We start from the raw sequence: 144,179 nt of genomic DNA, 5'->3' as shown, positions 1-144,179 counted from the left end.
TTCCTCCATCAGGCTAGATGGACATAGTAGGCATTGACAAGTCAGTCACCATTTATACATCCTTTAAGACTGCCTTTCATGTGAATTATCTCATCATTGTCATTACAACAGCCCAGACAGCTATTGTTTTCCTGAGTTTGTAGATGAAGAGATGGAAATTTTTAAGAGGACTGAATTTCACGTTCACTCTGCCAGCAACTGAGCAGGCCTTTCATAAGCTGTTATCCTACACAGCAAATCTACAGGGTGTTGCAAAAGTCTCCATACAAAGACAGGTGTCAGCTCAAACTGACATTTCCAATCACCAAATGTAAATATTTTATTTTTCCATTTTTATATTGGTCCTTGAGTTTGCCATGGAAAATGTGAAAATGCACTTGATATTTATATAGTCTATTTGTAAGTTGGGTAACATTTTGTCAATCCAATCACAACTACTAGATGCATCTTAAAAATTCCATTATATAACCTTGCTGAATTTTACAAATAATGTCTTCAACATAGTGGCAGCCATTTAGGTAGGTACTATTCACGATTACTTCCTAAAAGACACCATGACAAGCATTTGGGTCTCAAAGCTTACGGGGTATGTTGGTATAATTATCTCTGTGTTTAACGAGGAAGTTTTTAGAGGTAGAAAGTGATGTCTTACTGTTGTTGTCATCAATAACAACATAGGTTACGGATATTAGTTGAATTAGAGTTTAGACCTGCTGAATTTGAATTAAGTACTCCAGCCACTATATTCCACAACACTCTTACTGAATGTTCTAATGAATGTCAATTTATTCAGCAGCTTCTATCAGCCAGTATGAACTTTTCAGAGTTGTTATTAAAGAGAGGACAGACACCAAGATCTTGTGTTACAGATGATTTGGTCTCGATTCTTTTTAACACAGGAATAGCTTAAATATTCAGGCTATTCCTTTTCAGCATCGATCATGCATGCATGGTATTACCGGGACTGACTTCTTTCTTAATTTGCCTGGTTCAAGTATCCAGCTCAACTCTGACTTCCAGGCCACATCATTAGCCCAGAAGAAATTGTTTGAAGCTGTAGCAACCCTGGACTCTAAGGAAGTTGGTCTAGGAATTAGGTTTGAGTGCTGCTAAGACCAGTGTTGTGCACCTTAGGCCCCAATCCATCAGTTTCCTACACATGCTCCTTAATTGGATTTCTCACTCCTTGCCTGCTGTCCTCTCCTAACCCTGGGGCTGCATACTGTGCCAAGGAAGCAGTTGTTTGTGAAATATTATTTCAAGCCTTCTTCAAATTCCTTTACTCTACTCTAGACTTTTTCCAGAAAATTATATAACCCTTATTTGATTGATAAATTCTAGAAGTCCTCTAGTAATAATAAACCATTCATTACATAATAAGTAATAAAGTATGAGTAATGAAAGGCCTAACATGTTAATAGAACCGATTCTAAAGCATTCTTTTCAAGTAAATGATAGCGTGATTTACAGCATTAAGCCCATCTGGGGCTCAATTTCCACTTCCGTAAAATGCAGGAGTTGGAGCAGGTGACATATATTCTTTCTCTGTATGACATTCTGTGATAACATAATTTTAAAAGACAAAAACCATGGTAAAAGCAAACACAGAGGGTTTTCAAAGAGGGATATATAAATATCTTGAAACAACTTCTTTATTGTGGTAAAATATATATGACATAAAAGTTGTCATCTTAACAATTTTAAGTGTACAATTTGGTGGCATTAATTATATTCACAATGTAGTACAAACACTGCTATCTATTTTCAAAACTTTTTTTGTCACTCCAAACAGAAACTCTGTAACCATTAAATAGTAACTTCCCATTTCCCTCACCTCTCAGTCCTTGATAACCTCAAGTCTGCTTTCCGTCTCTATAATTTGCCTATTCTACATATTGCATGTAGGTAAGATCATACAATATGTGGTCATTTGTGGCTATTTTACTTAGCATAATGTTGTTAAGGTTCATCTGCGTTTTTAACATATATCAGAATTTTATTCCTTTTTATGGCTGAATATTATTTTATTATATGTATGTACTACATTTTTTTATCCATTCAGCTGTTGACAGTCACTTGGTTTGTTTCCACCTTTTGGCTCTTGTGAATAATGCTACTATGAACATTGTTATACAATTATCTGTTTGAGTCCCTGTTTTCAATTATTTGGGGTATGTACCTAGGAATAGAAATGCTAGGTCATATATTCTAAGTTTATCTTTATGAAAAAACCACCAAATTGTATTCCACAGCTGCTTCACCATTTTATATTTCCACCAGCAATGCATGAGGATTTCAATATTTCCATTTTCTTGTCATAGTTGTACCGACCATTTGAAAAATAATAGTATATCCATCTTCGTTGGTGTTGAGTAGTATCTTATTGTAGATTTGATTTGCATTTCCCTGGTAACTTTTGAGCCTATTTTGTGGGCTCATTGGTCATTGTACATATTCTCTGGAAATATGTTTATTCAAGTATTTCGCTAATTTTTTAATTGGGTTTTCTTTTTGGTGTTGAGTTGTATGAATTCATTATAGACTAATTGAGTCTTCCCCAAATGCATATGTTAAAATCCTTTTATGTCATACTAACCTTCAATGTGACTATATTTATAGATAAAGCCTTTTAAAAAATAATGAAGGTTAAATGAGGTGATAAGGGTGAAACTGTAATCCAATATGACTGGTCTTCTCATAAGAAGAGGAAGAGACATCTCTTCTTATGCACATGTGCAGAGGAAAGCCAATCAGACACAATCTGAAGGCACAATCAGAAGGTGGCCATCTCCAAACCAAAGAGAGGCCTCAGGAAAAACCCAACCTGTTGACGCCAAATCTTGAACTGTTCTCCCAAACTATTAGAAAATAAATATCTTTTTTTAAGCCACCCAGTATGTGGTATAACAATCTTAGCAAACTAATAGAGATTATGTATTTTCTGAATATAAAAAGACATCAGATACATAATTTTCAAATAATTCTTTCAATTGTTAGTTGTGTTTTTATTTCCTTGATAATGTGCATTGATGAACAAAAGATTTAACTTGAATGAGGTCCAATTTATTTTTCTTTTGTTATTCATGATGTTGGGATAATATTTAAAATACATTACCAAATCCAAAGTCATGAAGATTTACTCCTATGATTTCTTGTAAGAATTTCATGGTTTTATTAATAGTTCTTAGATTTAGCTTATTTATTCATTTACTGTTAATGGTTGTATATGATAAAGCTAAACTTCTTGCTTTGCATATGAAAATCCAGTTGCCTCACCACATTTTTGAAAAGACTATACTTTTCCCACTAAATAGACTTAGCACTCTTGTCAAGAATCAATTGTCTGGTATCATATGGGGTTATTTCTGGACTCTGTTTTATTCTGTTGGTTTATATGTTTATCCTTTTGCCAGTGTCACACTGTTTTAATTACAGTAGCAGTGCAATAAGTTTTGCATTTGGGAATTATGATTTTTTTGTTTATTATATTATACTCTATAGTATAATAGTATATATATACTATTATACTGTATACTCTCTATATAATATACTATATATATAGTATATATATAGCGTGTGTAAATATATATATATGTGTGTGCGTGTTTATATAAAAACTATCAGAGATTCCACTGGAAGAATGTATGGAGCAGAACAAGAAGGAGCAAGATATGAGCAGGGATCAAGCCCTGATAAACTTGGAGAGGGTAGGTAGGGGTTTTGTTTCTCATTCCCTTACACCTCTGGAAGTCAGCAGACTCCCAAGCTGTGGGAGAGATTTTTCTATCCTCACAAACCTAAAAGCCGCTCTGGCCAGTGAACAGGTAGCTTCTTGAAAACAAAGCACCAGGCTGCCAGCCCCCTTGGGGTCACTTCCCATCATCACAGACCCAAGCCAATAAGGCTCATGACGTACTGTTTCTCTACCCATTGTGTGCCTTTGTTCTCCCCAGGGAGCTTCAGTCTTTCAGTTTTTGTATCACTTGTTCCCAAACAAATATTTCCCAACTGCAGCTAAGACTTCAGTAGCCACAGGGGCCAGCAGTTCCCAGAGATCTGTCTGATCCCAGAGTTTGGACATTCTGAGCAGGCTGCCTTCTGGCCAGAGAGACAGAAATTACAAGAGTGCAACTTCTCCTCCATACAGATTCTTTTCCTCCCCGTCTCCTCTACTGCCCACCTCTGCTGAGTGGCATAGGTGACCCCAGGGATGATTGAGTTGAGACTATCAGGAGTGGCTGCTTCCCCTTTGTTGGTATGTCTACTAATTCAAGGTTCCCACAAAGAGTAGGACTCGCACCTTTCTTCTTCAAGACCTGCAGTGGACCAAGGGCACTCAGACTGTGCGCTTCTTGCCTGCTGGTTCACCCTGGTGCTTCTCACCTGGTTGCTCCAGCAGAGCAAGGCATACCCCAAAACAGTGAATTATTAAACCTGCTTTGAGCACTCCATGGGCAACTCAGGACCAGCATGCTTCTCCCTGGCATGGTCAGGGATTGAACTTGGAGAACCAGAGAACAGGCCCGCAGGCCAGATCCCAAACACCCAGAACTTGTTTGTGGCTGTTCAAGGGTACAGAAAAGAGATTTGTGAAGTAATTTAGGGAGGTTAGGGAACCCATATGGGCAGATCTGAGAGTGTAATGTGGGTCCAAGCCACAGTGTACTCACAAAGCAACCCTTCCACTAAAGGAAAACTGTGCTTTTGCTCCAGGGTAGAATCCTGGACAGGGAAGCTGCCAGACTATAGCACCATTGCTGGTGAGCTCAGCTACTTTGAGATCCTACCTATGACCAGACACCAGAAGGAGACCTCAGGGAAAGGAAGGAGGGAGAAGAGTGTAACCGATTCCTGACAGCTCTTCTGTAAATCTAAGATGGCCCCTCCACCATGAGTAGACATTCTGGTCTGGTTGGGCCATGTTAGCCCCTCTCTGGTGGCTTTCCCTAATGGTCTGGGAGTGGACCCTTAACTCCTGCTGAGCAGCTGTTGTGCTTGCCTTGTGGAGCCTGAAGGCAAGATCAGCCAACCCAGCCTCTCCCAGCATTACTCCTTTAGCCTCCTCTGCTATGGTGGAGAATAAGGACATACTTGGAAGTTTCAGGGCCCTACCCACTTCCTGGGGTATTTGAGTGCTTCTCCTCAGAGGCTGGAGTAGGTTATGGTTCCCAGAAAACAACATTGCAGTTGGCTCTTTCCAGCTATAGTATATAAAAAAGTAGAGTTACAAACCAAATATACAGTAATACAAGCTTTTATGTTTGCTCATGTAGTTAATTTTGGGGATATTTTTATATTTTCATGTAGCTTCAAGTCATTCTGTAGCATCCTATTACTTCATCCTTAAGGACTTCCTTTCGTATTTCTTTTAGGGCTGGTCTAGTGATAATTAAATTACTCAGTTGTTTATGTGGGAAGTCTTATTTTTTTTATTTCTAAAGGAGGATATTACTGGATATTGAATTCTTGGTTGACAGTTTCTTCTGTTCTTTCAGCACTTTGTCTATCTTATCCTCTTGCCATCTGGTCACCATGGTTTCTGATGAAGTAGCAGCTGATAATCCTACTAAAGGTCCCATTTATGTAATCAGTCACTTTTTTCTTGCTAATTTCAAGTGTCTCTCGTTGTCCTGGGGCTTTGATAATTTGACTAAATGTTTATCACTATGGATTCTTTGAGTCTACCCCTCTTGGAGCCCACTGAGTTTCTTGACTTTGTGGATTAATGTCATTTATCATTTGTGGGAAGTTAAGACCATCTTTTTTATTCAAATAAACTTTTTAAAAAAATTATTTTATTTTTTATTTTAAAATATTATGAGGGTACAAGTGTTTTGATTACACAAATTGCTTTTATACAGTTTGAGTTAAAGTTATAAGTGTTCCCATCACCCAGAGAGTGTGCATTGTACCTGTTAGGTGTGAATTTATCTGCCCCCTCATCCTCTTTAACACCTACTTGGTTTCTGTTGAGTTTTACTTTCATATGTACCCATAAGTGTTGAACAACTAGTTTCAATATAATAGTGGGTATGTGTGGTGTTTGTTTGTTTTTCCATTCTTGCCATACTTCACTTAGAACAATGGTCTCCACCTGCATGTAGTTTTTTACAAAATGTATTTTGCCATTTTTATGGCATAGTATTCCATAGCACATTTTATCAATCCCCTTGTGTGTTGATAGGTACTTGGGTTGATTCCACATTGTGAGTTGTATGCTACAGTAAACGTTCAAGTGTAAGTGGTTTTTTTTTTTTTTTTTTGATTGTTTGTTTGGTTTTTGATAAAATGATGTTTTTTCCTTTGGGTAAATCCCTAGTAGCGGGATTGCTGTATCAAATTGTAGGTCTAACTTTTAGTTCTTTGAGGCATCTCCATACCAGTTTCCATGGAGGTTGTGCTAGTTTGCAGTCTCACCAGCACTGTATAAGTGTTCCTTTCTCTCCACATCCATGCCAGCATCTATTGTTTTGGAACTTTTTAATGAAAATAACTATCAGTGGAATTAAGTGCCATCTCATTGTGGTTTTAACCATAATTTCCCTGATTTTAGAGATATTGAGCATTTTTATATGTTTATTGGCCTTTAATGTATCTTCTTTTGAAGGGCTTCTGTTCATATCTTTTGCCTACTTTTATTATGGTGCTGTTTGATTTTTTTTCCCCTAGGATTTCACAAGTTTATTTAAACAAATAGTAATGTTTTCAAAATGTATACTATGGGACAAATATTAATACAATTCTATTGTAATCATCATTTGAAGAGATATAGCTCATTTATGTACATGTTCCTGATAGTGTATATAAATAAATAATTGAAAATTGAATCACATTGTAAACATTTCAGCAGAACTTAATACAAAAAGAAATGAGATTTTTACTTGTTGATTTGTTTGAGTTCTGTATAGATTCTCTTCTCTTTTTCTCTCTTTTCCTAGAAACACTATAACATATTTTAGTCTACTTGATGATTTCCCACATGTCCCTTAGACTCAGTTCATTTTTCTTCATTCTTTTTCTTTCTGTTCCTCAGATATAATGATTTCATTTGTGCTATGTTCTTAATTTAAGGACAATATCTTCTGCCAGTTTCTATCTGCTGTTGAACACCTCTAGTAAATTTTTAATTTTACTTTATTCAGCTTAATATTTATATTTGGTACCTTTGTACAATGTATATCTTTGTTGATATTCTCCTTTTATTCCTACTTCATTTTCTTGATTTCTTTTAATTGTTTGTTCATATTTCCCTTTATTTCTTTGAGCATACTTAAGAAAATTATTTTAGAATATTTGTCTTGTAATACTAATGGCTGGGCTTCCTCGGGGATCTTTTCTGTCCATTTATTTTGTTTCTTTCAATGGTCATTTTTTTAGTTTTCTTTACATTTTGAATTTTTTTGTGGTTGTTAAAAATTAGACATTTGAATACTACAATGTGTAAATTTTATTAATCAGATTATCTCTCTATCAGGTTTTCTTTTTGATTGTTAAAGGTTATGGCAGTCCATTTGTTTAGTGACTTTTCCAAATGTTTTTGAAAAGGCAACATAAAAAACATTTTTAAAGGATATGTTTGCTCCTTCTAAATTTAAAGTTAAAATATGCTAATTGCATAAAATTATAAATGCTTAAAGTATGAATAAAACTTAAAAACACTAATAATTTAGCACACAGAGGAGGAGTAACTTTCAACAATTTAATATAGTCCATATATTCTTTTTGCTTATGTGTATGTTTGCAAGAAATTTGGGATAAAACTGTTTATAGTAGCTTCATTTTGTTGTGTAAACATATGCACAATGGTAATAATTATGATAATCAGTATTTTAAAGGTCTGTAGTTTTTTATCACATAGATATGCCATGATTTATTTATTATTTGGCTGAGTTTTTCCCATGAAGAGCATACTTGTTCTAAATATGTTTACATAGTCATGTGAATTATATAAAATAAATTATCATTAGTGTATTATTTGGTTAAAGAGGAAAATATCAAATAATCCTTCAGAAAGTTTTTATCAATATACATGTTTCTTCAGCAGTATGAGTGTGCTAAAAAGCTAATTTTTATATCAGTAGTAATTTGCATTTATAGAGGACTTGGTAATTTACCAATTATAATTCATGTATTGATCCTCTTAAATATGCTGAGGTAGGCATAAAAGTATCATTATCCTAATTTTACAAGTGAGGAAACTGAAAATCAGAGATTGTATACAATTTGTACAAATATAGTCTACAAATTAATTTTAGTAGTCAAATTAAAGCCCTCCAAAGTCTAGTTTAAATATTAATTATGTATTTCCATTTCGTATGAGCATACAAGTAATAAATGACTCAAAATGGAGAGACTACATAGAAATAGCTGGCTAAGAAAGAATGACATATTTAGCAACTCCAATGTCATGGAACTAAAATATGTGACAGTGGTTGTCATGTTTGAGACAAGTTAGTCACAGATTACAAATTACTGAAGTTTCCAGATATTCTCTTTTAAAAGATTTAAATACAAAATTATTCCTGCAGTTGCATAACCCTTATGAATTTGCAGTCGTTTTTGAATGAGTGAGAATAAGAGAACCACTCTCATGACTCACAGAACAACTTATTATTTATGTTCCACATAGATTTTACTAAACAATGGGGTGGTGGGGAGACAGTAAATTTAATAGACCGTTCTCTAGGATTATATCCCACTGTGGTGATTGTTAGTTATTCAAATGCTGCTCAATACTTTCTTCTTTCTACTTAAGAGAACTCCATTTTTACTGAGAAGAAATAATATAAATATGGTAGTATGAATAATAGTCTACACTCCAAGATGTCTAAATCCTAAACTGTGGAGCCTGTGAATATGCTACTTTATGTGGTGAAAGAAATTTTGTAGGTAGAATTAAATTAACAATGTTGAGGTAAAAATACTACCCTGGATTATCTGAATACACCCAATGCAATCACAATAGTCCCTATAGGAAAAAAGCAGACTGACCTGAATTAGAAAGACAGACAATACTAGGAAGAAAGCAACAATCAGAGGAAGAGAAGGTGCCATGTTGGTGGCTTTTCAGATGGAGAAAGGAGTCACAAGACAAGTAATGTAGACAGCGTATTGAACCTGGAAATGGCAAGAAAATGGATTCTGCAGAAAAAATGCAGGCCATCAAGACTTTGATTTTAGCCTAGTAAAACTGAGATTGGACTTCTAACCACTATAACTGTAAGTTAATAAATTCAAGTGTTTAAGAGAATATGTTTAAGGTCAATAAATTTGTAATAATTTGTTATATCAGACATAGAAACCTTTATTTTAATTTTTTTATTTCAGCATATTACAGGTATACAAATGACTAGGATACATATATTGTCTTTGCCCCACCCAAGTCAGAGCTTCAAGTCTGTCCACCTGAGACAGTGTGCAGTGCACCCACTAGGTGTGTATATACCCATCCCCACATCCCCCTCCCATTTGCCCAACACCTGATGAATGTTATTACTATATGTGCACTTAAGTATTCATCAGTTAACATCAATTAGATTGTGAGTACATGTGGTACTTATTACTCTATTCTTGTTATACTTCACTTAGTAGAATGGATTCCAGCTCTGTCCAGGATAATATAAGAGGGGCTAGATCACCGTTGTTTTTTGTGGTTGAGTAGAACTCTGTGGTATATCACATTTTATTAATCCACTCATGTATTGATGGACACTAGGGTTGTTTCCACCTCTTTGCAATTGTGAATTGTGATGCTATAAACATTCTAGTGCAGATGTCTTTTTTATAGAATGTCTTTTTTCCTTTGGGTAGATGCCCAGAAATAGGATTGCTGGATAAAATGGTCGTTCTACTTGTAGCTCTTTGAGGTGTTTCCATATTACTTTCCACAGAGGTTGTACTAGTTTGCAGTCCCCAATCAATACATGAGTGAATTAATAAAATGTGGCATATGTATACCACAGAGTTTTACTGAGCTACAAAAAACAATGGTGATGTAACACCTCTGGTATTATTCTGGATAGAGCTAGAGACCATTCTACTAAGTGAAGTATCACAAGAATGGAAAAACTAGCACCACATGTACTCACCAACAAATTGGTATTAACTGATCAACACTTAAGTGCACATATAGTAATAACATTCATCAGGTGATGGGCAGTTGGGAGGGGTGAGGTGGGGATTGGTATATACACACCTAACGGGTGTGGTGTGCAGTGTTTGGGGCATGGACATGCTTGAAGCTCTGACTTGGGTAGGGCAAAGGCAATATACATAACCTAAACATTTGTATCCCCGTAAATACAAAATAAAAAAATTAAAAAAACAATAAAAGAGTATATGTGTGTATATTTTAAAAGTATATATGTATTCATATATGTATATTTATGTATATACACACATAAAACATATTCATAAGTATAAAAAATCATACTTCTTATAAAAATACTATTATCTCTTAGGTCAATTAAGTGTAAGACAAATAAAAAATACCTTCCACTCATTCCTTCTTTGATATTCTTCTTTTCATCATGAAGAACTAAGTTTCTGACCCATATTACTTTCCTTCTCTCTAATGAACTTCTTTCAACATTTCTTAAAAAGCAGCTGTATTAGGAAAAAATTCTCAATATTTGTTTGTTTGAGAAAGTTTATTTCTTCTTCACTTTCGCAGGATAATTTCACAGGATATGAAATTCTAGCTCAGTGTTTTATTTATTTATTTATTTTTCTTAACACTTTAAATATTGCACTTCACTCTCTTATTTGCTTTCTTTCTGAGAAGGTGGATGTAATTATTATCTTTGCTCCTGTATAAGTAATTTGCCCCCACCCCACCAGCTTCTTTTAGAATTTTGCTTTATCTTTGATTTTCTATAGCTTGAAAATCAGTACAATTCTTTTGGCATGTGTTCTACTTGGTGTTCTCTGAGATTCTTGAATCTGTCATTTGATACCTGATATGAATTTGGGGAAAGTCTCAGTCATTATTTCAAATATGTCTTCTGTTTCTTTGTCTATTTTCTTCTCTTGCATTTCTATTATGTGTATGTTACAACTTCTGTAGCTATAATATCTAAGAACACAATTCTTAAATACTCTGTTCTTTTTTTTTTTTTTCTCAGTCCTTGTCCTCTATGCTTTTCAACTTTGGAGATTTCTACTGAAATATTTTCAAACTCAGAGAGATTGTTTCACCCACTATGTCCAGCCTGCTAATAAATCTGTGAAAGTTATTTTTTCATTTCTATCATTGTGTTTGATCTCTAGCAGTTCTTTTTGGTTCTTTCTTAAGCTTTCCATCTCTCTGCTTACATTGCTCTTCTGTTTTTGCATTATAGCTACTTTATTCATTAGAGGTCTCGCTATGTTAATCATAGTCGTTTTAAATTCCCCATTTGATAATACTTAACATCCCTGCCATGAGTACTGGTTCTGATGCTTGTTCTGTAGCTTCAAACTGATTTTTGTTTTTTTGTGGGATTTTTTTTTTGCCATATAGTGTGCCTTGCAATTTTTTTCTTGATAGCTGGGCATAATATTTTGGGTTAAAAAGAACTTCTGTAATAGGACTTTTATAATATCCTGGTTAGGTGTAGGGGGAGATAAAGCATTCTGTAGTCCTATGATTATATCTTATTCTCTAAGTAAGCTTAGGCTTCTAGACTGTACTTCACAAATGTTTCTAAGTCTTTTTCTCCCCTATTAGGTGAGAAAGGATGGCTAAAGTAGGATGAGTTAGCTATTTCCTTCTCCCATATGGGAGGCTAGGGCTGGCTGGAGTTTGGTATTTCTATTCCCCCAGGTCATTTAGCCTCTGATAAACTCACAAAAGTTTACTCCCTGCTTAACTCCTTTCTCCTGGGGGCAGGTCTTGTTAAGAACACAGTAATCAGGCATATTTCTAAATGTTTCTTTTCCTTTGTCCCAGCCAGAAGTTTGAGGGAATATTTCATCAGTATTTACTGTGAGATCCTGGTCAAGCTATTGAAAGTAAAACTCAGAAAAATATAGGCTCCTTTGTGACTGGGTTGCCCCAGAATTTTCAGCTGTCAGACTTTGTCACACCTAGCCACTAGTTTGTCATCAATTACAGTTCAGGTTTTCCTACCCAAGCACTGGTTCTTGTGGGGGTATCTGCTCTGGTATGCTGCTATTCTCTATATTCTCTTGCATGTTTCTCCATTTTGAAGGATAATGACTTGACCTCATAGCTCATCTTTTTTTTAAGAGACAAAAAAGCCTGTTCTATCACCCAGGCTGTAGGGCAGTGGTGCAACCATATCCTCTAGCATAAAATTATGTGACTTTTTAATTTAAAAAAAATTGGTAGAACTCAGGAATGAAATTGTCTGATTTTGAATTTCTTGTGTATTTTTTTTAACTTCAAATACAATTTTTAAGATGCATATGAGTCTATTCAGGTTAACCATTCCTTCCTGAAAGAACCCTGAAGTTGTGATTTTGAAGGAAGTTGTTCATTTAATATATGTTTATCAAATTTGTGAATATATTGTTTTTAATTATATTCTTTTTCATCATTGTAGTATTTGTAAGACTAGTAGTGATGTCTCCTCTTGATTCCTAATATTCATGACTTGAATATTTTTCTCTTTTGTTCTTGGTTAGTCTGCCTAAAGATCTATCAATTTTATTAACATTTTTAAAGAGGCTAGCTTTTGAGCCATTGATTCCCTATATGTTTTCTATTTTCTATTTATCAGATAGATTTCTGATTTTATCTTTATAACTACCTTTGGTTAGTTACTTTGGTTATAATATTATTTACTTTGGTTATAATATTACTTTTTCTAGTTTTATAAGGTAGAAGTTAAGATCATGGCTTATATTCCTTGTTTTTTCCTAATAAAAGTACTTAAAGCTATAAATTCTTATCTAATCACTTTTAGCATTGTTGCAAAAAATATGTTTTGCTTCATTTTGATTTTGTTTTAGTAATATATATTCAAATTTATTTGTATTGTCAAGCATAAAATTTCTTAATGAATTTCTCTCATGATCTTGATCTTTTATATTTTAGATGTAGTGTCCTCTAAATATTGATTAGAGTAAGTTGGTAGATATTATTATTCAAGTCTACATTTCCATATTAATTTTGATTGTAATTAAATTTATTTGTAATTAAAAGCAATAATTTGAAATAATTATAAATGTAAATTAATTATATACTTAAATTACCTTATTAATTTTAATTTGCTTAATTATAATGACAATTACTAAGAAATAAATATTGAAATCTCCAAATATAATTCCTAATTTGCCTTGCCCATTTTTCTTTGGTTAGTACATGCATCACGTGTTTGGAATTGGTCTATAAATGTGTACATATATATTTGGATGATATAATTTTTATATATTATTTTTATTAAACATATTTTTTTCTTTCCTAGTATTGTTTTTCTCCTGAAGCCTACTCTATGAGATTAAAATATTAACTATAGTTTTTTATGATGAGGAATCGAATGGTACATCTTCTTGCATTCTTTTATTTTGAACATGTGGTAGGCTAAATAATGACCCTCAGAAGATATCCATGTTCTATTATGTGGATCCTGTGAATATGATAACTTACACTGTGAAAGTAACCTTAAATATCTTCCAAAATAATATTGGAAACAAAATAAATGGAAGTGTTTGATAGCATTACTGGGACAGGAGTCAGATACCCTGCAGGCAGTTAGGGCAGGAGTCAGAAAGAGAAGGCCAACAGAATAAGAAGGTCACAACAAATAGGGACCCATTAATTATTTTACTTTAGCCACAGCATCTTTATCTAAGGTAAAAGGGTCAATTCCTTTCATTGGAGTGTGTGCAACACAGTTGAGGCCACAGTATCCTTAAATGAACTACCTTCATTAACATAGTAAAAAGCACACCCACTGTGCCTTAACAGTTTACAAGTGCCCTGGCAATTCCAGGAAATTATCCTATATAAACTGAAAAGAGGAAGGCCCCTCAGTTCCAAGAAATTTTCTGGGAAAAGACATGAATATTCTGCCCTCTGTTTAGCATAGTTTAGCATAGTATTAAGACTTGACATAGAACAGACCCTAACCCTGGGGTGGCACTATTCCTTCTTAGATCAGTCCATTCTTTGCCTTTCCTTAAAAGCATACTCTGCTTTCAATAAATCCATCTGCTTCTGCCTATACTTCATGTCTGAATTCTTCTTCTTTGCTTGTGACCCTGCTTGAATTCCTTCCAGAAGGGAGGTCAAGAACCCTTTCTGCTGGTACAGGCAGTGGTCTGTGCCGTACTCATCACCATTAAGTACTTTCATTCACTGGTTTGGTGGTGTTAGTTAAAATTAAGTACATTCAATGAAGGTAGCATATTAAAAGCAGTTCCAGAGAATAAATTGACATTTCTAAATCTGACAGAGAAATGGCACAGAAAAATATAAAAGTGTTCTATAAATAATAAAAAAAAGAATATTGGTGAAAAAAAAAGATGAATAGAAGCTGAAAGCTTCAAATATAGAAAAAAAATAATAAAAAGCCAAAATAGCACATGAAGAAGAGCACAGAATCAATGTAACAGGGACACTAAACTTGAACTAGCAAAAAAAATAGTATGCCTATTAAACATGTATAATTTAGAAACTTTATATGGTCAGCAGTGATGTGGGCTATAGAGAAACTTTTGTAGTTTAGAAATGTATATTGATATCACCGTTCTGGAGAGAACTCTGGCACTAGTTAGTCAAACTAAGTATTCTGTATCTCATACGTATCTCAAAGAATTTCTTACAAGGGTCCATAAGTGTACATGTGCAAGGATGTCTACACAGTTTGATTCTACTGTGAGGAAGGGGGATTTTGAATACAGCATGTGCTGGATGAATATCATAGAGTCTTAGTCAATGATTACAATACTGGACTACATGTATATGTTGGAAAATAGATGGACCTCTCAAGCATAATCTATGATGTTAAAGTGAAAAACAGAATAAGGGACACAACCTGTTTGAATTAAAATACATGTATACTTAATAATACAATGAATTTTAGAGTAAGCAACACAAAAATAAATATACACTAAATAATATTATGAAGACTAAACTCTGACCACTACTCTTTGCCCCAAATTCCTTCCTAGGGGGCCCGTAGATAGTCATGTCTGTTGACCATCAATTCTGCTGAGCAACTCACTCTGACCCAGAGTATCATGTCTTGCTTTTGCAACCTGAGTCTGACTTAGCATCACATAATGATTAGCAGACTCCTTATCTTATGTATGTAAAATTTAAAACTTATACATTCCTTCCCACCGACTTCACATTTTAGACAAAGCTGTGCTTCTTTAACTAATCACAAATGAAAGAAACTCCAAATCCACCTAACACCTATAAGCCCCCACTCCAAAATATCCCGCCTTTTTGGGGCAAACCAGTGTATAACCTCCATATATTGATATATGACTTCGCCTATAATTTCTGCCTCCCTGGACTGTATGAAACAGAATTGCAGTCTGACCTCTATGGGACCACTTTCTCCAGACTTCCCAAGTTTTCTCTCAGCCATGATCACTCATATTGTCTCAGAATAAATTTTTAAAAAATATTTCAGAGTTTAGTTTTCCCTTTGACAATTAGAATAATTATCTTTAAGATGAGATAGAAGATGAGAATGTGAATAAAATGATATTAAAAAGCATTTCCTCATCTCCCTTGTATTCACTGATGAGCACTTGACATAGTTCTAATCAGTAGTGACAGTCACTATGAAAGTTTCTAAAAAGAAATCATAGTAAACTATTGCATACATACTTTGTTCAGTTTTGGCACTTTCCTTTTCACTGGTTGGAATACAGATTAAATGCCTGGGATCTTAACAGATTTTTTTTTTTTTTTTCCCAAATAAAGAGAATGGCAGAGACATTTGGTATCTTTATGCAACAACTAAAATAAACAACTCCAGCTGGGTATGGTAGCTCATGTCTGTAATCCTAGCACTTTGGTAGGCTGAGGCAGAATTGCTTGAGACAAGGAGTTTGAGACCACTCTGGGCAACATGACAAGACCCTGTCTCTATGAAAAAAAAAAAAATTAGCCATGAGTGGTGGTGTGTGCCTATATTCCTAAATTACACGGAAGGCTGAGGAAGGAGGCTCTCTTGAGACCAGGAGTTCAAGACTGCAGTGAGCTATGATTATGCCACTGTTCTCCACCCAGAGTGACAGAGCAAGAACCTGTCTTTAAAAAAATAAAAAAATAAGATAAAATAAAATAATAAACAACTCCCAAACTCCAGAAACTTCATTGCTTTATAATTGTAGCAAATGTAAATTATTTCTGAAAAAATAACAAATGAAGTCAGATTGAGATACTTCTTGTAAAGCTTAAGCCCAGGATCAGGATGTAGGAAGAATTGGAATTGCTGTGCTCTGCTAATTCATTACACCAAACTGAAAGTGTTCAGCAATGGGAAAAGCATGAGTTTTGGAGACATGAGCTATGAGTTCAAGTCTCTGTTTTCTCAATTGCTGGCTGTGTAACCCAGTGGTATAAACCACTTCCACTTCAATGTTTCCAGCCATGATATTAGAAAAATATCATATCTTTACATTTTTGAAATTTAATAGAGATAATGCATTTAAAACACTAGGCATTTTTTCCCCTTAAAATTACTTTCTTTTCTTTTGAGCAAATACTTTAGTTGTATTAAGGAAACAATTCACAAAGATCAAAAAACAATTTGCCTGTGCACCTGGAAAGGGGCCTCAGGTTAGTTATTTAAGTTAGGATTCAGGCTGACAGTGATGCAATGATCCTTTTCAAATCATGCTGTAGAAGTTAAACCACCATATGTCATCACAGATGGCATACTGGCAGGAGGGAGCTGTGATATTTCAAATGACAAAATAGAGTCAAGAGCACTTTAAAAGGGTAAGAAAAGGGTCATGAAATGTAATCCAACTGTAGTATATATAAAATATTTTGATTTGGATTTTGAAAAGCAATACAGGATGGAAAAAGAAAGATTTATTTGAAAAATTTTGATATAGAAGATCAATAGTTTTATCGACTGCAGTATCAGTTTGAAACAATAAAATGATGTGCAAGAGGTAGTGAGTTCAAGATGGCTAATCAAACCTCCATGTCTATTTTTCTTTGCTCTAAGGATCCTATAAAATGATAATAAAATAAACACATAAAAACAAATGAGACACGATATACACCTGTGTGGGTGAGAATTTCTGCCTATTTCTGGATAAATAGGTAGAAACAGGTCCAGGAAGCCAGAACTTAATACCCACAAGTGACCATTGCAGTCAAGGGAAGAGCATCTCTGCATCTGCTAACCAGAATCGTAGAAATGGTAGGAGGGAGGGAGAATGGTTGCAGTAACAGGGGTTTGTTTAAAAGGCTGAATTTTGAATCAGTTTGTCAACCCCATTCCTATATTCTTATCTTACTGCCTACATTCCCTTACCCATCCCCCAAGTGAAATACAAGAGAACTACAACATTTTAACACTACACATCGATATATAAGTGCTAGTCTTCAAAGATAATAACATAATACCCTAAAAAGGATAGAACTACTCTAGGACTCCTAGAGAAAGATACTCCTAGGCTAGAATTTTCCCCAGTCTAAAGATGAAATCTCTGCTTTTGACCTTGAAATGAATATTTATAGCTAGTTTCAAACACTACACAAACTCCAAGAAAAAGTAATAAAATGTCTCACTCACCTGAGTGTCTTAAAAGAAAAATAATAATTTCATGTACAATAATAATATAAGTACAAATAAGCAATTTTCATAAAAATAAATACAGTGAAATCAATGCCACTTCAAGTCTCTTTAATTTCTTATAGTTAAAAAAATATAATTATGTTTTATTATAAAATACAGAATATATATATTAAGCTACAATAATAAAAGGCAAACCTATGAATCCAACATATAAGTTTAAGCAAAAAATTACCAATAGCAGAATTCTGCTTCATTAATCGTAGACAAGTTCATAGCAGATTAATCCTCCTACAAATATAAATTATAAATCTGAAGGCACTGGAAAGCTCTCAACAGCAGATAGAAACTAGAAGGCAATTGATGCCTGAATGAGAACATTTTCCTAATGTCAAATTATATTGAACATCATTTCTTATGCTTGTTTTTCTCCTGCATTTCTTTTGCCCATTTTTAGTGAGTTGTTTATTTTCTAGTCATTGAGTTTAAAAGGTGTTTATATATTTTGGATACAATTCCTTTATTGGATGTGTGTTTTGCATATATGCTCTCCCAGTTTGTAGTTTGTCTTTTTATTCTTTTAGTAGTCTTTAACAGAGAAAAAAATTTTCATTTAATAATAAAGTTTATCATTTTTTCATCAATCATGCTTTATATGTTGTTTCTAGAACTTAACATGGATCCATCATTTCATAAGTTTTTTGTAATAATTTCTTCTAGAAGTTTTATATTTTGCATTTTACATTTACCTGTATGATTCATCTTGAGTTAGTTTTTGTGAATGCTGTAAAATGTATGTCTAGGATATTTTTTATTTGTTTGTTTTTTGGTTTTGTCCCTGGGTATCCAATTGTACCAGCACTATTTGTTAAAGAGACTATTCTTTCCACATTGAAGTGCATTTATAATTTTGCCAAAGAACATTTGATTATATTACTGTGCAACTATCTCTGATCACTTTAATCAGTTCCATTAATCTATTTGTCTCTTCTTTCACCAATACCACACTCTCTTGATGACTGCAGCTTTATAATAAATATGGAAGTTAGGTAGTGCCAATTGTCAGACTTTGTTCTTCTTCAATATTGTGTTGGCTATTCTGAATGTTTTGCCTTTCCATGTAAACTTTAGACTCAGTTTTTTGGTATTCATAAAGTGGCTTTGGGATTACACTGAATCTATAAGTCAAGTTGGGAAGAACTGACATCTTAACAATTTTAGATCTTCCTATGGATGAACATAGAATACTTCTCCATTTGTTTAGATCTTCATTGATTTATAAGATTTTTTTAGTTTTCCTCATATAGAATGTGAACATATGCACATATTTTGTAATAGTCACACCTAAGTACTTCATAGTTTGGGTGATATTGTAAATGAGATTGCAATTTTAATTTCAAATTCCTATTATTTATTATTGCTATATAGGAAAGCAATGGACTTTTGCATAGGAACCTTGTATTCTACAACCTTGCTATAATCATTTATTAGTTTCAGGACTTTTTGTTGATTCTTTGGAATTTTCTACATAGATAATCAAGTCATTCACAAAAAGAATTTTATTTCTTTCTTTCCAATTTATATATTTTTTATTTCCTTCTCTGGTCTTATTTGCATCAGTTAGAACTTTTAGTAGATATTGAATAGGAGGTGAGAGGGGACATTCATATCTTGTTCCTAATCTTTGTACAAAAGCATCTAGTTTATCAGTAAATTTGATTTTAGCTAATGGTATTTTCTAGGTCCTCTTTATCAAGATGAAGAAGAGAGGAATCTCACTATTACTAATTTGCTGACAGTTTTTTATAATGAATTATTTTTGAATATTATTAAATTATATTTGTACAGCAATGGATATGATTATATAAATTTTCTTCTTTAGCTGTTGATGTGCTGAAATAAATTGATATTAGAATATAGAACTAGTCTTAAATACCTAGAATACATTTCACTTGGTCATGGTATATAATTCTTTTTATATATAGATGTATTCAAATTGCAATGCTTTGCTGAGGATATTTGCAGCTCTGTTCATGAGAGGTTATGGCCTATGGTTTTCCTTTCTTGGTGTATCTTTATCTTCTTTTGATATTAAGATAATACAGAAATAATAGAACAAGTTACCAACTGTTCTTTCTACTTCTACCTTCTAAAAAATATTTTGAAGAATTAGTAACATTTCTTCCTTAATTGTTAATATGTTTTAATATTTTTAAGCATTTTATAAAGTTATTTAATATTTCTTACTTGATAATTCTAATATTTAAAGGCTTAAACATGACATTTTTTTCTCCCAATTCATCAGCAGCATCTTTTTAGAGGGTTTTATTTTATATTGTGAGGCCTCATTTCATGGAATAAAGCATGAGGAAAACTGAGTGTTTAAACTGGGATTATGTACGAATGCTATTTCCTGAAGGCAATAGGGTATGCTTCCAACAAGAGATATCTTTAATCTCTTTTATTAGTTCTAATTATACTAGTATAGTGTAAATTTTCATCTCATACCTGAGAAATAGCAGTTTTAATGCTGCACTCAAAAAAAGCATCTACTGTTATCAATGATTGTAATAAAGATATCAACAATTATTATTACTTTTGTCACCCATACTAGTATCTGAGGCAAACAGGTTTTTTTGTAAGTAGGGTCTTTTTCTAAAGTAACTTTTCAAAAATGGTAAAAACATTTAAACATTTTTTTTTTTTTTTTTTTTTTTTTACTAAAAGAACTAGATTCCTTAGTGATATAACAATTCAATTCAGGAGGGAAATGCACTAATGAACAAGGTCTTGTCATGTTAGACATAAAGTTAACAATTAAACACTATCAGCCTAAAGAAGATCCTACTGGAGCCTCCTGATGTATCACTATTTGAAGCAATATTTTAATATTTTAAATATTAGTAAGAATAATACTTGAAATTGACTGAATACCAAATATTTAAAATATAAACACACATATATACACATAAACACACAGAATCGGTAGAGTATTCTGGAGAAATAATTCATGATTATGAAAATTGGTAAATATGAGGGAAATATCAAATATTTGTCTTTATTTCCCCTTTAGGGCAACTAAAGAATAAAGAAACATTCATAATTATAGAAGTATATCATCCAATAGGTAAATAACATATGTTATTGTCTTTTGCTGCAAATTGGATGGAACTAGAAGGCATTGTCCTAAGCAAAGTATATCAGGAATGGTAAAACAAATTCTGCGTGTACTCACTCACAAGTGGGAACTGAACAATGGATATCCGTGGTCATACAAAGGGGTATAATGGACTTTGGAGACATGGAAGGGGAAGGGTGGGAGGAGGGTAAGGGACCAAAAATTACTTATAGGGTACAATTTATACTATTTGGAACACAAGTACACTATAAGCCCTGACTTCACCACTATACAGTTCATCCATGTATCAAAAAAACACTTGTACCTCATAAATCTATTGAAATAAAAAATTAAATAAAGATAAAGTACATAAACATTTTTAATAATACCATCTTTAATGTCTAACAACGGAATGGATTTAAGCAATAATTATCAATGACTGTCATTATTATTGCAGCAATTACACAGCACCCAAATAGTTGAGAAGGCTCCTAATAACCTAGCATGACATACTTAACTAATAAAGCCTTTAATAAAGACAAAGGATTCAATATAGCAGAAAACTCCTGGTCCATTTTAGGTTCAGATTGCCAAGTCCTTTCTCAGCCACACCGGATTTACTTACTCTTTAGATCATGAACCACCAAGAGGCATGTGTGATATCTTGGCCTCTGTGTCACATTTTTACTGAGGAATCTTGTGTACCCCATTGGTCACAGAGCCAAAACCAAGCTGTTTTTAAACCAAACACCTATTATATATATATGCTTTCAATGATTGCTATAGATAAATTGGTACACTGGATTAGAGTCCTTCGAGGTGAGTTTTGAGACACTGAATTTGTTCATTATGAACAAGTAATAAGGACATTTTCTTCTTATCTTGGCCATACTCATTATTATGGCTTCAGGCATCCCTAGAGTTAAATATAGACAAGAATTACTACAGAACAATTGCAGATTAACTATATACTTAATCACAAAAACAGAAACATATCAAATTCTTATGTGCTTCCCATTACACAATTTTTGCACTATTCTGAAAGAAAAAAAAAAGGGAGAGAGGAGGAAGGAAGGAAGGGCCAAATTTAATGAAAATTCTAGATCTAAATGCCAGTTTACATGAAATAGAGAAGGCACATCGATACAATCAACAAAACGTAAATGTGGAAAACTCTAGAGAACAAATGATCCAATTTCTGCAAATATAATGGCACAAAAGAAAGTTGAAAAATAAGATTAAAATTATTATTTAAGGGACACAGATTGAATGCAATGTACAGAATCTATAACATTTGAAATACAGAAGGCACATAGATACAAACAAGCCGTAAGAATAGGAAATTTTTGGAATAATTTGAACACTGGCTGGTTATGTATTGGTATCAAGGAATTATTGTTATATTCTTGTTGTTGTGCTACTCATATGATGGATCGCTAAGCATCCTTATGAAATAGAGATAACACTTTATAATGTTTAGAACTAAATATAATCCAGTGGCATTCTCAGAGCATATGTAAAATTTACAGGTCCAGAGAGATCATATAAATTATAATCCAACCCAGAACATTTTTGAAAGTGAAAGGAGGAACTTATGTGCACATATGGAAGTAACATTCATCATGTGTTGGGCAGGTGGGAGGAGAGAGGAAGGGATGGGTAAATTCACACCTAACCACTTAACAGGTGAGGTGTGCGCTGTCTGGGGAATGGGCTTGTTTGTAGCTCTGACTGGGGTGGTGCAAAGACGATTTACCAAAGCCTTTGTTCCCCTATAATATTCTGAAATGGAAAGAAAAAAAAAAAAAAAACAGAAGGAATATTTAGGATTTTTTCTGGGACAATATGTATGAACCTAGAATGTCGCTTGCAAATCAGGAGGTATGGTGTCCCTATCTAGTATATATTGATGTGGATGGACTTAAACATGATAATACCTTGCATGTGATACAATGAAATCATCCTGATTGTGTAGGGGTGGAAAAACTCTCTTTCATCCTTTTAGGGTTCCAGCTAGGTTTGAGAACTAAATTGACATATAATGGATTAGTAGAAGAAAAGCAAGTTTTAAGTTACATGAATGCCCTCATAAAGAAATCAAAACCCCAAAGGAGCAGGTACAGTCAGTTACTTATGCTGTATTGTGCAAAGAATAGTAAATTGTGAAAATGAGACTAAATTATGTGGGAAGACTTAAAAGATAGAAGTTTTTAGCAAGATCTATACAGAATTCTCTTGGTTTCAACTTGTTGTCCTTGAGGATAAAGATGTTGTGTCTTTCTGGAATAAGAAGGGAGTCATTCATATGGGAATTTTATCTTCTGCTTTTGAGAAGTAGCATGAAGGTCAAAGTGATCTTTTTGCACATGCTATTTTTTAAGTACCTTTAACTTAAGTAGTCAATATGCAAGGATAGCATAATTTAACCTCTTCAATTGGCCTGGATTTAATTAGAATATTTATGGCAGGAACAAGAAAAAAGTCATATTTAAGATAAACCAAAAATATTCTGGTGACTGCTATACAGAGACCAAAAATTAGAGTGAAAAAATAAAATATTATTTTATACTGACTCTTTGATCATCATTCAATATATTCAGCTGTGCTTATAAATATAAATGTGCTCTATGATTACAACATTAAGTATCATGTCATTCCTTTGGAAAGCCATTACTGCTATGAAATCTCATTTATTAGTTCATTTAACATGTGGACTCACTGTGGTAGCCTCCTCATATTTTTTATATTTTTATTCTTTAGTCATCCTGGAACATGAAATCCTGCAGGATTTCTTCTGGAAATTGTAAGATAAAACAAATGATAATGTGTAGAGGACACACTCAGGCAGAGATAATACTGGAAGTTCCTGGTTCAACACTTCAGAGAAAAGCATGATTAACTATGATAAAAAGTTTAAGGTAGGAGGAGGTGCTTCACATAGAAATCCATCCATTGCTGTTACCTATGTAATTACATTGAATTATATCTAAAGTCATTTTAAAACTTTAGATAACCATTCTTATGTTGAATAAAAATCCTTAAATTCAACAATTTAAGTATAATCTATTAAAAACAACAAACCTTTTAAGGCTACATTATACTTTACCAAATGTAATACTTTAACATCCACTATACTGCTGGGTATTCCTGTTATTATTAAGTCATTCAAATATTTTACATTATTAGAATTCAAAATTAAACTTGTTTTTTAAGCAAAATATATGTGCAAATATCCAAATTGTGCAACGACTGCAATGACTTTTTATTATAACTTTGAGATCTATCAGATTTGTGGAATGGCTGTTATTCTTTCTTTCTCATTTGTTCTTTGATTAAAGGTGGATTTACTCATTTCCTCTCAGATTTTGAGCTTGCTAATCACTGGACAAATCTATCCCACCACAGAGAAAAAGCACATGATACAGACTAGTCAATTGCCGCTCTCCATGCAACAACACGAGGGGATTGGTATACAGGGACATATGGAGCCGACACAGAGAAAATCATAGCAAATTTTTAGGAAAGGTTTGGGCTCTGGGAGAGTCAGATTATTTTGCATATGATATAATGAGAGCTGAGGAACATGGAATTATCTTTACTCACCTAAGTAAAGAAATTATCAAGGAATAAAATTTAAAGAAGGAAGCAAATTTTTAAACCATCAAGATTATTGCACCATAATGACAGTTTTACCACTGAAACATTGTTAACCCCCTTAAACTACATATCAATTTCATTAGTTATGTTAATAAACTTTTGTGTTTAAGCTGATTTGGGTTTACTTTCAACCCTGAGACTTGTCTGATATACTGACCAAGAAGAGAAAGTATAAGTCATTTGCTGGACAGACTTTTAGTGCACCTACCCATGCACATAACTAATTTGATCTTGAATTTTATGCATCACATAACTGTGTCATTCATTTGAAGTAGTTGCTGTAGTACTATATTTTATGGCAAAGATCAATGACATTGCCTTGTAGGGCTTAAAATAATACTAATTCCTCCAAATATATCTTTCCAATCTTTATCTGTTAATCAAGGCCCATAATAATTCTTTTCATCCCAGAAATCTTAAAAACACTGTGACCTCTCCAGCCTTCGTCCTCCAGTGACAGAATCTAAAGAGCCCCCTCCACCTCCACAGGATCCTCATTTCCAGATGTTTATGCCTTTGTATATTTCAAAGTCCTTAGGTGTGGGTGGGACCTATGACTTGCTTCTAACTATCAGAATATGGCAAAGGTGATGTGATGTCACTCTTGTGATTCCATTACTTTAGGTAAGACTCCATTTTTCTGGGAGACTTGTGTTAGAGACTCCTTGATGCCTAGTTGAAGTAAGTATCCATGTTGTAAAAAGTCAACATGGTATGAAACTGTCAGCAGCCTCTGGGAGGTTAAGCACATTGTCTAGCTAACAGTCAGCAAGAAGCTATGGCCCTCAGTCTTACAATCACAAGAAAATGAATTCTGCCAATAAAGTGAGTGAGATTAAAAGTGGATTCTTTCCAAATTGAGTCTCTAGTTGAGAACATAACTCAGCAATTCTTTGATAACAGCACCCTGAGACCCTAAGTAAAGGACTCAGTTAAGCCTTGACCAAACTCCTGACCTACAAACACTTATATAAGTATGCATTGGTTTTAGTCTTCTAAGTTTGTGGTAATATTGTTACTTACCAATAGATAACTAATAGACTTCCTATAGAAAATGTTGTCAGTTCAATCAAGTTTCTACTTAATAATATACCTAATGACATCTATCTCTGCATTAAACTTTCTTATATCAATATTTAATTCTGGTCTATTAATATCTTTTCTTCTATGAAACAATATAAATTTGGAAAAGCAGTGATCATATCTTCTACTTATTAATTGGCAACAAACTCTAGAAATGAAACTATTTGATATTAGGTTGTTGTATATTATAATGAGGATTCTGCCATAAATCACTGTTTTGTGTAAAACAGGAGATCCTCTTAGCTATTAAAGATGTGAAACAACTTGATAATATAATAACTTTTTAAAAACCCTATTTTCTTTTGACCCTTAGCTTTAGAAGTAAAATTCCTGTTGTCTCATGATAAATTTTGAATGAGATATAAAGTTCAAAATGTCCTTATACAATAGGCATAATAGAAGAATTCTAAGGTGAACCCCAATGAGTCACAAACTTGTATAATCCTTCCCAGTGAGTATATGACTATGAAGCTTTATCACATCCATTGTGTTATGTTATTTGACACAATTGACTTTAAAAATGGGAGATTATCCTAGGTGTTACTGGACTAACGGATGACCCTTGTGATACATGGAATTTTAAATTGATCTCAATGACCCTTGTGGTATTATAACTTTCTCCCCTTTGAGTATGAATAAAACTTTTGAATAAGATTAAATACAATCATATACATTGTCATGTTAGATTACATGGCAACAAGATTGTATTCTGAGTGGGATTGACGAAATTAGCTGAGCTATTTAAAAGCAGATTTTTCTTTGGTTGACTGCAAAAGGGAAGGTTAGAGAGATGTCCTCCAGCAAGCCTGGAGAGGCAAGTCATTGTTGATGATGCAAATTGTCTGTGGGCAGCAAATGGCAAGGGCCTGAGAGCAGCCTCTAGGAACTGAGAATGACCCATGAGTACAATAAGCAAACAATGGAGAATTTAGTCCAGTAATCAAAAGAAACTGAATTCAGTCAAAAAAAAAAAAAAAAAAAAGAATAAACTTAGAAGCATATTTCTCCTCAGGGCTTCCTGGGATGAGAATTCAGTCAAGCCAGCATCTTGATTTCGCTCTAAGGATAGCCCTGAGCAGAGAACTCATGCATGCTCTGCCAGACTTCTGACACATGGAACATTGGGCTAATATAAGTGGCTCTTATTTTAAATTGGAACATGTTTTATATAAATACTTTGTTAAACAGCAATAGAAATCTGATGAAAGCCTTTAAAAGGGTGAATATTCTTCCTATGAAAGACATTCAAGATCAGAGAGATTCAAATTATACAAGCATGATTATCTTTTGTTTGCTCTGAAGATGGAGGGAGTCATGTAGGAATGATCTGGTAGTAGCCCCCAGAAGCCGTGATGGACCTCTGACTGACAGCCAGAAAGGAAGTGAGGACTTCATCCTCACAAGGTACAAAGAACTAAATTCTGCCTGCAGTCTTGATTGATCTTGGAAGAGAAACCCTCTCCAAAGCATCCAGATGAGAACTCAGCCCAGCCTACACCTTGGTTCCAGCATTAGCAGAAAATGAGCCGATGACCCAACAATCCAGTTTTGCCATGTGCACACTTCTGACCTGCAGAACAGTGAAATAACAAGTGCTGTTTTAAGACATTAACTTTGTGCTAGCAATTTGCTACACAATACAGCAAGGTAATGGAAGAGGTGCACATTTCCATATACATTGGTAAGATTTTGCCTTAGATCAGTGGGGGAAAAGAACAGAGGAATAGTAAAAAAAGAAACTGAACCTGAAAATGCATACTAAAGAAAAACAGCAATATTTATCTGATAATAGAGAGACATTGAGAACAAAATTTGTTTGGAAATAAAGGCCAATCAGAAAGAAAATGAATTGATCCATTTCCATTAGGAAGAGGGAAAAATGTTATTACTCTCAATGCACAGCCCTCATGTCCAAGTAGAAATTATATGTTTTGAAGAGAAAATGGTAAAAGTGGCAAGATTGTCTGAAACCCTTCTTTAATTTTGATTTCTAAACATCCCTTTCCTCCATTCGCACAAAGACTAAGTCTAGCCATTTTCTAAGGGGCCTTTATTCATCTCTTACTGGTGTTTATTCTAGATATGAATTCTTACTCTTTCACATCAAAGCCAAAAATTAATATATTTTAACTTTGGATTATATATATATTCACACATCAAAGTGTTAATGACCAATAATTAACAAATGCTTTAAATTCATTGGAGAAATTTTACATTTGCTAGGCTAAAATATCTTAAAATATTAATCAATCATGACTTTTTTCATCCCTGTAACAGTCTATCTGGGTAGAAATTTTTGTACCGTGGGGTGTTGGGAGAAAACTTTCCATGGATCTTTCATTTCTGCATATCTTCTTAGCTGAGACATTGGTAAATTTCTAGGCTGTCTTTTCAAGGTTGCTTTTACTATAATGAATGGCTCTGGAAGATAAAGATAGTGTCTCTTTACAGAATAGAAGGTGAGAGTTTTTTTTTTTTGCTATCTAATATTATAAATATTAATATAATGTCTTTCTATAGGGCAAAGTTTGCTTAAAGCCCACTATAAAAGATTGAGGCTCCCTAATCTCTGGACTCTCCAGCTGCCAGGCAAAGCCACTGTATGTGAAGCTTTGCCTATACCACTCGATTTCTCTCCCATGAGATTTGCAGCCAAAAGGTACCATTGTAAACATGACGCCATGATGCATCCTGTGCTGTAATAAAGCTTCCTTGTTTCTGACCCACAAGTATCATGTGTTCTGCTAGCATCCATGAAATTGTGGAAGGCTAATTTGTTAGCTAGAAAACAGGGTAAATCTTAGACCATTTATAATCTGTAAGAGAATTATTGACCTATTTAATCCTGGAATTATAGAAAGTGACAAACTTTGAGACAGAAGAATGTAACAAAAATTTATAAAACAAAAGGAAGTAGTTTTGGCCAAGAAAGGAGACTAATTTACCAAGCACAATGCACTCAGATGCCATAATAAATAACAGTGAGACAGTTAATCTGGTTGAGGAGCTAAACCCATAGAAGCTCAACATGATTAAAAAATGTAATTACAATTACAAATTTGCATGAGTGTGGCAATTATTCTCAATGCCTTTGCTGAATTCTACCATATTTTCTAGCAAGCTTATTTTATTGTATTTTAGATAATGGCTCATTAATTCCAAAAGGTGAGGGAAATGTTTTTATAGTCCCATTAAGTGACAAAATTATCTCAAGCTTCTGGGTTGCTTTAAGAATCTTCAACCAAAAATTACCATTCAAACAGATGAGGTTTAGTCTGTAATTTGTTGGTTTTTAATAGATTGGAGAGAATTAATAAACACAAAACAGATAATCCCAAAGCCCCACATAGGGTTTAAAAGGAATTAGATCAATTTTATAAAAAGCAAAGCACAAGGGTAAATATGCCTTAGATAGTAGTATATTGAAATGGCAAGCTAGAAAAATTATTTAAGGATTTAACTGATTGGCAAAATATGGCTTCAAACTGGAAGGCCTATAGTCTCAATTCCTATAAAATTGCTGTTCTAGACTTTTTTCCTCAGTACATATATACCGTGTTTCCTCAAAAATAAGACCTACCCATAAAATAAGCCCTAGCAAGATTTCTAAGCATTTGCACAACATAAGCCCTACTCCGAAAATAAGACCTAGTGATGGGCATGGCTATGCAGCATATCTGCACAACCCATGCATTTCCTCTCGAAGTGGTAAAGAAGATGAGCAGCCCTTTTCATCTGCCCCAAGAGGGCTATATTGCTCGACATGAGAGATTGGGGCCGATGGTTCTAAAGGAAATAGAGTCACAAGAAATTCAGGATGGAATTTGGGGTTTGGAGAGTTATGATGATGTTCCAGAAGAAGATGACATAACTATATTTGAATAAATATAGCTTGTTGTACCATACTTAAAAAAAAATAACATATTTCCTGAAAATAAGCCCTAGATGTCTTCTTGAGGAAAAATAAATATGAGACTGTCTTATTTGGCGGGAAACATGGTATATATGCATCATGAGCATTTCTTGCAAATTCTTACAGCAAGGTCTGAGCTATTCCTCTGCCAGTTGCTAAAACTGTATTTTCTCTTGCTCCATTACACTTATTTCAAGTCTAGATGATCTTTGAGAAATCGGGAATTATTTAATAATTCAGCCAGTGATATGTTGGAGTTGATTTATACCAGCTCACAATAGCTGATTTTGCAATTTTTCCCAACATTATGTTTTGTGATATCATGTTGGTAGCTTGAAATTGGCTGTAATAGGAGTATTTACACCATGAACATTGGCATATACTACGAATATGAGCTTTTTACCCCACAAAGAGTCAATTTTTAATTTATTAACAGCATGTTATGGATTGTATCCTATAGCAAACTTTAATTATAGATGAACTGTTGCAAACTCTTCTGCCTTCAGGTGTATGGCAGGCAAATTAAACAAATAAAGTAGGTCAGATGTACTTAAAACTAACACCAAATTTGAAGTTCAGGAAATACGATAGGTGACAGTGTGACAGCTTTTGTCTATATCAAAGGCTACTACTGTAGGCCAGATAACTATTGCCACATGGGAACACTGGCATGTATAGGCACATTTTGGTTATTTGCTTTTATTTGCTTATCTTTAAAACAAAATTGGTATGATATAATTTTAAACATATAAAAAAATTTCAAGAGGAGATAAAGGAAAGCTCATTACTGTTTTAACCAAATTCATCAATAGTTAATATTTTGTCTAATTTTCTTTATTAATCTGTCTCTTATATATGTGTATATTTATATATTTATTCTATGTGTAATTTTAACAATTTACATATTATACTTATTAATGTATATATTTTATTATATATTGGAAGATGATGATTTTTTAATCATTTAAGAGTAAATTACAGACACCAATTCCCTTTGCTTCTAAATCATATTTCCTAAAAACAATAATATATTGTACAAACATAGAACACTTATCAAAATGAAAAAATTTAACATTGATTCACTATTATTATCAAATCTAACATCCGTATTCCAATTTCATCAATCATGACAATTTTGTCCTTTATGTTATTTTTCCTTTAGTCTAGAGTCTAATCCAGCAACAGGAATAATATTTATTTATTACTCCTACAATCTGGAAATATTCATTAGCATTTCTTACCTTTTTATTGACTTTTATATTTCTTCAGAATGCAGGATGTTATTTTGGAGAATGATCATCAATTTGTGCTTGATAGTTTATGGCAGAAATACAATTTAAATGAAATTGTGTCCTCTTCAACAAGCCACTCAATTTATCATTTATTGATGATATTCTTGCCTTATTTCATTGACTAGGTCTTCTAATAACATTCTAATACAATATATATACCATTTAGAGAAAAGTGTTAAATATTTTACTATTAGAAAAATTACTTATGAGATTTTTGTTCTCTTTTGGATGTCACAATGGTAGCTTGGAATTTGCCATGATGTGGGTGTTTACACCATGGACATTGGCAAATACTACCAGAATAACTTTTTTCTCAAAGAACTGATAGTTAAATGTCCACTAATGTGCTACTTATTTCAACCATTATTTGCATTTAGAAGTTTATCTAAAAAATGTGTATTTAAAAAAATGTTTTGTCAAGCACTTTTTATGCCCAATCTTTTCTTTTTCCTTTTGAGAGCAATAATATGTATGATGAAAAAGTTTATAATCCTTTTAGTTCACTGAGATTCTGTTCATTTTTTCCTAATCTTGTTTTTGCTTCTCAATTTTCTTCAGATTGTTGGTTTTTCTTCCTGAAAGAACTAACAGTACACCTATCACTTGATCCAACTATCCTGTATCACCTGTACTTGAATGTTAATTGCAGCACAATTCACAATTGAAAACATGTGGAATCAACCCAAGTGACTATCAATTCATGAGTGGATTAATAAAATGTGATACACACACACACACACACACACATATATATACCATAGAGTACTACTCAACCATAAAAAATGATGAATTAATGCCTTTTGCAGCAATTTGGCTGTAATTGGAGACCATTCTCCTAACTATTCCAAGAATGGAAGAGAAATACCGCATGCCACATGTACTCACTATTAAATTAGAACTAACCAATGAGCACACCTGTGCACAGAGAGAAATAAAACTCAGTGGAAATGAAGCAGGGGGCAGGAGGTGGAGGGGAGGGGCAAAACCTACCAAACAAGTGCAATGAACACTATTTGGGTAATGGGCACACCTATAGCCATGACTCAAGTACTACGAAAGCAATCCATGTATCCAAAACCATTTGTACTCCCTTAATATCGTGAAGTAAAAAAGAAATTTAGGAAATACCTAAAACTATGTCCCAAAACCATACAAACTTACTTTTTAAAAGTCTTTGATATTGTATATAATAACTATGTTAATATTATTCTGTGCTAATTCTATCATCTTATCATCTCAGGTTCAGTTGCTATGGAGTGCTTATTTTCTTGCTAATGAGCTGTATTTTCAGCTTCATTGTCTATTAAATTTTAATTTATATGTGACATTGTCTTTTACAGTTTGTATAATTATTTTTGACAAAAATGCTAGTATAGTACTTTACATTATCATAGTTAAATGAGGAAGTCCTAGAATCTAGATATTCGGATTTTTAAGTAAATTAATTTTATAGTTAAGTACTGACAACCAATTTTGAATTGTTAAAACACCATGCTCCAAAACACTATGCAGTTAAATTAATTATACCTGTGAACCATATCTGGTGAGCCCAAATTTATGACCTCTATTCTGAAAATAAGTCATGTTGTCTATTCTCACTTGCTATAGAACACAAATCCATTAGGCAATACCCTATATACCACAGAACACAGGTAAAATTATGTATATGTCATATGCATTTCAGGTATGTGTATTTTGTTTTGTTTTGTTTTGTTTTGCCTTTCCCCCAAGGTATGTGCATTCTACTCCTCTGCCTATATTCTGTTTGCTACCTGCAAAACTAATACTTCATAACAGATGCCTAATATGTTTATGTAACCTAAAGAACAAAATGCATTGCTAGTTCCTTAGAAACGTTTCTTTAAGAGCAAAAGAAAATTTTGGGAGGTGAAAGATACGTTTACAGTATAGATTGTGGTGATGGTTTCACAAATCTATATTTCACAGGTCTACTCCAAACTCATCAAGTTGTATATATTAAATATGTACATCATTTGCATGTCACCCATACCTCAACCGTTTTTTTTAAATAAATATGATTCTTCAATATTGTTATGATGTCCAAACATACCAAATACTATGTAATTAATGGTAAATTAGGAAGTGTTTAACAATTATTTGCTGATAACAGTAATGAGAGATGATATTTTGGTCATTTTTCTATTCTAATTTGTCAGTTCTTGAAGATTATTGCACTTACAACTGTCTTTAAATACCAGATTTGTTTTTCTAACACTATCTTTAAAGCTCATTGTACTCTTATAATATGAAACAGACAACAGATATTATTTTGGCATTCTTTATCATTTTAGACTCATACCCCAAATGCACACTCATCAGAAAACACTCATATGCTCTTGTATTATTCTTACAATTAAACTCTAAAATGGGGACTTGTTTCCACATGAATTATCTGATGGATTACTTTAATTATTTGCTTATGCCAGGCTTCACAAGGGTCCATGTTGATATTTTGCCTCTGTTCTCTAGTTTCCATCTAAGGTAGCACACCATTAATCAGCAGGAATTATACCAGAGTAGAAATACTGTCAGAGTGAACATTCAGGAAAACTCTGGAACCCATTTGTAGGCAGTACTTGGCTTTGACATGGCCATATTATAAATAGAAAAATATAACAATTAACTTTTAATGATTCATCTTCTATTGGTTAGTTGAATTAATTTGAGCACATCAACTAACTTCTTTAAACATTATTTTCCTATTTAGGAAGGATATGTAATGATTCATTCTCTGTTATCCTAACAGGCTTAAAGTGAGAATGGCACATAAAAATGTTTAAATGCTATGAAAACTAAAGCATGAATAATAAAAAGAGTCTTTACTTGTTGCCCTAAGGATAAGAAAACATATGCCTGAGAAGTATGCTTTTAAGACTGCCAGAAATGTCCTCTTTTATATATAAATATGAAATCTGCTAAATCTACTAGTAATAATTTTTCTAGAAAATAAAGTGGTATACACAAATTCTCACAGTACTATAAAAGGATCAGAACAGAATACACATACTAATTTGGACAGCTAGGGCACACTTCCTCAGAATAAGGAACATTTTCATCCTCATAGTAATGGTTTAAGAAAATTAGAATAGGCAATTAGAATATTTGTTTTCTAAAACTAAAGGAACAGTTACCTTAAACATCTTCATGAATGGGTATGTGTTCACACTGATCAGGAGAAGTAGACAAGAGGAGGTCCCCACTGGATATAGATTCCTCTACTTTTCTTGGTGATAGAGGATGAAAAGTTGGAAGAGGGGATACTGGTATAGGTACAGGTTGATTATACTTTACCCAAAATGCTTGGGACCAGAAGAATTTTGGATTTCATTTTTTTTTTTAATTTTGGAATATTTGCATGTACATAATGAGATATCTTGGGGAGGGAACCTAACTCTATATACAAAATTCATTTATGGTTCATATGAACCCTATACACATAGCCTAAAGATAATTTTATACAATATTCTTAATAATTTTGTTCATGAAACAAAGCTTGTGAACATTGAGACATAAAACGAAAGTGTAAATAACTCATGTCAGTGCTCAAAGTTTAAAATTGGAGCAATTTGGATTTTGGGATAGGAATGTTCAACCTGTATATGATTCTTCCCACCCAGGAAAGATACTGATATAATTATGCTTTCTTTTTCTTACCTGATGCAGTAAGGACCTGAGCTACAAATGTAGGTACCAGAAGAATGGAGGATCCCTAAGTAAAGAAAGGTAACTATTTGCCTAAATTTTTATGTTAGAATTTCTAAGGGCCTGATGAATTGGGTTTTACCTTCATCCAATCTCATAAAATGGTGAAGTACAATGAATGCAGCCATGTTGCATAGTGATTTATATAGCCCACTATGGAAATTTAAGGTACCCTACCATAATATAAACCTACCCTATGTGAGTGAGAGTGGACTGACAGGGAGATATTTGCTAGACTAGTATTCCTCCTGCTGGAAATCTGGACAATCACAGTGGGTGACATTAATGTACTATCTAAAGGTTGAAAACTTTGACTATAAATGGAAAGAAAGAGGGAAATTTGCTAAAGGAAATTTGCTAAGTTTGCTAAAGGTAAAGGAATTAATAAATGAGTTATACAATAAAAGTAATCCAATATTACACTGGTGTCACAAAAAAGGCTTAAAGCAAGAGATAACATTGTCTTTTAGCTCAATTAGACTAGGTTACTAAAAAGGTGAAACCATATGTTGCTAGACTAATTCTGCTTTTATCATTTGACAAGATAAAATGGAAGCCTGCAACTCAGAGCGGCACCATTCTGGGGGACATTTTGGTCATACAGTATGAAGATGAACTAGACGATTTTTTAATATCTGAATTGTACATAAGTAAAGTGCATCTCTTCTGACTCATATTTTTCAGGTTACATCTACAGCCATACTGGGCTATGGCCTAATACTGTCATTTTTTGTAAGATCATAATACTAATATTGATGGGTGACTGTATTGGAAAGTTGATTTTAAGACTTCTGAGGATGTAATACCAATATAAAATGACTACCCTAAAGAAGAATGGGATTTAGCTAACCAGTAACTAATTTCTATGATAAATAGTTTTGTACAAGTTTATCATAAGGTACATATAGTGGTAGATCAAAGGAAAAAAATATGACAATATATGCACTAGTTTTATCTCATAGATTATCTGTTTCTTTAAATCTATTCCTATCCCTCACTGGCTCCTACAAATGTTAGGCTTATTCATAATGAGATTATTGCCATATTTATTATATAAATTTTTATTAAATGTAGATGCTCAAACAAACATAATCATTTTGCTGTAAGAGATCATTGGCCAAAGCCCAGAGGGTAGCCTGTGCAGTAAACAATTTGATTTGGCACATAAAGGTCTGATATTTATTCTCATTTCTTGGGAGATAATCTTTGTCTTGGCCCCTTGACCTACTCAGAGAGTAACAATGTGACATAAGGTAGGGGCTAGCTATGGCAGAAAGACCAAGAATGTGATTTAGGGTTAGGGTTTTGGATTACATGATATCAACTGACCTAAAGACAGAGATTAACCATATAATCAATCAATCAATCAATCAATCAATCAATCAATCAATTATGACTACATAATGGAGCCCCAATAAAATTTCTGAATATCAATGCTCAGGTGAGTTTCCCTGGTTGGTGATCTTTCATGCATATTGTCATATATGAATGTTGGAAGAGTATCACATCTTCACTCCATGAGAAGAGAACAATAGGAATTCTGCATTTGGTAGTTCTCCTGGGCTCTGCCTAAATAGGTTTTTTCCTTAGCTGGTTTTAATCGGTGTCCTTTCCCTATGATAAACCATAGCTGTGAGTGTAATGGTCTTCAGTGAGTTCTATGAGTTATTATAGCAAATTATCAAACCTAAGGGTGACTGGATCCAATTTGTCCCCCTCCTTTCAAACTCTCTGTGCATGTCAGAGAAAGAGTGGTTTGGGATAAGTGCCCTCTAACTCTGTAGATTGCTTGACCTCATCTGAATGTACCATTAAAGAATGTTTTGGAGTTAGTTGACAAAATTTATAAAAAAGAAGGAAACAAGCTATGAGTGTCCAAGAAAATATGCATATATCTTTTACCGAATATGATAAAAGAACCCACAAAAAATTACAAGTTTGCCCACAAAAGCATTAGCGTTTTTACTGAAATTGACATTAGTGCATATCACTAGATCCATGGAAATAATATCGAGTCGTAATTTGACAGTGAACATAGAAGAGGACGGCTAACAAACAATGAGGGTTGATAATCTGTGAAACATAGTCACAATATCAAATTCAGGAGAATGTAGTGGGCTATAGCCAGGAATATTATGTAAAGATCACATTCATTGTTTTAAAAAGTTAAAATGAAAAATAGTTAATCCTCAGATACAGAGTCAAAATCTTTTAAAAAGTAACAACAAACAATAAAAAGACAAGGTATGTGTGTTAAACTACAGATATGATCAGTTTTACTGGCTTAACTAGAGCTGTTTGCGTCAGTACACTATTTAAAGGCCCAAATTTATACCCGAATGTCTTAAAGTTGTCATCATCTGGGATCCCTAAGTGAAATAGTATTTAATTAAGAAAAAAAAATAAGGGTCTGTGGTATGTGTGAAGTTTATTAATAATTAACATAATAGGGTTAGCCAAAAAAGTGACCTAAGTAATGCATGTTTTAAAAAAGACATGTTAAAAAAACAGAACATTAGTTATTTTAGTGGAGAAATATATAAAAATATAATTTGAGATTTTAAAGTAAGATAAGTTATATAAAAAAAATTAAAGATATACCAGTGGTGAATTTTTCTTCTTTACCTCAATTCAGATACAAGCTATTTTGATAGAGACCTAGAATTCATGACCTTAAATTTTCTCACGCACTTAGAGTTTAATTATCTTGATTTGATATAACAATTGTGTTCTTTATATGCATAAAAAGAGATATATTTTAATCTACTTTTATACTTGAAGGCCCATTTTCTAATCTTTCTTTTTCTAAAGACTAGTAAAAGGGAGATCTATTAACTTAATATTACATATAGGTTAGCTGAGACATTGAAATATTGGGGCAAATTTGTGCCCTTGACTCTTACTCAGACATTTTTCTTTGTTTTATTTCTCCCCAGAAATACTGAAAGCTACAGCATTCACCCCAAATCCTTTTTCAATCTTCTCAGCAAATAATAATCTTTTCTACTTAATCATTTCCCCAAGAAGCTCTTTAACTTTTCAGATCTAATAAATTAGAATTGGAATTTTAAAACACAATCTGTCAGTTGAGGTTATCAAATTAAAATAATAAAGATACTGCTAAATTTGATTCATTTTGACTTCAGGGAAATAAAGTTAAAAGAGGGAAAAGAAAAAAAGCTTGAAAATAAATCTGGCTCTTGAAAGCACAATTTTCCTGCCAAATTGAGAGAATCTTGCCTGACATCAAGGTCAGAGCAAGCTCTAAACTTGATTTCATCTGAATTGATTTGATTTTAACCTAAAATTTTAGCTAAGGTCCACCTGGTAGAGACTTTCAGAGTAATGACATTTAGCCCAATGTACTGCATGGAATATGAATGTAGAAACTACCACATTCGTTTAAGAAATACACTAAAATTTAAACAAATATTCCCTTGTACAGAATAAAATGCAATGAGCTGAGGTTCTTTCCATCAATGTTATTGCTAGTTCTGACACTAACTTCTAAAATATAAAATTCACTTTGTCTCTCAAGCCACAGTTTCCTAAAATACACATATGTATACATGCACACACACACACAGGAAAAATATTTGAAGGGAATCAATGTTTGCAGGATTATCAAGTAGTTTTTAGAGACGTGTAACACTTTTCCAAACAGGTAACTCTAAGTTCGGAGACTAAGAACCCAAGTGGCTTAAGAAATAGTATTCTTTGTTCCCTGTTCCTGACGGTTTGTAACCATCATCATTCTTTACCAGGGATCTGAGTGACAAATTAGTTATGAAGTGTTCTAATACACCCAAAAATGAAGAACTGGAAATATCCCTCCTTAAAGGTGAAGGACTAGTTCACAAAGTAGGCTCAGGATTAGAGCTCAGGAAGTCAATTAGCTAATATTAAAAACCCCTGTGACATCCCAGGGCAATGAGCAATTAATTGGCCAGTATAGCTTGGATATTGAGACTTTTCTTGGTGATGAGAAGTTATACATGCTTAAAAGGACCTAGCCCAGAATAACTGGACCAAGGCAGTATTTTCATATCAGGCTTGAAAACATAAATCACCTAGCAACATTTGTTAAAAACATAGCATATGCAGACCTTTTTCTGAAGATTCTTTTTTAGTAACCCTAAGACAAGGGCTGGGGTTCAAATTAATATTATGTATTCTATTACAGACGATGCACCTCACACTTCTCACAAAAATAAACTCATGGTGTATAACATATTTAAACCTAAGGCATGAAACCATAAGGATTCTAGAAGAAAATGTTGGAAAAACTCTTCTAGACATTGGTCTAAGGAAAGAATTTATGAAGAAGGTCCCAAAGGCAATCACAGCAACAACAAAAATAACTGAATGGGACCTGATCAAATTAAAAAGCTTCTGCACAGCCAAGGAAACAGTCATGAGAGAAAAAGAGACAACCTACAGAATCGGAGAAAATATTTACATGCTACTCATCCAATAAAGGGCTGATAACTAGAATCTATATAGAAGTCAGGAAAATCACCAAGAAAAAAAATCAAACAACCCCATTAAAAAGTGGGCAAAGGACACGAACAGCAACTTTTCAAAACGAGAGAGACTAATGGCCAGAAAGCATATTAAAATTGTTCCACATCTCAAATCACCAGGGAAATGTAAATGGAAACCACAATGAGATATCATTTAACTCCAGTGAGAATGGCCTTTATCAAAATGTTCCAAAACAACAAATGTTGGTATTGATGCAGAGAGATAGATACACTCATACAGTGCTGGTGGGACTGCAAACTAGTACATCAGTGGAAAGTAATATGGAGATACCACAAATAGCTAAAAGTAGCAATCCTATTACTGGGCATCTATCCAAAGGAAAAACAGTTATTCTATTTAAAAAGGCATGTGCAGTCGAATCTTTATAGCAGCAGAATTCACAATTGCAAAGATGTGGAAACAACCTAAGTGCCCATCAATACATGAGTGGATTAATAAAATGTTGTATATGTATACCACAGAGTTCTACTCAGCCACAAAAAACAATGGTGATATAGCACCTCTTGTCTTATCCTGGATAGAACTGGAGCTCATTCTACTAAGTGAAGTATCACAAGAATGGAAAAACAAGCACTCCATGTACTCACCATCAAATTGGTTATTAACTGAACAACACTTATGTGTACATATATTAGTAACATCCATCAGGTGTCAGGCAGGTGTGGGGGGGAGAGGATGGGTATAATATTCACACCATATCTTTGCAGTGCAAGCCATCTGGGGGAAGGACATGCTTGAATCTCTGATTCGGTGGGACAAAGGCAGTATATGTAACCTAAACATCTGTACCCCCTTAAAATGATGAAATAAAAAGAAGAGTAGATAGTGTATAATTTCATTAATATAAAATTCCAGAAAATTGAAACTTATCTAAATCCAAAAGAATTGTGAGAAAAAGCAAATCACTGATTAGAAAATGGGAGTGCAGGAAAGGACATGAGGGAAAGATTGTCAAAGGGTATGACGAAACTTCTGGGGGTAATGCACATGTTTACTCTCTTGATTGTGGTGATAGTTTTGTGGGGTATGTCACAACTTAACAAATTGTACATTTTCAATATGCCAATTATGCATCAATAAAATATAAAAATTTTAAAAGTCACTGACAATCCTAATCTTTCTATTTAAAATAAATCTTTTAAAATAGATTTAGATGACAGTTAAGATTCATTTCAAATAATCCCTTTTCAATAAATGGTGCTGGGAAAACTGGATAGCCACTTGTAGAAGGCTAAAGCAGGACCCACACCTTTCACCTCTCACAAAAATCAACTCACGCTGGATAACAGACTTAAACCTAAGGTATGAAACTATTAGAATTCTGGAGGAAAATGTTGGAAAAACTCTCCTAGACATCGGCATAGGCAAAGAGTTTGTGAAGAAGTCCCCAAAGGCAATCAAAGCAGCAACAAAAATAAATAAATGGGACATGATGAAACTAAAAAGCTTCTGCACAGCCAAAGAAACAGTCATGAAAGTAAACAGACAACCTACAGAATGGAAGAAAATTTTTGCATCCTACGTATCCGATAAAGGGCTGATAACTAGAATATACTTAGAACTCACGAAAATCAGCAAGAAAAAATCAAACAACCCTATTAAAAAGTGGGCAAAGGACTTGAACAGAAACTTTTCTAAAGAAGACAGAAGAATGGCCAACAAACATATGAAAAAATGCTCATCATCTCTAATCATCAGGGAAATGCAAATCAAAACTACAATGAGATATCACTTAACTCCAGTGAGAATGGCCTTTATCAAAAAGTCTCCAAATAACAAATGCTGGTGTGGATGTGGAGAGAGAGGAACACTCCTACACTGCTGGTGGGACTGCAAATTAGTTCAACCTCTGTGGAAAGCAATATGGAGATACCTTAAAGCGATACAAGTGAATCTACCATTTGATCCAGCAATCTCATTGCTGGGCATCTACCCAAAAGATCCAATGACATTCTACAAAAAAGACACCTGCACTCGAATATTTATAGCAGCACAATTCTTAATTGCAAGGCTGTGGAAACAGCCCAAGTGCCCATCAATCCATGAGTGGATTAATAAAATGTGGTATATGTATTCCATGGAGTACTATTCAGCTCTAAGAAACAATGGTGATATAGTACATCTTATATTTTCCTGGTTAGAGCTGGAACCCATACTACTAAGTGAAGTATCCCAAGAATGGAAAAACAAGCACCAGATATATTCTCCAGCAAACTAGTATTAACTGAGTAGCACCTAAGTGGACACATAGGTACTACAGTAATATGGTATTGGGCAGGTGGGAGGGGGAAGGGGGGGGCGGGTATATATATACATAATGAGTGAGATGTGCACCATCTGGGGGATGGTCATGCTGGAAGCTCAAACTTGTGGAGGGAGGTGGGGAAAGGGCATTTATTAAACCTTGAAATCTGTACCCCCATAATATGCCTAAATAAAAAAAAAATTTAAAACCATCAAATGTTGTAATAAAAGAAAATTGGAGACTCTGCTCTAGCCTAGTAATTTACAAATAAGTTTTTTAGGGAAACAGTGCTCTGTTGTAGTGCCTTAGGGCTCACTACTATGTGTGGTCTTGTTGCTAAGTGGCCAAAGCTCCAAATTTCCTGATTGGAACAGCTTCACTTCTGTTTGTGCATGAAGAGTCTACAAAATATATTCGTCCAGTTGTAGCAGAACCAAAGTCTTATTTGTCCTTTCTTCCCTGGTTCAGCCTTTTTCTTTTCTAAGACACAATGCCAGGGATAATTGAGAGGACCTATCTGAACATGAAATCTTTGAAAATGTGCCACATAGAGGTTTATCCGGTTATTTATGCATAAGGTCTGTCTCAGGTCTTTGAGACTCTTGATTCCTTCTTTCCTTTTTTTTTTTTTTTTCGTTTTGAAGCAATTTTATGATTCTGAGAAGTGAAAATTCAAAGGCAGATTTCTTTTCCCTAGGGAACTTAACAAAACATCATTGAAATAGTGGCCAGAGGTCAAAGCCAATTATCTTATATAAATTGGTCATGGACCTGAATTAAATGAATCTGAGGTCCCCCGTGGCAAATAGTAACTGCGAGTCAGCCTCAAAGACTACAGCAGTATACTACTCAAACAAATATCCATCTTGAATTTTATACTGCTGTGGAAGAACTCATTAGACTGTCCCTGTCACTCAGTGCTCCTTATCATTTGCAAACAAATTTTAGTTATCACTGCTCAGAAATAAATTGAATAGTCTCCTATCATGCCATCACAAATCACTTTAATTTTTACAGATAAAGTCTACAAGATCTTTATAGACTTATTTTCAAGTATCTGTACCTCCTAAGTTTCCCATTGACTGGCACTGTGAGCTTCTAGTAAACATAAGGCTAGAGTGTCTCATTCTATGAGCTAATTATTATTATTTAATACAGTCTGCAACCAGTGCTTTATTAAGCTACTAATACTTGCCATGAGTGGGTGGAAGAACTAAGTGTATTCTGTTCATTTTGGTATTGTGATATGGAGCTTAGAAGTTTTTTTTGTTTTTGTTTTTGTTTTGTTTTGTTTTTTTTTTTTTTGAGACAGGTTGGAATGCAATGGTGTGATCGTAGCTCACTGAAGCCTCAGACTCCTGGGTTCAAGCAATCCTCCTGCCTCAGCCTCCAGAGCAGCTAGGATTACAGGTATGTGCCAACATGGCCAGCTAATTTTTAAAATTTTTTTGTAGAGACAGGGTCTAGTTATGTTGCCCAGGCTCAAACTACTGGCCTCAAGGAATCCTCTTAGCTTGGCCTCCTGAAGTTGTGGGATTGCAGGTGGGAGCCACCACTCCTCCCCAAAGGATATTATTTCATAAACTTCATAACAAACTTAATAGCATAGCTATTATGATTGTTAGCATCATCATTACCACCATCTTCCCCATTTTCTATGGGAGAAAAGTGAAATGTAGGGAAGTTGACTAGCTCAGAGTCTTATAGCTACTGATTTGCAAATACAGGACTTGAACACAAAACTCATTCCTGTAATTGCTACATAATGCTAATCTATAATAACCACACATCTAAACTTTCACTACTGCATTTATCCTTTATATAAATGAACAAATAATGATCAAAGACTTATAGTTAATTTCATAATTTTACATAATATTTACCAGCTCGGTTAGAAATGGACACAGGGATTAACAACTACTACTATAGAAATAAACATTTAAAGTTATATTGTTACTCATGGTGGATGAGAGACTTTATACAGAAGATAGTTTCTGTGAGCTCTAATGTTCATAAATCTGGTGTCCTCTGAATCTAAGTTTATAGATTCAGAAACGTCATCCTCTACTTTAAAAAAAATATTTTCTCCAATTGAGCCATTTACTTCTTAAAAATTTAAACAATTTGCTTTTACAAACACCAGGGGCCAGAAGAGTGAAATCAGGGCCAGAAGAGTGAACAAGAAAGAGCCAAGTTTCCACTGGAAGACGGTGGGCTATCTGTCTAGCCGGTTGCAATTGTTTCCAGAGTGAGATAGTTTAGCTACATGTTTTTCATCCTGATAACGTGATTTACATTTGTATAGTTTGAATAGTTATTGACCTAGATATATTTTTCTCATTGACACACTTTGCAAATTGGCTGGGAAGATTCCAGAATTAAGATTGTCATATTCTTGTAATCCATCAGTAATTAAACTCTTGAAATTTATAGGAGTTTTAGTTGAAATTTTTTGTCCTGGTACCTTAATGGTTTACTGGCTGGTTCCAAGAGAATACTTCCACTCCAAAGGAGCAATATTGATTTTACTATATCCCCTTTTACAACTTCATTTTTCTGTTGTTTTATGTTGGATGTAAATTTTAATCTAGTTTATACAATGTAATCTATTTTAGTGGTTTAAAGTCATTACATTAAGATAATTTGCTTCCTTTGAGTAAAATATTTTTTCACTCATTTTAAATTGCTGAATTACTTAACTGCCTGTATTACTTTTTTCCCAGTAAAACCCCTACATATTTAAGTTAATTTTCTGATTTTCTTACTTTATATACTCACAAATACACACACTGTATTATAGTATCTCTATAGATAAATCTATCAGTGTACATTCAAATTTTAAGGTTATATTATAAAAACAATGGTGATTATTATTAATTTTTCAAAAGATAAGCAAGAAAAAGTAAAAAAATAGATATCTGGAATAAAGAATGATGTGCATCATTCATCACTATTAAACTTATATCAGGATCTGTGCATACCATTCAAAGTTGTAAAGTAGGTAAATCTAGTTTTTGAGACTCTACACTTTGGCCAAATCTAATGTGATCATAAGTTACTGTCAGTTCTCATTTTCCTCTTTCACTCATAGTCAGATATCTATTTTTATTATAACTATTTTGACAGTGATATGCAAAGTGAATGAATTAATAATATAAATAATGTTCAAAGAACCATGTTTATTTTAAAGAATCCTTTTTCCTTTATTTATAAGGTGAAATTAGCAGAGATTTGGAACAGGCCACACATATATTAATATAAGCAGCACAGGTACTCAGAGGAGGCAACCTAATGAATAACAACCCTGTAGGACCTTAAAGTGCTACCATCAGATTTGCATTATGCACTCTTATTCATACACATCATCGCCTTTAAAGAGAATGTCAGTCTAGTTAGGAAATCACAGTCTGATGTATTTTTTATTGTGATAAGAACACTGAACATTATTCACTCTTAACAAATTTTTAAGTGCAAAACACAGTATTGTTAGTTACAGGAAAAATCTTGTCCATCAGATCTCTAGAACTTATTAATCATGAAAACAGAAACTTTATAATTACTGAACAGCAACTCCCTATCTCCCCCTTCCCTTTGTCCCTGGCAACTACTATTCTACTCAGTTTCTCTAAGTTTGACTATTTTATATACCTCCTATAAGTGGAATCATATAATATAGTTGACTCTTGAACAATACACATTTAAACTGTGTGAGTCCACTTACAAGAGGATTTTCTTCTGCCCCTGGCGCCCCTGTGACAGCAAGACCAATCCCTCTTCTTCCTTTTCTCCCTCCACGAACATGAAGGCAATAAAGATGAAGAACTTTATGATGAACCACTTCCACTTAATGAATAGTAAATTTATGATCTTTTCCTTATGATTTTCTGAATAACATTTTTTCTTTAGCTTACTTAATTATAGATTACAGTTTATAATTATGTAACATACAAAATATGTATTAATTTTCTTTTTATGTTATCAGTAAGGCTTCTAGTCAACAGTAAGCTATTAGCAGTTAAGTTTTGTGGGGGTCAAAAGTTATGCATGGATTATTATCCACTGTGTAGCAGTAAGCACCCTAATCCTTGCATTGTTCAAGGGTCAACTGTATCTGTCTTTTTTGTGACTGGCTTATTTCACTTAGTATAATGTCTTTAAGGTTCATCCATACTGTAGTATGTGTCAGAATTTCTTTCCTTTCTAAGGCTGAATAATATTCTCTGATATGTACATACTACATTTGGGTTATTCATTCATCTGTTAATGGACATTTGGATCACTTCCCCATTTTAACTGCTGTGAATAATGCTATTAATGTGGATGTACAAATATCAAAATATACAAAATTTGAGACCCTGCCTTCAATTCTTTGGGGTATATACCCAGAAGTAAATTTCTGGATGATATGGCAATTCTATTTCTTGTTTTTATAGAGATCTCCCATATTATTTCACCGTAACTATACCATTTTACATTCCTACCACCATGTGCAAGGGTTCCAATTTCTTCACATCCTTGTCAAGCCTTGCTATTTTTTTTTTTTACCTGATAGTAGTCATCCTAAATGGTGTGAAGTGGTAACTCATTGTAGTTTTGATTTGCAATTTCCTAATTATTATTATTGATATTGAGCATCTTTTTACAGGCTTATTAGCCATTTGCATATCTTCTTTAGAGAAATGTCTATTCAAGTCTTTTGCCCATTTTTTTATTTCAGCATATTAAGAGGTTACAAATTTTAAGGTTTAAAATAATGCCCTTTCCCCACCTCCCCCAAGTCTGACCTTCCAGTGTGACCATGCCCCAGATGATGCACATCTCACTCATTATGTATGTATATACCCACCCCCTCCCCTCTCCAACCTGCCCAATACCCTATTACTGTAGTTCCTATGTGTCCACTTAGGTGCTGCTCAGTTAATACCAGTTTGCTGGTGAATATATGTGGTGCTTGTTTTTCCATTCTTGGGAAACTTCACTTAATAGTATGGGTTCCAGCTCTAACCAGGAAAATACAAGGTGTGCTATATCACTGTTGTTTCTTAGAGCTGAATAGTACTCTGTGGTATACATATACCACATTTTATTAATCCACTCATGGATTGATGGGCACTTGAGTTGTTTCCACAGCTTTTTTTTGCCCATTTTTGAATTTAGCTGTTTGGTTTTGTGTTGACTTTCAGGAGCTATCAATATATTCTGCATATTAATTTTTATAAGTTATATAATTTACAAATATTTTCTTTCATTCTGTGGCTTTCCTTTTTTCTTTGCTGATATTGACTTTTGAAGCACAAATTTTAAAATTTCCATGAGTCCAATTTATCTATTTTTTCTTTTATTGCCTGTATCTTTGCTATTATATCTAAGAAATTACCACCAAATCTAATCCCATGAAGATTTGCCCTACAATTTCTACTGAGTTTTGTAGTATTCAATCTTTAATATTTAGGTCTTTGATCCATTTTTAGTTAACTTTTCTATATTGAGTTATATAAAGGTCCAAATTCATTCATGTGAAAATCCAGTTTTTCCAGCATCATTTTTTGAAAAGACTGTACTTTCCCCTTGGAGTGATTTTGGCACACTTGTGAAAAAATCATTTGACCATATATATGAGGGTTTATTTCAAGGCTATCTGTTCTGTTCCATTGGTTTATATGTCTGTATTTATTCCAATATCATAATGTTTTGACTACTGTAGATTTGTAATATGCTATATTGAAATCAGAAAGTGTGAGTCCTCCAGCCTTGGTCTTTTTCAAGATTCCTTGGCTATTTAGGGGTCCATTGAATTTCCATATGACTTATAGGATATTTTTCTATTTCTGAAAAAAATTATCACTGGGATTTTGATAGCAATTACATTAAATCTATAGATCATTTGGGGTATTATTGACATCTTAACAATATTAAGTCTTCCAATCTATGTAAACAGGAATTTTTTCCATTTAATTTTTTAAAATATATTTCATTAATGATTTGTAGTTTTCATTGTACATGTCTTTCACCTCTTTGGTTAAGTCAATTTTTAAGTATTTTATTCTTTTTGATGCTATTACAAATGGAATTGTTTTGTAATTTCCTTTTCAGATTGTTCATTTTTAGTGTATAGCAACTTAACAGATTCTCGTGTGCTGATTTTTTTTTTATCTAGCTACTTTGCTAAATTCATTAATTAGTTCTAACAATTTTTGTGGAGTCTCTAGAGCTTTCTACTTTTAAGATCATACAACTGTTAGCATATAATCTACTTTTCTTTCTATTTTGTATGACTTTTATTTATTTATTTATTCCTAAATGCTATGGCTAGAATTTTCAGTACTACATTAAATAGAAATGGTGAGAATGTGCATCCTGGCCTTATACCTGATCTTAGAGGAAAATCTTTCTCATTTTCACAGCTGAATATGATGTTTGCTATAAGCTTTTCATATATAATTTTTATTATATTTAAGTAGTTCCTTCTATTCTTATTGTGTTGAATATTTTTATTGGGATAGGTTATTGCATTTTATTAAGTGATTTTTCCTATCAATTGAGTTGTTTTTTTTCTTCATTCTGTTAATGCAGTTTATTAAATTGATTGATTTTTATGTATTGTAACATCATTGTATTCTAGGATAAATCTCACTTGGTCATGGTGCATAATCTTTTAATATGCTGCTGTACTTGGTTTGCTAGTTTTTAGAAGTTTTGGCATCAGTGTTCATAAGGAATATTGATCTGTAGTTTCCTTTTCTTGTAGTGTCTTTGGCTTTGGTAGCAGGGTAATGCTGGCCTCATAGAATGAATTAGCAAGTGTTTCCTACTCTCTAATTTTTGGCAAAGAATAATTGGTATTAGATCTTTTTTAAATGTATGCTAGAATTCACCAGTGAAGCCATCAGATCTAGACCTTTTCTATTGGGACATTTTTTATTACTAACTCAATCTTCCTCCTATTAAGATATATTCAAATTTACTTATTTGTGATTTAGTCTTGTTATATTTTGTGTTTCTAGAAATTGGTTCATGTCACCTATGGTATCTTACTTTTTGGCATGCAATTGTTCATATTACTATAATAATACTTTTTCTATAAAATCGGTAGGGATGCCAGCACTTTTATTTCTGATCATACTAATGTGTTTTTTCTTTTTTTCTTATTCTATTTAGCTAAAGTTTTGACAGTTTTGTTGATCTGTTTCAAAGAACCAACTTTTTTTCATTTATTTTTTCTATTATTTTTCTACCATCTGTTTTATTGATCTATGCTCTAATTTTTATTTTTTCCTTCTTTCTGCAATTAATAGTATTGAATTTAGTTTTTGTTGTTCCTAGTTCCCTAAATTGTAAAATTAGGTTGTTGATTTGAGATCTTTCTCTTTTTTTTTATGTAAGCATTTATAGCTATCAATTTCTCCCTTAGCACTGCTTTTACTACATATGTTTTCATATGTTGTATTTTTATTTTCCTATTTCTCTAAGTATTTTCTAATGTTCTTTTGTTTTCTGCTTTGATCCACTGTTTGGTTAAGAATGTTTTAATTTCCAAAGATTTGTGAATTTTCCAGTTTTACCTCTGTTATTGATGTCTAATTCTACCCTGTGTGGTCAGAGAAGATAACTTGTACATGATATTTATATTTTTAAATCTGTTGAGACTTAATTTGTGGCCTAACATATGGTATATCCTGCAAAATATCCCATGTACACTAGAGATGAATGTATATGCTATTTTTATTGGGTGATATGTTCTATGTCCTTTATGTCCCTAATTATCGTCTCTTTTGGTTATTCTATGTACTATTGAAAATGGGGCATTGAGATAACCAACTATTATTATAGTGTTGTCTATTTCTCCTTTTAATTCTGTCAGTTTTTCCTTCATATATTTTTATGGTCTATCATTAGGTATGCAAATGTTTATAGTCTTCTTGCTGTATGGAAACTTATTGATATATAATATTCTTCTTTATCTCTTATAAACTTTTTTGATTTAGATTTTATTTTGTCCATTATTAATATAACCATTTATGTCCTTTTTTGATTAATTATTATTTGCCTGAAATATCCTTTTTTACCCTTTTACTTTTCATATCAAGAAAAAGAATATTTTTGTGTCTTGGTACCTAAAGCAAGTCTCTTGTGGAGAGTGTATGGTCAGATGATGTGTTTTTGTATATTCTTCCAATATCTGTCTTTTAAAAAAATTTTAATCCATTTACATTTAAAATAATTACTGCTAATTAGAGATTTAATTATGTTATTTTGGTATTTTCTTCTAGTACCTTATAATATTTTTTAATCCCTTATTTCCTGTCTTACTGCCATCTTTGGTGTTTGATTTTTTTTTTTTTTTTTAGTGAAGTGTTCAAATTTATTTCTTATTTCTTTTGTGTATCTTATATGCCTACATTTTTATGGTTACCATAATTACATTTAACATCCTAAAGTTAGCAGTCTAATTTGAATTCATAGTATCTTAAGTTATACAGAAAACAAAATGTGGAGTTACAAAATAGTCATAATACTATTTTGGACTATTTTTAAATGTATTATTCTTTTAAATCATGTAGCAAACAAAAAGTAAAGTTATAACTGTTGTCACAGTAATCCTAGATATAGTGGTAAAGAACTCCCCCAGCTTTTGTTTCTCTGGGGATATCTTAATTTCTCCTTCATTTTTAAATGAAAGCTTTGTCAGATATTGGATTTTTGTTGATATTTTTTAAAATCCCTTTGAATATATTGGGCCATTGCCTTTTTGCCTCCAAATTTTCTGATGATAAATCTGCTAGTGATTTTTATTGATGATTCATTGTATGAAATGAGTTGCTTCTCTCTTGCTGCTTTCAAGATTACCTATTTGTCTTTGGCTTTGGAAAGTCTGATTATAATGTGTTCTGGTGTGTATCTCTTTGAGTTCCTCTTGGAGTTCATTGAGTTTCTTGAATATTTGCATTCTTGTATTTTATCAAATGAGTAAGTGTTCAGCCATTATTTCTTTCAAATATTCTCTCTGCTCTCTGTCTCTTTCTTTTCCTTGTGGAACAAACAAAATATATGTGTTGGTCAGTTTGGTGCTATCTCACAGATCCATTAGGTTCTATTCATTTTTCTTCAATCCTTTTATTTTATATTCCTCAGATTCAGTGATTTCCATTATCTTATCTTCAAGTTTGCTTATTCTTTTTTAGCCTGCTCAAATCTGCCTTTGAATTGGTCTAGTAAATTTTTAATTTTAGTTATTATACTTTCAGCCTCAGAATTTCTTTTTAAATAGGTTTTCTATTTCTTTATTGATGCTTCCATTTACATTATTTTCTTTACTTCTCCACCTCTGGCTTTAGTGTTTTGATCATCTGTAAGACAGTTGTTTTAAAGCCATTGTTTGATAGATCTTGCCATCAGGTCTTTTTCAGGGAAAGTTTCTGTTGATTTGCTTTATTCCCATTTGAATGGTCCATACATTCCTCTTTCTTTATGCATCTTGTGACTTTCTCTTTATTTAAAACTAGACATTTGAATCTAATAATGTGGTTAGTGTGGAAATCAGATTTACTACCCTCCCCCAGGATTTGCCTTTTTTTGTTATTTTATTTTTGTACACTGTGCTAGTGCTAAGCATAATCCTCAGATGTAAAGTTCAGGTCTTCTCAGGTCTTTCTAAGTTTTCCCATATTCACAGTTTCTTAAGTATTCTAGACTTTACGGTTTGTCTTCCAAAAAGGGAAAAATAGAAAAATAAGGATAGTGGGAGAAAAAAGAAAAATGAGCATTTGAGGGAAATGACACTGTTTTTTTTTTTTTTTTTTTTTTTTTTAAATACCCTGGGAGTCACTTCAGTTGAAATAGGAGGGGTTTGCAGAAATAAGGGAACTTAAATAATAATAGCCATTGCCTTTTTGTACATCTGCTTTCAGAAGAAGCAATCAGGGGTCAGTACACATCTTTAATATTTTCAGGACAGGGCCCTTTGTGTCCAATCTTGGTCCTGCTAGCTGGTGCGAGCTATTCCATACATACATGCACAGCTGATTGCCATGGTGGTGAGGGACAGGTAGCTGCTACTGTGCTAAGAGCTGAAATTGATCAAAATTATCTGCAATTTTACTTCCAAACCTTTCCCTGGATATTGTAAGCCTTCAATATACTCCACAGTTCCAAAATAGTTACATCAGATAGACTCTGCCAGTGCAATTTTCATCTCCGTGGGGAAACAGATTCCTGGTGTTTTCTACTTAATCATCTTCCCAGAATTTTCTCCTTTACAATAATTTTTATAGACTCATACCTGCCTCATATTAAGATATCATCTCTAATATCCTCCCAATTACAATCTGTATTTTATAAAACATGCTTAATAATTAACAAAAATGTATTTATTTCTCCAGTATTATTGATCTATAGTTGTGTAAGCTGCGATATGCTTGCATTGCTATGCTATTTTTCACATTAAAATAAAGCTTATATCCACTCCCTACCATTCTCACTCCAGGAGAATATAGAAAATGGTTTGGCCTCAATTGTACTTAGATTTGCATTGCAGTTCTATTACTTTCCACTTTTGAAGTCTTGTACAAATTATGTTAATTTTTCCAGTCCATTTTTTCTCAAATGCAAAATTAGAAAAATAAGATTTACCTCATCAGATTCAACTAGAAGATTTAAGTATTCTGGAATAGTATCTTGTCTAGTAATCAGTCTCTTCTCCCACACTCAGTATATTAATTATCTTTCTTTCTTTCTCTCTCTCTCTTGCTCTCACTCACTCTCCCCCTTATCTCTCTCCTATCTCCTATCTCTCTCCTCTATCTCTCCCATTGCCTCTCTTTTATTGATTGATTGATTGATTGATTGATTGATTGATTGAGACAGAGTCTCATTCTGTTGCTTGGGTTACAGTGCCATGGCATCAGCCTAGCTCACAGCAACCTCAAACTCCTTGGCTCAGGTGATCCTCTGGCCTCAGCCTCTCCAGTAGCTGGGACTACAGGCAAAAACCTAGCTATATTTCTTCCATGATCTCTTTCTTAACTGTTCCACAAACTTTTAAATCATATATCTGAATTCAAATTAAGATGTACCCAACAGTACCTGAAAGAACAATTGATGTGTGGTTTTAGAAATAGGAAGTAGTATATACTGCATAAGATTGCAGGCTCAAGAGCCTACCTAGATTTAAATCTCTGTCTTAAAACTTATTAGCATGTGATATTGATTGCATTACTTAAATACTCTAATTTTCAGTTTCCACATACATAATAAGAGATGGTAAGAATATTTTGTTACACAGTAGTTGTGAGAATTAAATAAACCAATATAAGGCAAGTAGTTAATATATTGCTTGTAGTGATAAAAGTGTTTAGAATTATTACTTATTCCTGGAGGAAAGCTATTATTATAGTCCCCTTATCAGAGTGAGAAATAATCTTAGTTCCTATTGTTAGAGTAGGAGACCAAGAGACAGGGCTAAATCTGGATGCAGGGGCTTGAAATATGGGTGCAGGTGTTAAATTAAACAATCTTAAACAAAAGAGGCTATTAATTACAGGCAAGAACTAGCTTCATCTGGCTTGTCAGCTATCTCTGTCACCTTACATGAACTTTGGCTAATTACAATATCATTTGCATTGTGGTTTTAAAACTTCTCTGCCCTTGAAATCACCATGACAGTTCCGAAACAATCATATAAAATATGAAAATGAGAAGGAAGCCAATTCTAGGAATTACTATCCAAATGCTTAGTGAAAGCCAACCCCTTGGCCTTGAATATTCCTCCAGTCAGTAAGACTACAAAAGATCTAAAACTGTCCTCTTGGGGCAGTTGCTCCCTTTTGAGCCTGCACACTTTTCGTACTTAGGGTGTACTTTTGTTTTAAATAAAAGCTATCACTTGCTTACCTTTTGTGGTATGTCCTGAAATTCTTTTCCCAACAAAAACCAAGACATTGGAAAAACCTCTACTCAGAGGCCAATAATGCTGTAACTTTGAGTTCAGTGCTCCACATTACTGCATTGCTACTGCATCTTCATTCAAAGCAATTATATTCTGAGATATAGTTAAATAAAGGAACACATCTGGTAGAGTAATGGATTGCATTTTTTTCCCCAAAGCAAAACGAAAAAGACCTCTTTCTCATGGACACTGATGAGAAAATTCTCAGAGAAGAAAGAAAAGAAAGAAAATCAAACAATGACAAAAAAAAACAAACCTAAAAAATCTTCTCTACTTCTCCATTTTGGCTAGTGAGTACTGTCACAACAAACTGTTTTGTCTCACACTTCACTGTCTGTTATCTGAAAATAAAATTTCTTTACCCCTTGCTGGTCAATTTTAGCTATTTCTTCTCTTTAATTTACCTTGGATCTCAGATCTATCAACAATCTGCATTAATTTTCACCCTTTACTATTAGTAATACATAACAAAGACATAGCTAATCTCTATTCGTAGGTAATGTCTCTGCCCTCATTTTTTTATGCTTTGGCCCTTGCTACCTGGATTTTGACATTTCAGATATACTCTCCTTCAAATTGTCTCTTAAAAAATTACTGATGACCTGATCTATAAAACATATGTCTCATTTCTTGTTTCTGTACTTTCAGATCTCCCCTTGCCTGTCCTGACATTCTAGTTTTCTGACTCTTAAACATTTTTCAATCTCCAGTAACCACATGCTCTTCATCTCTCCATTTATGGGCCCCAAGTCTCAATCAGCTCTTTTTCCCATGTTCTACATTTGGACAAAATCCCATTGTCATCCATGAAGGCCCAGAGAATAAACAAGAAATGATGTTCAATAGCACACCTAATGGAGTCAAATTCACTCAGAAATTTAAAAAATATTGTTAACGTAAAGTGTATCAGAAGGTAAACAAGTGTTTCAATCCTACATGTGTTTCCAGGTATATCCAAAGGAAAATACATGAATGCATAAAATGCTGATTCAAATAGAATAATATCATGATGCCTAGGTACTCTACATTCCAGTTTATCCTAATCTACTTTGTTATTATTGCTCAGGAAGTCAATGCTAAATTCTCCCACCTCAAAACAGGAATTATATATATATATATAAGTATATATAATATATATGTATATATATATTATAAATATATATAAGTATATATAATATATATATGTGTATATATATATATATATACACACACACATATAAGCTCATTCATATTTGTTCTCCAATCTGTGGCTACAAAAGCTAGGAACAATGTGAATATATGTAATTAAGTGTATTGGTTTGCTGCAGTTTCATTTTTTTTTCCTAAAACATCAGCTTTCATATCTTTCAAAACATGTCAGAGTGTTAGAATATATACTATAGAAAGAGTTTTTACATAATATAATTTAACTTAATAGATGTTTGTTTCCTTCAATCTCCCTTTCATCTCTGGTTAGGAATCTGTGTTAGGTCTATGAGCATATAGGTACTTAGTTCCATATTTCTGCAACATTCTATTGTTTTAACACTTGCCAGCTTTTTTCTGTTTTACACTCATGATAAAGAGGAAGTACCATGTCTTATGTAAAGTTTTTGCTTTCCAGGTTGTTTTGAATAGCACCATCTGGAGTCAAATGTTTGTCAACACACAGCACTAAACTTTATGTGTAAGAAGGTCACCTGCAGAATTATTACTAAAACTGAGAAGGGAAATGTTATATGATTTAGATAAAATGTTGAAAACACTAAAGGAGGCAAAGACATTTTGAGAATGATACATTTTCTCTGCATTGAGACTAGGTAATATACACAAAAAATGCATAGGTAACTATGTTCATAAATCTGTCTTCTTGGCTGGTTCTAAGCAAAAGGACTAGAGTCTCACTATAGGATTAATGATACTAAAAACAGCAATAACCACAACATTGTAGCAATTTTATTAATTAAGCAGTTATGATTTTTTTGATACATTGACAAATCATAGAAGTCCATTGAAAAGATAACTAATGTTTATTTATGTTCAGAGCCTGGTTAGAATACTTCGTCAGGTAAGACAAATTTGCATTAGATCTTTTCTTTGCAAAGTGGTTTTCTTTGGCATTGTTCCTCTTTCATTTCTTTTTGCACAAAATCTAACGCACATATTACATGTAATGTATGGAAATCTAAAATGTGAATGTCTCTTTATGGAAACCATTTGGGTGAAGATCAAAGGCAAAAGGAGAAAGTTACACAACTGATTTTGTATGTATACAAAATAAATATCAGATGGAAAAATAAAGCAATGTTTAATATATATTCACAACATTAATAATAATAATTTACAGAAGTAAAACTATATGTTTTATTTATTCATTTGTTTTTTTATTAGGGGAGCCCAGGTTAGCTGGATATCTGGGAGAAGCCTCATTTTATAAAAATATTCTCTACTGGTTGACATATAATTAATACTACATTTTATTAGAACACAGGAAAATTATAAATAAAACAGAGCTGAAGTTACCAAGAAATCATTTCAACTTCAGACTGTGAAAAGGTAGGATTAGATAAAATTATTTAAGACCTTTTATATAGGCCAACGTCCAATTTATATACTAGGAGTATTTTTTAATTTTCATTCCATGAAGATATTTCCAAAATGCTACTCTCTCTAGCTGCTTTTTCTGTTAATGAAGGAGAGGCTATGGTGAAATTTAATCTGAATAGGAAGGTTAAAATTATGTGATGATCCAACAATTATGCACTTTGGTATTCACCCAAAGGAGCTGAAAATTTATGAACACACGAAAATCCACACATGGATGTTTACAGCAGTCTTTTTCATGACTGACAAAATTTAGAAGCAACCTAGATGTCCCTCAGTAGGTGAATTGGTAAACTGTGGTACATTCAGACAACAGAATATTATCTAGCACTAAAACAAACAAACAAATGAAAAAAGAAAACAAAAAACAGCTATGAAGCCATGAAAGAACCTTAAACACATATACCAAGTGAAAGAAGCAAATCTAAAAGAGCTACATTTTTTAGAGTATGATATGACATTCTGGAAATGACAGAACTATGGAGCTACTAAAAAAATCAATGGTTGCCTGGGGTTAGGGAAGAGGGAGATACAAATAGGTAGAGCAGAGATTTTTAGGCCAGTAAAAATACTCCGTATGCTATTATAATGATAGATACATATTACACATTTGACCAAAGCCATAGAATGAATATATTATGGGAAGGGTGAACCCTAATGCAAACTATGCCCTTCTGTGATAATGCATCAAGGTAGGTTCATGAATTGTAACAAATCTATCACCCTGGTGAGGATGTCAGAGAAGAGGGGAGGCTATGCATGTGTGGGGACTGGGTATGTGGGTACCTCTCTTCTTTCCTCTGAATTTTTGTGTGGGCCAAAACTCTAAAACTCTAAAAATAGGTTAGAAGCCTTCATGTTTGGTAGGTTTCTTTTTTTGATGTTTTTTGTTTGTGTGTTTGTTTTGTTTTTGAAATTGTCTGCTTGGATCTTTGGCCACATTTTTAAATAGGAAAACTTTTTATTATAGTACTATTATTTTTTAAATCAGGATTTGGTGCTAAATTTCTATCATTCATATAGAATAAATTCTGAGGATTTTTATTTTTTACTATAATCTAAAATATAAAAATGACTTTCTACTTCTTTGTCTCTTTAAAAGTTTAATGGAACTGAGCTATAAAATAGTGTGATGCAGGTGTCTTTTTATTAGTATATTTTAACTCCCTTTTCAACATCTACAGTAAGAGAATACTAAGTAAACCAATGGACAACAGATATAAGAACAAAGAGGAAATGAATCTTCTGATGAAAATAAAAACTTGAGGTTATCAAATTTTAGTATTTATCAGTATCACCTAAAGAACGTAAAAGCATTTTAAGGTCCATTCTGTATATTCCAATTTAACTGATCTGAGGTAGGGAGGGCTTGAATGATTGTAATTTTTTTTCCGAAATTATGCCCAGTGATTCCAATGAGAAGTCAGGTTAGAAGATGTCAGGTTTATATTTTTTAAGGAAATTCAAATATTTTCTGAAGTTTTTTCATTCAATGTATTGAATTCACTATGTCTTTCATAGTAATTACCACATTTTCTATCTATAGCTTTGAATTTTATTTCATTTCAAATCTTATAAATTTCTACTCTCTTCTTCAATTTGGCTCCTAAAGGACTAAATGAGGTTACTGATTTTAAAAAGGAACTATTTTGAAGTATATATATTTTTATTAAAAAGATTTTATATTAATATTATTAATACTTCCTCATGTAGTATATGTTTTTATATATTATAAACATATATATTATATAAGGAATTATATATTCATACTATATTATATCATATATATAATTAATTTATTCTGTTTATTTGCAAAAGGTATATCCAAAGTTCCGATGCTTTTAGTATTTCCCTTTATGCTAACAGTCTAAAGATTATTTGGGGCTCAGTGTATTCTTTCTACAGATAATGTTTTGGTTTCTGCTGCATTCTAATTGATTTGTATATTTAGTTTTTATTTATTTTAAATTTCAATTATTGTGCTGCCATAAACATTCTACTGCAGATGACTTTTTTATAGAATGTCTTTTGTTTAGAGCAGCCCAATACACCATAAGAAAGATGTGGAAATAACCCAAGTTCCCATGAATACATGAGTGGATTAATAAAATATGATATATATATATAGACTATGGAGTTCTACTCAGCCACAGAAAACAACAGTGATATAGCACTTCTGGTCTTATTGTGGATAGAGCTGGAGCACATTCTAAGTGAAGTATCACAAGACTGGAAAAACAAGCACCACATGTACTCACCATCAAATTGGTATTAACTGATCAACACTTAAGTGCACCATTTGGGGGATGGACACACTTGAAGCTCTTACTTGGGTGGAGCAAAGGCAATATACGTGACCTAAACATTTGTACCCCCGTAATATGCTGAAATAAAAAAATTCAATTTTTTAAGTATTTTTACAAATATATTTTGGATAAATCTTAAAATATTATTTCAGTTTTGTTACATTGTAAAATGTCTATTGTCTGTCAACACAGTATTTTTATTTTCTTTCTTTTTTCCTTTTTTTAAAATTCATAGAAATTTAAGAAGTACATGGGCAATTTTGTTTCTTGGATATATTGTGTTGTGGTAAAGTCTGGACTTTTCATGGAATTTTTTTCCCATTTTTTTTTATTTCAGCATATTATGGGGGTACAAATGTTAAGGTTATGTATATTGCCCATACCCCCCCACCCCCTCAAGTCACAGCTTCAAGCATGACCATGCCCTAAACATTGCATATCTCACTCATTATGTTTGTATATACCTATCCACTCCTCCCCCTCCCACCCACCCGACATCTGATAAATGTTATTTGTATATGTCCACTTAGGTGTTGATCCCTTAATACCAGTTTGTTGGTGAGTACATGTGGTGCTTGTTTGTCCATTCTTGAGATACTTCACTTAGTAGAATGGGTTCCAGCTCTATCCAGGAAAATACAAGAGGTGCTATATCACCATTGTTTCTTAAAGCTGAGTAAGTACTCCATGGTATACATATATCACATTTACTAATCCACTCATGTATTGATGGGCACCTGGGTTGTTTCCACACCGTTGCTATTGTGAACTGTGCTGCTGTAAACATCCGAGTGCAGGTGTCCCATTTGTAGAGTGTCATTTGATCTTTTGGGTAGATGCCCAGTAGTGGAATTGCTGGATCAAATGGTAGATCTACTTGCATCTCTTTAAGGTATCTCCATATTGCTTTCCACAGAGGCTGAACCAGTTTGCAATCCCATCAGCAGTGTAGGAGTGTTCCTATCTCTCTGCATCCACCTCAACATTTATTGTTTGGGGACTTGTTGATAAAGACCATTCTCACTGGAGATAAGTGATATCTCATTGCAGTTTTGATTTGCATTTCCCTGATGATTAGAGATGTTGAGCATTTTTTCATATGTTTGTTGACCTTTATTCTGTCTTCTTTTGAAAAATTTCTGTTCATGTCCTTTGCCCATTTTTTGATAGGGTTGTTTGATTTTTCCTTGCTGATTTTTGTGCAATTTTTACTCACAAAATGTGCATTGTAACCATTAGGAAATTACTCATTCCTCACCTCCCTTTGCCCTCCCATCATTGAGAGTCACCTCCCTTTGCCCTCCCACCATTGAGAGTCTTATGTATCTGTGTGCTCCCTGTTGGCTGCCTGCATATTTAGAATGGTTATATCTTCCTGTTGAATTGATATTTTTTATGATTATACAATCACATTCTTTGTCTTTCTTTTTTACTATTTTTGAAGTTTTTTTTTTTTTTATCTGAACTATGATCACTCCTTCTACTTGCTTTTGCTTTCCATTTATATGGAATATCTTTTTCCACTCCTTTACCTTCAGTCTATAACTATCTTTACCAATAAACTGATTTTCTTGTAAATAGTATGTAGTTGGTTCATGACTTTTTTAAAATTTATTTTGATAATCTGTATTTTTTAATTGGAACATTTAACCATTTACATTCAGAGTTAATATTTATATAGGAGGTTTTGTTTCTGTCATAATAGTATTTAGTTGTTTTGTGGATTCTGTATTTCTATTTTTTTTCTTAAGCCTTTTAGAAAATGTGTTTTATTTAACATTGAGAATAGAGATTGCAATCTTTCCTCAATGATTTTAAGAATCAGCATCTTTTTGGCTTCTCTTTTTTTTTTTATTTCGGCATATTATAGGGGTACAGATTTTAAGGTTTCAATAAATGCCCATTTCCCCCCCTCCCCCCAAAAGTCTGAGTCTCCATCATGACCATCCCCCAGATGGTGCACATCTCACTTATTATGTATGTATATACCCACCCCCCTCCCCTCTCCCACCTGCCCAATACCCTATTACTGTAGTACCTATGTGTCCACTTAGGTGCTACTCAGTTAATACCAGTTTGCTGGAGAATATATCTGGTGCTTGTTTTTCCATTCTTGGGATACTTCACTTAGTATTTCTATTTTTTATCCATCCTTTTCACAGTTTGCTAGAGTTCTGTTACATTGCTTTTGATTTTTTTCTCCTCTTCTTTGTCTGTATTGTTTATAAGACCTGTGAGTTTTACACTTTTGTGTGTTTTTATGATACTGACTGTCATCATTTTGTTTCCATGCTTAGAAATCTTTGAGTTTTACTTGTAGTGGATGTCTAGTGGCGACAAATTTCCTCAATATTTGTTTGTCTTTGAAAGACTCTATTTCTCCTTCATTTATGATGCTTTTTCTCATAGGAAATAATATTTGTTTAGAGCTCTTAAAATAGGATTTAAATCTCTCCTGGCCTGTATGGTTTCTACTGGGAAGTCCACTGCTAGTCTAATGGGGTTTCCTTCACTGGTGACTAGATGCTTTTCTCTTAACTGATTTTAGTAATTTTTCCTTCCCATTGACATTAGACAGTCTGACAAATATATGTAGTGCTGAATTCCATTGTGCAATATATTTTCCTACTGTTCACTGGGCCACTGGTATATGAGCACTTAAATGTCTTTCTAGGCTAGGGAAGTTTTCATTCATTATTTCCTTAAATACATATTCTAAACCTTTTGCTTTTTCTTCTAAGGATTATTGATGATTCATGAGTTTGTTTTATATAGTCCTATACTTTTCAAAGGCTTTATTCATTCCTTTTTAGTCATTTTTATTTTTGTCTGACTATATTAATTCAAAGACCTGTCAAGTTCTGAGATTCTCTCTTCTGCTTGATCTAGTCTATTGTTGAAGCTTTCAACTGTATTTTGTAATTTTTTCTGTAAATTTTCATTTCAAGAAGTTCTATTTACTTTTGTTTGTTGTTTTTTTTTTGTTGTTTTAAAACCTTTGGTTCTATTTTTATTTATATCTTGAATTGATTTTCTGATTTTTTTATAAGTTTTTAAATTTTTTGATTTTATTGAGTGTCATTAAAGTCAGTATTTTGAACTCTTTATTTGGCATTTTCAAAATTTCATTTTTGTTTGGGTTTATTGCTAGAGAATTAGTGTATTCCTTGGGCGTGGGTGTTTTGAGTGGTGAAGATATATATTTTCTTGGTTATAAATAAGCTTATCGTGGTGGCTTTCTCAAATACCAGTTGTAGCAGTAGTGTACTGAGGCTGATGGGTAGGCTCATAGCCTCCTATATAGCCAGGGTGTTGTGGGTGATGCTGATAGCAGAGGTCATGAGAAGCCTGTCACCTTCCAAAATGTTGTGCACTGTATCAGCAGATATTGTAATAGGCTGTGAAGGTCAACCTCTAGGACTGTAGGTGGCACTTATAGGTGAGAGAGCCAGCTGTGGTGGTGGCAGAAGGGTTTATTCTTGCTCCTTCGTTAAGGGGCAAGAACTACCCAAGTAGTTCTTGGGCAACGGGTTGGGTCATAAAATGCTCAAGGGTCCGTGTCCCATGATCTACCTCTGAGGCAAAGGTGTGGAGCCTGGTGGGACCAGGCTGGATAATGCCACACTTGGGAGCCCCGATGTAGAGTACAACCACTAGCAAGAGGGCAGTCCTCAGTGAGGAATGGAGCAGCCACTGCCACGCCAAGGACTCAACAAGAAGAGTAGCTCTGGCACCATGTCTTAGCATCTATCGTGGGACCCACTTTGCTCTTGGTCTCTGTAAGGCTTCCTCTCATAGCCCAACTCTAGCACCAAGTTGGGAGTCGGACAGGTCATGTGCAATTTGCTCTCAGTCTTCAAAACTGCTACAGGCTATAAAACTTACTGCCTCATCCAAAACCACATCTGTGTGGTAGATCTCCTCTCACTCTGGTCACACAAAGGGGGTTGCCCAACTCCTGCTCCTGTAGCTGAGATCCATGCTATACTCATCTCTCAGTTCTGAGTGGGGGCCCCTCCCCACTCTAGACCATATCACCAATCTGAGATGGTGACTTTACAAACTGGTGACTGCCAACCCTGTGAGCAACAGTTCCTATGCAACCCTCCACAAGTGAAGATCAGGAATAGCCTCCTTCTATTGGCACCCAGGTTTAGGAGCACATGAAGAACACTTCTAATTGCCATTCCTTTTCATAGTCTCCTGACAGTTCCCCAAGTCAAATCCAGGGCTTGGTAGGATTAAGGAACTCTCCTGCGGCATGAATTGTCCAGCTCCCAGTAGGGATGGATATTATGGAGATACTCACTACTCCTCTACTGTATTGGGAATTCACTCACAGTTTTCCACCAGACCCCACCATGAAGACTGCTGCCCACTCTCTTTTTCCCAGTATCAAAAGCTTTCTTTTGCTTCAATGTTGAATTCTCACATTCCTTCTTGGATGAAAGTTACAATGTGAATCTCTACATACTATTTTCCTATTTCCCAGTGAGTAAAGTGCTCTACTAAAGTTCCTATTCTGTGATCTTGGGGGAAAAAAAAACTTCACTTGTATTTTTATTTAAATTGCATTTTTATTGATGTTCCATGGACATATTTTTAAAAATGTATGTTCTCTATTTCATGTATTCAACATTCTATATATTACTATGGACTTGGTTTTTTAAATTAATCGTATTATTTTAATTCTGGAGGTACTTTTTTCTAAATATGATTTTGAAAACAAAAAATAAACCTATTTTAATCAAGTCAATACTATATTCTAATGGGTTTTGCTTTACATGTGAATATATTTCTCTTCCATTATCCTTTCTCTTTGATTATAGCTAGTACAGAAGAGCACTTAGTTGTATAGATTGATTTTATGCCCAAGACTCTGTTGAATTATTGTAGTTTATCTGTAGATTCAATTGGATTTTCTACATAATTTAATATATCATCTTTAAATAATGACAGCATTATTCTCTTCTCTTTTAATCTTGCAATTTTATTTATTTTTCTTCTTTAAATTTATTTGCCATGTTCTCTAATTCTATGCTATGTCTCCATTAGTGTCTATTCCCCTAATTTAAAGGGAGTGTATCAATAATTTTTAAATTATTTATGAGTTTGCTTCAGGCTTTTGTTAGTCTCCCTTCAGTGTCTAATATGCTATTAAAGTAGTTCATTGAGTTTCTAATTCAGGACAATTTATTTAACTTTCATTTGTATTTTTTTAAATCACTGAAGTAAGTTTTCATAAATAATTTTTGATTAAATGCTAAATATTTAAGATTGTCTTATATATTCATGTACATAAATACAGCTTTTTTGTTTATATTTTTTTAAAATATGTGTTTGACAATTCAAATATCTCTTGTATCTAGGAGTCTGTTTTCTTCTTACTCATTTCTGCTGCTATTCATTCATATTGTCTTCATCTTCATATGGCTGATTATCTTTTGTTGTATATATGCCATTATGTATAAAATAACTTGAGCAGATATTTTAAGTATTAGATGATTTTACTTTCCCTTGCTTTTTCTAAGTGCCGAAGGGCACACATAATGAAAGGTCACTTTAGTTTTATTTCAGTTCTTGAGGCTTTTCCTGGCTACACAAATGACATAAAACTTATCAGAAAGTCATGTTGTGGCTTGTTTACTTCTAGTTCCTTTAAATTTTTTAGTGGCCCTTTAGAGACTGAACTCCAGGGAATGTTTATTCAGATTTCCACACTTTTCAGGATGTGTGCTCTAACTTTTGTCCTGCAAGTTCAAGTTGGCTTATCAAAAGCACAAACCAGACTCTCAGATTTATTTCCTAGATTATCAAAGAACCTCAAGGAAAAGTAGCCTCATGAGTTGGCATTGTGCTGGGATCTAGGTCTCTCCTGGACATTCAGTAATGTATCACTATTCTGTTAAATATATCAGAAGATTTTTAATATTTCAGAAATTTTCATCAGCTGGATAAAGGGAATCTTCTTTTGTTGTTGTTATTGCAATATCATCACCACCATCACTATTATTATCACCATTTTATTAGTATGTCATCTTTCTCCTCCAGAAATTTTATTTTTTCTGGTAGCTATATGATCTGAGTATTCATTTTTTTCCTTTTTACCTGGCTTTAAGTTCTATTGAGTATATTGTTTTTGTCCTTTGTGCATTTAAGGGTGACACAGGTCTAATGGCTACACTTCCTATACCAGAGGCAATCCTGAGAGTAGTGTAGTGTTTTGGTCTCTACCATTGTTAGCAGCTGCATTATCACCTGGCAATTGGTCGGTCCACTGTCAAAGAAGAAGAAACAACTCTCCTAAGAGACTAAATAATAAAGAACCTGAGAGGTTTTTATATTTTACTTATCTCTCTGAAAGCTAAACAGACAAATTTTTGAAAGATTATGAAACCTGAAAAACTACCTTGATTGAGAACTAGGGAGAAACTCATTTAAAAATAATTTTACACTTTATGTACATATATATATATATATATATGATATTGTTTTATTTGTAAGACTTCAATGTAAGATATAACCTTCTTTCAGTTTTATCTTTCTGTTATTGGATAGCTGTGCTTAATGATAATGTCAGGACATTTTGATTCCTTTTCAAAGAAGAGTTTCATGTGCTTCTCACTTTCCCAACAATATCATTGCCAAAATCTTTATTATTCCAGATTCACCTGTATAGGACTTGCCCTATAATGCCTGTGGAATTAACTACCACACGACACACATACAACTTTTACTTACAAACCCACTGTGGTTCCATACTATAAAAAGCAGCAACTTGGAAGGGCACAGTCTACTAACAATGAACTATGGATATATTATTGTTATTATTAATGCAATTTTACCTAGCAGATACATTGAGATTTGTTCCCTAATGACTAAAATTTTTTACACTCTGCAATTTAGTCAAATTAAACCATTTTGTGCCTCAGTTTCCTGTGTAAACTAAAGATAATAAATGTACCTATGTAATAGGATACCTGTGAGAATTAAATGAGTTAATAGATATAAATGTTTAGAAGAGCACCTGGCTATAAATAATTGCTATTTCCTAAATGTTGGTATAAGAGATTAGGGCGGGCAATAAACAACAGACAAAGAATTCACTTAAATTTCTTTTTGTGAAACAACAGATCGTGATCATCTCAAAACTGTGCCTAGAATTTGGAAACCCAGACATCTACCCAACCCTACCCAACCTTCCCGCTCATACCACATGATAAGTACTTGCTGGGCCAAGGAAAAGTGTTCTCTTCTAAATCTCAGCTGTGAACTTCCTCATCTTCTTCTGGTCTTTCTCTTTTATTTTCACCTCTTTGGTATCATGACACAACAAACATAAGCCACATCTCCAGTTAATTGTCAATTTGTGGCACTAGCAGATTACAACTGATCTCTGATCAGCAACTGATAAGCCATACCAAGGTCCTATCTTGGTTTTTTCTACTTAAGTATTTTTCAGAGTACTTGTTGCCACCCATCATGAGTTAGAAAACCATCTTAGTATATCACAACAATCATTTACAGAATTAAATCATTTGATAAATAAATGAAATAGAGATGATCACATATTATAGAATCAAGTATAATTTTTAAAAATTCTTATTTGTGTGTGTGAGATTTTTTTGTACATTACTGAGTGAAAGACTTTTCTATTGTGGCTTATGATCAAGAAATCGAAGAGTACTACTTTATTTCATGTCTAGAATACCATAAAGAATAAAAAATAAACTTATTTTTTAATGAGTAAAGAAAAAAATGAGAGAGAAGAATTACCTAAGTCTTTATGCTGGCTTTGGGGAAACTGCTCTTAGGACTTTGAAAGGTAGAAGGCAGAGACCTCACTGACAACTGCTTAAAGAACCAGAAGATCCTTATGACTATAAGCATTTTATCAAATGGAATCATTAAAACATCTGTTTACAAACTCTTCAGAAATAGTGACAATATCCAAGACTTGCTAGATAGCAATAATTATCTCAGATCCATCAAAACCCTCTAAACTCCTCTTCCCCACCACTCTTGGGTTAGAAACCTCTTGAGCTAGGGAAGCTATTCTGCAGTGAACTGGGCATTCTCTTGCTTTATAATGCCATATTATTTATATCAACATTATCATTGTAATATACACTGTATTTCACAAAATACCTTAAGAATCTAATACAATTATACAGGACATATATGAATGGAAGAGGACTCTTCCAGCCAATCCACAGCCCATCTGAAAACCTTTATTGATTCACTGGAAAAAAAAAAAATTGCTCCAAGAAAAAAAGTGATGATAATCTAGGAAAAAAAGTTATCATGTCAACTTAGGCTTATAAAATAAAAAAAGAGATCACTTGATATAGGCATATTTGTAGTAAAAATATAAATAAGGTCAGGTGCAAAAATATAAGAATCATTACAGAAATGGAATAAATTTAATCTTCAATATGTAAAAGGAGAAAGATATACCAAGTGCTCAACTGAAAAATGATATCGAGATAGATGCTTTCTATTTATTTACATATGCACTCCAGTTGATTTGTTATATTATTAAATAATACTTTGAAAATTATGAATCTGATGTAAAAAATGCTAACATAACCAAGTCACAACAAACTACAAATTGCAGACTATATCAAAATTCAGATTTTTCAACTCCAACTTCAACTTTCGTGCTCTTCCACTCCTCCATTTAAAAAAAATTAAAAATTTATTGAGCAGAATAAAGAAACTGAGAACCCACCATCTAGAATAAATCTGTAAATGTGTAAAGGAAACAAATAACAGTAGCAGAAAAAAAAAAAACTTCTTTTTTATACCAGAGACATATTACAAACAGAAGAGTGTAGCATTAAATAGTAGCTTTAAATGGCCCTATTCTTTATGCCAAAGAGATATTAGCACCAATTTTAGAATTTTGACATCTGATTCATTATTCAACACTCATGGGAAAAAAAAACAACAATAAAATGAGTGACTACAAAAAGAGGAGATGTGCTAATGATGGTCAGATTTCACAAAAGAAAACTATAAACCATTAAGCCTGACAATGATGTGTAAAGTTAAAAATAAATGGTAGGGTAACAACATAAAAGTTTCAACTATTTTAGTAAAGAATGTAAGTTAATACCATGTGCAATGAGGACAGCATAGATCATATTTAGTCAACAGAATTAATTGATTAAAAATGCATTTTAGGACAAACATTTCAGGCTAGTGAGAAAGGTAGAATATACATGAAAGTGACAGGAAGTTTGAAGGGCTATTTTGTTCTCAAAAGGTAGATGGATTTGGATATGGAAGAAAAATAGTATTTACTCAGTACAGTGCTCCTTGAGTTTATCTAGGGTATTGGTTCCAGGACACCCTACAGATACCAAAATCTATAAATGGTCAAGTCCCTTATATAAACTGGTGCAGTATGTACATATAACCTATACACATTCACTTGTGTACCTTAAATCATCACTGGATTGCTTATAAACCTAATGCAATGTAAATTCTATGTAAATAGTTGTTATACTGTATTGTTTAGGGAATAATGGCAGGAAAAAGTCTGTGTATGTTCAGTGTAGATGCAATCATCCATTTTATTTTTCTGAATATTTTTGATTTGCATTTGGTTGACTCTGGAGATGTGGAACTCATGGTTATGGGGAACCAACTGTATTTATTATCTATCAGGCTTATTACATGCACTATCTTGAATTTCAAATACACCATGTTACATGGAAATTTATTTATTCTATTTTTTTTGAGAAAATTAAGCCTCTCTAGATATATTGGATAAGCTTATAAAGCTACCAAGAGGCAGAATCAGAATTTGAAGCTGGTTTGACTCTTTAATATACTACTTGCTTCTTTTTGTCCATCAATAAATTACTTAAATTTTCTAATAACATGAATAATTAACTGGTGATAGGACTTTTATAATAGTTAATGGGAGTTATTTTTATGTTGAGAAAATGTATTTTGCCCAGTGTCATCAGCAATATGCCTAAGAACTGATCCATAAAGTCAAATACTTATTGTAAATAAGGGTCTCCTATACTTGTTTGAATTACAACAAAGGTAATAAGATTCCTGCAGCCTGTAACTTATCTATTTCTGGTTATTTATCAACATAGTAATGAGATTGTTAGCAAATTGCTTTTCTTTTTTTCTTTTACCAACTTGATCCATTTGACTTCTATTTGCTTAAATTGTGGGCATGATAATTTAATGCATGCTAATGAATTCTAAATTCGCATAAATCATCCTCTATGTGATTTATAATCCTGAATTAATTATATCTCAAAATACCTACATACAAAGAAACTCTGTTATATGTGTGGGCATAATTCTAATAATCATACAATTTATAAGCTGAAAAAGTGAAGACTGGATGACCCCAAGTCACTCAGAATTGCACCTATTTCTTTTACTTTTCACCTCTTTATCAGTCTGTCAATTAGAGGAATTACATATATTCCCATTTTGTATTACTTTCAGCAATGTATTAATGTTGGATGAGTAATTAGATTCCTTCACAAAATTGGCTTGATCTTTTACACTAAGAAAAGCATAAGTAAATATGAATTCAGTAATTTATTTATATATCTGACAATATAGTTTAAGATGGCTTTATAAATGACAAGTACTGTTTTAAAGTTTGAATAAAACAGTAAATAATACAGTATATATACATATATGTCCATATAACACATATATACAATCATACACATACACACATATATATTTTATATATTTGGTCTCAAGGAATTTGCAATATGTTAAAAGTGAAGAAATTGTTTTAATAAGAAAATAATTCAAACAATAGCGTTTTATCTGTATTAAGAGAAAAAATCATGGTAGAAGGAGTTGGAGGTGGGTTGTGTTTTGTTTGTAATTGCATGATTAGAAAAGTTGTCTTTTAAGCAGTGACATTTAAGCTGAAATCTGTAATACAGGAGCAGCTAGCCCTTCAAACATGTAAGAAAGGCATGCCAACCAAGTATATTATATCCAGCATAGCTATACTTCAGAAATGAAGGAAAGACAAAGACTTTCCCAGACAAATAAGGCTGAATTTATTGCTACCAGACCTAAATACAAGAATTGCTAAAGGTAGTTCTTCAAACTAAAAGAAAAAGACACTAACATGATTGTTATTTTAATACAATAATTGTGATGTGTAAACCACTTATATCATTTGTAAGAAGACTGAAAAGTAAAACTGTCAAAATAATAACTACAATAATTTGTAATGAAATAGTCAATACAAAAATGTAATTGTGACATCAAAAATTCAAAATGCAGGGGGAGGAAGGACTTAATATGTAAAGTTTTGTTTTTTTCTTTTTGCAATCAAAATTAAGTTGCCATCAGTTTTAAGCAACTTGTTTTAACTATAGAATATTTTTTGTAAGCATTATGGAAACAAAAATTAAAAACTTATAATAGATACACTAAAAATAAAAAGTAGCATAATACCACAGAAAGGAACTCAACCACAAAGGAAGACAGAGAGAAAAAGAGTAGTTACAAATAACTAAAAAAAATAACAAAATGGCAGCAATAAGTCCTGATCTGTCAATGATAACATTGAATGTAAATGGAACAAATTTTCCAGTGAAAAGACAAGAGTGGCTGCATGGATAAAACAAACAAGACCAGACTATATCCTACCTATAAGAAACTCATTTCATCTACAAAGAAACACATAGATTGAAAGAGAAGGGATGCAAAAAGATATTCCATAAAAATGGAAACAATAAAAAAGCAGGAGTACTTATACTTATTAATATATCAGATGAAATGTGCTTTAAGTTAGAAAGTGTAAAAAGAGTCAAAGAAGGTCATTACATTATATAATAATAAAGAGGTCAATTTAACAAGAAGATATAACCATGTACAAAAATTAACTTAAGATGGATTAAAGGCTTAAGTGTAAAACTTCACACCATAAAAATTCTATAAGAAAATCTAGGAAAAACTATTCTCAACATTGGCCTAGGCCAAGAATTTATGATGGAGACACCAAAAGCAAGTGTAACAAAAACAAACATAAATAAATGAGACAAACTAAAAACCTTTTCCACAGCAAAATAAATAACCAATAGAATAAATAGACAACCTACACAAAGGGGAGAAAGTATTCACAAACTAGACATCTGACAAAGCATTAATATCTAGAATCCACAAGAAACTAAAACAAAGCAGCAATAAAAAGACAAAAAAAAAATCAAAATGTGGGCAAGATACATGAACAAACATTTTCAAAAGAAGAGATATGGAATCTTACTACTGGGTATCTACCCAAAGGAAAAGAAGTCATTATATAAAAAAGACACCTGCACTTGTATATTTATTGCAGAACAATTCACAATTGCAAAGATATGGAATCACTCTAAGTGCCCATCAACTTCTTAGTGAATGAAGAAAATGTGGCATACACACACACACACACACACACACCATAGAATACTACTCATCCATAAAAAAGAATGAAATCATGTATTTTACAGCAACTTGAGTTGAACAGGAGACCATTATCCTAAGTGCAATAACTCACTAATAGAAAACCCAATACTGCATGTTTTCACTTATAAGTAGAATCTACGCTATGGATATGCATGATCATACACAATGACATAATGTAAATTAGAGACTCAGAAAGAGGAGGGTGGGAGAGGGATGAGGGATTAAATATTACCTATTGGATATGATCTATAATATTTGGGTGATGCATACATTAAAGTCTAGACTTCACAACTACATAATTCATCCATGTAACAAAAAAACACTTCTGCCTCCTAAATCTATTGAAATAAAAAACAAAAACCACAACAACAATAACAACAAAATAATAGTAAATATGTATGCATCCAACACTGGAGTACCCAAATATATACAGCAAGTACTAGTATATCTAAGGAGAGAAATAGACTGCAATACAATAATTGTAGGGGACTTTAACACCTCATTTTCAACAATGAACAGATCATCAAGGCAGAAAATCAACAAGAAAACATCAGAGTTAAATTACACTCTAGATTAAATTAAACTAATAGACATTTATAAAACATTTCATCTAACTGTTACAGAATACATACATTCTTCTTATCAGAACATGGAACATTCTTCAGGGTAGATCATTTGTTAAGACACAAAACAAGTCTCAATAAATTTTAAAAAGGCAAAATCTTATCAAGTATCATTTCTGACCACAATGGATAAAAATAAAAATCAATAAGAGGAAAATTGGAAACTGTACAAATACACATAAATTAAACTATATGGTTCATGACCAATGTATTGATAAAGAAAATAAGAAGAAAATTTAAAAATTCATTTGAAACAAATGAAAATATTAATAGTATTATAACATACCAAAACCTATGGGATATACTTAAATCAGTAGTAAGAGGGAAGTTTATAACAATAAATGCTTTAAAAAAATGCATCAAAAAAGTAGAAAGACTTCAAGTAAGCAGCCTAACAATGTACCTTACATAACTACAAAAGCAAGAACAAACCAAATTTAAAATTAGTAGAGGAAAAAAATAACAAAAATCAGAGCAGACATAAATTAAATTAAAATTTAAAAATCACAAAAAGATCAACAAAATTAAAAGTTATATTTTGAAACGATAAAAAAGTTAACAGATCTTTAGCTAGACTAATTAAGAATAAAATGAGATGATGCAAATGAATGAAACTAGACAAAAAATAATTAACTGATACTAAAGAAATTTTAAAAAATCACTAGAGACTATTATGAGCAAATATATTCCAACAAATTGGAAAACCTAGAAGAAATGGATAAATTCCTGAAGACATACAATCTATCCAGATTGAATGATGAAGAAATAGAAAACCTGAACAGATCAATAATGAGTAATGTGATTAAACAATAATAACAAGTCTCTTGCCAAAGGAAAGCCCAGGACCTGGTAAATTCACTGCTAAAGTCTATCATACATTTAATGAAGAACTAATACCAATTCTATTCAAACTATTCCAAAAAAATTGAAGAGAATTCAATATTTCCAGGCTCATTCTACAAGGTCAGCTTTACTCTGATACTATATCCAGATAAGCATCAACAAAAAGAGAAAACTACATGCCAAAATCTTTAATGAACATATATGCAAATATCTACAACAAAATACTACCAAACTGAATTCAACAACCCATTAAAAAGATCATTCACCATGATTAATTGGTATTCATCCCAAGAATATAAGAATGGCTCAACAAATGCAAATCAATAAACTTGATACATCATATTATCAGAACCAAGGACAAAATGCATATGACATTTCAGTAGATGGTGAAAATGCATTTGACAAAATTCAACATTGCTCCATGACTAAAAACTCAACAAATTAAGTATAGAAGGAACATGCCTCAAAACTGATACATAAACCAATAAAACAAAATAGAGAATCCAGAAATAAGTCCATGCATTTATAGCCAAGTCATTTTTGACAAAGGCACCAAAAACATAACAAACCCACATGTAAAACCACACTAAATGTGGAAAAATTAAAAACCTTTTCAATAAGATCTAGAAACATGGCCAAGATGCCCACTTTCAACACTTCTATTCAACATAGTCCTGGAAACTTTATCCAGAGCAATTAGGCAAGATAAAAAAATAAATAAATGGAATCCAAGTTGGAAAGAAAAAAGTCAAATTATCCTTGATTGCAGATGACATGATCTTATATAGAAGAAAATCTAAAGACACCGTCAAAATCTTCTAGAATTGTTCAACAAATTTGGTAAAATTACAGCATACAATATCAACATGAAAAAATCAGTAGTATTTCTATGCATTAACAATGATCAATCTGAAAAAGAAATCATGAAAGCAATCACATTTAGAATAGCTACAATATATATAAATATCTAGAAATAAATTTAGCCAAAGGAGTAAAAGATGTTAACAAGAAAAATTATAAAACACTGATGAAAGAAATTGAAGAGGACACAAAAGATGGAAATATTCCCATGTTCTAGGATTGAAATAATATTTTTTAAATGTCCATACTACTCAAAGCAATCTACAGATTCAAGGTAATTCATATCAAAATATCAATGGCCTTCTACAGAGAAATTAAAAAAGCAACAACAATCCTATAATTCACATTGAACCAAAAAAGACCCTTGACAGCTAAAGCAATTCTGAGCAAAAAGAACAAGGCTAGGAGCATCATACTACCTCACTTCAAATTATACTACAAAGCAATTATAAACCAACATGTTACTGGCATCGAAACAAACACATAGACCAATGAAACATAATAGAGAACCCAGAAATAAGTCCATGCATTTATAGCTAACTTATTTTTGACAAAGTCACCAAGAACATGCATTGTGGAAAAAACACTCTTTTTAGTAAATGTTGCTGGAAATATTAAATATTCATATGGAAGACAATAAAATAGATTCTTATCTTTCACCATATATAAAAAAATCAACTCAAAATTGGTAAAAGACTTAAATATAAGACCTGAAACTATGAAACCACTAGAAATAAAAAAAAAAAAACAATAGGAAAACACTATAGAATATTGGTCTGGGCAAACATTCTTTGACTTCAAAAGCATAGGCAACAAAAACAAAAATAGAAAAATGGGATTACATCAAGCTAAAATATTTCTAGACAGCAAAGGAAATAATAAACAAAGTGAGGTAAGTACTTCTTTGCATGAAGGAGTGATCATTACATTTTCTATGGCACTAGGTCTGCTGAGGTCAATAACTCTTTGTCTGCATCATGACATAGAAAACAAATAGCATACAGACAATACACTGTATTTTGTTGCCTGTTGTTGCAACCATCCATTCACAGTATCCATTGCAAAGATGCGTGAAATGAGTGGATATGGGTTCATTGAGGTGCATCCTTGTAACCACAGATAGCTATCACAGAGCATTATCATTCATTGACTAGCAACCTACTCTTTGTTAGTCCCTGTATTATAAGTTTTCAGCATTCTGGTTTTTGCTCTCTTCAAAAATGTACTATAGAAAATACATTCCTCAGGCAGCCTTTGCTGATTCTATAAAATATTTAGTATATTCAATCTTCAATTGGAAATGAACTTTCAATATCTTTAACAGTGGTAGAATAAGAAAGAATCTACAACTTTGTCTCAATCTGTTAAATAACCAGAGCTAGGAAGCAATATCAGAGAGTGGAGACAGAATATTTTGCAAGTAGGTGATCTGAAACCCAGTTATGGCTGAGTCATTTTGTCCTAGAAGATTCCTTTGCTCTCTTGGGTCACAATTTCTCCACTCATAAAGTAAAAGTCTTGAGCTTAATTAATATCAGAGTCCTATTGCAGTTGGGGTTATTTAGTTTCAAGGTTTAGAAATCCACTCAAACTTACTTTAATTAATAAAGAGAAATTTACTTGAAGAATACAGGGTTCTCAAGAGGAACTAAGTGAGGGAAGTGAAAATTTAGTTATAGCTCCTCCTGGTTTTCTTATTCCTTACATATGCATTTTCCCCTATGCATTTCTTTACATTTCAGCTGTGCCTCTATCAGGTATCTTTGGTTCTAGTCCAGTATGATTTTCCAGTTGCAATGCCTATAGAAATCAACCAGAATCTTCATATCCTGAACAAATTCTCAGAAGAAAAAATATCTTTCACTCACCTGGAGTCAGATGTTCAGCCTTGGTCTAATCAGTTGTGACCTTCCACATGGTCAGTCATTCAATGTCCAGGAGCTATGTGAGCTGATACATACAGAATAGAATGGAAAAATTGAATAACAGGTTCAGGGTAGATCTTTCATAGCTATGTAACACTATGTATATAAACTGCTATTTTTCTGCTTCAATTGTATAAGTTTGTACTTTGTGTCAGGGTAAAATCTCAAAATAACCAAGGTTTCTTAGGCAACAGAGTAGCAGGAATTTGGATTGAAAATACATGAGACAGGCCTAGTGAAGGAATTCTTAGCAGACTTTAGTTTTCCCTTCCACTAAGTACAAAGGTCAAGGGACATATTCTTTGGTTTTTCAGTTGTCTTTGTTTTTCCTGGAGTCTTCTAGCATTTGCACCTTTGCAAATTTGGGATTTATCTCTCATTCTTGTGCCTCATGAAGTTGAGAAAGCATAAATTAGAAAAAAAAAAAAACTCATAGTAGGAGAGCTGACTTTGTCCTCCATTTTCCTCTGAGAGTTACTAAATTTACTAGATTTGGGAGTTTCTTACTCGTCTAGTTGTTTCAGCCTGGAAGTTTGCTCAAGGTTTCCAGTCTGACATCCTAGTAGAAAAATTAATTGCAGGCTATGGATTTAACTTGGAACAGAGAACCATTCTGTGTAAAATTTTAAGAATCTCATGCTCCCATAGTAGCTTTATAGGAAGTACATGGCTTTGCCATTTATTCTTTCATTTATTGTGTGGATATTGTGAGTTTGGTACTGGTTTGGAAGTGTAAGACAAAATGACCATGAAGTCTTTTCAAGACTTTCAAAAAATAAAGTCAATTTTCTAATACATTGGAAAGGCCTACTTTCTTGGATCTCTTCAGAGAGAAGCATAATTAATTATACTGTAGTGTTGGTTGTTTATTTGCTTATTATCAGCACATAAAGAGGGAAGTATGCAGAGGCAGTAAATGTGCTGTTTCCACATACCTTATGTTGTCAGGTTAGGCACCTGCTTTTGCTCCTAGATTCCTCCTGCTTGCCTGTTTTAAAGATGCTGTTTTGGCTTCTGAGCATAATCGATGAAAGCTGTATGTGCAATTTTCAGACTCTAAACTGGCTAATGTTCTAATACTTTGTTAAATCTCTTTGTAATATTTGGATTACAGTCATGAAAATGAAAGAGAAGGCAATGGTGAGAGAAATTTGGAGGCTCCACAATGAGAAACCAGCAAACGCTAATCATTTGTATAAGTTAATTGGATTTTGAAAAGAAGCAAAAATGAGAATGTCAAAAGTAGATTAAGTTCTGACTTAATCAGTTTAATATTAATTCCGATCAATTTACCTAATAATTTAGCCCCTCTCTTCCCTGAGAAATGGCATCCCTGCTTATATCTGAAAGGTACTCAGAATGTTAGCATATGGTACAGGCATCTGTACATTGCAGCTATGAATTGGAGCTGCCACTTTGTGGTTTAGGCAAGACTACAGCTTAAAGAACTATTTCTGGAGTTCTGCCATGATGGTAAACGAAGCATTTATCAAAGGCTTACCTTTGGACTCATGATTTAAGTCAAAGAGAACTATAAGAGTAGAGGACCTGAGCTTAATAGTCCATGATCGGAAGCAATCACATGCAACTTCTATGAGATTACACTATGGGTCTTTTTAATATTTGAGCTAATATTGTCTCAAACCCAGAAAATTGTAGAACACTAGAAACCTTGATATATTTTAGTGTCCTATTGAATTTCATTTTTCAGATGAAATTACTCACTGAAATTTTAATCTTTCCAAATTAAGCAGCTAGAATGAGTAATCTTTATCAGGAAGAAGATCTAGAATAATTATTTAGAGGTGAAGCCAATGTATTATTTCACTGCCAAAGCCAGATATGAGGACTTGGACACAACTATAAGAATAGGAAAATAGGAAGGGGGTTGAGGGAAGAAAAACCTATCAGGTACAATGTATACTACTTGGTGATGAGTACACTAAAACCAAGACCTCACCACTATACAGTTCATCCATGTAACTGAAGACCACTTGTGCCCCTAAATCTGTCAAAATAAAAAAAAAAATAGGAAAATGAAACTTTAAAAAAAATTATTACTCTGGGGCCTTGATTTTTAGCTTCTACTTATATCCTCTCCTATAGTAAATGATGCATTCTAAATATGCATAAGGGCTGAATTTTCACACATAGGTGAATTTGCCATTTCATCAAAGTATTTTTCTCAAGTGCCCAGAAATCCTAAGATTTTAATAAATTTTGATGTAATGTATTATATATTTATTTGTGTATAAGAGGAAGTGAAAATAATAAAAGATATTTTTTTTTAGTTTCAAATCAAGGGAAATGCTCCAAACTTATGCAAAGATAGCAGTTGGACAATATGAGATGTCCATTACTCAGCTGAAGAATTCATGGTGAGTAATTCCTGGTAGCATCTTTGAACCATGCAAACACTTTTCTTTGGTTTGATGATAAGAGTAGGAAAAAAAAAGCAAAAGTTGTAACAAGCAGGGGTCTCATTATCTAAAAAATACTTTGAAGATTTCCAGTTAACCACTTACCTAACTCATATAGTGAAATTCTGAGATCATGGAATATAGAAGAGAAAAATTTGACATTAGGATGAGAGAAGAATATGTAAAGAATGTGTCTGTTTGAGGTTCAATTTGCATGGACTGGGGTTGAGAGACGGGACCTTAGCACCAAAGGACTCCTAGAGATCACTGCAAGAAAAAAAGTTTGGGGAACCTAAAAGAAGACATAGAAAGGCATGATATACAAACCTTCTTTACAGTCTCGCAGTTACCCAAAGCACAAAGGCCCTGTGCTTTTGGCCCTTTTGTGTTCGAATTCACAAAAAGTTCACTGAGTGATATAGGCAGATGTAAATTTTGCATTGAGTAAATTCTAAAAGGGTCTAAAATTTTAAATAATGAGTTTTAATTTTAGCTAACTCCAGAATTAGTCAATAAGTAATCAAGTAATTAAGTTCCAAATTAGTGCCAGCGTATAAAAGAAATAATGCAAACTAGATAATTTGGAGCTAAATGGTTTACTTCTCAAAGTGTTACAGGATGCCAGAAAGGAAAAATTCTCAAAGTTAGAAAGATAGGAAAGCTGCATCCAGAAAGTGGGATTGCAACTGGCCATAATTTAGGTGTCCTAGGAAGGAAAGGAGATATTTAAGCTAAAGAGAGCTGTTTCTCAGCACAAGTGAATGGGGTATGATTATAATTCAACAGCTTACTAAAAGCTGTAAGTTGCAAAGTTCTCATTATACTTTGCTGGTCTCTAAGCAAGGGTTCTATTTCCTGGTGGCCAACAGCACAGGTTCAAATTTACATACAAATTATAGTTGTATCACTTTGTAGTTTTGTAAAATGGTGATTTACCTAATTTCCCTGTTACACAGCTTCCCAATCAAGAAATTGGGGGGGGGGGGCGGAGAGTATTTACTGTATACAAGGCTAAAAAGATATAAAGAGATTATCTGAAAACAAATCCAAAAGCAAAGTAACAAAAACAAAACAAGACGGCATGTGCATTGTGCCTGACTTGTAGTAAAGATGTTTTTCCACTGCTCTCACTTCAGAGGCTTCCTGCTGATCTTAGTTCCAGATGAAGAAGATGTATGCCTATAATTGTATCTATTCTAATAGCATAAATTCTACCATTAAAATATACCCTCATGAATTATGCCTAGACCACTCTTTATAATGTTTATAATGACATACACATAATGGAACATACTACCTCTTTCCTCATGTGCCTTATCAATTCACTCATTGGACAAACATTTTAAATCACTACCATATTTTATTGTACCCTTTACCTAATTGGTGAATATAAAATGGCTGAATCATAAATAGCTGTGGGGTTGTTTTTAGAGGATATGTTTAGTGGCATATCAAAAAAGGTATAACGGCACCTGTATTATAGGCGTGTATACCACATTTGTGTCTATTTAAAAATCACACAGCTGTTTCCTACTGTAGATGCCACTGAGCAATATATTTTTCAAGAATCCCCTTCCTCTCTTGCATTCAGTCTTCCCTATTTTTTTTAATTGAAACTATATCCACTTGCTCAAATCAATAAAACCTGGAGTTGTTTACAATTTTACTTTATTTACATCCTATATATGATCTGGCAAAAATAAATCAGCTGTTCATGCCCACAATACAGCTACACTACCTGTTCATTTCCCTCAATCTCCACCAGCCTGTGTAGTGATGGCCACCATCTTCTCTCTCATCTGGATGCTACCACAGCCTCATATCACACCTCCCTGCCCCTCCTCTGGACTTTTTGTAGTCCATTTCAGTGGATACAAAATAGACCCGTTTAAACACAATATTACGCACTACTCTTTTTAAATATCACCAATGGACCCCCTTTCCACTTAACAAAAATGGAAGTACTTGAAGGCCTTACTTAATTTATATTGTAAATCAAAGTTATATTTTTCATGATTAACTCCATTCTGGTCCCACACATTTATTTAATACTGCAACCTGTGTTCAAGTCACTTTTCTCAACCCTCTACTATTGATATAAAACCTTTTGTAGTTCTTTTTATTCTCCTTACACTTATCATTATACATACATATGTATACAAAAACATGCATATATATACATATTTTTATTTATATTTTTCATGGATTAGGCAAATCATCTAACATCTAGAATAGTTCACATTATAATAAGCATACAAAATATTTTGTGAGTGAATAAAAGAATGAATTATGATATATCTTGATTGTTGCTAAACAGAAGTACAAAATGCTTTTTGATTATCTAATAGCAAAACCTCACTTAGTCTAAGTCAGGAAAGGCTTAACAATGAAAATAGTATTAAGCAGAAATTTGAAGTAAGAATAGGAACCAGCTATACATGGGAGCCAAGTATACAAGGGGAAATGAAAAGAGAAAATAGGAAGAAGCATTACCTGTTTGAGGAATCCAAAGAAATGGATACCGGCTCATGCTAGTAGAGTGGAAGGTGGCTAGTGACGTCACTGCCAATTTAACTGAGAACTTCCTGGAGGAGGCACCTCTTTTGAGCAGGTGCACCTTTCATCTAGTATTCTCAACTAATTGAGCCAACTAATTAGCCAGCCCAGGTGTTGTGGAGACTTCTAATTAGTTCTTTTGTTATTGAACAACTCAGTGTATGTATCAGAGGATCTGAACCTGGATTGCCTGCAGGTGGGGTGGAGTAGGAACGACTTCCATGAGCCTGTCTCAGGGATTCATAAGAAACATGACAGTGGCTTGGACAAATGTAGAGTTTCTGAGGATACAGAGAAATAAGTGGATGAGTGATGTTTGGAAATAGAAATACAAGGCTTAGAGACAGATTGGATTTTACCAGTTGGTCTCACTTGTGAAATGTTGAGTGTTAGAGGTTCCTCTTCTATAATGCTTTCCTCAGCTTCACTGAGGGATTAATTACTCATTCTGTCCTTATAGGAAAGGTGTTGCTTAAATTATTTTCATTTTGCCTTTAATTATGAGAGATTATATAAAATAGAGTTTAAGACTACAGGCTTTCTAAAGCTAGATCCTAATACCAAATTTTGCCATTCACAGGTGACCTTGGTGAGGTTATTTCTTCTCTATTAACCTCCATTTCATTATCTGTGAAATGAAGATGATAACTCCCTCATGGGATTTTTGTGATTATTTAGATGATGCATATAAATTATATAACTTCATGCCAGCCACCTAGTAAATACAGAAGACATAGCAATTATTATTCTTTTTTTTTTTTTTTTTGAGACAGAGTCTCGCTTTGCCCAGGCTAGAGTGAGTGCCGTGGCGTTAGCCTAGCTCACAGCAACCTCAAACTCCTGGGCTCAAGGGATCCTCCTGCCTCAGCCTCCCAAGTAGCTGGGACTACAGGCATTCACCACCATGCCCGGCTAATTTTTTGTATATATTAGTTGGCCAATTAATTTCTTTCTATTTATAGTAGAGACAGGGTCTTGCTCTTGCTCAGGCTGGTTTCGAACTCCTGACCTCGAGCAATCCGCCCGCCTCGGCCTCCCAGAGAGCTAGGATTACAGGCGTGAGCCACCGCCCCCGGCCAATTATTATTCTTAATAAGAATTTACATAGCTTTCTCCATATTAGGTTGTACATTTCCAAAATGCAGAAAGTCCATCTTATTTATTTAAACCCAGCATGATATCAAAACATTGCCTTGTCTAAAATAGGCTTAAATTTATGTGAGCTTGAAGTAAATAAAAATGAGTAAGGACTAGAAAACTTGAGCACAATTATACAGGAATCTCAATTTACTCAAAACTGACTCCCATTCCCTTCTCAGCTCACCATTCTCTCGGACCCCAGAGAGCCTTCCATCAATGACCATTAATTTCCCTTCTGCTACCTATACATGGCCTATCAAGTATATTTAACATAGATCTGCCTTCAGAATGCCTGTGCTATGTTATTGACATTAACCATTTTCATTTTCAATTTATTGGAGAGAGAATATAAATAAATTTATTTTAAGTCAGGTTCCTGACTTATATTGGATATTTTAGAAAATGATCATTGTTTTATTTGTCTCAAATGTAATATGGAAGTAGCAGTCTCTCTCCTACTCCTAATGATCCCTTAAGTTAGATGTTTGTTCTCTTTATCTTAAACTCAGGTGCAAGTATTAGAGAGGATTTCAAAAGGTCCAATCCCCTGCTTTCAGGGAGATGGGATCAATTTTCTTCCACTTTTTTTGTTACATAATGTGAAGCCCAACAACATTAAGTGTCCTGCTCCATAGTCAGACATCTGATAAGGGATAGGGTGACTTGCACCATGCCTCCTGCCTACTGCATACAGAACCACATTGTGCTCTATACTTGATGCTAAGACAGAACAAACCTGTGAATGGGCCCCTCTCTGGCATTAGGAAAATGTGTCAATGTTACCCAAAGCCAATCTAATAATGAAAGTTATTAAACAGAAGGAATTGCCCATCAATGTGGATCTCTTTGAAGAAAACCTCTGACATGGATTTCTCACAGGGGCTAATGCAGTTTCAAAAGCCATTTGACGTTTTTTTCCTTTTATGTCTGATTATAAAAGTTTGAAATATAAAGCTTCAGCATGAAAACCCTGACATAGCCTTAACTACTGTAAAACCAGCAGGCAAAGCTATAATAATTCCAGCTTTATAGTATAATCTGAAATTGAATTACTTGCATTTCATGGCAAAGTCAATATTGCTAATGGATTAGAAACATGGTTGATAAAAGTATTGTTGAGTTCATATTTGGGGAATCACATGAAAAAAAATGATTTCTCTGTAGTCTGTGGCACTTGAAAATTGGCACTGATATGAAAAAAAAAAAAACACTTCAGCATAAGTAAATGCTTAGAGGTCAAGATAAATGAAGCTGAAGTGTGTCTGATTAAGCAGTTGCGTATTTTTCTTGGCATGTCCTATTCTTCTGCCAAGCTACCATTGGAAGATTGGGCCCTAACTGTGAAAGGCGTACCCTACCAAGATGAAAGTCATGTCAAAAGAGTACTAATGAAGAAGAAATTTTGTGATTTCCACAAGCATTTTTTCATCGTCCTGTAGGCATCTGCCAGTTGGACAATAAATTGAGAATACCAGACAAGAGATTAAACTCCACCACTTTTAGCTCTGTAAATTTGGACAAATCATCCTTTCTCTGTGTTTATTCTGCCTACCAAATAAGGGGGTGATCTACAATAATGTGACTATTTTATGCTTCTCTTATTTTACATTACCCAGTAATAAAAAGCACCATAACTACCACATATAAAACATCCCATATTTTCAGGTGTTGACGATTAGCATGCAGACTTTTTACTCCAAAGACAAAAGTTCTTTATTTTTCCCCGTCAAAAAGCAAAAATACCTTAAAGATTAAAACCAAATTTCTGAGAGACTAGAGGTACCCTATATCCATAATGAACCAAGCACTACTGCTGAAACTTTTCTTTGGAGAACCAGTTCTAGCGATAGCATACCTGCTCTGAGAGCATGATTAAAACATTCTACTTAGCTATATCATGTTGCCATTCATCAAAAAAAGAAAGCTCAAATTTAATATTAAAAATAAAATGACTGAAATTAACTCAGTAGATGAGTGTCACAGCATATTAAATACAGTTGAAGAAAATTAGTGGATTGAATGACAGAATAAAATATGTTTACTAACGAGTGCCAATTAAAAATAATAGAAGATGTAAAAGAAAATATTAAAAAATAGAGATAAAGTGAAAGCTCTAACATACATATAATTGGAACACCTGAAAAATATGATAGCAAGAGTCGGGTAGAAAATAGGATAAAAAGTGAAAAAGAATTTTCCAAAACCAAGGAAATACATAAAGCCACAGATTTAGAAGTGCAATGTAGTGAAATAAGTAAGATAAAGGTAAAAAAAATCACAAAATATTAAGAACAGCCAAAGGAAGGAAAAGTCTAATCTTTAAAAGAACAAGAAAAAACTTCACTACTGAATTTTAAATGCAAATGTAGAAAACAAAAGAAATCTTTATTCTGAGACCAAACAAATAAATAAATAAATAAAATAACACAGCCTTTCAAAATGAGGATTATATAAAAATCTTTTCAGTTGAACAACTATGACATTTTAGTGATGAGTGACACACAGATACACCCCACACCTACAATGTACTTTTAAGTAGAAGGAAGATGACTTCAGATAATAAACTTAAAGATACAGGGTAGAAACAAGAGTTAAAAAAAGGATATACATGTTAATACATCTGACATGACATTGACCGTATAAAAGCTAAATAATCATTTACTGTGGGGTCCTAAACATACAGAGAATTAAAATATATGGCAATAGTGAAGTATAGAGCAGATAGGTATTAAACAATTTAAAATTTTTTCTGTACTTATTTTTGAAAAAAGGATATAGAACAAATTTATATTAGACTTAAATAAAGTGTAAATTTTGTAATACCTGGGGTAAACACTAAAATAAAAAATAAGAACATATGAATAATTAATTGAGGAGGAAAAAGGGACAATAACTTGGTAATTAATTTACCCAAAAAAGTCAAGATAAAAGGAAGTGTTAATATAGAACATGAAGGACAAATTTTTAAAAAGTAGTAAGGTGATACATTTAAAACTAAATATACTATTAATTACATTAAAGACAATGAAACTGATTTAAATGATAAAAATGTCCTGCTTAAAACAGAATCACCTGAACAGGTAGATAGATCTAGATAGTTCATGATAGAGAAATATATCAAAATGGCTAAAGTGATTGACGTATTATACTTTTTTAACTTAATGTAAAGTCCTTTAATGATTAGATGAAAGTATTATCATTTTATAAATACAACAAATTTAATTCAACTAATATGTGCATGTTATTGGCTGTTAATATCACCATAGTCCTGCTCCTATGAGGATCTTAAATCTTGACAACTCTGAATAAATATCATACAAGGTTTTATTCAGAGTTCGGAGGACACTTAACACAGCTGTTTATCAAAGAGCTGTTACTTTTGTCATCAAACTAAAAACATTATTATTATAATATCTTCTGCCATATCCTCATTCTCAGACAGTTCAGAATTTCCATTCCCCATGTCCGAATCGTCTCCCACTACCCTAGTTCTCTGGACCTCTCTAGTCTATAGCATAAAAATCTCTATAAACCGTAAAAGTATTTATAGATTGTCCCTTAACTGAAAATTAGCTTCATACACAGTTATTTTATTTCAAAATATTAGGAGGTACAAATGTTTGTGTTACATGGATACCTTTTATAAAATCAGGGCTATTAGTGTGCCCATCACCTGAATACTGTTCATTTTACCTGTTACATGGGTTTTTATCCCTCCCCTTTTCCCCCTTTGCTCTTACTGATGTCCAATGACTTTTACTTTTCTCTGTGCATATGTGTGCCCATCAATTAGTTCCAAATTATTAGAGAGTACATGTGGTATTTGTTTTTTCATTCTTTTTTTTGGCATATTATGGGGGTACAAATGTTAAGGTTACATATACTTCCCTTGCCTTCCTCCCCCCTCAAGTTAGAGCTTCAAAGGTGACCATCCCCCAGACGGTGAGCATCGCACTCATTGTGTATACATATACCCCCCCTCCTCCTCCCTCCTATCTGCCCGACACCTGATAAATGTTATTCCTATATGTCCACTTAGGTTTTGATCAGTTAATACCAATTTGCTGGTGAGTACATGTGATGCTTGTTTTTCCATTCTTGGGATACTTCACTTAATAGAATGGGTTCTAGCTCTATCCAGGAAAATACAAGAGGTGCTGTATCACCATTGTTTCTTATAGTACTTCTTGAAATACTTCACTTAGGATAATTGTATCCAGTTCCATCCACATTACTACAAAAGACATGAGTTCATTTCATTTGATGGCTGAGTAGTACTCCATGGTGTATGTATACACCACAGTTTGTTAATTCACTCTGAATTCAGGGGCACTCTTAATTCAGGTGGTATGTATACACCACAGTTTATTAATTCACTCTGAATTCAGGGGCACATGGGTTGGTTTCACATCTTTGCTATTGTGAATTGTGCTGAAATAAACATTGGAGTGCAGGTGTCTTTTTGGCAAGATGAGTTCTTTTTTATTGGTTAGATATCCAGTAGTGGGATTGTTGGATCAAATGGTAGGTCTACTTTTAGTTCTTTGAATCTCCATACTGTTTTCCACAGAGGTTGTACTAATTTGGAGTCCCACCAACAGCAAATAAGCATGCATTTCTCTCTGCAAGCATGTCAGCATCTATTGTTCTTTGACATTCTGACATGGGTAAGGTGATATTCCATTGTGGTTTTGATTTGCATTTCCCTGATGATTAGAGATCTTGAGCATTTTTTCATATGTTTGTTGACCATTTGCCTATCTTCTCTTGAAAAGCTCCAGTTCATCTCTTTTGACTACTTTTTAATGGAGTTGTTTTCTCTTGCTAACTTGTTTGAGTTCTTTATAGCTTCTGCATGTTAGTCTTTTATTGGATGTATAGTTTGCAAATATTTTTGCCCATACTGTAGGCTGTTTGCTCTGCTGATTATTTTCTTAGCTGTGCAGAAGCTTTTTAATGTAATCATCTCATTTATTTAGTTTTGTGGTTGCTATAAACTGCCTTTCATGTCTTAGTCATAAATTCTTTGCCTGGGCTGATGTCTAGAAGTATTTTTCCTATATTTTCATCTAAAATTTTTATAGCTGCATGCCTTACATTTAAGCCTTTTATTCATCTTGAATTAATTTTTATAAGTGGCGAGAGATAGGAGTCCAGTTTCTTTCTTTTGCATGTGGCTATTCAATTTTCCCAGCACCATTTATTGAATAGGTCTTCTTTTCCCCAGTGTGTGGTATTGTCTGCTTTGTCAAAGATCAGTTGGTTATAGGTAGATGGTTTTATATCCAGGTTCTCTGTTCTATTCCATTGGGCTATGTCTCTATTTTTGTACCAATTTCATGCTATTTGGGTTACAATAGCCTTGTGCTATAGTTTCTTTCTCTTTTTTTCTTTCCTGGCCTTAGTATCAAAGTGATACTGAGGAGGACTGAGTATAGGGAGAGTTGAGGAAGAATTCTTCCTTCTTGATGTTGTGGAATATTTTCCGAATTATTGGTACCAGCTCTTCCTTGTAGGTCTGGAAGAATTCTGCTGTGAATCCATCTGAACCAGAGCTTTTTTAGGGGGAGATTTTTTTTTATTACTTCTACTGTATAACTGCTTGATATTGGCCTGTTCAGAAGTTCTATTTGTTTGTTACAGGAATTTGTTCTTTTCCTCTATGTTTTCTAGTTTATGTGCTTAGAGATTTTTATATTATTCATGGATAATATTTTTTATTCCTGTAATATCAGTGATAATATATCCTTTTTCATTTCTGATTGAGCTTATTCGGGTCCTTCCTCTTCTATTCCTGGTTAATCAAGGGAGAGGTCTATCAATTCTGTTTATCTTTTCAAAGAATCAACTTTTTGTTTCATTGATCCTTCGTATTGTTTTTTGTTTTCATTTCATTTAGTTTTGCTCTGAGTATTATCATTTGTTTTCTTCTGCTAAATATAGGTTTGGGTTTCACTTCATTTTCTAGTTCCTTGAGATGTGTCTTCAGATCATTAATTTGTTATCTTTCCATATTTTTCATGAGCATAGTTAAAGCTATGTGTTTTCCCCTTGGGACTACTTTTGCTGACTCTCATAGATTTTAGTTTTTTGTGTCCTCTTTGTCTTCAGTTCATAGAATCTTTGGGTTTCCATCTTAATTTTATTCAAGATCCAATAATCATTCAGAAGCAGCTTGTTTAATTTTCATGACTTTGTGTAGATTTGAGTGTTTCTCTTGGAATTGATTTCTAGTTTTATTCCATTATAGTCTAAAAAGGCACATGATATGGTTTCACATTTAAAAAATTTTTTGAGACATTTTTTGTGGCCTAAGAGAATGGAGAATTCTTGGAGAATGTCCCTTGTGATGAGAAAAAATTATATTCAGTAGTTTTGGGGTAGAACATTCTTTAAATGTTTGTTAGGTACATTTTTCCTAGAGTCCCATTCAAGTACAGTGTTTCTTTATTTTCTGCTTTGATAATCTGTCCTGCACTGTCAGTGGGATGTTGAAGTCTGTGGCAATTACAATGCCACTATTTATCTTTTTGCATAGATCTAGTAAAATTTGTTTTATGAATCTAGGAGCTCCAGTATTAGGTGGACATATATTTAGAATTGTTATGTCTTCTTGTTGAATTACTGCCTTTACCATTATGTAATGACCATCTTTGTCTTTCTTTATCATTGTTGATGTAAAGTCAATCTAATCAGATATGAGAGTGGCTATCCATACTCTTTTTTTTGTTTCTGTTTGAATGGCATATTTTTTCCATCCCTTCATCTTGAGTCTCCATGAATCCCTGTCAGTTAGATGTGTTTCCTGGAGACAGAAGATAATTGGGTCATGTTTTTTCTCTATTTGGCCAGCTTATGTCTTTTGTGAAGAACATTCAGACTTTTAATATTAAGTAACAGAATTGGTAAGTGAAATGTTGTTCTGTTCATAATATAGTATACTAATTTATTGCTTTGTTTTCCCTCTTGTACTATTGGTTTATATGATCTGTGAACTTTAAGTTTTAGGTGCTTTAACTTGGGTGGGTATCTATTGTGTTGATCCATATGAAATGAAGTGCTAAGTATTTCCTGTAGGGTGGGTCTGGGCATGACACATTCCCTCTGTGTTTGCTTGTCTGGAAAAGTCTTTATTTCTCCTTCATATATGAAACTTAGTTTTGTAGGATACAAAATTCTCAGTTGGCAGTTATTCTGTTTCAAAAACTGACATCCAGATAAAAAAGCTCAGTAAACACCTGGGAGATTCATTGCATAGAGGGACTCACCAAGACATAAAGTCATAACACTGGCCAAATTCAACACAAAGGGGGAACTCCTATGAGCTGCTAGGTGACAACATCAAGTAACATACAAAGGAAAACCTATCATGTTAACTGCAGACTTCTCGGTGGACACTTTATAAACCAGAAGGGCTTGGGGCCCCTTATTCAGTGATACCACTGGATAAGAACATGAGTCAACATTTTTCTTGTTTCAAAATGCTAATGTGTGTGTGTGTGTATCCTGAAAGTTAATGTTTCCATCCAACTATATCACTGACTGTGACTACTCATCGGCGTAGTACTATACTGATGTACAGCGTAACACTGTACTGATATATTGACATATATCAACCCATATTGTCACTCTCATATATTCATTGAATATAGAGACATCACACAATTGTTTTACTGTCCAGTCCCACCCTGATTCCACAATTATTTCAATACTTTTAGAGGTCACCTATTCAAGATTATAGTCTCTTGGTTCTCTAACATTCTTGTTACTTTTATTCTGTAAACATTAAATACCTTGGATCTTATTATTAACTGAAATCACTGCACTTCTATATTATGTAATTTCAGTATGTAATTTCTGTATCACATTTTTTGACTGTTGCTTTTAAAGCTCAAGCTCTCTTGTTCCTTGTTTCCCATAAAAATCCCATTTTCTGACTAGCCTTTAATATTCAAGCACTCTTGCATCCTTTATTTTACTCCATTTATTCCTTTTCCTACAGTGCCTAAATTTTTCCCTTTCTTTGTTTTCAGACTAGCAACATTCCTTTCTTGATGTCTTTATTTATTAAGTATATAATTCTTAGTACATAATTTTACATTCAAATTTGCAAGCAACCTCAATCCCCTTGCCCAATTACAATTCCATTAATTTCCATGCACTGAACCACACACTTGGAGCAATGCAAATTTTGCCTTTTTCCATCCTTTATGTGGGTAGCTAAAAACAAAACCAAACAAAAACAAAAAACACTCCAATCATAGTCTCCTCCCCAACTTTCAATCTCCCTTGAGGAGTTTTTGCCTCTATTTTACTGCAAAGAAGATAAAGCAATTAGATAAAAGAAAATTTGAAATTATTTGCCTGTATATAGACTTAACTATAGCTATATCTATCCTTATTTCCACTTCTTCTTTCTAAAGTATAACAGTTCCTTCCCTCTTCCTTAAGTTAGTTCCTTTCATTTTCTGCTTGCTTTCCTATCATTATGCCTCTTTAGAGATGAAATTCTATTATTATCTTTTTGTCTATCCTGACACTCAACGTTTTTCACCTAGGTTTTCTTTGTCTTCATCCCCCAAGAACATAAATTTGTTCAAATTACCCTCAAATAAAAAAATACCTTAATCTTATATTTATCTAAAGGAAAATTGCTATTCTCTCATTGTCTTACAGAAAATTATTCTTTTAAAAACTGTCTATACTTGAAGAATGAGTTTCTTCAAATCCCATTCGCTTTTTGGTGCAGTATGACAAGGCATTTTTGTACAGTATTACATTGACATGTACCAGCACTGAAATTGGCAAAAAACATGATTACTTTGTGTATAAATTTTTAAAAATATATTATTCAATATTTCTGTACTATTGTGAAATTATTACAATTTAGATTCCTTGGAAAACAGACTGTGAGATGGAAATTAGCATATAGAAGTTTCTTTGAGATCAACACCTATGGAGTGAAGGAAGCAGAAACAGGCAGAGGGAGAAGTTGAGCTTTGATGCAGTCTCATTGGAGGTCTCAGCCAACCCTACAGGGAGTTCTGAAGCTGAAATGACACATCAGAGTTGTCTTGAGTTAGGGAAAGAAGGCTGGACCCTTATATCCCAACACCAATCTGTCACTGTGTGCAGACCGTGGCTGAGGAGTGTGAACTTGGGTGAGAAAGTTCTCTTCAACCAGGGCAATCTTTGTAGAGGGTTAAAAGCTCAAAACTGTCTGTCTACAGTTTCTACTTGCTGGAGAAATAAGTCCTTCACTTCAGAAGGGAATCTGGGTTGTGTATTACAGCATCCACCATGGCAATTTTTACTAATTCCAATTTCTTAAGAAGTTTCCCTGCGTATGTTCTATAACTACGCTTAGAAGACTCATCATCAAAACTTAAACATTAAAAATTGATGCTGGGTCATTCCCCTCAAATGACTAAAGTTTTTGCTTGGCTACCAACTCATCTTTCCTTATGAGATGTACAGAAGATAATGCTAAACAAAAAGGCTCATTTTACTAATTGCATATCTGACTGCATTCCAAGGCTTTGTTCTGGCCATGCTTCCTAATCATAAATTCTTAACTATTTTGTTAACTCTAATACAACTATATCATATCTAAAAAAATCTTAATTTCTAGCCTAGCCAATTTCCTTAAATTCAAAGGATATATATCCAATTATTTACTGTGCATCTCTGTAATTGGCATTTCATCTTCAAGGTTTCTAAAACTGAACTCAACATCTTTCATCATAATAATGCGTATTTCTTTATATTATCTTTTAAAATAAAACTTAGATATTAAAATAGTTCATCCATGGAAAAAAGTACACAAATAATGATTGCTCAGACATATTATCATAAAGTAAATATACCCATTAAATGCCACCTATATCAAGAAATAAAATATTGTGAGAACAATGAAACCTCCTCAGGCTTCTTTCTTTTCTCTAAAGTTAATTATAATAAAAATTTTTTAAAATTTTTTAAAAATGGTTTTAAATGTTTATTTAATTTTATTCATGCTACAGAAGTTAACCCTTGTAAACAAAGTAAACTGATATAATCCCTTTATGTCTGATGATTCCTCTCTACTTATTGTCAATGAATCAACACTAAGTCCTGTTTTAGGTTTTATTGTTTCAGTGGAAGAATATTAACCAATTGCTGGCTGGAGAGTTTGTTCAACAAATAAGGCTCATGGGTATTCATGTCAAGCCCATAGCCTTCTTGAAGAACCATGATAAACATATTTCCTTGCTTGTTTCTTGATATTTACTACTTCAATCTAGAAAGCAATTCCTAGAAATTAGGAACATTGACAAGCTCTCCTGGTCCTCCTTCAAAGATCCCTTCTCATTATTTAGATATTAATATAAACAATCTATTCAGCATCCCTTCATCAAACCCTTTCAAGGCCCCTGCTACATGATAGGACCTGTATTAGTCTATAGAGAAATATTATTGTTCTTGGAAAGTTTATAGACTAACAGTAGAGAAAGAAGTAGAATATATTCTCATAAAAGTGATTTGATTGATTTAATTAAATGAAAGTTCAATGCACTTAGATATGTGGTAACAACATCAGGATTACTTGGAGAGCATTAAACATTCCATACCAGACACTGAATCATTCCTCAATAGATACTTGTTGAATTGAATGGCATATTTTACATTTTGTACACTGATATTTTGCTATACACTCTTACATCTCAGAAATGAAGACATGTTAGGGTATTACACTGATGTGCTCATGATTGATTAGAATACTTCAAGGTACTTCTTATTTGTGAAAGTGAAAATAAAATAATAGAATTTCCTATTGTGATACAAAAATTTGCCTTTAGAATTAATGTTAAATGATTATTCATGCTTGTCCTCTCCAGTATTTTAAGCTTTGGTGGAATTTTAATAATATAGACGTTGACATGCAGTTGTACTGTTAAAATTCTATTTGTAGATTGTATAGGTGGTGAATTTATGCTCATTAATATTAAATGTAAGTTTAGGAAAAGAAAATCTAACTAATTGGATACATTGTGCAACTTGTAAGATTTATTATTTCATTTCGAAATGATTAATTCTATCAAAAGTCATAGATTTATTTAATACAATTAAACAACCAGGCTATTTGCTGTTATTTGGTAACCCAAGCATATGTTCAGGGCATGGTTGAATGGATGAATTGATCTACCAATCACAATTACACCTGTTTGTTGATCTTATAAAAGAGTGCTAAGAAATTTCATTAAGTAATTTCATTCTGTTCTAATAAATGAAAACTAAATCTGAAACGCTGTTGGACTTGAGACAAGAGAAGATAAGAAAAACAGTTTATTTTATTTTTCAAGTTTGTCTTTTGATAATTCTTACATTTATCCTGTGAAAATAATAAAGCAGACATCAGTCTGGCAAAAAGAGAGTAGAAAGCAAATTTTTTTCTCCACATTGTAGAACGGTATTATTTGAATAGATGCAGAGTTTTGAGATATTGAGCAATTGTTCTCCATGCTTTCTGCATAGTGAAAAAATAAACAAAACTATTATAAAACAGCAAAGATTACATTGTGACGAAAGGATAGGTTTATTGAATTTCAGTGACATGGTCAAGATCATGTAGCCCCATGTGTCCAATAATGGTAATACAGACTCAAGTTACTTGTCTAGGTCATCACTAGGATAAAAATGACTGTCAGGGGTCCAAGAATAAGAAGAGTGATGAGATAAACATTTATGAGTTATACTTTGCTATTTAATAGTGTAAATGGGTAGAGACTATATCTATTCTATTAATAACATATATATGTACACAGGTGGTCCCTGACTTAACAATGGTCTTTCAATTTTTTGAGTTTCTGATGGTGGTAAAGTGAAACTGAAAATCTCTAATTTCCAGTACCTCCACAATAGGCATGATTGATCTCCATGATGTAGACTGAATACTATTTTACATTCTGAGGCCTTGGAGTTAGAAACTTGCAAGGATTGCCTTTTTCTCAGTCTTGGCATTTTAAAACATTTATAGAAAGGAATGGGAGGCTCTTGTTCCAATTGTCTCCAGAAGTATTTGTCTCTCCCTCAGTGCTTTCTTTTCTCCAAAACACTCCATCTAATGTTGTGGAGGCATTTGCTAGAGCATTTCAGGGCTAACCAGAAACATTAATAGGCTGGCCATTAATGGCTGGCCATTCTGTAGATCGTAGAAATAAAGGCAAAAACGTTCCATCTTAAAAGTCACTTGAGGCTTTTAGACACCTTTCAGATCAATTATTCACATGCTTTTTTTTAAGGCTGCTATTAGACCAGGGTCTACACAATTCTACAGCATTTTCCCTTCAAGCCTCATTCTCAGCAATTTCTCCGGCTCTCTTCCACACTGTAAATCCTAACTGTCCTGATTCCTTGGATACTAACATCTTGTGATTGATATATATGTGAGTTCTGTAGTTTTGGCCCATGGTGATACATGGGGAGAAAATTCACTTCTAACCTTTGTGAATCCCATTATTTAAGATCTTGATGCTGCCAACATTAATACATAGCACCTTGGTGTGATGGTGCGGTAGAGTCTAACTCTTCTAAAAGCCAGATAATAAATGAAAATTCAGTCTTAGTGTTTGCAATTCAAATAACCCATTCACCACCATCTGGACAACACTTTATATAATGCTCTCTGAAGCAAAGATTCTTACAAAATTATTTGTGTAAAATAGCACAACCCAGTTTTTATTATGAAATGCCTGTTCTATTAGTAGTGTGCTCCTCAAAAAAAAAAAAAGTAAACATAACTAGGGAAAAATATTTTTGATCTCTTTCCCATTTCATGATTTTTTACTTTTCTCTCTTTCATTTGTTCTCTTTCTCATCTCTCCTCACCTCTCTCTTGGAGGTTAAAGGTACAGCTATCATCTTGTAACCAAACTATGATAAACTATATATTACTCTTACTCTCAATATCTGACTCCCCCTGCATCGTGGGTACTTGAAAAACTTTACTCCTTGCCTTGTATGATTGATTTTGGTTGATGACATACAGGTAGAAATTACATGTATCACTTTCACACCGAAGCAGTGAAAGACCCCGGTGCTAATTCTCCTGTTTTTTCTTCCTTTGCACTGGTGAACATGAAAGCATTGTACTAAAATGGCACAACCAATAGGTTAAAGTAACTTGGATTGTTTTGTTATTGCATGGTGAAGAGCTGAGAAGGAGATTCACAGTGCACTTGGCATGAACAAAATAAGCTTTGATTGTATTGAGCCCCTGAGATATAGGGGTTCTTAAATAATACAGCATGGTCTATTCTATCTTGACCAATAAAGCTTGTAAGCGTAAGGACAAAGGAGTGTACACTAAAGCCACTGTGGCAAAAGGTTAAAATATCTCTGTTTCCAAGGGCATTATTGAGCTTCAAGACCAATCCTGCACATGGACTGACTGCTTTCAGACTTCTTACTGAGTAAAGAAACAAACAAAAACTATTAGTTAAGTGATTTACTTGTTTCTTTTTCAGTTTGTTTTGCATTGTATTCTGCAACTCATAGCATTGTGAACATATATAGATGTGTGTGTGTGTGTGTGTGTGTGTGTGTGTGTGTGTGTGTGTGTGTGTATTCCTCAACCTACAATGGGGCTACATCCTGATAAACCCATTGTAAGTTGAAAATATAAATCGGCTGGGTGCGGTGGCTCATGCCTGTAATCCTAGCACTCTAGGAGGCCGAGGCGGGTGGATTGCTCGAAGTCAGGAGTTCGAAACCAGCCTGAGCAAGAGTGAGACCCCGTCTCTACTATAAATAGAAATAAATTAATTGGCCAACTAATATATATATCGAAAAATTTAGCTGGGCATGGTGGTGCATGCCTGTAGTCCCAGCTACTCGGGAGGCTGAGGCAGCAGGATTGCTTGCGCCCAGGAGTTTGTGGTTGCTGTGAGCTAGGCTGATGCCACGGCACTCACTCTAGCCTGGGCAACAAAGCAAGACTCTGTCTCAAAAAAGAAAGAAAGAAAATATTATAAATCAAAAATCCATTTAATACTCTTAACCTACTGAACTTTATAGCTTAGCCTAGCCTACCTTAACCATGATCAGAACACTTACATTGGCATGCAGTTGGGCAAAAACATCTGGCAACATAGTACACTATAGAGTATCAGTTGTTTTCTCTCATGATGACATGGCTGACTTGGAGCTGTGCTTGCTGCTGATGCTGGGGTATCATAAAAGAGTATTGTGTTGCATATTGCTAGTCCAGGAAAAGATCATTATTAAAAGTTCAAGGTACAATTTCCAATAAATATGTGATTTTCAAATGGAAAACATAATGTAACACATTAAACATAAACATGTCTCCTGAGTTCTGCTTTGATTGTTCTCTATTTAACCTTTATACAAACTTAATAGAGTCCTTAACTGATAACCATCAGTTAGCAGGGTGGTTGAACATAAATGTTCTGTAATCACAATTCCTGAGTCTGATTACTGGCTCTGCTACCTTGTGATCTCATGTGAGTTAATTAAACTCTCTGAGCTTTGAATTTTTCTACATGAAAAATTATAAAAATAGTACCTATATAAAAGAATTCTTTTGAGGTTAAAATATAATTGCATTCAAAGCTCTCTATCATTATTACTATCATTGAACCTGATGACCCCAGGAACACATTATCTAAGGAGATTTCCAATATCAAAAGCAAAGCTTGCCCAGAGATTATGTTATTGAGACTGGAAAATTTAAAAATGGATTGAAGGACACAAAGGGTAAACAATTCTGGTGTTCTTTACAATGGCAAGTCTGGTCTATATACTAGTACAAAAAATATATTATCATAATCTATATGTAATTTAATTCTAATCAAGCAACAAAATGTGGAAATTCTTTGAAAACAATTGAATATATTGCTCAGGTTTGAATTTTTCCAGTGTCTTAGAGTTGAAGGTGACTGAAGAGGTCTTCTACTCCCATTTCCTTGATGTTATTTTGAGAATGAAATAATTAAAACAAAGATTTTCTCCATTTTTACCTTGCAGTATTGAGGCTCCTTTAGTCTTCAGTTTGTCAACTTCAAATACTAACCCATAATGTATCTAATGGACTAGAACAAAAAATCAATGATATATGAGTTACTTGTTGGCCACCTTGGTAAATTGAAGTTCTCAGAATTAAGGATATTGTTTATAGCTAGGGAAATAATATGCATTTTAAACATTTTATTTACAATGCAGTTGTGTCTTCTCCTTGTATCATCTTTCTTCCAATTACTCTGCTAAGATACCCAACAACTTTAAAATCCATTAAAAATCAGAGGAATCTTTGCCATTATCATTAGTTAAAATAAATATAGCTACCTCCTCCCAATTTAGTTCTGACTGTGTCAGGTACTGCACTAAATCCTGTGTGTACAATCTTGTTTAATCCTCACATCTGCTCTATGAGGTTAGCATCATCTTCATTTTCTAGAGAGGCTGAATGATTTGCACCATATATCTCTATCCCAATGCCAGCTTTCTTAGCAGTTCTAGTTGAAACCATTTCTCCCTTGAACACAGTGCCTGCTGGGCACATAATGATGTTTTTGTTGAACATTACTGGTTGAATAAATTAATTAATGGAAGGGACTAACAAACAGAATGATTATACTTTTACCATGAAGGTTTACCAAACCAGTGAACATAAGATTTATGCAATTTACAGTACATTAGATCTAGACAAGTTTAGAAAAGTCATATTTTAAACAAATAGATGATCTAAGCTAAGGCTGAGAAAAAAGGGATATTTAAAATATTCAAATAAATAAAACAGTGGCTATGTTTTTTTATTTATTGTGAGTGTTAAGTAGGGACAGGTCACTAGTAATTTCTTCTTTAGAAGTAATTTCTTTATAAAGATCTCCAGAGTAAAAAAGCTCAAATAAGCTCATATATACAGAAATACCTCATTGTACTGCAATTTGCTTTATTGCACTTTGCAAAATTGTGTTTTTTATAAATTGAAGGTTTGTGGCAAATCTGCATAGTGCAAGTCTATCAGGGCCATTTTCTCAACAGATGTCACTCCTGGATGTCATCTCTGGCCAACATCTCTGTGTAGATTTCATGATTTTAATCAGCTACGGTGTACTAAACAACTATGTCATTGCATTGAAACCATAATGTAAGAGCATTTAGAACTTATCTCTCTTTTTCTGACAAATCAGGACAATATGATAGTCACTGTCTTCTAGTGTAATATTTGTACCCTCAAGTTACTAAATTGAATGGCATTTCAGTGGGGAGGGCTGTGATTGGCAAAATGTTAGCCTTGAAAACATGAAATTTTGGGTATTGCTCTAACAACCTAAGGCTCAGAGACTAACTGCCCAAAGTTCCAAGCATTATTTGAGTCCACTGGAAAATATTCACCCCAATATTTATAAAATATGAACTGGAGGGAAGGAGAGGGAGGGAGAAGGAGAGGGAGAGAAAGAGAGACAGAGAGAGAGAGACAGAGAAAGAGAGAGAGAGTGAGAGAGAGAGAGATTTGGCCAAATTCCTTATGATACAACATTATAATATCAACATATTCCACATTTTGATATTATATACATACATTTTGATGTGTTAAAACTACATAATGTTTGAACTATCACCAATACCCTATACAGTTTGTAGGGTGCCTGAAGATAGGGCGAGTTTTCCTATTAATATAATTTCTTGGCTCAGCATAAAAAGATGTCCTTGGAAAACAGAATCAGTGATCTTTTCTTACTGTCCTGTAGAATTTGTTATTTTACTTCTTTGAATACTAGAAGAAATAAAAAAAACTGGACTCCATCTGACATTGTATGCCCATACAGTTGGAATAACCTGAATTTGGCAAGGACAATTGTATATATAGACGTTCTTTGTGGCCATAAGGTGGACTATACTTCAAAAACAATGATGGAACTGATCTGTCAATTCCTACTATCTTCCTGACATAATAATCTTCCTAAAATGCATGTACCAGACAGAAAGTTAGATTATTCATTTGGTTAAGCATTCATTTATTAATTTTTACATTCACCAAGCATTAAATTCATATTTTTGCAAAACACTAAAAGCAATGATAGGAGCCATAATACATTGATAGATATGCATGGCACCAGCCTTGGAAAAGTGAATGTTGTTCAGTTTAAATATCAAAAAATGAACTTGTAGACATTTTGTTTTTCTCCCATAGCCAACATATGCGTCCCTGTGGCTATCACATGGCTTTTGAATGACTGCCATATTAGCAATCCACTTTTGTGGGAATTAAAAAATGACTCTCTTTTTTCTATTTAGACTAGGGGCACAACTTAGCTTGAAAGAGGCTCTGTTGGTTTCCCAGAAGCTGATAATGTGGCTATTTTTGATTGACAATTCATATTGCATAGTGACCGTCCAACCTATTGGAAGCTATCTCAGGAGATGTATAGATGAGGGACATGTGAAGCCTGGTATGTAGCAGTGTCAGCAGAAGCAGAGGCAGAAATCAGCTGGGGGAAATCTAAAGTAGGAGCTATGATTTCTGGGTGCTGCTATAATAATATCAAGTCCCTAGGTCTCCAGACCTACACAACATCCTGAGTCATATTCCATGTCTACAAGGTTTTAGAGGCTATTAAGTTACTTTTTGATCACTCACTTGTATTCTTAAAATAAATTCTCCTTAACTGAGATGAATTAATACCAACAAAAATCACCCCACCAAAATGTTTAACCATATGTTAATTACATGGTTCATGTAATAATATTTCTATGTTCTAAAATTTTACAATTATTTTAAATACTTGACTTTATAAAATATCAAAAGTAACAAAAGTATATTTAGTAAATATTTGTAAAAAATAAAAGATAATATTTCAATAAAACACATTTAAAGAACACATAGTTTTTAAAAAAATGCATTTTTTAGATTGTGTGTTTCCTTCTAGAATACAATTCACATTCAGCCTCATTCAGAAGCATCTGGAGCCCTTAAGTATATCGTTATCATTCTCTTGTTTTGTTTTGTTTTAAAGATAAGTATCTACATTTTTATCCCTAAACCATGTATTATATTTTGGACAATTTGAGAACTTGTATAAATGTGATCACATTCTAAATTTTTAGGATTTAATATTTTCCCTGTGAAATATTGTATTCCTGAGATTCATATATACTATTGCATGCAGCTTTATTTAAAATTTCATTGTTATATGGAATATCATTTTATAAATATATCTACTATGTAGATTATGTTATACAGCTTTTATTACAAAACTCGATTTATCCTTTGCTGCTTCCTTAATAATTGTTCCAAACTGGAAATGAACAACAAAAATGATCTTGGGGTGGCCATGTCATTGTGCTAATTCACATTGAGTTTACTGTCCCTAAAGGGTGCATGAAGAGCCCTACGATATTTCTGCTCCACTCTTTACAGTAATTGGCTTCAATAGAGCAAGTAAATTTATGTTTGCTAAATTATATATTTTCAGAATTACTTCTTGTCCCACCCCATTCGGGACTTTTGGTATGCTTATTCTGTCATCTAGAATATTTGTCTGTACTTTTGAGTAGTACATTTCATATGCAGCCATCTAAATCATTGATGTGGACAGGAAAGGGTAGAGGTGTCAGCCCTGAGACAAATGTTCAGAAACATCACTCAAATTGACAGTGCTCTGTTAACCAGCACCATTTGAAAGGTTATTGGACTGTATTCTATTTCACCCAACCACTCCTCTACCCAGTCCTGGTTATAGACTAGGCTATCACAGGGGACTATGACAACTGCCACACTGGAATTCAGCTCTGTCTATTGAATCCTTGTCATAAACAGTCTGTTAAGTCTGTCAGAGAAGAAATTGAGATTGGCTAAAAATGACTTGTTCTATGTGGATCCTGCTGCGTTTAATGACATTTGTGTCGTTTCTAATGTATAGTATTCATTACTTACAGATGTCATGGGTCAGAGGGGAAGTTATGGGACTCAGAAATCCTTTCTTTTAGTATCTTTGAAGCACATTAAGCAGACTGATGACTATTTTGCCCAATTACAAGACTTCGTCCAAGCTCATGTGAACTTCAGTCCATTCCCCTCTATATTAGTAATTGCCCATTATTCATAACGTGAGTATTGAGGTGGGAAAAGGCTGTATAGTACATGTAATTTTGTGATTTTCCAACTATGTTGCTCATATTTCTGAGTCTCTGAGGCTACTAGAATGTGCCCTGGGGAGCTTACCCTCGGAGTTTCAAACATACTCATCTATACTTAGACCAAGATGTTTCAGACTTTGTTTTACAGTCTGGATTTATATTGAGATTTATTTTAAGCCTTTGCTACAAAAATATTTCTAAAATTCATCAATTGGTCTCTTGGCTTTTATTCTCAACCCATTTTTAATATGAAGTCATCTTTCCATCCATAGTATCACTATACTTGTTTCTCAACCAGATTGCTAGTGTCTTGGGGGGGAGTGCTTGATACTGAAGTTCTCAGTTTGTCTCTGCATCTTAGTGAACGTAGTAGAGGTGAATGTAGTAGAGGTCAAGTTCAGAAAGATAGAGTAAAAAAAGCAGAGAAAATCTGTGTATGCCTGTGTATGTAAAGCACAAGAATTCAACTAGACTGAAATTGTCATGGCATAAATAAAGTTAAAACAATAGATTCTCATTTATACCACACAAAAGTTATAAAGAGTTCAAAAATGCCTTAAAGGTTGTTAAGGAAGCCAGGATCCTCTGGAAGTTAAATCCTCAGATGTCATCTTTATTTCTAGTTGGTTTCTTGTGATTCTGATATTTTTTCTTTTGAATTTTCCTCCTTGTCTTTTAAAATTGCTGCCATTGAGCTTTCACTCAAGTTACTGGCTATAAAGGGACCCTACCTGTCATTAACATAAAATGTCATTTCATTTGGAAGGACATGCCCTGGCAATCATTGCAAAGAAACAAATAAGGTTTAAAGTACTCCAGATACTATTGCTGTATAACAAACAACACCAAGTTTAGAAGTATAAAAAAATTCTTTTTTATATACTTACAAAATCTTTGGGTCAGGAATTCAATAAAAGAACAGTGTAGATGACTTGCTTCTTCCCCACACTTTCTGGGATCTCATCGGAAAAACTGAAAGGCTGGTGGTGACTCAGCCTTCGTTGGAATCATGTGGGATGTCTTCACTCCCGTGCCTAACAGTTGGTGCTTGAAATCAGCTGAAGTCTCAACTGAGTTAATACTTGGAACCTTTGCATGTGACCCCTCCATATGGTTTCTCCCAATGGGCTAGTTTAGGCTTCTTTATAGTATAGTAACTGGTTTTTCAGTGCAAGAATCCCCAAAGCAATAAATAAAAATATATGGTATATTTGTAATCTAACCTCAAAATTCATGTAGCCTAACTTCTTCCATATTGTATCGGTGTGAAAGTCAAAAATGTTCACCGAGAATATTTTTCCCATGCTGAGAAAATTAACTTACCATAGTCCACCTCTGAGTACAATAATTTGCATGTCTTCCACATGCATATTATATTTCTCTTTCCACCAGGACTGTCATGTCCCATGGCAATATAGTGTCCACTCCCAGTCTAGGTTGTAGCTGTCTAAATCATGTTCAGAGACAGATGAGGATCTCTATTCTTTTCTTCTCAATCTAAAGAGCTAATGAGACAAATGCAAAATATGGTAACAGAAAGGAGTATGGTAACTGCTCTAGACATTCTCATTCAAAACAGTGGAAAACAGGAGGAACAGAATAATTCCTGTTTTAAAACAATTCTGAAATCCAGATGGCTCTTGCTGTTGCTGACTTGATTAGAGTTCATCCTGTTCCCAGGAGGTTGTTTCCCAGGATGACAGGCTTCGCCCTCTGGGTTTTTAGTTTTATATTCTAAGACGATCCTCCTTTTCCATAAGAAGTAAGCCATACTTATAACTGAGTAGTATTAAGGTATCTTTTCATTTTGTACTATTTCTTTTTCAAGTCCATTTGGTATAATTTTTATAAGATACATTGTGGTTTTCCTGTATAACAATTTATAATCCACTCCATTACACAAAGCCACACTCACAAATCTCTTCAAGATAACCCTTCTCTGCCCAGGGCTCAGTGTGAGACTTCCATGTGATACATCATTAAGAGTCTTAGAAATCCCTTTATTCTATCAAGAAATAATGTAAGGCATGTCCTTAATATTCTTTCAAGGCACTTGTCTATTTGAATAATTCTCTGAGGCAATACCATAGATCATTCTGAGGCCCTAAAACATAGAATCCTATAGTTCTATCATGGGTATGCTATTTGGCTTGAGAGTCTTTCTTAATTCAAGAATAATTTTTATCAGGAGAGGCTAAGATTGAGAAAGAATCTTCTTCAAACCCCAGTGGTCTTGTCCAGATATTTAGCAGAGTGTCCTTTAAGTTGTTCTATTTTCTTCTTTTATTTTAGGCAACAAAAAGAAGCCAGATGGCACTTTCAATAGTCTGACTTAAATTTTTTAGCTTGATCATCCTGTCTGAGGGATTTATTTTGCATTTTACACATCACTGCAGGAAAGAGTATTGCCAAACTTTTTATGACTACATAGCAAGGGTCTTTTTCTCTGGCTACAAAACAATATTTTTCTCACTTTTCTTTAAGCTTCATTGGCACTCTCCTCAAGGACTCTCAGGTTTTCACTAACAGTGGCCTCAAAACCCTTCCAGCTTTGTCTCATCTTGTCTCAAAGCTAATGTCACATCTTGTTTTTTTTGTTTTGTTTTGTTTTATTGGGGTTTGTTTTTTGTTTTTTTGGTAATAATCGTCTTCTTCCAGGTCCTGAAATCTCTTGGTTATGGGTTGCTGTGTAACTGCAAAACTGGGTGTCTTAAAATAATAAAGACAATTGTTTTACTCACACATCTTCAATTTGACCAAGGCTTTACAGAAATGAATTTTTGCTATCAACGGGGGCCTAAAAAATCCACTGTCAAGATGAATGCCTCACATAATGGGCATGTTAATGCTGCTGTCAGGTGTGCATTCATCAAGGCTGTGGGCCAGGGCATTGGTTTCTTTCTAGGCGATCCTTTCCATAGAGTGCTTGAGATTTCTCGTCTGTAGTAGTTGAATTCTAAGAGTCAACATCTCCAAAGAACAGAGGAGAAATGCAGAGCATGCATATGCCCTAGTTTCAGAAGTCAGAAAACATCACATTCACCATTCAACAGTAAAAGTATACAACTACAAGTAAAATTCACTATAAAGAGTGGGGTGAATATGTTTATTCACGAATATACAGGCAGTCCATGGGCTACAGACAAGATAAGTTCCTGAGAATGTCTTTAGGTCAGCTTTGAATGTAACTCAGATCTCTGATAAAGAGTGCATATATGGTAATAATATACTATAATGGCTTATATGTGGTAATAATAATATATAGTATAATACTGTAATAATAATAATAATACCTCTGTACTGTAATAATAAGTTATAGAAACTATTATGCTCTTTCTTTTAATTCAAACAAATGGAACATAAAAACAAAGTCATACAAAAAATTTAGATAGGAGATAGTAGAAATTTCAAAAAAGAATATTAAATGTTAACAGTCACCTAATGTGGCATCAATGTCTTACTCACTGGAAAGAGCATTTTGGGGGCAAAAAGTAGGCTAAAAATCAGAGGATAATGATGAAGATGGCGCTTGAGAGGATGGACTGGGTGCTGGAGAATCAGGATTTGATTCTGTTGCTGGAGGAGAGGAGCTTACCACTGAAGTTGGTTTTTTAAAAAGGTGTCTAGGGTTGTTTGCATAGCCTTTTTCTTCTTCTCATCATAAATGACCTCATAGTAGCTGATGTTCTCACTAACTGCATGATAAACCTTTCATATCGCTCAATGTTAGGATCTTGTTCCTTAAGCTTAGCAAATCCTGCTTGGATGAGATGAGAGGCTTCATCTGATTCTTTTGTCATAAACTTTTTTGGTTCTGGATTTTCTGATATTTTTCATTCTTGTGTTTCTATCAGCTGTTTGTCTATGAGACTAGCTGCTAGCATAAAGATGCTGAGCCAATGAACCAGTTATGCCATGTTGGTTTGTTTACATGTGCAAAAGAAACTAGTTCCCAAATCATTAACTTAATTATTTAATTATAAATTATCCTTATGGGAAGCTTTAGGAACCCATTCATAAGTACAGAATGCCATAAATTGAGTTGTCCGTTACATGGGGACTACCTGTATATTCGTATATGCATATGTTCAACTTTAAGATTTTACCTATGAGAGTAACATCAGTTTATTGAAAGAAAAGGAATTAAGATGAAACACATAAAATAAAACAAAATATTCAAATAAATAAAAACTATGCACCTTACCTGCTAATACTAAAAGCTTCACACAATACATAGCTATCACATCTAGGAATAATTTTTTTTTAGGATTTAGTGAGACTATGAATTTGATATCCAATTTAATGGCTTTAAAATATTCTGTTATTATAAATGTGTCATATGTAAAAGAATTAAAGAATTTCTCAAGGACCTGGAGCTTTAACTGGATTTCGGGCCAGCCTTCCATTGTATATATTCAAGGCTTTTAGTTCATGTGTGCTTCTAGGAAGAACGGCCTAATTTCCCTCTCTAATTTAGTAATTACATCTAAAAATATATTGAAATGTTGGAGCAGCCTCTTGGGTAAAAGCTATATTAAGAACTCCAAAGTCTTCCTTGTGAAGTTTAACCTGGTTATTATGTTTAAAAGAGTAAAATGATCCTGGTAGAGGCCTTTTAGTAGAAATAACAACAGGGGCTTCTTCCAAGAAAGAACTTGGTATGTGAATTGCTTACATGAACTCTTTGGGGAAAATACTGCAATTGTGAAAGCAGAAAGAACAGAACTACTAAGATTTGTAACAATTCAATCCAAGGAAATTTTCTTGCAGGATATCTAAAACTGAAGGTGACAATGAATGAAATAACATTCTCTCCACTGTCTCAGGGAAGACTGGGCTTAGGAGAATCATCAGAGACCTGAAAATGTGGCCATGGATGTTGTGGTTAGGAGATCAGAAACAGCGAGAGACAGTGGTTGAGTTAAACTATAAGAGGTGACTCTAAACACCAAAATTTAGCAGTAGAGCTGAGGGACAGGCAGATGAGAGTTTGTTCAAAACTTATTGCAGGGGTAATATAAGTGAAATGGCAGGGTACGGACCTCCTACAATATTCTCCTCCAAGAAAGCAATGAGAAAAATTTCACAAACTGTCAGAAGCAACTTCTTCTAAACTTAAGAAATGAAACAAAGGCTTACAGCAACCTGGGAAGGGTGTTCTCAAAGAAAACAACTGAATCTCAGTAGGAACAGTGAGCTTTGGGAATTTTTACTTTCCCTACTCTCATATTCCACTTTTTAGCTTTGTGGTGGCATTAAAAATAACAGCTGTCTTTACAGTAAAACCATGTAGCATCTCAGTCACGATAAGGAGCAGAATATAGCAAGCAGGACAGGACTAGAGCACTTTCAAAGTCTGTTATTCAAGGAACTTATTATTTGATTGAGGACAGCACTTGCAAGTCTGTGTTTGGCTTGATTTAGAGGTCTTACCATTTTCACAGAGGCTGCTGAAAATAATTAAAGGCAAGTAATTTAGTGACTGCCTCATGTGTTGGATAACAGTTGGGGAAAACAAGAGACTAAAAAGATAAAAGGAAAAGCTGATGAGTTAGAACTTCATAGGGTTTTGAAAAGCTCCAGTACTTTCTGGGATCTAAAAGGCCATAGGCACACCCAGGGCACTGTGGATACCCAGACACTGTGCATACTCAGAAACAATGTAAAAACATCCTAAGCATTCACCTGCAGTTGAACTTGAGGCTCTGGAAAAACAGGAAGTGAAGGCCATGGAATAGTTAACTGACTTACTGAGCCTTGAGGGTTTGTTTGTCATTCCTTGTTTTTCCTATCAGATTTAAAAGATAACTGTATAATGTATAAAGCAATAAATATAAACATAAGCCGATGGGAACATAATGTATAAACATCAGTTTACCAAACTTCAAGCTATACTACAAGGCTATAGTCACCAAAACAGAATAGTATAAGCACAAGAACAGAGACATAGACCAATGGAACAGGACTGAGAATCCAGATATAAAACCATCCTCATAAGCCAACTGATCTTTGACAAAGCAGACAAAAACATATACTAGGGAAAAGAATCCCTATTCAATAAATGGTGCTGGGAAAATTGGATAGCCACATGTAGAAGACAGAAACAGGATCCACACCTCTCACCTATCAAAAAAAATCAACTCATGATGGATAACATACTTATACCTAAGGCATGAAACTATAAGAATTCTAGAAGACAATGTTGGAAAAATTCTTATAGACATAGGCCCAGGCAAAGAATTTATGGAATTTATGAAGAAGACCCCAAAAGTAATCACAGCATCAACAAAAATTAACAAATAGGACCTGATACAATTAAAAACTCTGCACAGACAAGGAAACTATCATTAGAGCAAATAGACAAACTACAGAGTGGGAGAAAATATTTGCATGCTATACATCCGATAAAGGGCTGATAACTAAAATCTATTTAAAACTCATGCAAATCAGCAAGAAAAAATATCAAACAACCCCCTTAAAAGGTGGGTAAAGGACATGAACAGAAATTTTTCAAAAGAAGACAAACCACTGGCCAATAAACATATGGAAAAATACTCAACATCTCTAATCATAAGGGAAATGCAAATCAGAACCACAAGGAGATATCACTTATCTCCAGTGAGAACAGTTTTTATCAAAAAGTCCCCAAACAACAAATATTGTCATGAATGCAGAGAGATAGGAACATGCATACACTGCTGGTGGGACTTCAATCTAGTACAACCTCTATGGAAAGTAGTATGGAGATATCTCAAATAACTAAAAGTAGAACTACCATTTGATCCAGCAATCCCACTACTGAGTATCTACCAAAAGCTAAAAAGACATTCTATAAAAAAAGACATCTGCACTAGAATGTTTATTACAGCCCAATTAATAATTGCCAAGATGTGGAAACAACCCAAGTGCCCATCAATACATAGTGGATTAATAAAATGTAGTATATGTATACCATGGAGTACTACTCAGCCATAAAAAGGATGTACTAATACCTCTTGTATTATCCTGGGTGAAACTGGAGCTCGTTCTTCTAAACGAAGTATCACAAGAATGGAAAAACAAGCACCACAAGTATTCACCATGGGACCCTAAAAAAATCTAAAAGTGGAAAGAGAGAATATGTAAATAGCATTTCAAGGTAAAACAGCTATCATAAATCTTTAAAATACAGTCAAGGAAAAAAAGAAAAGCATAAATATAATGAATAAATTAAATAACCATGAATTAGAAACCAAAAGGAACTCCTGAGAAGGAAAAGTATCTATAAAGAAATACACATTGGAATGGAATGAACAACAGGTAACATACTATGGAAGAAATAATTGATGAGTTCCTTTTGGAACGGACTCCAGTTCCACCCAGGATAATACAAGAGGTATTAGTACATCCTTTTTATGGCTGAGTAGTACTCCATGGTATACATATACTACATTTTATTAATCCACTATGTATTGATGGGCACTTGGGTTGTTTCCACATCTTGGCAATTGTGAATTGGGCTATAATAAATATTCTAGTGCATATGACATATTGAGCTATGTTAGCTTTAAATTTCTGAATACCATAGGTGTATATGCTAATACTAATTCTGGTTCTAGTGTACGTGACTGTCTTTAAAGGGCTACATGGTCCTACTTTGTACTTTACTTACCTTGAAAGCAGAGCCATGATTATTTAAGGGTGTGAAAAATATCCTAGGTTCAAACTATGACAGTTTAGTAAATAATAAAAGGAGACTTCTTATTGTTTGCAATTATTTCTCAGCCTAGAGAAAATTTTTGGCTGGAGACTTAAGTTTTAAAGTTTCTTCATATTGTTTTCAATCGTGATTTTTTTCTTTATTGATGAACTAAACGCATATGTCATATGTAACAGGCTAGAGTTGATGACTTTTCTGTCTTTTCTTATCTCTTTATACCTTAACCTAACAGTTGCCCATATTTCTGGACAGAGACAGCTTTGGGAAAATATGATGGATGGCAGAGTTTGTTTCTGGTGCCTATGTTTTAGTTATATTGGCACGCCTAGTCTCCTCCCAGGCATCTGTTTTCTAAACTCCAATTTCACCAGGCTTGCCCCATGATATCTGTTAACTAATAAGTAAGTTTTTCACATCAGAGCATTATTTACTTATTTAATATTAGACTTAGAGAAATCAAAACTTTTAGATAAGACCTTATGGTCAGAGACCTGATTCTCTGCCAACAATGAAGGCAATGAACTCAGAGACCAATTTCAGTGACCCTGGCTGCATGGTAGGTAGTTTAGAGGTGTGAAAAACACAGTGGTGGGAGCCATGAGATCACAGAGAGCCTGATCCTAGGAAATCCTCAAGGTCTAGCTTGTTACTGTCTCTCCTTACTAGCTGACTTGGCTTTAAACTCCGAGGCCAGTGGGATCAGGAGCCCTAAAATTTTTAATGACCTATTTCTTAGACTAGATCTTGTATGTACCCAAGCCTACCACTTTGTTAAGTTTCTGGAAGGCAGAAATATGCTTTAATAGTAGTTACCATGAGCTTTGAATATAATGTGTGGTGTGTATATATTTTAAATATAATACCCTGGATCTTTCCTAGGTGACAAAGTCACAAGGATATTAATGGTCATCATCTGTGTATTATCTCACTAAGAACTATATAAACTAAAATAAAGAATTCTAGGAGAAATTTTTTTATCTGCTTGAGCAATTATATTTATTATCTCCATTTATGAGTGAACTAAAGCTCAAAGAGACTACATATGTTTCCCAAAGTCACACTGCTAAGATATTTTGAAATGCTACTAAAGGAAGTAAGATATTTTTCTAAGAGCAAGATATATTCAGATAAGCCTGTTAAAATAGTTTTGAAAAATCAAATTCTGAAAACTCATGAAAAGTGTTACCAGATATAGTATGTCCATTACATTTAAATTTCTTAAAAACACAATAAATTTTAGTGTAAATATGTCCAAAATGTTGTATGCAATATACTTATTGTAAAACATTTTTGTTTATCTGAATTTCAAACTTAACTTGGAGTCCTGTGTTTTTATTTACTAATTTTGATGATCCTACCTATGACTCATTTAAATCAATTAATATCATGAAAAGCTCTAGCAGAATTTTGACAACAAATCAGAACATATTGACATGCAACATCTATGTGCTAAGCACTGTGCTACCCCAAAGGATATATGACAAAGTCCTCTATTCTCAAAGATGTAATAATTAAATCATGCAGAGAAAAATAACCCATAGAAAGTAACATTGAATAATAAAAGAAAGTGAGCTAGTAAGTACTAGATTGGGAGTTAAGAAGAGTGGAAAATACAGTGTTGACTAGCAAAGGAAGGAGTAATCAAAGGAGTGAAGAGGATGCATAGTTGGAAAGTGAGACTGTCTGGGGAAAGCATTGTTCTAAATCGCACTGGACTCCTCCATGTGTGAAACAAGGAGATTTCAGTGCCTTTCAGTACCTGTTGTTGAATATGTTCAACTGGAAGTCCAAAGCTTTGTTGCAAGCAGAGAGAGAAACAAATGTGTAGTCATCAAGAGAAAATTAGAGAACAGCTGTAAGAGGAGACAATGATATGAAGATAAGGAAAGAACTTTGAAAGAAGTGGAGCGGTTGCTCTCAAAGTAAGGATCCCAGATAGCAGCCTCAGCGTCACCTAAAGATTTGGGAGAAATGCAAATTCTCTGACTTCACCTGCAAAATGCTCAACAGGAATCTCTGCAACCAGAAGCCCTGTAGCCACTCTTTCAATAAGCCCTCCAGGGATTCTGATACTTACTAATATACAAAAACCACTGAAATAGAGTTCTATTTTTGTTTGTCTGTTTTGTTTTGTTTTCTAATAAGAGAAATGCCATAGAAATTTTATTTTTATAATGGGCACAGGAAGAATCACAGAGTGCTTGCCCAATATCTCAATGAGACCAAAATATTTCATATCTTAATTTTAGAGGAGACAAAGGAGATGAGGAATATAAGTAATTCAATTGAAGGGCAAGAGTTTGTAAAATCTTCTTCCATAACAGCCTGGGTAGAATGTGTCTACACTACAGAGTTAATCTCCAATATACAAAGCTGACAGATAAAAAGACAATTCCGGCACCTGATTTCTAAAAATCTTTTAGAAAGATTTAAAAAATCTTTTAGAAACCTTTTCACCTAAAAAGCCCCTGATTTCTCCTTGAAACCATTCAAAATCCCTGCTTGGTTGCAAAACCAAGATGAGTAGGAGGTCAAAATTCTTGAGCAAACTCTAATAATAATCAACCTGTTCCTACCTACAGGCATTAACTTTCACTTTCTAGTATTCAAAGCAATCATTTTATTCTTACATTCTATCTACTATTATTAAAATAGTATGGGGTTTTTATGCTAAATTTCAGTCTATTTAACTAAAATATAATGTAAAATATCTATACAAAGTTTCTGAAATAAGAATTTCAAATAGAATTTAAGGAAAAAAAATAGCTCAAGGGGATATTTGACAGTTAATGTAAAGTTCTAGGGCTGCAAGTTGTGAATCATAACAATAGCTAATACTTACTGAGTGATGGCCTTGAGTCAGATTCTCCTTGGAGGCCCAAATATGTATAGTCTCAGTTAATCCTCACAAAACCCTATATGATATTATTATCCTTATTTTTATATGAGAAAACTGAGGTACCCATAGATTTCATAGTTTGCTCACAGTCATAAAACTACTAAGAAAACTATGTTTACAACTGAGCCAATCTACCTGCACAGCCCAAGATCTTAACCTTGACAGTAAACTACTTGCCATATTTGAGCAAGAGCTCATTATTAAGAGGTGGAAAACTCTATGAGATCATTTGATAAATATAAAATAGGTTATGAAAAAATTTCATTATGAAAGGAAAAACACCATTGTAATATAATACAGGCAATGGAATATGAATTTTAATTTGAGAAAACTATAAATTTCTTTCAAAATTAGTATAAAAAGATGATCAATTTTTACAATAAGAAAAAAAGGAAAAGATAACAGTATAATTATAACTATCCTTTTAAAAAAACTTTGAAGCATTCTATACAAATTAATTTTTAAAATATAAAAATATTGTAAATTGTAACCATTTATGATGATGGCCTTTCAAAATCAGATTACAGACACACACATATATACGTGTGTACAAATATACATATATTTTTCTATCCTGGAATATGTTAATATTAAATGTGAATTAGGCTGTTTTTGTTGTACAGAGTTGGTATTATAACTATTTGTTCTGATGCTGTAAGATATTATAGGATTTAGGAAATATATTTTAAAGGCATATTTATCCACTAATAAGCAGTGTCTATCTCATAGTTTAGTTCTCCATATTTATTGGGCATAAGACTAGAGAAACAAGTTGGGGTCATATCAAAGAATCCTGTTAATTTAAAGTCTTTGAATTTTATTTGGTATGTAATGAGATATAAAATGTATATTTTAAGTCACAGGAATTATATGCTGAGAGATGACTTTCAGGAAGAAAAATGTATAGGAAGAATGAGGATAAAAAGTAGGCACAGAAATGAATTGTGAGGTTATTGAAATTGTCCCAGAGAGAGGCAATTGAGGTTTAAATTAGGGTGTTTCAAATGGAGTTTAAAGGAGGAGTCAGAAACAAGGGGTATTTCAGTCTCACAATCAATATCAGGTGAGAATGAGAGCGAGGGAGAAGTCAGGGATGATTGTAAGACTTTAAGCCTTTACGTGATCGATGGAAAGTGACACTGTTAATAAGAAACTCTAAAATAAGAAAGCTCTCCAGCACACCTCCACCATGGCAGCCACTACTAAGACAACTGGTTCTACTTCTGAAAATGATAAGATGCTATCTCGTTTCTATGAAATCATTCCCAGCTCTAAAAGTTCATAATATTATAAAAATAATGTGAAATTAAAAATAACAAAGGCATCTTACCAGGAATATAATGAATATATTGAGATAGATTTCAGTAATAGTTTTGAAAACTCCCCAAAGTTAAATTCTAACATTTTTCACATAGCATTTATGAACACAAACACAAACATACATACACACTTATCCTAAATATGAGATAATTGAATCAATTCTTATTCTCTGTCTCTTTCAGCAATTTGATGACCTCTAATTTAAGGGCGACACCCGTACTGCTTTTATTTTACCCCAAATGAGTAACTTTGCAAGGTTTAAATTTAAAATTTAGATTATAATCTCCAGAGTCTCAGTTGACAGCCATCCTTAAGAACTGAGAAAAACTCCCTGCCTCATGGCAATAAAAAATAAACCTTTTCTTCTAATTTCCTTATGAAGGTTATAAAATCAACTATTTCCTTTGCACATATATTGGGCAATGTGGTCTTTAAAATCTGTGACTCAAATAATGAATATAGTTTAGAGAATATAATCTGGTTGAAAGTCAAGATGTACCAAAGTATTGTTCCTTCCTAATCATTCGACTTTCCGCTGATTGACTTTCTAAACTCACTTCAAAATTTACTTAATATTGAAAATGATAATTTTGGAGCTCACTCACATTTTCTGCAATGGTCTAAAAAGAAATCCTAAGTTCTGAGACCAAGATTTGCAGAGAGACATTACTTATCACTGTAGTTCTATTATCTCTATTGCCTCCCTCTTCAAAATACTCTAAATACTTTTACTAGAGCAATTTTTTGATTAGTAAAGCACTGTGTCCAAAGAATTGTCATTGTTTTTCTATTTCCATACAGACCATTGTCAGACTCTTAGCTGGCCTTCACTGTTCTCTGGTATCTGATCCTACTCAAATTATGAACATTTTTCTCATTTTGATTTTGAGCCACTGTCCAGTATAATCCCTTTCCACCAACACAGGCCATTCTCTGCTGCCTACACAGCTTCCTGTTTGTTTCTCCTCCTGTCTAGAATGACTCTTCCTCCATCCTCCTACCTAAATCCTACAAGTTTTTAGAAGTGCTTCTCTAGGTCCCTCTCTTCTGAGACTCCTCTGGGCTACACTGATCTCCATCTTCTCTAGACTCTGCTGAACATCTGATAAATTTAAATACAGCCTTGCTTAATGCACCATTTGTTTTACCATTTCAGTTTTATCACTCCAATTAGATATTTTTCTCCATAGCAATAGGTGAAATATCATCTTTATTTAACAGCTTTAGTCAGTACTCAGCCAAGGGATGGTGACATATTCTGATCTATTCATTATCGGTTTGCATAAAAACTCCCACCTTGATTATGGTAATTGAGTACAGTACCACCTACCCAAAATATGTGTTTGTTTAATGGATTGATTTAAATGATGGTCATTTCGTTCATTTTCAACCAACACTATAAACATTATAATAAATACAGAGTTAAATATAAAGCTTCAAAATAAACCACCAGAAAAATCTCAGTGGCATACAACAATAAGCATTTATTTCTGTATCATATATGTCTTTGCATCATTTTGGGTTCAGCTGACCTAGGCTGAGACTCAACTGGGTTTGACTACAAGCTCTGAGTCTGATCTAGTTTTGCTGCAAATGTCACTCACCATCCTTGGGTTAGGGGCAATACAAGGTTCTTCTTATGACAAAAGACAAGAGGGAAGAGCACAGAATCAAGCATCACACACATTTTAACTGTCTACTCATATCTTGTACATTAACATGATGTTGGTTAAAAGAAGTGATATGGCCAAGCTCCAATTCAAGGGATAGGGAAGTCCATGATAAAGGTATGAGGATGAGTATGTACATAATTCCTAGATAACTGGAAAATTGGGGGAAATTACTCTATTGCAAGGGGATAGACATACAAAATTGATTCTTGTTCATTCCTGCTATCTGGAAGTTTATAGTCACTTTAGGGAAACTAGTAAGTTAAAATGTGATGAAAACATAGTAATATAAAGGATACATGTAAGGTCTTTTTCATACTAGCCTAAGGTAGTATATGAAAACCCACCATTTACCAGCAAGGTATAGATTAGGTATTATCTGATACTAATGCTTTGTGGTAAACTCAAGCTAGACACTTATGGGGAGTAGAGAGGTGGTAAGTAGCCATAATCAGGAAGAAGGGTATTGAAAGAGTAGAATAACCTATCTAAGACATTACTTTTTAAAAATTTTACCATGTTGCTATGATTCATTAAAATAGAAGAAGAAAAAGGTGCCCTGAATCTTAGTTAGGCATGCAGTAGTAGCCTCCATCACAAACAGTCGACTAGATACTAAACTGGAAGTGAACTATTTGATGCTAGAAAATTCTTAATTTGCATTTTCTCCCCTTCATGACCCCATGCATAGCTGTAAGAGGACCTCAAATTGATAGATGGTAATCACACACACACACACACACACACACACACACACACACACACATACACATACACAGAGAGAGAGAGAACCCATACACAGGAGGTGCTATGCTCAATTCTAGAAAAGAAGTCATCAGTAACATAAAATGAGGACATCATGCTGAGTAAAATTTTCAGATTTAAAAAAGATTTATCAATTGAAAAACTGTCTTCCATTCCTCTTTAATTATCTTTATGTTTGTTTTCATTCCTTTATGAAACATTCAGTAGTTGGTTCTGAGAGTTCTCTGGAGAAGTCCAGGAAAAACGTAGTACTAAGTAGAAGGCTAAGCTCAACTCAGCTCTTTGTGTCAGGAAAGAGGGGCCAACTTCTTTGCTCAAAGTGAGAATGAAGGAACATCAAAGACGAAAAGAGTAACCATGAATATAAGAACATGGGTCAAGAAATAAATTACCTGTTTGCTAGTACACCATGCTTTAGCTTAAAATAATGAGCCTTTCTGACCCACTAATTACCCAACTCATTCACCAGGATACTAATGTTAAGTTTGAAGTCTCAGTGCAAGACACATTCTCTGTGATAAATATAATGGGGGGCTTCCATAAAGGTACTCAGAATAAGGTTCTCAATAATCATAGCTAAATTCTGTAAAGGATTCAAGCAAAGAATGAGAATGATTTTGGAATTTGGAGTTGGAAAAGAGTAATCCCATTTTGGTGTTCCATAAATCAAGATACAATATAACTTCCACTCCTTCAGTCCATCCCAATTCCAGCACCAGATTTTCTACCCCTTCACAGCCACATATTCCAAATTTCCTTTCAAAATAAATTTGGGCGAAAATGTGTATGAAGCACATTTATGCCTGAGAACATGGCTATTTAAGACAAAGCCTTAACTGCAAGAGTATGGAGTGCATTGACAGGGGCTGGAAATTACAACCAGATATACATGTGAAAGAGAAACCAGTGCGGATAGCTAGATAGGCTGAAGGTGTGGGATAAATAACAGCACAGTGTGCATGATGGAAATCAAAAGCATTTAATTACAGATAAGAGATCCATTTAGAAGGGGACCTATTCAGATCCAAGAATCTTGAACATCCAAGATGGAGGCAAGCAGTTGCTATTGTAGAATTTGTTAGCAGGTCATGAGGACATTGCTATCAGAGAATGAATACTATAGAGAAATGTGGATGCTAATATATTTTATAAAGACATAACCTCAAGCCTTTGTGGGAAAAAAGTAGCAGTTACAAGTCCTAGAGCATTAGGTGAAGCTCAAGTTCCAGGAACAAAGTAAGACTTGGTTAGCAGGACTTGAACATTCACAAGATAACACTGTGTGATGAATAGAAAGTGACAGTGTTGAAATCCTTAGAATTAAGTTGGAGAGGATATAAACATCTCAGTAGTGGCCTTAAAAATTGGATCGAGGCTAACTCTGTAGATAAGATTCTCAAAACATAAATTGTGAGTAAAGAAAATAAAATTAATGTTAGTGAGTACTCAATATATTAAAAAACAACAGATTGGTGGATAGCTTCATATTTATTGGGGAGTAAACTAGTATTGATAAAAAAATTGCTTGATTCTCTGTTTTCTGAGGCAATTCCTAACCTTATGTCAGTCCAAATGTGGCTTTTCTTCAAAGTCTATGGAATCTTTGCTTCTGGGCAGTTAATAGCAAAATAAATTCATCTATGTGACACTATATTGTGACCTACTATGAATATATGAGGATATACTATTGTTTGACTTAACTTTAAGATAATTCTCTATACAAAAATGAAAATACATCCCCCAAAAAGCAGGGAGCTAGGTTTGGGTGTTTATATACCATTTTTCCTTGTAAAAGAAAGGTTTATACCTAAGAAGTCTTCAACGTAGAAAGAACGAACTAAACCCAGAAATGTTAAATTATTTCTCTGAGTAAAAATATGCCAGTCTCATTAATTTGAATCACACAGTTTCAACTTTTACAAAACTTCAAATATTAGGTTCTCACATTGTAATGTCTCACAGTGTTATAAATCTTCCTATGATTTTTTGAGCTTATTAATCCTCAAGGTACAATAATGATGATGATGGTGGTGATGATGATGATGAAATAATAATACCAGCTATTTATCATTTGAACTTTTTTTCACACAGATACTTGAGAATATATCCATATATCTTCACAGATCCAGTGGTGAACACTTAGAAATACTCCTAGAGGAAAAGTATGGCTTGAATATGTGCTAGAGAATATTGCTGACAGGCATGAGCTAGGAGGAACTTGACTTGTTTCCATGATTGATGGAACCTCATAAATCATCTGTGGGGACCACACACCAAGAGCATCTTGTATCATCTAAGAAGTGAAAAACCAACTTAAAGTTTGAGATGGTAACAGATGTTAAGAGTCAGATATCAGATTCCAGATATGTACTCACTTAGTTTACCACTGAATTAACCATCATCACAGAAAAGAGAAAAAAAACCTCAAACAGTTCTTAAAACAAGTCAATCACTTGGTAAGAGTTTGAGAGAAATTTTATAATCCCTATAGTTTATAATTATTGTTTAAGCGTCCACTTTGGTTATTCCCTGAAGATAGATTGAGGAAATCAAGCTGTTCTGACATCCTGCAGTATTGCAGGCATTCTGGCATTTCAATTGTCATTTTACAGAGCAGCCAACAAAATTTTATACTGATAGAGAGATCTGTTCAAAGTCACATAATTATCAGTGGCAGCATTAGTAAATGCACATCTTCTTTTTCTTAGTGCAGAATTGCTATGGACCAAATTGTACCCTCCACAATGTGATGATATTTATAGATGGGCTCTTTGGGAGGTAATTAGGCTTAGCTGAGGTCATGAGGGAGGAGTCCTTATGATGGCATTAGTGCTCTTATAAGAAGAGATTCCAGAAGGTGTACTTTCCTTCTATCTCTACCAGGTGAGGATACAGTGAGAAGTGTGTCATCTGCAACCTCAGGAAGAGAGCCTTCTCCAAGAATCAGTCCACACCTTGATGTTGGGCTTCCTAGCCTCTGCAACTGTGAGAAAATAAATTTATGTTATTTAAGCTGTTCAATCTATGTTATTTCTATGGCAGCTGGAGCTAACTAAAACAAGGACCCTTTTGTCCTAGTCACACTCTAGCAGTATGAAAACGGAGGGACCACAGTCTGGAAAGAAGGACTCTGAAGGCAACATCCCTAATCTCTTCCTACCTTGACATCTGCTATGGTTTGAATGTGTTCCCTTTAAAATTCAGAGGTTGCAATGTGATAGTATTAAGAGATTAGGCCTTTAAGAAGTGATTAGGCAGTGAGGGCTGCTCCCTAGTGAGTGGGATTAAGATCCTATACAATAGGCTTCACACAGCTTTTGGCTGGTTTGCCCTTTTGCCTTCCACAAAGTGAGGATATAGCATTCCTTTCTCCTGGTGGATGTAGCAATAAGACACCCTCTTGGAAGCAGAAAGTAGCCTTCAACAGACAACTGAACCTTCATGCTCCTTGATCTTGGACTTCCGAGACTCCAGAACTATAAGAAAATAAATTTCTGTTCATTATAAATTACTCAGTCTCAGATATTTTGTTATGGTAGCACACATAAAGACAACACCCGTATCACAGGGCAGTCAACAACATTTCTGCAAGATTCTGAAAAGGCTCCTCAAGATCATTTCCAAAACCAGGAGAGGCATCAGTAATAGAGTTGTGCATTGAACTTCTCAGAATACTGCTATTCTTTCTGTAGTATGTGTCCTACCCTCTTCTGACAAGTGCCACAGCCAAATGTAGCCACAAAAGAAAGTTTTCCAAAATTACCCAGGGTAATAAATTACATTTTTACCTTATATTTTACCAGAGAGACCAGAGGTTAGAGTCATTTTTAAAGAGAATACATTTTGGGATTAAGGACCATTTGTGTAAAAGTTCTTCATTCTTAATCCATCCTCTACATGGCTAACTCTGGCCTTTTCACATTCTTTTTTTTAATTTTCCAATGGTTATATGAATTGGCATAAAGAACTAGAAATATATTTTAAAGATAAAGCTCAAAGAAGATAAAAAGATGGGGGTAGTTACATTGGGGTAGTTACATGAAGGTAGTTAAATACCCAAAATAAGTGTTAATGAAGGAAAAAATGGCAACCTATGAAACACAAGAAGAACACAGAGTTAAATAAGAATTGGCAAGGCATTGGTTCTTTGGGTTTGGAGACTTTTAGGATGAATAGATCTAGGATTGACAATGGGCACAGGCAGTGCCATGCAATCGTAGTTCAAATAAACTTTTGCAGATGGTGAAAAGTAATCCAAAAATCAACTGATAGTAGAAACATATATATAAACAAGATCTTTCACTCTTTCGCTCATTGGAGAAAGATTCTATGTTGTTGTCTCCTTATCTCTCTCTAACCTAGTAATCATTCCAGATGTTGTTTACGAATTTATGTCTTATCATTTCCAGACTAATTTAAGCCTCAGTATAATATATACATCTGTATTCTGAATTAATAGTGCCATATATTCAGATATTTAAGAGTATATTTATACACTATTATCATATATAATCTCTATATATGATAATAGTGTATGTATGTGTGCATATATATATAATTTTCTCTACCAAATTAATTTGTTTTTTAAATTTTTAAATATTATTATTTTTGTATTTATATTTTAATAGATTTAGGGGTATAAGTGGTTTTTGGATACATGGATGAATTGTATAGTGGTGATGTCTATATTTTTAGTGTACCTATCATGCAAATAAATGTACATTGCACCCAATAAGTTTTTTTTCCCTAATCCCCTCCTACTCTCTCTTCTTCTGAATGTCTAATGTTCATGATATCACTCCATATGCCCCTAAGTATCTGTAACTTAGCTCATACTTATAAGAACATGAGCCTACCAACTTTTATAAAGTTACAAGTAATACAAACTGTGCCTTCATTACTTATTAGAATGCACATAGTCAGTAAAAGTTTATTCTTTAGTGTCAATTTAGGAAATTAAATATATATACATTGGCTACTTTACATATAAAGCATGATGCTAGAAACTGTGGGAGGAAGAGTTGAAGAATCCATGGGAGAACTCATGATCTAGAAGAACAAGCCATCTAATTCATATATAATTTCAAGATAAGATAGACTGACTTTCATACTTACTATATGTTTGAAGATATAGAGTTATAGTGGGGGGAGACAGAGAGTGAGAGAGAGAAATTATGTCTGGAAAATGTGTGCAGGGTTCTTGAAGGAAGTAAGCTTTGTTATGAGCATTGAAAATGGATAGTATCCTTGATGAACAGAACAGATTTTTAAAAAGAATATCTCTTGGGTATGTTCTCTGTGTGTGTGTGTGTGTTTTTAATTTACCACATTCCAAAATGTATCTTCTGATTCTCTAAAAAAGTTTTCTTCTTATAACTTAGATTCCTATGACCTGTATCATAATTGTACTATATATACTTGCAATGTCATTTCAAAAGAAGTTTCACAAACTTACCATTTTTAATATTTATAACAACTCTTCAGAAAAGGCACCATCAACCTTTATTTCTAAACAGGCAACTGCAGATCCAGGGAGGTTAAATGGCAAAAGAAAATAGAAAGCTTTGGAACTATACCCATTTTAAAAAAAATATTTTAAGACTAATATATCGCTAAGATGACAGACATTTTTTTCCATTTTGAAAATCTTATTTTGTGTCTGAAGTAATATGACAATGTGTCATATTATGTCTCCTTTTATTCTTAAAAATTAATAACAATTTTGAAACTTAATAAAAATGCAGACATATGTGCATGTTTCTAAGCTGACATGTATAAAAATGTATATTAAAGTTTTAAAAAATTATTGATGAATTAATCACATATGCAAAAGGAAATACCTCCATGAATCTGAGACAAAGAAGCAACCTTCTACAAAGCTATGGTTCTACTGGGTATCTACCCAAAGGAAAAGAAATCGTTATATTGAAAAGACAGCTGCACTTGTATGTTTATTAAAGCACAATTCACAATTGTAAAAACATGGAATCAATCTATGTGCCCATCGACTTATAAGTGGCTAAAGAAAATGTAGTGTGCACACACACACAGACACCATGGAATACTACTCAGCCATAAAAAGGATGAAATAATGTATTTTGCAACAACTTGGATGGAACTGGAGGTCGCTATCCTAAGTGAAGAAACTTGGGAACGAAAAACCATCTATCACGTGTTCTCAATTTTAAATGGGAACTAAGCTATGGGTATGAATGGTCTTTCAGGGTGGTATGAAAGACACTGGAGATTAAAAAGGGGGAGACTGGGAGCAGGGTGATTGATGAAAAATGACTTATTGTGTACAATGTACACTATTCAAGTAAAGGGAACTCTAAAAGTCCAGAGTTTACAACGATATAATTTATCCATGCAAAATAAATTCACTTGTATCTCCTAAATCTATTGAAATGTAATAAATAAATAAAATCTCTCAAATGTAAAAAAAGGAGAAAGAAAAGCTGTGCTTATAATCTTTTCTAATTAATGATTAGATTTTTAAAGATTTTTTTTAATTAATTAATGATGTATATTTTCTAATTAATGACTGTATCTTCCTAGAGTAGAATTGTGTTATATTTTAATATACATGTCTTAGAAGGTCATATATTTATAATTCTTAAGAAAGATTCCAAAATATACTTTATTTATCCTCTCATTCTTATTTTTCTCTTCTTGGTCTGGTGTTCTCCATAAAGGAATACTTTATCCTCCTCTGTAATATCTTATAAAAGGTTGAATGAATATGTTTTTAATTAATAACTGTTTGAAGCAGAAAAGAAATGATAAATACATTGTAGTGAGTAATGGGTGACAGAAAAGTTGACAAAAGTATTTGGGTTTTTTTTAATTATTTTTCCTAATGTTCTACATAAAGGCTTTTTTCTAGTGACAGTGAAATATCTACCACTAAAAATATATTTAAAAGACTCCAAACTAAAAATAAAGAAAGAAATTCATATGTGTTGTAAAGAATTGAAATAATGCCAAAGTATATACAGGCATTCTTTGGCGATATTGCTGGTTTGATTCCAATAGTGGAACCATTAGTGGTCTGGAGACCACTACAATAAAGAGAATATAGCAATAAAGTGAGCCACACACATTTTTTTTGTTTCCCAGTGCATATAAAAGTTGTGATTACACTGTACTGTATTATATTAAGTGTGCAATAGCAATCTGTCTAAAAAATGTACATATCTTAATTAAAAATACTTTTGGGCTGCAAACTAGTTCAACCTCTATGGAAAGCAATATGGAGATACCTTAAAGCTATACAAGTGAATCTACCATTTGATCCAGCAATCCCATTACTGGGCATCTACCCAAAAGATCAAATGACACTCTACAAAAAAGACACCTGCACTCGAATGTTTATAGCAGCACAATTCACAATTGCAAAGCTGTGGAAACAACCCAAGTGCCTATCAATTCATGAGTGGATTAATAAAATGTGGTATATGTCTACCATGGAGTACTACTCAGCTCTAAGAAACAATGTTGATATAGTACATCTTGTATTTTCCTGGATAGAGCTGGAACCCATTCTACTAAGAGAAGTATCCCAAGAATGGAAAAACCAGCACCACATATACTCTCCAGCAAATTGGTATTAACTGATCAGCGCCTAAGTGGACACATGGGAACTACATTAATTGGGTATTGGGCTGGTGGGAGGGGGGAGGGAGGTGGGTATATACATACATAATGAGTGAGATGTGCACCTTCTGGGGGATGGTCACACTCGAAGCTCAGAATTATGGGGGGAGGGAGGGCAAGGGCATTATTTGAAACCTTAAAATTTGTACTCCCATAATATGCTGAAATAAAAAAAATAATAAAATAAAAAAAATACTCTCTTGCTAAAAAAATATTTAAAAGTATACTTAGTAGCTCCTGGCACAGGAATATAGTAATATAAAAATCACTTATTTACTTTTTAGAGTGTCTACACCAAAGCATATCAATATGAACTGAAATATGACAAAATAACTATAGTTTTTTTTTTCCAACCAAATATTTGGTCAGCCTCAGAAATAGTTTTCAAAAATTGACATCTCCAAAAATGCACTTAGTCTCAGATTTTGAATAGGGCCTACTTAACTTTTTCAATGTCAATCCTTTCTCTTAACCCTGGAGACCTGAACTAAAACAATGCATCACCTAAAAGCATTTGTAAAGAGGACAGAAAAACATTAGTCTCTGAAGGTGAAAGGGGCAGAATTTTTAACTTGCTTCCTTATCTTTTCACTCAATTTATGTACTTAGGATTTAAAATGTTGTCTATTGTGAGAAAAACACCAGAAATAATCTATATCTATATTTATCTGACTTCTCACTATTTGTACAATGAATAAAAAAGATTCAAACATTTAAAATTTATTATAAAGTATTTGATTTTGTACAAAACAGTTGTATAAATATATAATCCAGATAAATTTTAAGTCCATTTGTTTTATTGACTTTTAAAAATGTAGATCACTACATAGACATCCATACAAATACCTAGATATATGTACACCATGTTTTAGTTAAAAGGTTTCTTTACCCAATGAAAAAAAACTATTAAAAAATAGTTTGTGCAACATAATTAACTTGTGCATAACAAATATGTCTTCTGACACCTAACATTTGGTTGTAAAATACAGGTGGCCTAATTTCTTGTTCAACCACCTATAACTCACTATTTGTTAGTGAGTTAAATACTCACACAGTATTTAACCTCTTTCTATTATAGTTTGTCATCTGTAAATGGGAATAATTACATCTCATACATCCAATGAGTGGCTGAACCAGCAGACGTTTGAGTTGCCTCTGTGCTATGATTTTGTGATATCAGGTCAAAGTTAAGATTTTGATTAAATATATATACACTATTCCTTTTAGTTTTATTCTGTTCCTATCTTTTATTCACAATTGACCATTTGTCTTTTCCATGAAAAAGTAAGAAAATATTGTGTTCAACAACATTAAAAAAAAATTCTCTTTCATATCCTTAAAGAAGCTTGACAAAAAGAAGCTACTGCAGAATAAACCAATCACGGCAATTCTTTCCAGCCTCAACTCTACTATTCCTCTACGTTTTACCTCCTTCCTCATTCAGTGACATTGACCTACCTTCGTGTATTTCCTGCTGCAGAGATGCTATCAGATTGAAATAAACATTTATAAAAAGCTTTGATCTTCTGCAAAGAAAAGCCTTATAAAAGGTTATTAGATCAAAAAGTGCTTTCATGGTTGGGTGTTTGGACTTTTTCAAATGCCATAGACAATTTCAGAAGATTATTATAGAGATAGGAAGTCTGCCCTTCTTTTTGGATTTTTCTTAGACTCCCATGCCTGGATTTAATAACCATTCATAAAGGAAAAAATGTATAAAAAATTTCTATGTCCCAAAACTATCTGTGTTAACTTCTCATGGTCAGTCCCTACCTCTTGGCAGATGTAGGAAAGGTATCTAGTTCATGATTTTGAAAGATTTCATTAGGATAAATCATCTAGGTTTTCATACTTTTTCCATTGTGTCACCCTGTCTCAAATAGCCACTTCCCTCTGCAGTGAATTAAAGAACTAAATAGAAGACCTTACATGGGCATATTATTTTGGTGAATTATTATGTAATTTGCCAAACCATTTTCTTGCTAGCATTTTTGCAAGATTAATTCAATGGAGAATAAGTATCTGGAAAAATGGGACACTGACATGTTAAACTTGGCCTTTCTCCTAAATTCATTAACTAAATTAATCATTTAATTAGCACTAAGTTATGAACATAGGAGTTACCATTCAAAGACAATAATTAATATGTCCAACTGATTTTTCTTCCTTAAAATTTATTTGCTCTTCATCTTACCAGCGTTACTTTTCTATCCTTCACCTAATTATTCTTTCTCCTCTCTGAGTTAGAGTACACAAGTCAATTCTCTCCCTTCCCTTACTCCTAATGCCTGAAACAGTGGTTTCCAGGGTGGACATATCCATACCCATCACAGGATAAATTGTTGATAAATTATTGATATGAAGGAAAAAAATGTTAGAATTTCCATTTATGATTTATCTTATCCTTTTAAAACACATTTTGTTTGTGTGAAAATTTTATATGTTTCCAATATATTGGTACAAACATAGTAGGATATCACTCATAAATAAATGCTTATATTAAAATGTTCTTGTTGATAAAGATATACAATAAAAATTTTGGTGTCTGCCAAAAAAAAAAAAAAGGCTTAGCACGGCCTAGGATGCTGTATGTGACCTCCACAATTTCATCCCCTGGCTTCAAAACCTCACTGTAGTTACTCTAGTTATAAGTAGTTCCTGTCACACATTAGGCTGTTTCTTATTTTTGTGCCTTTGCTCCTTCTCTTCTCTCTGCCAAGAACACACTCCCCTGATTCCTCAGCTGTCTGACTTTTATGGATCCTTAAAGACTCAATGCAATTAACAGTTCTTCTTGAAAGCCTCTCATAGCTACCTAAGGTCACTGTAGGTGCTGCTACACTGCGTTCCCATAGTGCTCAGGACCTACTCCCATCATTGCAACACTAATTTTCAGTCAAGTGTCTCTTCTCCTTGAAGACAGTAGACAATTTGTAGTCTCTTATTCCTGAAAATCATGCCATAGTGTGTGAGAATGTACTGGGTCAAGTGTTTTCCAAGGTTAGGTTGAAGGCATTGTTTAGATGTTTTAAATATTTGCACTGTTATTTTATTGTATTTGCAAATAATGCATTCATTTTCACAGTCACTGGGAAAATATGCTCTGTTTCTTAGTGTGGGGGTTGATTTATAACACTCTGCTTCCTGGTTACCACTACTAATGTTTGGTATTTCTACCTACTATGCAAGAATCCTTATGTAAGGTTTTAGGCATAAGTAGCAGGATCTGAGGTAGATTTGTTTTAAACCAAATCAAATTAAATTTCAGTTTTAAGCCACAAGATTTAGATTACATGAGACAAAACCTAGTTTCAATCATCACTCCTTCACTATGTGCCCAACTATTTTCTGATAAAAGCTTAATGTGTGTATGTTCAGATCCAGAAGGAGTGTTTTATTTTAGAAGGCTTATAGTTGTAGTTACAGATTTTAAAAATCATTTTTTTAAATTTATTTTACTATATTTAGTAAACCAAAGTGTATCTGCTTATTTGGTTATTGGATTTAACACTCTAATACTAATAGTCTTATCTTACTCCTATTGCTTACTGTATACCATGAAAAACATTATTCTACTCCTTGATTATCTCCCATTTTACTAAGTGTTTTGGGGATTCTTGTTCTCTCTAGTAACACTAGCCATTTCCAATTTATGTGTTATCTTTCCATATGTTATCCAATCTTTGACTTACGCTAACCAATTCTGTAAGGATTGAGTTTCTCCATCTTCACTACAGTATGCCTCAAAGGTATTTTCTTCTCTTTTCTTCTCTCAACAGGCAAGGGGGGTACTTGCCTCCTTCCAAATTTACCAACTTCATTTGCATTCTCAGTTTCCACCCTTCCTATCTCTCTATCTTCTCCATAGCACCTTCATAGTCCATCTGCCCCCACTCCATCATAGACACACCTGTCAAGAATCCTATTCCAGAAGCTTTTAAAGATGCATAGGTCCTCTTTTTCTTATAGTTAAATAGACTTAATTCAGGGGCTTTTCTTTCTCTCTAAATGAAACAGGAACATGCCATTTAAAATGAAACAATTTTAGCTATTTTGTTTACATAAATACAGATTAGTTCAGTTATTACTGCCAAGTCAGCATGAGCAAAATGCTGCCTTGCGTGTCCCAAATGTAAGCTTTTTCTGCCTGTTTATCAGTGGATTAGAAATGAAATATGTCTTTCTATTTTATCCTGCTTAATGTTCCTCCTCTGCAATTTGTCTATTTAGCATACATTATTTCAAGAGAGATGTATATAGGCAAGAGATAGTTCCTAAACCTGTTGGAAAAAAGTCTATTATAAGAAAATTCAACAAATAATAGTCATTTGTATCCTTTATGTTCAAGTAACTGTCCTATCTTTAAGATACATCATAGATTGCTTCAATGGCCTGAATTATTTTTCTTTACCCTATCCATGGCTTGTGCCATGTCACCGCACAGTTCCTTACACCCCCATGGGTCAAATGTTACCACTACTTGACTTTGTGTTTGATCATGTGACTTGTTTTGGCCAATGGAATGTTAACAAATATGATATTAATACTAGCAGAGGCATGAAAAGCATTTGCTCTGTTGGGCTTGCTTCCTTCATCTTTGTCATCTCCATGAGAAACGTGAGCACTAGGTAGCCCATTGTTCCATTGTTCTCCAAATCCATACACCCTCTTTATTAACTGTTTCTAAAATCAATAATTTACTGAGATAATTTTAGCACCATCAAATTCATGAGAGACTTTGATATATACCTGAATGTCAATTTATTAAATTCACATATTCTCTTTGTTTTCTGACCTACATGATCACTGAGTTATAATCATAAATTCATTTCTGGATATAGAGTTGGAATACAGGTTAATTACAACAACTTAGCAGGCATTTCTGGAACTAAGATAACTGGAAATTTTCCCCTGCAGTATTACCCCAAATTATTACATTTTAGTGTCGAGGTCTCTATCTCCTGAGCAGAGCTGGGAACAAATTTAAGAGGCTTAATAGTCTCATTTTCCATCTACTTGCAAGTTGCCTTGCAAGTTACCTCTCTTTTCTCTCCTCTCTCCGTCTCTCTCTCTCTCCACATATATACACATACATACACACACATATGTACATATAAAACACATATGTGTATATGTGTATAGCCAAAGTAATCTATGTACATACTTAAACAATCATGTAGTATACATAAGCTTATAAAGAAAAGCTATGTCTTGTGTTGATTATCTTCATCTGTCTATACAGCCATGTGTAGCTTAATGATAGAGATGATGTTCTGATAACAGTATTAGACAATTTTGTCATTGTGTGAACATTGTAGTATGTACCTGTACAAACCTAGTACACACCAGGGCTATATGTTATAGCCTATTGCTCCTTGACTACACACCTAGCCAGCGTGTTACTGCACTGAATATTGTAGGCAATTGTAACACAATGGTGAGCATTTGTGTATCTAGGCATATATAAACATAGAAAAGTAGAGTAAAAATATATTTTTTATAATCATATGGGATCACCATTGTATATATGGTCTGTCATTGACCAAAATGTAATTATATAGCTCATGACTGTATATGTTTATATTTCTAATTTTTATTTATCAATTTTTGCTATTCCTATTTACTTCCTGATGTGGTAAACACTGGCTATTTTAACTACTATGGAACATTCTTTCCTTCCCCAGATAATAAAACTCTATTTTATATTTCTCAATTTATTAGTTTTGTAACTTTATCATGCTGTTACTTCTTTGGCTCTTGCTTTATCAGGCAACCATACCGTGTCTAGTCAATCACTTTGCAAGATGAGCAGGCTACCATCCAGTTTTTTTAACTTTGTTCCCCTTCCACCTCTGAACTTCCTTTATTTGTATTTTTATTGCTATGGTGATAGCATTTGCAGTCTACTCCATAATATCTTCATATATACTGTGTTCTGTATTTAGAATATTGATTCTAAAGCTTGAGAATCAATAAAGTGTTAGCTTTGTTAATGACTATGCATATATGATTTACTATGCAGTTAATTATTACAAAGTTGGCCCTCTGTATCCATGGGTTCCGCATTCATGCATTCAACCCACTGTGGGTAGAAAATATTCAGAAAAAAACAAATTGATGGTTGCATCTGTACTGAACATGTACAGACATTTTTCTTGTCATTATTTACTAAAAAGCACAATATGACAATTATTTATATAACATTTACATTGTATTAGGAATTATCAGTAATCTAGAGATGATTTAAAGTATATAAGAGCATGTGTGTAGCTTATATGCAAATACTATGCCATTTTTTTTTATTTCAGCATATTATGGGGGTACAGATTTTAAGGTTTCAATAAATGCCCATTTCCCCCCCTCCCCCCAAAAGTCTGAGTCTCCATCATGACCATCCCCCAGATGGTGCACATAAATACTATGCCATTTTATACAAGGGGCTTGAGCGTCCACAGATTTGGTTATCTGTGGGGGAGTTCTGAAATCATTATTATTGTAATACCTTTTTATATACACCAATTGCTTTTTCTTGAGTTTTAAATTGTATTTTTACTTGTATTATTTGTATTTAATGATGTGTTACTAGGAAGGGTTGATTTGACAAAAAGGACTCACACAAATCATAGATCTTACTCAACACTAAACTTTTGGTAATGATAAAAGGGATGTAAGGGAGTACTAGGCATGATCAAAGCATTATTTTCCCATATGAATTTTAAATCATCATATACATGTTTCAAAAAAGATCCTTTTTATCTGTATTAAGATATGATTTGGTTCCATGTAACATAAATCTTGAGGAACATAGACAGAAACAGGACACACAAAAGAAACTTTTCCATTTCAATACTCTTCCCTTTTATGTCTCATCAATAATTTAGTTATGACCCATACATTTATAATCACAGGTATATTTACAGTGAGCACTCTAGTCAAACCAAGTATATCCTGCTAGAAACTTTTACAGGAGTGGAATTTTCAGGTATCTTTCTGCTGCTAATGCCATTTACATTTGCATAAGTGTGTCTGGTCCAGCTTGTTAGCAGGTTTATGAGGAAATCTCTTGGTCATTCTACTTCCCCTGTCTTTATACTCACTTAATTTCCTTCACTTTTTGCTATTTTCTCAGGAGCCTTGTTTCCTTTTCTCAAGTAACTTACCAGGAAAGGTAAGAAAGATCAGTTTTCCGAAGTCTTATTTGTTTAAGATATCTGTACTGTATCATATTTGATTGATTTGGGGGCTGGATCCAGAATTCTAAGTTCAAAATCACCTTTCTTCAGAATCTTGCCATATTAATGTATCCTCCAGTGAGTAGTGCAACTAATAAGATACATGATTCATAGTTGATTCTTATACTTTTATGGGAAAGCTATGTGTTTATGAATGTTTAAGGCCAGGAATTTAGTTGGAAGGAAGGAAACTTGAGTTCATCACTCAATTCTTATGACTTCCTTTGTGTATTATCACAGAAGGCTGTCATCACCCATTTGCTATTTTAGTTATTTTACAAACATTTTGTTTTTCTAGAGTTATGCTAATTGATTATAATTAACTGGCTATTTCACTGGTGTCTCCAGTGTACAGAGGGTAAAACTTTACAAAGAAAGATCACTCTGGGAGATTGAGGGAAAATTATACCATTTATTTACTACTTTGTGCACAATAATGTGTTAAATGTTTTTATACAATTGTCCTACTTAATGTTCACAATAATCTTGAAGTCAGCTGATCCTTGCATACACATTTTAACCTCATATTTCAGAAAAGTAAAATGAGGTTTACAGAGCTTAAGTTTGCTATTAGGTCACACAGATAATATTCAGTTGAAATATAATGGAATTAAATCCAAAACTCCCTTACCTAGAGCCCACCCACTACATTGAATTGTTTCCATTTCGACACATGGAAGAGAATGACCAACTTAAGATCTCTTCCAGTCATCATTTTTCTGTCAAAAAAACCACAAATTCTTCTTCCAACACTTGCCTGAATTTCCATTCTTGCTCATCCCTGAGAAATCATCTGTGCTTTCACATCTCTCTCTATAAGGATAGTTGTTTGAGATCTGTTCCTGGTGGGCAGTAATTTGTCAGTTTTTTATTCTAGCTAAGGGAAGGTACTCATGTATTCAAATCCACACCATAATGTCAATTTCATAATCAGAAAAGAGCACTTCAGTTATTTTTGTTATAAATATCAACTATCCTAAGATTTTAACCACATGAGGCTAATAGTACTTAACAGAAATGATCCCTGCAAGCATACTGAGCTAAAAATGGAGAAGATATAAGTATCTATAGCAAAATTCACTGAGGCCCAATTGTCTGGTAGGATTGGCCTGTATTCCACAATACAAAGCTAATTGGAGACACGAATTCAGGGGGTGATAGCCACCTGTGGATTTCCAGTAGGAGACAGAGAAAGAGACATAATGCTGGAATGAATCACAGAGGATGTCCTGCTCCAGCCCTTTATTTGATGCATATGTTGAACAAGAGCTGGACTTTGTGAAACAGTAAAGCTGTTACTTACCCTCGAGAAGAGTCTCTCACTGTGAAGCTATAAAGGTATAAGTGCAACCGCCTGCAGTGGAGCTCCTGCAGATCTGGAATGTTGAATCAGGAGCTAGCACACTCCAAGGTTTTAAGGGAGGATTAGATTGCACATGGTGCCATTCATGTGAGCAGGTTTTGCAGGCAAAGGTAACAGTAATTTCTATGGTCTGCAACAAAATCCAAAATTAGTATCTGGACTGTGGCAAATGGATTTTACTATTTTACTATTGATTAAATGTTTTAATTTACTGTTGTGATAAAAGTGCCTGTATTGCAGATCTTTCCAGGAATGATGAAAAGGATGGATTATACCAGTCAGAAATATTCCATGAAATGAGTAACCTGGGAAAATTCAGACAGCAAAGTCATTGTTTCAGGAACTAAATGTGCAAAACATTGAATCCCAGTGCCTGGCATGGAATAAGTGCATAGTAAATTTTAGTTCTTTTTGACTCTAACTTGACTTTAAATTCCCACTTTTAACTTTTTATTTTTATTCATTTTCCTAACTCAGACAACTTGGGTATAGTGACAGCAAAAAAATAGAGGAAAACTGTCAGATGTCTCTAATAAGTCGCATTAACATGGAATTGTTACTCAGTATATCGAAATGGTGTAACAGAAAGGAGTAATTCAGATCAATGAGATGACCTCCAGTGATAAAAATGTGAGATTATTAATTGTGAGACTATAGGTTAGTAACCATCTGTTTGTCTCAGTTTCTTCAATACAGGTGGATAGTTGCTGAACAAAAAATTATCTCAAAGTTTAGTGGCTCAAAACAACACACATTTATCATCTCACCATTCCTATGGGTCAGGAATATGAGCATGCCTTAACTGGGTTGTCAGCTTCAAGATCTTTTGCAAGACTGCAATAAAGATTCAATCAGGGCAGAAACTGCTTCCAAATTTATTTATATGGTTGTTGAAGGATATAGTTCCTCATGGATAGTTGGCCTGAAATGCTTCAATGCCTTGCATGGTAATTTGCTTCATCAAAGCCAGAAAGAGAGAATCTACTAGCAAGGCTGAAGTCACAGTCACTCGTAACCTAATCATGAGATTGACATCCCATCATTTTTGTCATATGTTATTTTGTTGAAGTCAAGTTAGTAATTTCAGCCCTCACTAAAGGGGAGGGGATTGTGTACGTGCAGGAATGTGAGGAGGTGGGGATCACTGGGTGTCCTCTTAGAGGCTATCGCAATGGGTAAAACACTTATAAGAGTCCCTGGAATATATTCAGTGCTAAATAAAGGTTAGTTAGTGTTCTTTTTGCAGATATATATAAAAATTCAAATAGCTTATGTCACTTGAGGCTTTTCAACAATTAGATATGTAGACTATTGTACCCATTTTCTAAATGTAAAAAGTGTTAATCATTGGAAATCAATTTTGTATTTGGTTACATGGCCTTAAGTTTCAAAGGAAAAGTTTTCAAGGGAAAGGGAAGAAGAGATATGGAAAATGTGCTACAGAAACAACTTTGGCTGCCATTTCACCTGAAGATGGGCTTGTATACCGATACTCAGCACATTGTATGTTTCAATTATCTATAGCTGTGTATCAAACCAGTCCATAACAGTGGTATAAGCCAAGAAAATTTGTTTGTTCTTTTCATAAATCTAGAGGTCGGCAAGGCTCAGCGGGAAGTTCCTATTTTGAGTTTCTCAAGCATTTGCAGTCAGAAGCTGTCTGAGATCAAGGTCATCACACTCTTGTTGTAGAAGTAGAAAGTCTCTAACAGCTGGGAGTCCAAACAGCTGGGGCATCTTCCCCTCTCTCTATTGTCTCTCTGTGTGGGATATCCCCAATGGCTTCCTTCTTACATGGCTATTGAAGGGCCCCAGAATGAATTTTCCCAGATAAATCAACAAATGCTAAATGGCTTTTTCTAAGCTAACATCAAAAATCACACAACATTGCTTTCAATGCAATCTACTCATTAAGACAGTCACAAAGACATGGCCAAGTTCAAGAAGAAGCATAGAATCCACTTCTTCATGGAAGGCATAGCAAGTAATTTTAAATTATGATTTAAAAACACATCATGCTCGACTAGGTTATTAGGAGGAAAATATGAGTAAATCTTTCTTTCCCCCTTCCCTTCTCTATGCACATTCATGGTTCCTTTTCTTATATTTCTCTCCTTTACATTAATATATTTATACATATTTTTTAAAAATAGTTCTATTTATACATTTTCATAGGTGTCTAAAATGTTGCTCAACATTTTTCTTAGCTCTGGCTTCAGAATAGTTTAGTCTCAGTGAAATTCAGAGAGTTCACAACATGAGAAACCATTACCTGAGACCATCATCCTACCTTTTGAGTCTCCATGCTTCTCTTTCATCATTTTTAGGCTTTCATGTGTCTCATCTTGCTCATGCTCATTACTCCTCCTCATTTTAAAGATCTAATGCATCAGTGAACTGGTGGGAAGTCTAAACCACACATCATATGTCTGTAAACAAGGGCTCAAAGATTCTTATTCAGAAGATTTTCAGAGCTGAGAAATGAGAGAGAGAGAGAGAGAAAAAAAAAATGAAAGCCACTTTCTATGGGACTACAAACACCATTACATTTGCTGTGACCACGTTTCACTTCTGTAAATTGCCAGTGGCCAGTATACCTTCAGCAAAAGCAAAAAAACTCAAATCATTAAGCAATCAATTTTAATTTTGCTACCAAGCTTATGGGAATGGAGTAACGGCATTTTCTTGAGATATTAAAATGGTTGCAGAGCATGAACATAACATGTATGCCTTGGCACAAAGAAGCAACTCACAGAGGATTCAGTCAAGATTCAGGAAACCAAGAGATATGGCAGAATAGAAAGTCTGCAATTCTTACAAGCTTCTTTATCGCTACTGCAAAGTCTGCCCTATTATACTCTCTTCTCCACCTTTAAATAGAACACAGAACTCCTCAATTAAGGGCAAATGATCTCCAAAGCAAGCATATACATATGACCCTATCATTGCTCTTCAGCCAAAGTTGACCAAAAACTCACATCTAATTGAATAAGTCAGGTATTTTGATTGTTGCAATGAGGAAAACAGATAGTATGGGGAATCATGGGGATTCTCCATAGAAGAATGTTAAAAAAGACTTTTATAGAATTTGCAGTTTTTTTAGTTCCAAGGAGACTTTAAAGGAAGCAAGACTTTGCTCTGGCTTGGATGCTTTTATGAAGTGTGGTTGATTGCATGAGTTCTTAAATTAAAAATTCTTATGTGAAAGGGAAAAATAATAGGTTGAGGTAAAGTTATAATTGATAAAAGAAGTAGCAGTCACTCAAGAATAGGGGATGTTTGATCATTTTGCGACTTGGAAAATGTTAATTTTTGGATGTATATTCAGACATGATTACAAAGTAGCCTGATTTTAGCTTTATTCTTTATGATCATGAAACAGCCTTGTTTGGTGGTGATGCTCTATGAAATTATTTATTTTCTACATGTGAGCATCAAAACACAGCTGATCGTACCAAGCTGGTTCCCAGTTGTCAAGAACTGCTTTACTTTCCCCACCTTGTATAATGTCTTCCTACCTTATGCAAGTTGTTCAATTTCCCCCATCTTTAGCTTTTTTTTTCATATAAAATGGTATGAAAATAGGGACAATGAAGGAGGGTCTGCATGCTTGGGGATGGCGATATATGGTCATAAATATCTTCCTCTCAATTTTGTTATGAATACAAAACTGCTTTAAAAATAAACTATGTTAAAATAAATTTTAAAAATGTGAGTATATTTGGGCATACTTGAATATATTTTAGTATATGTGAAGCAGGTAAAAATAAAAAGATGAAGAAGAAAAAAAATGATGACAACTAAGACTACAATGAGGAAGAAGAAAGAGAAGAAGCCACTGGTACTACCATGACCTCCCATGTGTTTCATCCCAACTCCCATCATCATCTTCTCTCTGAGGGTATCCATAGTTCATAATTTTATGACATGTATTTAAATAATATAAATTATTTTTTTAGGGGCCTATTTTTGTTACTATATGAGATGTAAATCTTTAGTGGGCTTTGAATGCCATGATTGTTCTAGGAGGAAAAGATTGAATATGTTAGTATGTCTTTTGGGGTATGGATATTAAAGGGCAAGCAGGAACAAGTAGAGCAATTAAGGAAGCACAGTGGTACAGGGACATCATTTGGTCCTGTGTGTATGACTCAAAAAGGTACCAGCCCAAGGTAAAATAGATGGAGCTGATTTTCAGTATCTCTAGCCATTTTGCCTGTTCTTCCACATTCCTAATGGCTTTACCTCCTCTATTCTGTTTCCTTACCTGCTACTGGAAAAAGTTCTGATAGCATCATTCTTCAGCACAAATGTGTATCAGTCAGTAAAGAAAAATAACATTTTTGGAAATAGATGGGTTTACTTGTTTTCAATGTTAATATCATTTAACACTGATATATGTTGCTATCACTTTTGAAAAATGATGGTTTTTCTGATTGGTGCTGAAAAGAGGCCTGCACTGAAATGAATAGACTTGACTTCTGGGTCCAGGTACAACTGTATAATCTTGCAGAAGTTATTTTGTCATGTTTTCCCTATTATTTGATTAGGATATGTTAAATATCAAACTCAATTTTAGCTGCCAGGAAAGTAGTGATACACAGCTCCAGCCCTGCCTTTGAGGAGCCCTGAGTTAAGGGGAGAGACAAGTAAGCAAACCACCAATATAAACACATTTTGATGTGCGGTAAGACAGAATTGCCAAGGATATACTATAGGAAAACTAAAAAAGGCCACTGGACCACAACTCAAAGATGATAAAAAAACTTCTTGTGGATGGTCAACCTTGAAAGACATGGAGGAGTTAGCCAGGTGAAGAAGAAGGAAAAGAATTCTAGGCAGTGAAAATATAAGTAGGGAAAGAATGCACCAAAAACAACAAGTAGTTAGTAGCATGGTTTCATCTTGAAATTGGCGCTAGAGAGTAGTGGTGTTTAAAGAGAAGAATATGCGTTTTGCATTAACCTTGGGGTCAGGAAAGCAACAGGGAACTATTGGGGAGTAAAATCATCAGATAAATAGGAGAGTAGCATTAATTTTCAAGTTAAAAAATTACTCCAATTGTAATAAGAAGAGAGGATTGGACAAATAAGAATCAGAATTGAGGACAAAGAAAAAAATTAAATTATTATTATTATTATATAATTATTATTATTATTTTCATAATAATAAATTTAAAAAAGAAATTTGGCAGAGGCAAATGATCAAAGCAGTTTCAGACATGTTGTTTTCGATGTTCCTGGTAAAGGGTTAAAACATTTCCTGTGTGAATGAATGAATAAATGAGCGAGTGAATGAATTAATAGATAAAACAGCTGTTTGAGCTCAGAATTTTGAATTTGAGGTACTTAACAGGGTGATATCAGCATATAGAAATTTCTTTAAGTCATAAAAATGAATATCCTTTAGGAAGTGAGGAGAAGAGTAGCAGGCCTTCTTTACCAGATGTGAAGTGTAGCTGTGGATATTGAAAACCCCTGCAGCAGTATCTGGGTCCTGAGCTGAAAATAGGATGACAGTACCTCAAGTACTGAGTTTTGATATTAAAACCTAAGGTGTATTATCCTCCAGAATTGCCAAGTCTACCCCATGGCTAATGTCTAAAGCTCTTACAGGTGAGCCTAAGAGGCATGGATAAGAATGTCCATTGCAGCAAGTTTTCTAATTTCAAAATATTAGAGGAAAAAAAATCTTGATGTCTATCAATAGCACAAAAGATAAGCAGATGAATTTCAATACAATTATCTATTAGTCAATAAAAAGAATACATTACGGTTACATGTATCAAGATGCAAAAAAACCCTCAAAAACAGTGATGATATGCATAATATGTCTTTTAAAATGTCAACTATGTAAAATTTGAAAACAGAAAACTTTGCTGTTGGGAAAATATGATTGAGGAATTAATGAGATGTGGCTCATAAGACAATTTTTTTATTGTATAACCCAATATTACTATGTTAAAGACAGAAACAGGAGTTTGCAGGGTTTTGCCCTGAAGGAATGTATGGACTCAATGGTTCACTTATTAGAGGCTGCTATCATGGGAGAGCTCTAAAATCTCCGGTGGGGATGTTTTCCAGGAAGGTTTCCCGGTATCTCAAAATCTGTGAGCTTCCCTGTGTCTTGAAAGACAAGACAAGGCAAACATGGCCCACAGGATGGGAGCCAGAGACAATGAGTCCACTTTGCACAGAGATGCGTTTCGGTGATTATAAACAACCTGTCTTATAGAGATGGGCTTCCTGCTCTCTCTTGTCTGTCTACCTTTAAGTTCACCATAACTAATCAAAGATATATTGAGTCACTATACCTCTTTTGTTTTACCTTTGTTAATTGACAACTACTTCTTAGAACTTAGAAACTAGCCCCTGAAAGACTTTGTACCTGTTTGTTCACCTAGATACATTAGAAGCCCCTTGAGAGGACTTTTGACCCTAACCCACTACCTGTATCCCCTAGTAATTGCATTCCCTGATATGCAAATATGTCACCCTGATGACTGGTAATTGATGTCTGTGATTATAAAAACCTGTAGGAATCTAACCATATTGCTGGAGGTTGTGGAGATCCACCAGTTCCCTAGGAACCTCCCATTGTGTTTTATCTGATCTTTATATATGTATTATAAAACTATAAACTATACCTTAGTCTCTGTGTATTCTTTTATTTCTCTCTGTTGCCTATCAATTTCCTTGTCCTCTGTGGTGACCCCTTTCTTAGGGACCTGCCTCTGTGAGGAGAAGTAGCTAATCTCCTCGCGGGCCTGCCTTAAATACTACTCGCCCCGCACTTTGCTATATATTTTATATGGATATCTCCATTTGTAAAAATGTCATAAAACATGCATAGAGATATAATCTCCAAAATCATGATAGGATTATTTTCTGAAGTGGGAGAAAGCATGAGGGTTTCTATTGGACTATAATATTTTAGTTCTTTTTTATATTGATTCTGTAGATCAAAATGTAAACATTGCATATTGATAAACATTATATCATATTTATAAGTTTTTTAAACTTTATATTACTGTTATCATGCTCAATATATTATTCTTCAACTTACTATATTCATCCACTGTTATCATTTTGAGATTTATCTTTTTTTTTTTTTTTTGAGACAGAGTCTTGCTCTGTTGCCTGGGCTGGAGGGCAGTGGTGTCAGCCTAGCTCACAACACCCTCAAATTCCTGGGGTCAAGAGATCCTTCTGTCTCAGCCTCCAGAGTAGCTGGGACTACAGGCATGTGCCACCATGCCTGGCTAATTTTTTTCTATATATTTTTAGTTTTCCGGCTAATTTCTTTCTGTTTTTAGTAGAAATGGGTCTCACTCTTGCTCAAGCTGGTCTCGAACTCCTGACCTCGAGCCATCCTCCTGCCTCGGCCTCCCAGAGTGCTAGAATTTCAAGCGTGAGCCACCGTGCCTGAGCTTTAGATTTATCTGTGTGGACATTGTGTTACTATTCCCTGTTCTCTTGTGTGTGTTTAAAATTATTTATAATACTATTTTTAAGAAAGCAAGGAAAGGAGATGAATAAAGAAATGTGCAATAACCAAAAAGAATGTGAACCTGAAAAAATTATCTGAGATTTCATTCGAGTCTGCTCCAGTTCTTTACATAATAAACTCAGTCTCTGATGTGCTTGTCCTGGGACAGACCAGCAGGCTGACTGTACAGATATAACCCTACTTTATACCATCTCTCTAATCTCTGCTCCCTAAAGGCAGGTGGGTCTAGGTGCTGAGGCAGATTTCCAAAGTGGAGATGGTCTTGCAATTATCCTCCAGCTCTCCACTCTCACAATTGAACTGGAAAGAGAGGAGCCCTGCCAGGGTCCCCCACTTTCTCTAAATATAATTTTTTTTATTTTTATCATCTGAAACCACAACCTACTGTAGGGGCAGAGGTTGAAGAGCTGGGATTTAATATGTCACACTAGCAGGCAGTGGGAGATGTAACAACACTTACGAATGGGGGAAATTAAAGTCAGAAAGCCACAGAGTTAGTAATCAGTATCACAGTAAGGGTCCCAAGAGAAGGTCCTCCACATTCAAACACAGATAAGTAGTGAGACTATATCTACAACAGATCCAGAAGATGGCTTTCATTCAGTTACTTATTCCTATGGATGGTAGACATATTCCAGGTTCTGCTCTGTGGTATGCCAGAAGATGTTTTTGAGTTTAACCTGAGTTACATACAATTCCTCCAGGTACCAGCCTGGTTGGATATTATTAGAGGTACTGAGAATTATAAGTAAATATAAGAAATTGAAGCCATAGCCGCCCTGAATTAGGCTGTTACAGGGAAAAGGAATGCAGTGAGTTGTGTTAGGCAAAGTAAGCTATGGTGAAGCAGGTAGACCAGTCATGTTGTTAGTGGTTGGTATAAAAATTTGTATAAAAGTTGAGGGACTTTTAAAAGTAATAGCAGAATGACCTCCAGCTCTATCCATGTTACTACAAATGACAGAATTTCATTCTTTTTTATGGCTGGATGTCATTAAGTTAGGTTAAATAAGACAGGCACTGAAAGACAAATATTGTATGTTCTCACTCATATGGTGGGAGCTAAAAAAGTGGAACTCATGGATGTAAAGTTACCAGAGGCTGGAAAGGGGGAAGAGAGGAAGAAGAGAGGTGGATTAATGGATACAAAAATATAGTGAGATAGGAGGAATAAGATCTATTGTTTGATAGTACAGTAGGGTGACTATAGTTAACAATTTATTGTATATTTCAATAGGTAGAAGAGAAGAATTTGAATGTTCTCATCATAAAGAAAAGATAAATGTTTGAGGCAATGAATATCCCAATTACCCTAATTTGATCATTACATACTATGTATCATGCATGCATCAAAATATTATGTATACTCTGAAAATGTCACTATTATATATCAATATGAAAAAGTAATATCTGAATAATATATCTTTTGGCTATTTATTTTGGGATTTGGAACATTAAATATGTTGATTATTTACAGCAAACATTAAACAGCACCATCTAAAACTTTGATATGGAGTTATAAATTCATGCCCTTGGGGGAATATAATGCCATTTGTAATGCTTATAATTGATATAAAATCACAAAGCAGGGAATGATTTTGCTCCTCGGGAGATGCCAATGAGTTGGCAATACCTAGAGATATTTTTAGTTGTCACAACTTGTGGGAAGTACTGTGCTACTGTCATTTTGTGCGTAGAGACCAGGGTGCTGCTGAATAACTTACAATGTACAGCACATACACCCATACACACACATACGCATACCCTAAAATCTTTTCTGACCTAAAACATCAACAGTGCTGGGGTTGTGAAACCATGGTGTAGAACAGACTGGTGACTAGACCAAAGAGGGTGTTATTGGGAAAATGTGCTAATTTTAAGCATTCTATCACCACAAGGATGGTATCTTTATTGTGGGAGGGTAATAAGACACAATTGGAATTTATTGTTGTTCTATCTCTTTGATTCCTAACGTGATCCTTTCCTTGGTTAAAGTTGTCAATGATACCAACATACTGAAGTATATCATGTTAATTATGGGTCTTTCATAAGCCCTTTTTCAAGGCTTTGTTTAGACAGTAGTGAGGGCCAGTTTGTACCATGACTTTGGGTAAGGACATTCCTAGACATTGCTCATCTTTTAGACCAGATCACCTGAGCCTTCTATGTCACCTGGGGTGCCCTTTGGTAAGCCTACATTTTGGCTTCCTCACAATGCACCGGTATATTAACACCTGCCTATGCCTATTTCAAACAATTTATTGTAGCTGAAGACTAGGATTAGATTCTCTGTCTAAATCCATTCTGTACTCCCTTTTTTTAACATTCTAGGTTACGGGATCTAGGTTATAACATACACAAACAACTCAAGGGATTGGAACCTGGCATAGAGTGTATTTTGGCACCAGTCTCAGGTATTTCAGATGGGTAGTGTTTCTTTTATTGGCTAATCTTCTGTGCCTCAAAGACAACACTGATGGCCAGTAGGTCCTTTTCCTACAGTATTTAGCTTATTTCTGGAATCAGCTTTCTGGAAAGTGTGTGACATCGAGATGGTGGTCACTTTCATGATTATATTTCATTATAAAAGATTTTATCTTAGCAGACCGGGAGAAACTTGCTTGCTAGCTTTGAAGAAGTAGGCTGCCATGTTGTGAGAGAACCACATGGCGGGAATTTGGTAGTAAGTGGTAGGCGCTGAGAGTGGCCCCTAGATAACAAACTACAAGAAACATGGAGGGACTTCATTCAGTCCTACAACCACTAGGAAATGGATTCTGCCAAAACCCAAGTCATCTTAGAAGTGGATTATTTTCCAGTTGAAACTTCAGTTAAGAATGTAGCCCAAACACATCTTGTTTATGGTCCTGTGAGACCTTAAGCAAGCAGAGGACCCAGTTCAGCATGGGACTCCTGACCAACAGAAGCTAAGGGATAACAAATAGTTGTTGTTTGTTATGTTTTGGCAATGTATTATACAGGATAGGAAACTAAAGCACCACACATTAAAGAGATTTGTGAAAACATATTTTTCATATTAATGTATAACAGGTACATTATTCTTATAAATAAATAAATAATGTTTTAAGATATTTCTTCATTTTGATTTCTTATGCAGTCAATACCAGTGAATATAACATAAACAAAAGCTCTTTGGTGTCCTCATTTTCACATGCGTATGTGCATGTGTGTGTATGTGTGTATATGTGTGTATGTGGCTAAATGGAATATTATTTAGCCATAAAAGTTGAGAAATTCTGCAATTTGTGACAACATGAAAGAATCTAGAGGACAATATGCTAAATGAAATCAGTCAGACACAGAAAGACAGATACTGTATAATATTGCTTCTATTTTGAATCTAAAATCATTAAACTCACAGAAATAGACAGTAGAACAGTGATTGCCAGGGGCTGGAGGTGGAAGAAATAGAAAGATGTTAGTAGAAAGGTTCAACCTTCAGTTACAAGAGGAACAAATTCTGGGGATCTGATGTACATCATGGGTAGTGATGGATGTGTTAATTAATTTAATAGTGGTAATCATACACGATATGTATTTTGAAGCATGCTCACTTGAATATATGCAATAATCATTTGTCAATTAAATATTAAAAATATACATTTTTAAAAGAAAAGTGTGTTAGGGAGTCCTTAAATTAAAAACGCTGTGAATCTCTATTCTAACTCTTCAATTTCACTCTCTAACATTTCCTCACCTTCCAGAATATACTATGACACAAATTGTCCCTATTTTCCAAATATGCTAAACTTTTCAAGTTTCTGTGTCTTACTTTTCTGGTGTCTGTGTCAATAGTGAACCAGTAATTCTGTTACTGTCTTTGCCTAGTGCAACCCTGATCATAATGCAAAGTCAAGTTCACACTTTAACTCCACCTGTTAGTTCAGAAAACTGAAAAGTATAGCAGTTAAATGCACACGGACCTCAACTGGCAATTACACCAGCAGTAAGACCTTGCACAAGGTACACAAACTCTTGGGGTTTCAGTCCCTTGTCATGTCATAAACTAAGTCAATGAGAAATCATAAAAGTTAATTGATGCAAACTACAAGAATTGGGCTGTAGTAAAAATTCAATAAAGTAAATAAATCTACATAATGAGTTAATAGTTTTTGAGAACTTACTATGTGTTAGAAAGAATACATGGTTTATTTCATTTGATCCACTACAATTATATTCATTTCCTAAATAAGGATTGTGAGATTTACAGAGGTAAAGTGTCTTGCTCAGATCTCACACCTGGTTCTCTGATCTCAGACCCAAGCTCTTAGCTGCACTGCCTACTAAGGTGACTACCTTTATGTAGACTTCTATAATTGCACTTACCTTTATTATCTTTTTTTTAAAATTTATTTTTGTTTGTTTTGCTTCTCTACTTAAATCAATAAATCACGAACTACTCTTCCTTTTGGGCAGTGTGTGTCTTATTCAGCCTTTTAACCTCAGCATCTATTACATGCTCCTATTTATTTCCTGTATGGCATTTACTATACTGATTACTATATGTATTTCTACTTTGTTTTTTGTCTTCAGGGATAGAAACTTTGGCTCTCCTTTTGTTCACTATTATTTCCCTAGTGTCTAGAACATTTCCCAACATACATTAAGCATTCAGTAAACATTTGCAGAATGAATAACTATGCCTGATGCATAGAAAGTAAGCAATTGATTGCTGTTGAGTGTCACTTTGTTTATTAAATTCATCCACCACAACTGTGAATAATCGAGATTTTCATTATCTCCCATATTGCAGCTCTTCACCCAAGTACATATTTCTGTATTCTTTCCCCAAATTGAGAATGCCTTTCCTTTTCCTTTTGACTAACCCAAATCATGCACATTCTTTGAGAACCAGATTAAAATGAACTCTTCTTGAAGCTTTTTCTTAATCATTCCAGCTCACAATGATCTGTTCCTTTGTACCACTCATACTAGACATTCATTCATTAAAAATACAATTTTCTGAGCCTTGACTCAGTTCTAGACCCTGTCCCAGGTCGAGGCTAGAAAGTCGAATAAGAAATAAAGGCTTTTTCCCCCAGTGGACCTTACATTTTGGGATTCAAGGCAGGAAATAAGTAAATACATAAATTAAATAATTTCAGGTCGTGATGAATGCTATGAAGAAAATAAAGTAATGCAGTTTGGCTGAGAGAGATGGACGATAAATGGAGAGTCAGATAGTATGAAACCATGTGAATACCTGGAGTCTGAAAGTCCCTGGCTAAGAAATAGAAAAGAACTATTCTGAAACAAGAAAGATAAATATCATAGGTTATCCTATTCCTATTGGTTTCATACTATTTGTTCTCTAATTGTTCCATATTTGTTAGTTTTATTGTTACATCTTGATTTTAAATTTTCTGATGGCAGGAATACTGTTTTACTCTTAGTATTTATACCATAGCACCTAAAACACAGAATATAATATAAAAATTAAATTTTATATGGGTACTTATTGAAAAATTATTATTCAATAATGTTGTTAGTAAAGCAATTCCTTTCATATTCCTAGTTCAATATATTGAGATTGCTAAATTTCTTCAAGGAAAAACATTTTATGAGTAATGCATTCTTTATACCAATAAATAAATGAAAAATGGAGTAAGTGCATGTTCCTGAGCCTATTTTCTCAAGTATAATCTATCTCTACATTCATTTTACAGGGCCATTATAATTAAGCAAAAAGAGAAGCATAATTTTCATCAATAATAAATTTTTTCCTCTTACTTTTTAATTTGAACAATGAAGGAGGCCTTACACTAGTAAAATTCATTGCATTTAATCAACGAAAACATGGAGAATTTTGATGATTGATGAAAAGTTAATAATTTCTTGTAGTAAATAGATGTTTATACATTGATATATAATGATATATATCGATATATATATGGATGGATATATATGGATATATATTATATATATATATATATAGAGAGAGAGAGAGAGAGAGAGACAGAGACA

Source organism: Microcebus murinus, chromosome 3 (genome assembly GCF_040939455.1).
Source record: "Microcebus murinus isolate Inina chromosome 3, M.murinus_Inina_mat1.0, whole genome shotgun sequence".
Classification (NCBI taxonomy): Eukaryota; Metazoa; Chordata; class Mammalia; order Primates; family Cheirogaleidae; genus Microcebus; species Microcebus murinus.
Note: the sequence above shows the minus strand (reverse complement) of the source record.